General features: G+C 39.3%; 3 protein-coding genes and 1 long non-coding RNA gene across 13 annotated transcripts; 3 read left to right on the forward strand and 1 right to left on the reverse strand.

Moving 5' to 3' along the window:
* Positions 1-12,788: 12,788 nt before the first annotated feature.
* Positions 12,789-16,693, reverse strand: LOC309718166 (uncharacterized protein). Of its 2 annotated transcripts, none has more exons than XM_082553195.1 (5): positions 16,580-16,693; positions 15,903-16,006; positions 15,562-15,714; positions 13,771-13,863; positions 12,789-13,623 (listed from the first exon to the last, which is right to left on the reverse strand). In XM_082553195.1, exons 2-5 carry the CDS (start codon positions 15,957-15,959, stop codon positions 13,528-13,530), a joined length of 399 nt encoding a protein of 132 aa, XP_082409321.1. In that variant the 5' UTR covers positions 15,960-16,006; positions 16,580-16,693; the 3' UTR covers positions 12,789-13,527. The 2 variants fall into 2 exon arrangements, with proteins under 2 accessions (XP_082409321.1, XP_082409322.1); XM_082553196.1 differs by having other exon boundaries at positions 12,789-13,627; positions 16,580-16,692.
* Positions 16,694-22,820: 6,127 nt separating this feature from the next.
* On the forward strand, positions 22,821-59,918 carry LOC309717459. Of its 7 annotated transcripts, none has more exons than XR_014279689.1 (5): positions 22,821-22,901; positions 23,103-23,190; positions 23,898-23,968; positions 59,009-59,784; positions 59,899-59,918. It is a non-coding gene; the product is annotated as an uncharacterized lncRNA (long non-coding RNA). The 7 variants fall into 7 exon arrangements; XR_014279691.1 differs by lacking the exons at positions 59,009-59,784; positions 59,899-59,918 and adding exons at positions 41,130-41,204; positions 48,513-48,710; XR_014279693.1 differs by lacking the exons at positions 59,009-59,784; positions 59,899-59,918 and adding exons at positions 41,130-41,204; positions 46,754-47,240.
* On the forward strand, positions 32,266-35,084 carry LOC309716566 (uncharacterized protein). Its single transcript, XM_082550434.1, has 2 exons — positions 32,266-33,443; positions 33,900-35,084. The coding sequence occupies exons 1-2, from the start codon at positions 32,279-32,281 to the stop codon at positions 34,412-34,414; spliced, it is 1,680 nt and encodes a 559-aa protein (XP_082406560.1). The 5' UTR covers positions 32,266-32,278; the 3' UTR covers positions 34,415-35,084.
* Positions 59,919-63,927: 4,009 nt separating the features above from the next.
* On the forward strand, positions 63,928-67,637 carry LOC309717743 (uncharacterized protein). 3 transcript variants are annotated; one of them, XM_082552536.1, is made up of 4 exons: positions 63,928-64,226; positions 65,103-65,174; positions 65,754-65,855; positions 66,029-67,637. In XM_082552536.1, exons 2-4 carry the CDS (start codon positions 65,142-65,144, stop codon positions 66,332-66,334), a joined length of 441 nt encoding a protein of 146 aa, XP_082408662.1. In that variant the 5' UTR covers positions 63,928-64,226; positions 65,103-65,141; the 3' UTR covers positions 66,335-67,637. The 3 variants fall into 3 exon arrangements, with proteins under 3 accessions (XP_082408662.1, XP_082408664.1, XP_082408663.1); XM_082552538.1 differs by lacking the exon at positions 63,928-64,226 and adding an exon at positions 64,233-64,890; XM_082552537.1 differs by lacking the exon at positions 63,928-64,226 and having other exon boundaries at positions 64,233-65,174.
* Positions 67,638-144,179: the final 76,542 nt, after the last annotated feature.

Consider the following 144,179-nt stretch of genomic DNA (forward strand, 5'->3'; position numbering starts at 1 on the left):
AGGCATTAAAAACACTATAATAGTGGAAAGGTCACATGCATAAATTCACAACAAATTTAATTTGCTATAATAAAGAGCTTGATGTTCAAAAGCAGCTTAAAACAAGTCCAGCTGGTAAACATAAAAAACCTTATTTTTTAAAATGAAATATATGGTAATATATAGTTAAGGCTCAGGCGGTAGAGAGTCACGGCTGGAAGCCAGAACGTAGAGTGAACCCAAAAACAGATTCAAGCTGAGAATCAGAACTTTGATGTGAACAAGGGTTTTATTTACAATGACGTGAAGGTACAAGAGGATAAGAACATGAACTGTGAAATACAAGGGTCGCAAACTAAGAACAAACTGTGACTCGGAGATATGAATGAAGTTGAGACTATGAATAGAAGCTATGAGCAAACTGTCACATGCTATGATCTAAGAACTAAGAAGGTGACATGAAGCACTAAGGGGCTTTAAACTAGATTGTCCCAGAACATGAATGGTGGTTGACAGGACTCAGCGAGAAAAACAGTGGTACGCGAGTGGGTGGTGGGGAGGCACTGAAACAGAGGGAAAACAGAGTCAGGGTGGTCCTTGGGGAAATGACTGAATTAATCCAAACTGTTAGCCTGAACAGTCTTACTTGGTTGCAGGCGGAGTCATGCGAGAGGGGGAAAGCAGGATAACGAGGCCTCGGTGAGTCCAGTGGATTAGTGATCCATGGTCCAAAAACACTGAAGGCAGGGAGGCAGACAGGTGAGGATGCAGAAAACTGAGAGTTTTACCAGCTGTTTGGAGTATAACGGAGTCCAACGTCCTGGAGAGCGAGACTATTGCAAGGTTGTAATGTGAGTCATGAAACAAGTGGGTTAGCAGACAATCTGGCGAAGGCAGGTTGTGGACGCTGGTCTTATATGCAGCTGGTTTAATCAGTCTCAGGTAGCACTCTGGCGAGGAGCAGCACAGGCTCCCCCCGAAGGAGGAGAGTAGGCACTGTGGAAATTTACTGTGACTCAGCCAGACCATGACATAGGGCATACCGGTGATTTGATCTTGGCTCCTCCAATGAGTGCATAGGTATGTTCAATTGTTAGAAAATGATCACTCTATCACTGAATGTATGTATGGGTTAATGTGGTTGCCAGCACAAAGTCATGACTGGTCAATAACACAAGGAACCTACTCAAAAAAAAGCAGCTCATTTAGGATCCATCCTCTTTGGTTTAATGGTTTTGTCAACTTTGTCTTGGTTGTTAATGGTTGATATGAAACAGACCAGTTATGTTCTTTGTTAATGCTCGGTTAATTTAATCAACACAATTCAATATTCAGTAAGCACAGTGTTTTAGAATTTTTCTTATTAAGCAGAAGCAGTGAATAGAACTCACAGTCAACGAATAATTGTCTCTTTAAAAGATTTCTGGAATTTGCACAATCTTTAGATTTTTTTGATGGGATGCTTTTTAGTAGTCTGTCTGTCTGTCTGTCTGTCTGTCTGTCTGTCTGTCTGTCTATCTATCTATCTATCTATCTATCTATCTATCTATCTAGTGAACACATCTCCAGTAATAAGCTTCTATCTGATACCTTTAAATCATTTTCCACAGCTTTATAAATTGCTTTTGTTAATGCAGCATGCTCTGAATATGAATATGCTGTCACCTGCAATGAATCAGGTGCAAAAAATTCAGTACAGTGTCTTCAGAATATCATGAAGCAGATGCGTGGCTGAAAAGGATTCAGGATTAGTTCAAACTCCTGTCCTTACATCTCAAGTTCATTTTGACTGTAAACTCAGTAACCCCGTCAGCTTTGAATTCAAGCACTGAAACAAGTTAAACTTCTTTATATTAAGATTCTAATAAGTAATCACAATAAGTGGAAAGACTGCTGAGAAAGAAAAAAGTGAAAATTTCCATTAGAGGGAAAAACACCCTTTGGTGATGCAAATAGTTTCTTATGACTCAGCTTGTTTGATTAATTTCCGACATTAAGTGCTGAAAACGGTAAATCACTTTTGCCGAACAGTTGCTGAGGAGTTACATAACGAGTGATCAACATTAGCTGACTTCCGCCCGCATATTAAGTTGTGCTGGCTTTCAGCAAAATCTCAGTCAGGAGTGTTGAGAGTTTAACCTCATGTCAAAAAGTGACAGGTTTTAGCTTCCAGATGTGGAAATGATAACAGAAAATCTTATACAAACCTTTACACCCCAACAAGCCCTCCTCAAACATCGCTGGCCTGAAAGTGAATGTGAGCAGAATAGATGAGACCGAGACTCCTCCAGGAGAGAAAAGGACTCATATTTAATTCAGCAGTGCAGAAAGTCATCCATGTGTGCATGCTTTACAAGAGTTTCATCTTTGTTTTTTTGTGTTAAACAAGAGGATGTTATGAATCCATATTATATCGGACTAGCTCTGCAGCAGGGGCACATCAAGATCACTGCAAACTGCTGCATAACCTACTTTTGAAAAGGGTAAGTCATGCAAATGTCAAAGAGGAGGAGGTAATGCCAAATTCTGAAATCCTTGGTTGTCATAGTAGCGCTATAATTTTCTGAAAACGTTTTTTTTAATGTCACGTCTTTTTTTTTTGAATTTTCATGAAGATGAAAAAGTCAAACAGGATATATCAAAGCCCCGATGATGGTAAGTGTGAATTCTTACAAAGTTCTACCTTTCTTCCTTTACCTTATATTTCTGGCGAGCAGTGTGATTCACCACAATATTCCTGTGTTACACTGATTGCAAGTATTTCAGCTGCAATCAGCAGCGGCCAGCATGAGAAACTCCAAATGCCATACTTGTGTTTTCACACAAGCAGATGAATGATATGGCAGCAGTCTCACATATTAAAAAACTCTTTGTTTAAAATCCTGTTCACATCTTCACTACCTCACCTTGGGTAGTTGCTTTTTTTGTTTTACTTGACATATTATCATGCTGTGCAGTGATTAATGTGTTGACATATATCAATTTTGATGATAACAATAACATTTAAAAATGAAATATTCGTATCAAGAAAAAGGCAGAATCAGAAATGTGTTTTTATTGCACTACAGTGTTTACTGTGGCAACACCAATGGGTTATCTGTGAATTAATATCTTGACTTGACACATAAAGTAATTGTGTATTTGCATGCTTTTACACATTTATGATTACAGGCTCTCTCTCTCCGTGCCCATTTTTATATTTTCAGTGAGATCATTTGATAAACACATCATTCAGAGATAAATTTGATTGATTGTGTTATTGTTTGTTTGCTTTTTGAAAGGATTACACTGCTACGACCACCTCTGCTAGGCGTCAGGGGAGGAGTAAAATACACAAGCACCCCCCCACACAACACCGAGTAAAGTAAAAGGTTTTAATTTCAAACTTTAAACAGAAAACCGACGGGGCTGTTCAACAGACCAATGGGTAAACAATCACAAAACTCTAATGAAACTAAGTTCAGCTGTAGATCGGGTTTAACAAACAAAGAGCAACACCGCAAAAGGGTTTAATAACCAAAGTTCAACTGCGCCGCAGACGAGGCAGCCACTGCATGTTCACTTCTGAGCAGCAGCCCCCATAGTGTGAAGGCTCTTCAGCCTTTTTATACTCCCAGGTGCAGAGAATCAGCCAGTCAATTGGTCTTGGAGTGTCATGGGAGCTCCAGGCAGCCAATCATCTGCATGGCCTGGCACACTTGGATCTGCATAAAAGAAGGTTGGCACAGGACTCCCAGCAGCCAGTCATCCACGAGTCCTAGCACACTTAGATTTGCATAAACACAAAAGGGTAGACTCACTCTCTCCAAGGCCCAGGGCCGTAACACTTGACTTGACACATAAAGTAATTGTGTATTTCCGTTCTTTTACACATTTATGATTACATGCTCTCTCTCTCCGTGCCCATTTTTATATTTTGAGTGAGATCATTTGATAAACACATCATTCAGAGATAAATTAGATAGATTGTGTTATTGTTTGTTTGCTTTTTGAAAGGATTACACTGCATTTAATCAAGGAGACCTCTCGACGCTTTGAAGGTTTGAAAGTTTTTCTTCTGCAGACACTCTGCTAGTGAAAGTACTTCTTACTTTCACCATGAAAAAGAAACATAGACTATACGAGCAGGTGATTCAACCTAATTATGGAGATAAGTCATAAAATCTGTCTGACTCAAACCTTTTTGAACTTCTTCATTTTTTTTTTGTTTTTGCAATAAAGTTTAATAGGCAAGATAGAGTGAGATTGAAAATGTTGTCCACTTATACAACACAGAGCAAAAGCAAATGAAGCACTCTATAAAATCAATGCCTGACCACATATCTATACAAACCCATCACAGCTGTTTCCTGCAGCTTGAAGTTTTTCAGACTGGTCAGGATGAGTAACACTATGTTGAAATACACAAATACAACACAATTCAAATGTCTAACATACCAGAAGGGGAAGAACCAATCTCTCAAAAATGCTTAGCATCCATTGTTTGGAAATTCTTTAGATGTAGCCTAAGTGATGTTGCCCAAGAACAAACCATATACAAAGAGGGCTGTGCATTTGTGTCAGCACTGCAAAGCAACACAACTTATTCGGCTGCCTGAAAACACAGAAATTGCAGTATAATGGATACATGAAGGCAAAAAAACAAAACAAAAACTAAGCAATGACTGCTAAGGTGAATTGTCCAACACAGACTAAGACATCCATAGAAGTGAGCCCATGAGCACGTCTGCATATCCATCTAGCTTAGAGAGGTGCAATAGCAAGAGATATGCGTCCAGTAAACACAGTGAGTAATGGAGGTTTTATAAAAATGATCAACTTACTGGACAAAACATATGCCATTCCCTCAAATGGCAGTACCTGGGCTCTATGCAAAACATTTTGTGGGAATTTTAAAGGTATCTCACAGATGTGGACTCCTATCAGTTTTATTTGCAGCCATCCTGCAGGTTCAAGGAATGTAATGAAAAATGTTATATTTTGCTTGAATTAAATGACCTTGAAATATGTTTTAATTATCAGGAATGTAGAACAATATAAAAGCATTGTCGGGTTGATTTAATTTTGAAGTTTTCCTCTATGTTATATTTACATTTTTCTAGCACAGGTTTTGATCTCAGCATAGTTCAAAGTAATTGATTATTATTTTGGCCATAATTGTTTTATTTCTGTAATATGTCCAAGAGTAATAATAGTTACAATAGCTAAATGAACAGTTGGAAAGAATTTCTAAAAAAACACAAAACAAAATAAAATAAAGTATTAATAATAATAATGATAACAAAAATCCTTCATACATATATATCTGGTGAGGGGAAAACTAGATCTGCCAGGCTACCACATTTGTAAAGCATTTGGAAATATATTATATATTATTGTAAATCTGATGCAGTGTCAGCCATACTCAGAATGAATCACAGATTTGTTTCACAAAAGTATATCTTTCTTATGGCTGTGGAATGGTGTATGATATGCATGTTTCATAAATATATATTACTACTGGGCAATATGCTTTCTTGAATACAAAAGAAAGTGACACTGATTGTCTCCATCTATGACATGTATAAGTATAAAAGTCAGGACACCTTGGATTAATTCACCTACTAAAGGTACTTGCCATGTATATTGGTGTAAGATAATTCAATATTAATTTTAATATTCAACAGAAGGTTGTAAAACTACTCGTGTCAACAGTTTAAGGCACCCGCAGGCCACTCATACATAGACAGAAAGAGAATGTTCACTCAGGTCATTAAAAACACACACCCACCCACGCGCACGCGCACACGCACACGCACACACACACACTCAAGCAAAGGAATAACCAAGAGGCACTGGAACGTGATTGGCTGTTAAAAATTGGCAAAGTGTCCTACCGCTGCAGGTTATCAAAGATGCTGAGGATCCACTTTTCCACTTGGACCTTCTTGACTGCCTGAAATAAATGGCTGCCATTGTTCTCTACATGTCAAGTGTGTAGCCTGCATTATGAGCACATTGTATCCGCCTTTGTATATCAGTGGTACAACTGCAAAGACTACGATTTATACAGGCTAAGCCTCTTACAACATTGCCATCATGATGCTTCTGTGGGAGCCAAGATTTCATGGTGCTGTTCATTTAATCATCAGGAAAACACTCATGAGCCAGTGACAAGGTATGCTATGTATGAATGCATGCTTGAGCTTGATTTAGCTTAACATTATTTTAGATTTCTTCATTGCCATGACAAGTGCATAACCCTCATCTGCTGATGAAAGACCATGGAGGAAAGATCTAGAACAGGCAGGTGAGTGAGTGATCCTTTAGTTTTAAGTGTTTTCAATCTCTGTCTTTTGTAATTGGCTTATGATTTTATATTGTTTACTTAGGTTTAAACACTTAAACATAGCTGGGTTTAATAAAAGAGTAGTGTATTTACTTGTTATTTTAGTGGTCCATGTATGATGAGTTATGAGTGGGACCCTTCTTGGTATTACCATGACCTAGTGTGCCATTTCAGTTCAATTCAATTCAATTCAATTCAATTCAGGTTTATTAATATAGCTTCAAATCACAACAACAGTTGTCTCAAGGCAATTTATATTGTAATTTAAAGACCCTCCAGTAATACAGAGAAAACCCCAACAATGTTACACAATGTTATGCCAATGAAAAATGTCTGAGTCGCTCTCAGACAGCAGTAACTAACAAAATGACTGAAGACCCATGAAGAAGAATGAGCTCTCTCAACAGCGGCATCACCACTTTCATAACATGTCAAGTTTTGAAATTAATAATTTAAAGTTGACTTCATCTTTTAATGAACTCTGGGCAACTTTGTCATGATGTTTTTACATGTTAGAGATTTAGAGAATTTGCTGAAGGAGCATAAGCTGTTGTAATGCCACAACTTGGTTCAAAGTTTCATATTGTTTTACTGGCAGTCTACCACAGAATCCTGGTGTTGCTCCATTTGGACAAAAAAAAGAGTAAAATTATGTATCTGTCATGTTATTGAATTATGATGTTTTTGCTCTAGAATAAGTGTTTGCCTTTGGTAACAAAAAACATTAACCACTACGACTCAAGGTCACATCTAGACCATTTGCTTGATGAATACTTTCGTAGTGACATTATTGTATAAATTTCGCTGTCTCTATTATAAAAAAGACTGATCCATTTGTAACAATTGCCATTGATTTACTGGAACTCTAAAGTACTGAAATACATTAAAGGTCTTGTGTGTTTATGTTGTATGGATGTGGAAGCCTTTCCCACCCACACAGAGGCTGCATTCTCACAAATAATGTCCTCACACTGCAATGCTGTTTATGCCGCTAACCTGCTGGTTCAGCCAGACTGAGGGCTCTCTCTTTGTGGGAAGAAAACAATATGTGGCCTTCCTTGTTCAGAAGCATCAAGCTTTTATATATTTATATAACATGCTTTGATGATCCATCTGGCATGATGAGGATATACAATTGGAGAGACTCGTGACAGAGAAAGAAAGGAGGAACGCTCAGGAGACAAATACACATGCTAAGTGTGTCAGGGTGGGTAATGGGTGTGGGGGGCATACATTGAATTTCATGAGCTGGAAGAGATGCACAGAGATGATGTCAGAGGTCTGAGAGTACAGACAGAGAGCTAAAGAGAACAATCACACAGTAGTGGAGACACCAATAACTGGCACAAAGAATTGTTTCCTTACTATAAAACAACAGCTATTTTTCTTGTTTAATAATCTTTGTAATTTTCAGAACAGTTGGTATTGCTTTGCAAACTGAAATCAAGACTCCATTAAAGCTATATAACTTAATGTCTCAAATGACTATAATAGCTTAGACCCTTTGGTAATCAATGCTACGTCTCCAATGTGGAAAGGATACAGTCATAGTCATGGGAGGACTCTACCTCACTGTCTGTGTATTTAAGATGTAATCTTCTGGGCTCAATTTCCTTATTTAACTTTATAACTTGCTGTAGAGAGATTAAAAAGCTAAAATAATTTGAGAAATTGTTATAAATCTTAACGTTTTAGTATATAATCAAATTGTAAAAGTACAAAGATACAGCAATAGAAAGAGGATTAAAAGTAACCATTGACAGTCTTATGAAAAATGACATGGAAAATAACGTTTGAATAGGCAAATTGTGTCAGCCAGGTCAAAACTTTCTTAAAATGTTACTTCCAAGTAGTATATTATTAATGGTAAATGTGATTTAGACTTAATTTTTACATCTATCATTGCACATATGTATGATGCATATATATTTTTCTCATTGTGTTTCTTTCTGTAAGCCTCACTAGCAAAACAACTCCTGCAAATAAAATTACTTGAAGGAAATAATTAAAACAACAAACATAACTTGTCTAAATTAGAAGCTTGTCTATCTGCAGTTAGGGGCTGGTTATCTGATAATTTCCTGCTTCTTAATGCTGATAAGACAGATTTGATGGTCATTGGACCACAAAACTTTCAGTACTCATCTCAAAATTTCACCTTGAAATTTTTGTCATAAGTTGCAGGGACAAGGTAAAGAACGTGCGGTTTGACACGGTGCTTTCCTTCGCGTCTCATGTAAAAGACACAACGAGGACGGCCTTTTATCACCTAAGGAAGATAGATAAAATCAGATGAGTTTCATCACTTTACACTGCAGGGGTTCTTGTTGCTTTAAATGGTTTGGTACCTTCATATCTCTCTGACCTTTTGCACCTTTATGTTCCATCCAGTGCTCTCCAATCTCAGGATTCTGACCTTCTGAAAGTTCCTAAAACCAGAAAAGAGACTACTGGGGAGCGTGCTTTTTCGTTTCATGCCCCCGTCTTTGTGGAACAACCTCCCTCATGATATTAGGCAGGCATACTCTGTGGAGGTTTTCAAAGCTAAGTTAAAATCCCATTTTTTCACCCTATCCTGTGTGTCTTAATTCTATGCTTAAAGATCTTAGTGGTTCTTATTGTTGTTCCCTTTTGTTTTATCCGTTTTTAAACTGAATTGTTTTTTCCTGTATTGTTTATTTATTTATCCTTTTTTAAATCTTCATAAAGCTATTCAGCACTTTGTTTGAAAGCTTTATAAATAAATAAATCTTTCAAACAATAAATTTATTATTATTATTATTATTGTTATAAAACTTTTCTTCATCACTGACATTGTGTTAAACCGACCTAACCTTCAGTGTTGAAGAGCATCACTGAGAGCCCGCAGTGTCAGACTGTCAGTCTCAAATGTAGCATTTGCCGTAGATGACCCAACTGTGGCACGTCACCCACGCCCACTGGCACAACTTTTCTGGCTACACCAACACGATCTGCACTCATCACACATCCAACTCAAAAGATTTGGCTTTGCACAACTTCATCCTCTTCCCCAAAGGAAATTAAAGTTACAGTGGCGTGTGGTCACTTTTACAGAAAGGCAGCCTGTTTCTCTTCCTCATCGCTTTCACTTTTCTGCTCTCCTTGCTGACTGTAAAACTGAAAAATGACATTACTAAACTTATCATCTAAGTGTTTACCATTAGTTGCAAATGCTGGGTGCTGGGAGTGGGTTTTTTTGGGTTTTTTTTTTCCAAAAATACAAATAAAACACTATGAACTGCATGGAAGAAAATGGATTGATGCAAACTAATTAGTAAAATAGTTTCAGCCTTTTATGTGCCACCCATCCCAAATTCCAGCTTTTTAAGTGCAGGGAACAGCTATAGGCCTGTTTGTGTTATTCTCTTTTTCCACTTATTCAGATTTAGGCTATAACTTAATTACCAAGCTCCTCTCATGTGAGGAAACTGCACAACATTATAAAGAACATCTTGAGTGCTGTTTAATGAACTATACATATAGAAAAGGCCATCTTTTTTTTCTCTGTGCTGCTGTATGCTAATTACCTCCATGTCCCACATAATATGCACTTAAAGTCAGCTTCAGTGTTTGTGATGTGGATTACTTTTTGGAGAAATTCTAGGTGCATGCGCGTTACTGATAGTAATAATGAGACATGCCATTATCGATGAGCAAAGAAACTGTTAGCTTAGAAATTTTGAATTTTTAGCACAATTCTTAATTTTTAGCAATTCTTCGCACAAAGCAGGTCCACCAGCAGCGTGGTTGACCGTGTGATTGAATTCAATTGTTGTGAAGGACATTGTGTTCTACTGCCGAGTGATTCTTGCACACAACCTGCTGCTCTACCCGTAAAAACATCTCAGACTGCTAGAACAATGTAATTAACAGCACTGACAGGCCTGTGCTTCCACACCTTCGCTACACCACTTCTTCCTGTTATATTGCTGCCATAAAGTTTTGCTGCAATGTCCTAGTTGGAAAACACATAGCCCCACATATAAAGTCTTTCATCTGCTGCCACTGGTAACTGATGGGATTTTTTGTTTCAACGGAGAAAGTTAAAGCCAGAAATCTCAGCAGCCTGGGCCAGTGATTGTCATGTTAATTAAAAATCCATCAAGCCAGTCCAGATATGTGATCATTCTGCATCACGATGGCAGTAAAAATCATACGCAATGCTCATTTTAAAAAGCAAAGCAAAAGGGAGAAAGATACAAGCAAACCAGAAGGCAAACAATCAGTAATACAACAATGGCACAGAAGTAAATGCCAAAAATAAGACGTGTGGGTGGGAAAATGCAAAGCAACATGTGAGTGCAAGGCCAGTGTGCAAAGGTAGCCTAAGGTTTTTGTAATGATTTAAACGAACCGAGAGACTCCGGGGAAAGAACAAAGCCAAAGGCCAGAATAGAATATTTTGACATTTCAACACAGATCGCCAGCATGAATGCAAAGTGGTTATATTCAGTGGAATATTTTAATAAATCTTGTGGGCTTAAAGCCAGAGATTACTGTAGTGGTGGTGTAATTCAGCAAACCACGACCTTGAACTAAGCCAGTCTGATCCGGTGTCAGAGACATGAGGACAATTAGCATACAGTGGCATTGAGAAAAAAGATGGCCTTTACTTTATGTATAGTTCATTAAACAGCACTTAAGATGGGCTTATTAATGTTGTGCAGTTTGCACACATGAGAGGAGCTTGATAATTGAGTTATAGCCTAATAAGAGGACGATGCACACAGAACTATAGCTGTTCCCTGCACGTAAAAAGCTGGAATTTGAGAGGGTTGAAACGCAAAAGGTATTTCCAAATTTTTAAATATAACTGAAGCTATTTTAGTAACTAGTTTTTATCTATACATTTCCTTTTACTTATCCAATCCAGGGTCATGGGAAAAATAACACATAAGGTTATACAAATATGTCTTAAGTTTAGCAACTTTAAAATTGAATTTAAAAAAAGCAACCAGTGAAGCAGGAAACAAGACTCGCTCTGCAGAGGAACTGAAACAAGCTCCTATAAGCGTACTCAGTGTAAACAATACATCTGTTTTAGGCTCATGATATAATTAGTTTTGCTCCTGTAAGTGCTTGGGTTGTGAGAAGCACTGTTTATGTACTTATAATGTACCTGAGATAGAAAATAAAAAGCAGGCAGGATATCAGGGTGAAAGCATGTAACAGCAAACATGGACACAATCCCTTGTAGTTAAACAACAAAATTTGGGAGTGCATTCCCAAGTGAAGAAAATGTGGAAACAAAGTGATTCAGAGCCTTAGGGCATCACACCAAGGGGGAAACCGAACCAGAATTCCATTTAAAGGGACAAATATGACACATATCTATTCAGCCAATCACATGGCAACGCTGGACAGATTATATCTCTCGGCTGGCCTGGGAACGCCTTGGTGTTCCCCCCTGATAAGCTAGAGAGGTGGCTGGGAAGAGGGAAGTCTGGGCTTCTCTGCTTAGGCTGCTGCCCCCGTGACCCGGCCCCGGATAAAGCGGAAGAAGATGGATGGATGGACATGGCAACATTTAGGTCTGTACTTAAGGTCAGGGATGACCCACTGAAGTTCAAAATGAGCACCTGAAAGGAAAAGGAAAGCGATTTATGTCTGAGTAATATCATAGTACCTATCAAAGTTTTGCCTCGATATCATTATATAACATTTATCAGAAGAAAATAAGTTTTATGCTTGTGGTGAGAAAGTGTTCACAGGCATGTGAGGTAAGTTGATGCCTTATTGTGAAGGGCAAATTACAATCCATCCATTAGGTCATGTTGGATAATATTTGTGGTACTAAAGAAACAAAATGTTGATGTACACATAGCACAATGAAGTAAGATTAAACCCTGAAGGTAGAAGTAGCATAATGTTCCAGGTGCCTGGCTGTGCAGCAAACACTCGAGCTTAGGTGTAGGTGGTGGTGCTTCTTTTCCTTTCCTGAACTTTTGTCTGACAGTGCACTCTAAGAAATAAAATGTTGTATTTACTCCACCCAGTTATGTCAACCGGTTCCACACAACTGGGTTAGTGAAATATAAAATGTATGATATATTTAATTTGAACAAGAAATTTTAAGTACATCTGATAACATTTGGATAATTAAATGCAAATCAAAAGAATCATGTTGTATTAGCTGAATATCATAATGTTGATCTAACTAACCTTGTTGATTTAAATTGAGAAGACTAAATAAAACCTACTCAACCAAAACAAGCTCTACTTACTTTAAGAAATAACATGTTGTATTTACTCCACCCAGTTATGTCAACCGGTTCCACACAACTGGGTTAGTGAAATATAAAATGTATGATATATTTAATTTGAACAAGAAATTTTAAGTACATCTGATAAATCTACTCACCCAAAACACGCTCTACTGAAACTATAGGATTAAATCACTTTAACAGAATTGCAACTTATTCTATTTAAGTTTGTAAATTAAAAAAATTGAACACCAGTTTATTCAGTTAACCTAACTTTAATAACACTTTGTGTAAAACTTGTTGAAGCACACTTTGAGCAATTCAAATGCTTCTAGATCTTTTTTCTTAAACAATCTTTACATATATTCAAGTGCATTTTAAGTGCAGGAAGACAAGATAAAGAATGTCATGTTAAACTGAAATGATTAAAACTGTAAAGTGTTGTGATTCCAACATTTTTAACATTAACATGACTTAATGTAAACTTGATTGGGCTACAATGAAAAGCCCACAATACAGCCCTGCAAACAGCTGGTAGAAATTACTTTAGTGTCATTTTTGTCCATATTTACAAAAATAACCTTTGCTTCAAAACTTAAACTGAAGTCCAAAGTTAGGAGCAGTCTTTTTCAGTGTAGTTGGATGTTGGTAAAGGTTCAAGAACAAAGAACGCAGAAAAGTGAAAGGCCTTGCAGAAGTTCTTGTGGCAATTCAAACTGAACAGTTTATGAAGTGCAAGGAGAAGGGTTCGAGAACCTTAAAGTTCAGTGTCCTCTATAGTTCAGTGCAGGCTGTTTCACTCAAGCAGTTTGTTTTTCAGAACCTGCACCTTCATGGATAGGTTGTTCCCATCCAACTCCATCAGCACCTTCTGAAGAAATTCAAATGTGTATTTCAGGTGCTTTGGGTAGCTCAGATTTAGACTGTAGATTAATCCAAGCAGGAGGGCACAACCCTTTGCCACATCACTAAGAGCTTGCAGCACAGTGCATCCTTCTACGATGACACCAATGTCCTCAGGTGTATCTGCAGAGTTTGCTCCTTCATGTCTGAACAACATAGACTCCCAAAGTCAGCTTCTCTGTTTCTCTGCTTGCTCCAAGATCCACATAAATAAAAATAAAAGAAAAAGATAAGTTAATTGCGTACATATACATATGGACAAGTAAGTCCACCTTCCATTTCCAATCCCAAATTAAAAAAAGGAAAATAGCTGATCATTTTCCTTTTTTAACTTACCAAGAATTCCTTGAACAGGTCATCTGGCTTTTCATTTAAGTAGAGACAGACAGCTTTCAGAATGCATTCCCGTCGAACATCAATGCTGGGATTCTGGTGGAGATAAGAACTCAATATGAGAGAAGTTTCCTATTTTGGTTCCTTTCAACCTCTTTACAAAACAAAGTCAAAAATATTAACACATAATCCAGATAAGTGATTAAGCAATGTTTCATAACTCACATCAGTGACGTGCAGTGAGGTTCATGATTGGTAAGGCACTGACTCCTCTGAGTCAGATAAACAAATATATGAACTCAAAAATCGAAGCTTTTCAATTTTGACATTACGTGAAAGCTTTCATTTTTGCTTTAATAAATTCTAGATTGTTCAACAATATATTTAATAATTGTGCCCCTAAAAATATTCAAATTAAATAGAAGATTAGAACTGGGCAATATGGACTTAAAATCCTATCATGACATTTTGTGGTATTTTTTGCGATAACAATAAGTCTGTGAAGGTTCTCAGTCATCCAGGTCATCGTAGTCTAAGGCGCTTGGAAAGAAAAGTGAAGCTTCTTCAGTGAAGAAGCTTCTCGGATGAGAGATGAAACGTCTTCAAGCAACTTAAAGAAGTCCAGACGCTTTTCTTTCCAAGCTTCTTAACAATAAGAGTTACAATAAAAGATCATAATAGTATTTTTGCCTATAAATCTATCAATGCAGCCTCACAAATACAAATACTGCAAATTAAACTTAGCAAATGTGCTATTTAGACAAACCAGCAGTTATTTATCTTGTTGAATTGATAATAAGTTTGACATTAATGGAAGTAATAGTCTCAACTAAATTATCATATTTTTTTTAGAGGTTTGAAAGCAGTCTATCATTTTAATCACATAGGACGTGTTTTATCACAATATTGATAAGCGATGCAATAAGTGCCCAGCCCTACAGAAGATGCATTAAAATTTATTTAGGTTTGGTGTGTCTCATTTTTTGTGTGTAGTAAATAAATTGGTCAAATGACCTGGAAACAATTATAGAAAAATCATTCATTTTACATCAATTTATTAATTTATAAATAGGAGATGCATTAAAATAAAATTGGTGCGTCTCATTGCTTAGGACTGATTTGGTGTCAATTTGTCCTTTGTGAAATTTACTGATGCTCCCTAAGAGTACTGCTTTATCCACTGTGTCAATGGCGCTCTCAGTGTAATGTGATTACACTGTGAATCCATATACGTGTACCTCTTATACATGTTGCCTTTAGGGTTCAGCACTGCCCTCCATCAGCCTCACTCCATGCATTTTTGCAGCACATTTATGACCAATAACATTAAACATGTAACACAGATTCGTCAAATACATTAGGTAGTCTGCAAGTCATCATCTGTATTACATGTGTAATCAAACATGTACGTTGGCAATTTAGAGAAACAGCAGTGGGATTGCGCATGTGTGTGTCTGTGGTGAGACACAGCATCATCATTGCCTCCTCTCAGCGTTTTACCTTGTATTTGAACAGAAAATCCGTAATGACAGCAATTTTGACCATAAAAAGATTGAAATCACACAGAAAGCAAATTTAAAATCTAGTGTACAAATTGAATTTCTCTTTTGTTAGTATTTTACTTCTCATTAAGGTGCCTCACTTGACTGCATGTCACTGATTCACATGTATCTACAAAATATTCAAATTTACACATATTCAGTTGAAAAAAAATTCTGATTAATGACAGACACAGAAGTTGAAGAAGCATTCAAATAATTTCAGAGCTCAATCAAGGTCAACTAAAATACATACCCTATCCATGGCTGCCATGATTAAGTTGATATTGCGTTTAGCTGTTCCCCCCTTCTTTTTGAACACTCTAAGGTGGTCAGCGTAGTGGTCCAGCTTGGCCATGAAAGTCGACAACAAAGGGACCATGGTGATGCGGGCGAACTCCGCAACAACCTGAAACATATTAAAAATTACAACTAGAGAGTATTCTCTATTAATTTGATTAGAGGCCACATGCAAGAATGTTACAACTTTCAGTCAAACATTTTGTATCTTTTAAAATTAACAATTTACAGTACTTTGTTCTTCAAATACAAGTTCTTATGAAAATGACTTCCAATAACAAAGTTAGTAAGAATTACCTCAGTCTCTGAAAACAGGGCAGGCCATCTGTTTTTGACCTCTGCAATGAATGGCATGTCTTTGATGATTTCCTGTCTTCGGTAGCGATGATAGCCAATGGAAACTGATACAAGGAGTTAAATGGATTATATATAACAGTATTACACATTATTCTGCACTTCAATGACAACAGATGAACGCATGTCTTATACTTTACAAATCAAAATGTTAATCGCTTAAATCCCTGCGTTTGACACTAAACCAGAAATCAACATGGAGTCGAATTCTTTCAAACAATGTAGCAAGTTAATTGAGGCACATTTCTAAAATACACTATACATTCATTTCATTCTTCAAACTACAGGATCGCTGGCGCTCCCGGTGGTCATTACTGATGTCAGGGAGCAGGTGCGGTAGATGTTGGGAGTAATTTTAAAACTGTCGGTCTTAGTAGGCAAGTCTCACCTTAACAGGAATCGCAAAAGATTTTGGAAAATTACACCGAAGCAGGTTCAACAATATTTGTTAAATGTCTTCATACTTCTAACACGTGAGAGAGGTATACAAACTAGAGTGTTAAAAAATTTACCAGGCATCATTTGTTTAAAAAAAATGCAAAAGTATTCCCGAAAGTGTCAGATGTTTATCAGTTAGTATACATTAATCAAATTTGTCATCCTTAAATTGTTGTACTTACCAAATAATCCTCAGATGGCGATGGATTCTATCCAGGATACTAAGCATATGCAAGTCTCAGTTGAAAATGGCGGATGATCAAACTTCCACACTGCACATGTGCAAACTTAGAAGTATGGAGAGCCTATTAGGACAATCCTCTTTAAATTAAAGTGCTCTTCATTTTAAATGAACTTTTTACGTTGGATTTAATTTACTGCATTTTGTTGTATTGAAATCTTATGTTGTTAATTAAATTCAAAACAACATACTTGTGTTTAAAGTTAAAAATCAATTGGTGGCATTAGTTTTAACATAAAACATTTACATAATGCTACCAACATCAGTGTGTCATTTCTTAGAGTGTGTATGGCTGCACATAACATGCTAATCTTCTAGGCGGAAAGTCTAAAAATACTCAATCATTAGGAATACATCTTTATGTATGTAACACACTGCAGGAGTGTGGAGTGCTGCTAAGAAACTCCCATAGTATCTAGTTAATAGTGTTACCCCTCACTGCACTAAAGCAATGACTATCCTCCCCTGAAGCCTCTGAGCAGTTTGGTGCCGTGCGCACCACAGGCAAGAATTTTAAACAGGTGCTTCTTGATTGAAACAGTTTTTTTTTTTCATCAGATTTATACAGTTGTACTTCAGGGCTGGATTTTTACAGATAAATTATTTTAATCAGCCAACTTACATGCAGTAGGAATATTAAGATGTAGGTACAAGTATGACGAATGTGTCCTGGCTGTTGCTCTGTCCCTTCTGCAGGGCACTGAGATTGGGGAGTGATGATAATAAATTTTTCCTTCACTCAAAGGAAACTTCTCTCAGAGCCTGCAGGTGGATGATGGGTGGAGTTTGAGCTGAAGCAGCGATAATAAAGTTAGCCTTATATGACTGTTTAACCCAGCAAATGGGTTGCTGGGTACGTAAAATGCTAATTTGAAATCACCACCACACAACCAGAATTGCATTTTGCCTTCAACAGTATTAACAAATGAAATGAAATTAGGCAGTTAGTGTCCATCAAAGTTTAAGGCAACAACAAAGAGCTAGAGTGTAGAGCTAGTTTGTTGTTTAATACAAAAAAGGGTGTTCTCTACTTGGTGCTTATTCCAAAAGAGAGAAAAAAAGCAGTTAAAAACTAGATTATAAAAACTATAATTCTATGTATGCTTTTATTTTCCTAGGATTAGGAAATCATCATTGGCTTCTTTAAGATCACTTGAACTAGACTATACTTTACATGATTTAATGGTGACATTTTCACTTTCTTCTTCCTTTTGGCTGTCTGTGCTTAAAAAAATGAATAAATAAAATAAAATTCCAAGTTTGCATCTAAAATGCTGAAACCTCAACTGACTCCTCAAAACACAAAGCAATTTATGCTCAATTTATTCAGTTTGTTGCCTCTGATTTATCCTGGCTCCCAGCAACAGCTGTTGCCAACCTTTAAATGTAATGTTTGAAACTATCCGACTCAAACTTTGTAACATTTTAATTTTGAGATTACCTGAGGTGACTGCATCAGACTCATAAATGAGGTTTAAAAGCCCCTGTTCCTTTAATTTTTTAGCTTATAGAGCATCTCCACATTAAAAGAGTTTGAGGTTTGTCATAGAAATGTAGATTGTTAAAGTCAGTGAAAAAAGCAGAAGACGTCACAAAACAAGTGTGTGGAATCCACATTTAGGCATTTATTCAAAATGCCTAAAAATCTGCAATAAGTGCCCAAAAGTCCACTCATTTGAAATATTTGCACACTACACAAACTGAGTAATGCTCCGTAAATATAAACAAGGGCACTGCTGCTCTCCCTTTTGTTTTCTTAACGTGAAGCATGGATTGCTTTTAGAATTACAATTATGAAATTGTTTTTCCACATTCAGAGTTTTAACTCAACAAATAAGAGTCACGTTAAGGTTGATCTATGCGCAGTACTTATTTTGGTCAGGTTGTGTCTATCTGCAGCCACTTGGGCTCTGGGTTTCTCACAAAAGTGAGAATAAAACAGAAATATCAGTCACTCAAGAATGTTTAGTTCCTGCATTTCAGGAAAAATAACTGTGACTTGGGTGCACATCCTTTCATTTATGTATGAACAAAACAAAAATCATAGATTTTTGAAGAAACCTCCGTAGTTCCCATGTGTCATGCTAAGGTTAAGCAATAAAGTCAACCAAGGTGGTGAGTCCTGTCTCCTCTGAGAGTGGTACAATTTACAGCTAGGCTCATAAGGGTTTTTCTTTTTTCATTATTTTTGTCTGTATACCACCACAGTGGATTGGATCAAACAATCAAGGTTTGATTGAACTGCAGACTTTCAGTTTTTATTCATAGATTGTAACAAAAGTATCCCCCCAGAGCTCAAATTGGGACAATTGTCAAACAGGCTGTTTCATGACCAGGTGAAGCCTGGCCCCTTGTTATTTCAAGCCAAATTAAGCAAATAAAAGAATTTGAGCTCAGTGCAAGTATTGAACTTATATTTTGCAACTTTTGACTGGAACGCTCAATATGAGGTTCATAAATATGGTGATGTGAATAAAGACTGGCATTATTAGACTGAACAAATAACATAAACTTATCAAAAGTGCAAAAGCTTTAGGACAGTCCAAATGAACAATCTACTGTATTCTCTGAAAGAAGAATTGGCCAGCTCAGCAAGTTGCAAAAGACTGCAGAATACAATTACAGTGGTCGATTGCAGAAATATTGCAGAGTTATTATTTGTGGTCAACCTACAGTGGGCTTACTCACAAAAACACAGTGGTGCACGTGTAGGCTGGCCCATATGGGTCCCATAGCAGTTATCCCTTTTGGGCTCCAAGAGGGTTTTCTATTAAAAACCCATGGTGGGCCCATGATGGGTGCATAGGTCTACAGTTGGCCCACATGGACATCTATGGGGCATGATTGGTGGGTGCATCATTGGGCTGATGATGCTGAAAAGATGAAAATATGAAGAACGAAAGGTCATGATCTGAAACCTGAAGATGCAACTGTTGATAGAAGTGGCAGGAATCTTGAAGCGCAGAGGGCTATACTCTCTGCTCAGATTCAGTCAAATGTTACAAAATGGACAGTGCTTCACAGTGTCAGTGGATAATGATCCCAAGCATACTGTAAAAAAATGCAACCCAAGAGTTTTTCAAGCAAGGAAATGGGATATACTTATAGCCAACTCACCTAATCTAAGCCCTACAGAGTATGCTTGATAGTGATCAAAGACAAAAGACAAAAACAAGCAGCAACTGAAGGTGGGTGTAGTAAAGGCACTGAACACAGCATTTGTGCCATGTCCATGGGCTCCAGACTTCAGGCAGTTATTGACTGGAAAGGTTTTTAATTTTATTAACTATTAAAAATAATCTTTATATTTAACATTATGTTATATTTGAGCACTATAGTATATTAAGGCAACATTACACAAAAATGACTCATTGTCCAAATATTTATGGACTCGACTGTATAGCTCCAACACGTCATTAAATATTAACATCTTCCGAGGGAACAAACAAATGAGCTTAGAGTTTGGCTAATAAAGAATAATCCCAGCCTTATTTTCAAAAACAGAGAAAAAAAGGTAAATTATTAAATGGTGTACAGTCTACCTAGCTAACAGTTCGTCTTGATGACAGCAAACAGACTGTGAAGTCATTTTTCTCAGTTTCACTACTTTGACACAGTCACTGCCCTTTGGCTCTCTGCAGCAGTACAGTTAGACTGATCAGTTCGGCTAAAACTTTCTGTGCCTCGTTGCACTCAAGGAGCTTATACCCCCGCTGTGAGGCAGCCACAGAATCTGCTCTCTAATAACAGCAGCGGTGACGCAGCACAGAAGCTTGATTCCTGACCGGCAAATCAGCGTGACAGCTACTTTAAGCCGCACATCGCTGCTTCAGGCCCCCTCTGTCATTGCCGATGCCGCTGTCCCATGTCACTGAGAGGGACTGTGTGGTGAATTAAGAGTCTTTAAAGTACTGTATTACACAGCATGACTGAACCACCCAGTTAGAGTGAGAGCTGGGGAGATGGTGGCTAAACTGTTGGCATGGACTCATGAATGTGCAATAGTAGCTAGAAAACATTGTCTGATTAAATCAAATGCTAATATTGTAGGTTTTGAAATGAAATGAAGCAAACTGGAAATAATGCGATTATAGATTGCATTAAAAAAAACAAACAGCAGATCACGTTATGACCAAATACTGGATATTATCCATATCATCCATCCATTTTTTCTGGTTATCCAATTCAAGAAGGTGGGAAGCCTGGAGCCTATCCCTGCTGTCCTGGAGCAAGAAGTGGCGTATGCCCTGGATAGGCTGCCAGTCTGTCACAGGGCTGACACAGAGAGACAGACATAAATTCACAATCGCAGTGATACCTATGACTAATTCACAATTACCAGTTTACCTGACATGCATGTTATCTGACTGTGCAAGGTAGGACTCAAGCCACCTTGTGAAGACCACACCACCTTGTCGCCCAGTATTAACCGGAGATGGGCATTACTGTAATCTGATTATTTTTTTCACGTAATGAGCAATGTAAGGGATTACTATTGCAAAAAAGTAATTAGATTACTGTTACTTTCCAGTAGGAACACTGCGTTACTACGTTACTAAACCGTCATGATTTTGTTTGTGAGAGTGTCTCATGACAATGACGTTGCGATGTCCGTGGCAGCAACAGATGTGTTGTGATCGGATAACATGGATTATAGAATTGATAATAGAATTGGGCTGAAAGGTCTACTGCTTTATTACGTATTCAGATTGTGTATTATGTTTTTAAAAAGTAACTAAGTTACCAAGTAATGAATTACTTTTGAAAATAAGTAATCAGTAAAGTAACAGAATTACTTTTTTGGAGAAGTAATCAGTAATTAGTTACTAATTACTTTTTTCAAGTAACTTGACCAACACTGGTATTAAGTCAGTATTTGTGCTATATCTGTATCAGCGTTCAGGTTAAATAAGATTTCTCTTTATCCCAAAATTAATTTCTATAAACAACCTTAGTGCATTGTATGTTCGTACTATACATGTTTGTACACATAAAAATAAAAAGTTCATTAAAAAATACATTAAAAAACCCTGTTTGCTAACAGTTATCATAGACACATTATTTTTCTCTTTTTTTTCAACCTTTAATTCTACTTTTTTTATCGCCTTAAATGTAATGATGTATTTAACTGTAGATCTGTCAAAATGCGAGATAAACAGATGGCAGCAACAACTGCTGTTATTTTGCTACAGCTTGATGAAGTCAGATTACCTTTCACAATCTGCCTTTTCAATGAGAGACAGATTACAACATGTTAGATAAGGATGCATCTCTCTGCCTTTCGAGAGGTCAGTGGTCTGTTAGCAACTGGATGACTGCTGTTGATATAAAGAAAATCATGATTCTGCAACTAAATGATCAGCTTCTCACTTCAAGCTTTTCAGAAAGACTTGCGGGACATTTTGGGGAAAGTGTGACAATTACCCTCAGAAGTGTTTTTTCCACTTTAAAAATCAAAGGTTTCAGCTACTCTGGCTTTTGCATAAAATGATACATCACACCAGCTATTGTACTGTGGAATGGATTTTTAATCATCTGTGAACATTTTCTCCATTTATCTTGTAATATTGAAATAAAATATTCCTTGCATATTACAAAAACGCTATAAATATTCAGCACTTTTGGGTCCCTGTTTCTCTGTAATCGTAAGTCATTTATCTGAGGTTATGGGGGTTCAAGTGGAGCATGTTAGTGCAATGAAATGTTATCCTTACCTTGATCTCACACACACAAGATCGGTCCGCATGATCGGAACAAAGTAGGCTAACAATTAATACTAATCCCATCGCTTCTGCTTGCAGCTCTGATGCTGATTGTTATCAATGGGAGGCAGCACGTTGGAAATGACACATCTTTAATCATGAGTGGGAGGCAGGCTCCAACCTTATGAGGATTTTTGGTACAGGAGAAAGGTAATTAAACTACAAGCTGACAGTGTAAAACAGGGGCGGAGCGTGGGGGTGGCTTACTGGGCTTAAGCCCGGGTTGTTTTGTCAGAAGCCCGGGGTCTTTTGGAGTGTAATTTTTTCATAGTTAGATGCCTGGCTGACAACTGTATAAAACAAAAAGTACACACAATATTCGAAGCACATAGTGCACACTGTGGGAATTTACGACTGTGCGTGAATCCCCCCTGATATTGGTATGATCCAAGCTCAGTCACTAAGCGACTGAGAGAGGGGGTGGGGCAGCTGCTGCCAGCAGTGAGTGCGCTGTTGGAGAAACGGAGCCAGCCATACTAAGGAGAGCTTAAGTTTGACCAGGTACCAAAGCAAATCATTCCTACTGTACAAATAATGTAAATATGACGGTGCATCATGAAAGATTGATATCAAACTGATCACTTGACCAATATTACGTTACTCGCTCTTCAAGTGAATCAACAAATGGCGAAATGAAAAGCCGAACAAATGCTATTTTTTTAAGAGAGTCTTAGCTTACGTGTGTTTATTTCATATTTTCAGTTCTTACCCTCCCCGACTAAATCGGTTTCAGTTATGTACTGAAACATAAGAATGGACATTAGAGGCTTCTTTCAAAGAAAAAACTCAGGTAAATGTTATTTTATATATTATGCTTTGTATGTTGTTCAGTATATTTCTATGCAAAACAAGAGGGATTTCAGTACACAGCAGGATATTCACATTTGTAACCAGATATTTACACTTTAGGGAGAAAACATAAAATATTTTTACTGTACAACATCAATTTAGAGTAAACTTTTGTTTTAGATAAATATTGAAATATATTTTGAATTAGTTAAATGTCAGAATAAAGAGAGAGAGAGATCTATTTTTATCACTTTCATTAAATTTAGGAGTACATATACACTAAGTTTATTGTTAATTAATAAGAAAACTCCAGACGATTCCATTCTGAGCTGAAGAAGCTTCTGATAGGTTAGTAGAGTCCATGTGAGTAAAGTGGTGGCACAGCTGTGGATGCATATAAGGCAAAACACAGAGCCTGTTTCTTTGAAATGGGAAAACCAAGCGATATCAACCAAAACACCAGAAAAAGAACTGTGGAGCTCCATAAGTGTGGCTCAATTTTGAATACAATTTGGTGCCATTTACAATTAAGAAATACAGATAGTTTCTCTCTTTACTCTTAAAGTTAACAAATATGTTTTTTATATTTATCAATCAAAAAAAATAAACATTTAGTCTGATTTGATGTTGCAATTAAAAAAGTGTTTGTGTTTTGATCTGAAGAGTTTGTAAATATCTGGTTTCACCTGTATATTTGATGATTGTCAGCACACAGAGGGAGAGAGAGGAACAGAGAGGGAGATGGAGAATGAGGACAGAACAGAGATGAACAAGAGCAGGTGAGACACACATGTTAGTCAAATGGTCGTTTGCCAAAAGTATCACCGTATCATAGGTACTGTAGAATAAGGAGGGGATGTTTTTCTCATTATCATTTAATATTTTAATATGCCATTATTAGTTCCTTAGAAGTATATAACCAGCTTTGCATTAAGCATAAATTGAAGTTTTTGATCTTACATTATTCTTTGCATTACAGTGATAGTGATAACTTTAGTTTGATCTTTTCTTACAGGTACCAGAATAATAACATGATTTTCCATTGCAGATGTAATCATGATCATTCCATACACATTGCAGTTTGTTGCTCATTTTAGAGTTGTGCTCAAGGTAATTAAAGGTTAAAAGCTACAGCCAGTGCGAGTCTGGCTGATCTATGGAGGGCAAAGGCTTTGAGCTTGGAAGGCCGCACGCGCTTACACAGCACTTATAAGATGTCATTCTTGGTGATTTTGTGCTTAGTCATGTTTTAATATGTTTTAAGTAGAAGTAGCTGATCCAGCAATATTCATTTAATATTATATACTTGATTTGGAGCAATACACACTGATGGTCTTAATAAATGAAAGAGTCCTTGTAGTTGCCATGTTGTGTCTCAGCAGGGTACAGACGGTTCCAGGAGAAGGGGGGCAGTTAGCGTCTGCCCTCGGGAAGGAGACAATGTTATTCTTTGTGTTAAATAAAATTGTCAACATTGTTTGTATTACACCTGTCACTACGCATGAGGGGGCGTTCTAATACCCTGATTTCATAAAACTATGGAGATGTGTTTTTTGAGATGAGATCTGAGACTGTCTGCATACAGTGTCCATCTCCCACGTGTGTGATCATTAAATCATCGTTTGACTCAACCCGACCGGACCAGTGTTGTTATTGTGGGTTTTTCCTCTGGTGTCCATCCCCAATATTTTTGAACCATAACATTTTGGGGGCTCGTCCTGTGGTATTGGGGTGGAAGTGTGAGGTGTGGACGGTCTGAGGTTGTCGAGCGGACAGGCACGGACCAGGGATCTGATGTGAGTGAGCTTCCCGGGTGCATCTAAAAGGTAAGGCACTGCCTGTTGAGTTGATTCCCAAATTGTGCCAAATTGGGCTGCATTAAATTAAAAGTTTGCTCACTGACGTTGCTGGTGGGTGTCTGTTTTGATTTTGATGAGAATCACCGTGTGTTATGCAGTTAAAGTTGTTTAAGAGTATTTAATGAAGTTGAAGAAATATGTAACTGTTCCCAGAAGTAACAGAGAATGTTGGGTTTGAGTCCCTGGATATTGAGCTGAAGGCTCAGGTAGTTTGGTAGGGAAATTAGGACAGAAACTGTTCCCAGAAGTAACAGAGACTGGTTAATAGTTTTACAAATTAGGACAGAAACTGTTCCCAGAAGTAACAGAGACTGTTTAATTGGTCGTAAAAAAGTTATCTTTCTTCGGTGAGACCCGTTATGGTAAAATTTTTCAAAATCGGTTAGGTTAAAATTATTATAGGACGGCAGCCCAGAAGTCTGCTAAGAAGCACATAGCCCGGGGGTTACGCCCCCTCCTGGCCGTGGACGCGCGGTCTTGACCTGTCGGCGAACAGGGGTAGTTCAGTTTTGGTTTAACTGTGGGGTACAGGGCATCCCGAAATAAGCTAGGAGTTACCGAGACTCCTCATCGTTTGAAACGGTGTCATGTGCTTGTTTGGACAAAGTTAAATTGAGTTAGGGATTTAGAAGTTAGGTTAGAAACTGTTCCCAGAAGTAACAGATACTGTTTGATTGATTACAAAAAAGTGAAACTTTCTTCGGTTGGACCCGTTAATTTAAATTTGTCGAAATTTGTTAGGTGCTGAATCTGTCAGGCCTGTCAGTGGTTGTAAATATAAGACGTCTTTTGTGAATAGAATTCTGAGCTTTGTGTGACCCTGTGTGTGATGAGAGCGCAGCTGCAGCGCTGAGAGCTATTTTTAGACGGTGTGAACATGCAAATGAGCGTGTGGCTGGGAGGAGAACGGAGCTTTTCACTTCCTGCCCAGAGTGTGTGTGAGCCTTATAAGCAGAAGGCTTTTTATTGCTGAAAGTTTGTAAATATGCTGCTGGTTTTGATGTTATAACAATGTCAATAGTGTTTGATTTAAAAAGAGTGGTTTAAATAATTTTCAGACACACCTTGCAAATGTGCTTATAATGAGTTGGCACTCGGCCTTTGAAGGTCAGAAGCTTCATTCGGCGTGACTGTCCGGATTGATAAAGTGTAATAAATGCTTTGAGTGCAGAGGGTTAAATGCAAACAAGCTTACAAACACATAGGTTATGATCAGAATAGGTCCCTAGAAGGCTTTTGAATGTTTTAAACCAAGTGGGAACCACTAGAACGTTATTTGTTAATCACAGTTGATTTATGTAATGTAAAAATCATTTAAGACTGAGTAACTTCAGTTTTTGAGGAGCATAAGAGAGTGTTCCTAGATCAGAGTAAGCTGCTGTAAGTCAATTGAAAACAATTTAATTAAATCTTAAATATTTTATACTGATAATACAACTGATTTTAAGTCATATCTTTAAATAAGTAAAGTTCATGAAGTTTTCTGAGCTGCCATGACACAGAGAAAGTGGAGTGTTTCACCCTGAAAGGATGAAATGATGCTCTGCCTTTGTTGTCAAGTTCAAACATAGGCCTTAAATAAATATGAGCCACTGATAAGCGTGACATAATTAATAATTTTAAACAATAAAGCACATTGGGTGAGTGACCCAGATAACAATAATTTATGAGCACGCAATAAAGTGGACCTGTTAGAACCCCTTTGACATTTGTCCCTTCAACAATAAATGATTATATTGTGTCCCATGCACTAAACAGTCCCATTTAATACTGTTAAATCGTTGTTTAAATAGAATAAGCAAACATGCCTGTGCTTTATTTTGCAACCTGTAAATGTCACATAGTGACTGAGGAAGGTGTTTCACCTTATGAGATGACAGTGTGGTCCGTGATTGAGCTGCATGAGCTAAATGCCTATATACAACGTTGCCTATTTTTATTTCAAGGCTTAAAGGAGATGACTGAGCATGAAAATGATCCAAATTGGGAGCCCACAGAGGCCGCCCACTTTGCTCAGGCTATGATAGAGTCGGTACTAGACGGTTTTGATTTTGATATGTTTGCTTGGGAAATAATATAATTATCTGTGGAGATGTCTCCAAGCGATTAGTAGATTTAAAGGAGACAAATGTGTGCTTGAGAGTGCGTGGTTGAAATTGTGTGTGTGGGTGTGTGTTTGAAAGGCTTTGAAACATAGATTTGATTTGAATAAAGCTAATCACAGTACTATGGTTTGGCATTGAAGTAGAGCGAGCTATACAGCTAATTATTGAAGAGTTTGGAATTAATTGGTCCATTGCTCCCTCGCTCGGTAAACAACACAGTGAATTTGTTAGTTTGTGAGCAAACATGATATTGCTTTGGAGCAATTTTCTGTGAAAAATTTAAGGCTGTGTGAATGCATTTGAGCTGTGTTATTGTTTTGTGCCCCAAAGTTAACATGCAGTGTGTATGAGTTTATAACATTTATGTTACAGAGTGAAAAGTAGTTATTAAAAGTGAATAATAAAAGAGGCTTGGTTAAGTCTTGACACACTGCGTTGGCTGTGTGTCTTACCAAGCAGATCACAAGGAGACAGTGACCCTGGGAGGAGCGAAAGTATTTCTGAAAGCTAACAGGCAGACATTGCGGAGTGATCCAGAAGGAGGAGCCGTATAACGTCACAAAAAAGGGAGGTAAGCTTGTGTTCTAGGATAATGGCTGACGGCCCGAACACGACACCTACTGGGCACAGAGGCTATAAGCCTCTAAAGGAGCAGCAGCAACAGTTAAAAAAAGCTATTCGCTTAGCTTCCCCTGGATCAACAAAGTTAGCTGAGAAGGAAGCCAAAGCAATGGAAGCTGAGCTAAACAAGTTTATTGCTTCCCAACAGAGAGGGCTGGATGACAAAATAGCCCTAAGTCTTGTGCTCAAAATAGAAGGAGAGAGATGTGAGCAGCAATTGGAACAACTGCAAGCCGAGGCAGAGAAACGTTCAATTAACTGGAAGATTAAACAACAAATCAAGAAACTACAGCAAACTCATGCAAAGTGTTGCAAGTGGATGTTCTTGTGGAATGGAGCATCTTCCTGGATGGAGGAGGAGGACACACCTGAAACAGAAGATATGGAAAGCATAATGGAGGCTTTGAAACAACTGAAAGACCAAAATAAGAAGCTGGAAAACCAAATGAAGAACTGGATTCCAAAACCAGGAGATGCTAACAAGTATCACAAAGCAGAGATTCTTCCTTGGGCCACATTAACATCTAATGCCGTAGGACGACAATATGTCATGCCTGTAATGACCCTCAGAGGAGGACAAGTTCAAGGCCCCGATGGACAGACGGCAGTGGTTGTGGGAGGAGTAGCTGATGTTGAATACACCAGAGCACCAAGGGTGTTTCATAATGAAGGGCCTATGACAGTTAAATGTCAGTCCCTGAATGGGGAAGGGAAAGAGATAACATCAGCCGTAGAGGAAGGCTTGCCTTTGCCTTCTAGTTCACATGAGAGAGGAGACAGGCCAAAAGCCGAAGCATCAAGAGAAAGCCTGCCAGACCAGACTGGAGAAGCGGATTGGACCCCAACAAACGAGGAAATGATTTCACCGGTGGAAAGGATGGCACAACCGGCTTTCATCGGACTGCCAACACCAGCAAGAGAAGAGCAGGCCCAAACCAAGTCAAAACACTCCAAAGCAATGGCCAAGTCAGACACATGGGCAGGAGAAGTATTCGGACGAATGCTTGAAGCCCCGCAAGGGCTATTGGAAGTATTAAATACACTGAAGATCGTAAAGGACAAAATGACCAAAAGCATGGCAGAAGAGGAGAGTGACAATGATTCATCTACCACAGAGGAGGAAGAAGATGACGAAGATAACGACAGAGGAGGAGTCGCGTCAGAACCAAGTATAGCCAGGAATCTTAGGTCAAGACAGGTGAAAAAAGAGCAGGGACAGAGGAGGCCTATTTTTAAGAGTTCAAAAGGCAAGGGAAAATTGGGACAGTGTAAAACTGTGACCAAAGCAGAAAAAGCTGCGGGTACTCATTATAATTTGCCTTTAGTGGCTGGTGCAAAAAATGAACCAGTGTACCGCGCATACAAAGTAAGAGATTTGGAGGCATTGGTTAAACAGCTTCCACCTATAACTGGGGGAGGAGCAAGGTGGTTGCGTGAATTAGGCAGACTAACAGAAGGAGAGGAGCTTGCGATTGGCGATTTTCGCGCCATTTCTGCGCGGTGTATGCTCGGGGGTGGGTTAGCAGATGTAGAGGCTATAGCTCGCACAACTCGCCATGCAAATGATTTGCCTTATCATGAAGTGCAATGTGCTTTGTCTGACGCAGTCCGTGAAAAGTACCCAACCCCTAACACAGGAGCCATACCTAAAATAATTTGGGACCCCCAAAACACACCTAGAGAGTTTTTAGAAAAAGCCAGAGATCAGTGGTTGTTAGAAACAGGTACCCATCCGGGTAGAGAAGGTGAACATCGGGCGTGGTTTCGCTCAGCGGTGCTGGCAGGGCTGCCAAACCAGGTCACAGAAGATCTACAGAAAAACCCAGATTTTGCCGTAGCAGATTCGGTGCAGTGGGAAAGACACGTCTCACATCGTTTGCAGCTGGAGCAGGACAGGGCGAACAAGCAGAAAAAAGAGTTGGAGGAGGCACAAGCGTCTCTACTCAAACTACAGTTGGTGGAGGCCAGAAACAAAGCCAGCGAAAATAAAAAAGAGGAAAAAGAAAAAACAGAAAAAATTATGATAGTTGCGACCCAGCCTGGTCCTGGGCCTGAATGGCCAGATAGTGGCCCGGGTCCATGCACTAATGACGGATGGCCCGCCAATGCACCAAGGCAGAACCAACCCACAGGGAATTGGGGAACCGGTGGATCGTACAGAGGGCGTGGTGGCTCAGCGGGGGGAGTACAAAGAGCTCGTGACACGGGGAATCTCAGCAGTGTGCCTTGGAATGTCTGTTGGAGGTGTGGAGCAGAGGGTCATTGGAACAGAAATTGCCCAGAACGTCGTCAGAACTATCAAAGAAGAGGCTACCAATCCCAGGCACGTGGAGCTCCGAGAGCAAGAGATGGCTCTAGGGGAGCATATCAGGCCCCAAACCCGAGTGCAGCACCAGCCGCGCAGTATCCAGTGGCTGACTGGAGGGAGGACCAGTACTGAAGGGACCCGGAAGGACCAAACAGTATGGTGGTGGCAGATCCCATGCTGTTGATGTCTGTAGAAGGGACAGAATTGCCCTTCTTAGTAGACACTGGAGCAACATATTCAACCTTGAGAGCAGCACCAGACAGTGCAACGTTGTCCTGCCACACAGTGAACGTGGTGGGTTTTTCCGGGATCCCGACAACTCTGCCAGTGACTGACCCAGCTTTGACAAAGCTGGGCAAGCAGACTTTGAAACACAAGTATGTGGTGTCATCGCAAGCGCCAGTAAATCTTATGGGCAGGGACCTGCTCGTGAAGTTGGGCGCCACAATCACATGTTCAGCAGATGGATTATCTGTGACTCTGCCAGGGGGCCAGCATTTTCCGTGCCTGGGAACAAGTTCAAAGACTCAATACCTGCTTCAAGACTGTGAAAGAGCAAAAGTCAATATCTACTGGGGGAGACTAGTGAAAGAGGATGTTCTGAGGCAATTTCAGCTGTGGAGACCCTGGATAATGAGCTTGGCAGTTTACTCCCCTCCGCGCGACCCTTACCACGTTACCCTGTTTTATGATAAAGAGAATGACGACACCTATCGTGAATTATTTCAATCTGATCTTGAAGGTCAGACGTGGAATGTGCAAACACATGACATCTACATCGGACCAGAAGGTGTAGCCGCGGCTGTGAAATTAACTGATGAACAACTGCCTTGGTACAATGTGGAAGAAATTTCAACCCCTCACATTACATTGGCGGTCCACCAAGGTCATGGTGCAGGTGATCTAGGTCCAATGGTCAGGCGAGCACTGGACGACACAGGGTGGCAAAGAACCCAAATTCCTAACTTATCTTATGCTCCAAATTGTAAAACCTATCGCATAACTTGTGCCTGTGAGGATATAGTGATCTTGGAACATAAAGAAATTTCAAAAACACATGGTGAGGAGTGTGTAGATCATCCTCACGCAGTTGCTGGACTGTCGAATCTGCCTGACAGTCTATGGTCAAAAGGGCCCACGGATGTTGGCTTAGCTAAGTGTCCTCCTGTCTTGTTCCAGCTCAAGTCACACACACCAATCAATAGACCACAGTATAAACACAAGCCTGAAGCAGAGGCAGGAATTACAGAAACAATAGAAGGCCTGCTAAGGGCCGGGGTGTTAGAGCCCTCTCACTCACTGTGGAACACACCAATTCTACCAGTGGAGAAACATGGAACAGGAAAATACCGTATGGCACATGATTTGAGAGCCATTAATGAAATATTGCTCTCTACTACTGCACCGGTACCAAATCCGTACACAGCTTTATCAGCTATCACATGTGACCAAAAGTGGTTCACGTGCATTGACCTGGCAAATGCATTCTTTTGTCTTCCTCTGCATGAGTCACTCAGAGACATTTTTTCATTCACATACAGAGGCCAACAACTCAGATACACACGTTTGCCACAAGGCTTTGCACTTTCTCCAGGCATTTTCAATCAGGTGCTTAAAGAAGCCCTGTCGTCATGTAATTTGCCTAATGATTGTACATTAATACAATATGTTGATGATCTTCTCATTGCAGCCCCGTCAGCAGCGGATTGTACAGCGGTATCGTTCGTTGTGTTGAATAGGTTGGCGGAATGTGGCTTTAAAGTAAGTAAAGACAAGCTGCAGTTAGTTCGCCCTGAAGTGACCTTTTGGGGCCGGGTAATCGCACACAAATCAGTGGGTTTGATGAACACACACAGAGACCAAATTTTGACACACCCAAAACCGCGAACTGTGAGAGAAATGCTTTCTTTTCTTGGTTTAACAGGTTACAGCAGGCAGTTCATTCCGGACTATGCAGGAAAAACTGCCCCTTTAAGGGGCCTAATGAAGCAAGTGGGTGTTCGAAACTTTAAGGCTGAGTTGCCTTGGACGCCTGAAGCTGAAGCCGCATTTATTAGGGTAAAACAGGATTTGTCAAGGGCCTCAGATTTAGCCACACCCAATTATGACGAGCCATTCTATTTAGATGTTTCTGAGACAAACTCAATTGTAAATGGAGTGTTGTTTCAGAAAAAAGGGGGGGGTAGAGAAGTGCTCATGTATGTTAGTGTAAAACTACATCCAACAGAAGCAAAGCATCCTACATGCACACAACATGCAGCAGGGGTTGCTAGAATTATCCAAAAAACAGCACATGTAGTGAGAGAACACCCACTAAAAATACTCACTACACATAGCATAGTGGCATACGTAAATTCACAAGCATTTTGTATGTCACCACGGGCACAACAGAGACTGAGCAAAGTCTTAGAGGCCCCAAACTTGACATTCACACATGAAGGAATTAACATGGCAGATTTAATGGGTGTAGGGGAACCACATGACTGCGCCAAAAGAGCACAGATCGAGGAAAAGATTAGAGAGGACCTGAAGGCCGAACCCATACCGGGAGCTGAGGATTGGTTCACCGATGGATGTTGCCACCGAGACGAAGGAGGACTGAAAGCAGGGTATGCGGTGGTCTGCAGAGTAGAAGGAGATTATCAGGTCAGAGAGTCAGGAAGGATTGAGGGAAAGCAGTCGGCCCAGAGAGCTGAAGTGATAGCCTTAGCTCGAGCTTTGAGACTAGCCAAGAACAGGAGAGTGAACATCTACACCGATTCGGCATATGCGTTTGGAGCAGCGCATGTGGAGCTGCCTCAGTGGAAAAGAGCAGGATTCAGAACAGCAACCAATGCACCTATCTCCCACATACATGAAATGGAGGAACTGGAAAAGGCCTTGGCTGACCCAGAGGAGGTGAGCATTATAAAATGCAAAGCTCACTCCCAAGGAACCAGCATGGTGGAAAAAGGAAACCAGAGAGCAGACGAAGCCGCAAAGGAGGCCGCAGGCTACAAAGGACAGAGACAAATGATACAGGTAACATCAGAAGAAGAGATACCTGTTGACCTGATTGAGGAAGTTAAACGGGCCCAGGAGGAGGCATCCCCAGAGGAAAAGGGGGTGTGGAAAAACAAAGGAGCCTGGCAGGATGGACATTTGTGGAGGGGGCCAGACGGGCGCCCCGTGCTGACAGCCAAAATGGCAGAACAGAAGGTGGATGAAGCCCACGGACTTGCCCACGTGGGGAGAGCCCAGATGGAAAGAAATTTGTGTCATTGGTGGCATCCTGAGCTGCGAGGAATGATAAGGGAGAAGGCCAGGATGTGCTTAATCTGTGGGGCACACAATCCTAAGCCAGCAGTAAAACCGGAAGTGGGTAAGTTTCGGCCTCCTGAGAGGCCGGGAGAGGAGATTGTTATTGATTTCACTGATATGATTGATTCCGGGCCGGGCGGTGTAAGATATTTGTTAGTGTGTGTTGACGCTTTGACCGGCTGGCCAGAGGCCTGGGCTACAAAAAAGGAGGATGCTAAGACTGTCATTAAGTGTTTAATCAATTATTATATTCCCCGTCATGGGTTCCCGAAAAGAATTAGATCAGATAATGGAACCCATTTTAAAAATCAAGATTTGGAAAAAGTAGAAAAAATGTTGGGCGTCCAGCATAAATTTGGAACGGTCTATCATCCTCAGTCTCAGGGGAAAGTAGAAAGAATGAACCTAAATTTGAAAAACAAATTGGCAAAAATCTGCGCGCAAACAGGGCTAAATTGGGTCGCAGCCCTGCCGGTTGCGTTGATGACCATAAGATGTTCTGTTAATCAATCCACAGGTTTTACACCATACGAGCTGCAAACCGGGAGACAGTTTCCGGCACCTTGGACGGTGGGCTCGGGTGAACGGGACAAAAAGGGGAACCGGTCCCACGCAGACTACTGGAACGAGCTAAAGGCGCTAGTGTCCAGTTTCACGAAACAGGCGGCTTGTAAGGGGCCCACAGGAGAAGGAGAGGTCCCGGACGCGAAAACAGTGTGGCTGAGAGTCATCAAACGAAAGTGGAAGGAGCCCCGCTGGACTGGTCCATATGAGGTATCGGCTCGGACGGCGACAGCGGTCCAACTGAAGGGGAAAGGCGACACCTGGTATCACTGGACGCAGTGCGCAGCTGCGCACGAGGGCTTGGTGAGGAAGGATCAATCTCAACTCGACGCAGGTGAAATTGAGCGGCACAATAATCCCTCACACCTGTGCAACGGACCGACCGGTAGTCTACCCGGAAGGTCAAAGAAAGAGGAGCAGACAAGGAGGAGATCGCCGCGCCAACGAAAAGGAGCGGTACCACACTGAACACCTAAAACAAGAGAGAGGCTCTGATAAAGGGCTTTGAACTTTTTACTACACCATAACATTCACATACCACCATGCCATCACAACAATTAGACACTGGTGATGAAAAAAGAGTCTCAAAAGCCATCACAATGTTTAAAATTATTATGAGTTTGATGTTAACTATGTTGCTAATCATGGCTATTTGTTTTTTGATTTGTTTGTTGCAGACCGACCCGGGAAACCAGTCTGAGCACGGAGGCCATGCCAGTCCGGCGTTGTTTCATACACCAAGGACATCACGCGTGGTCCATAGTGATTTAAGGTTGCGGGCAAGAGTGAAGCGCGAGGTCTCTGGTAAAAAGGATGAGTGTCTCAGCACATATGGTGGTTTAGAATTAGATTATGTTATTGGCTCCACAACTTCCTTTACGTTTGATCTGTGTGATGTTGTTAATTGCAGGGACGTCGGCAGTGCTTGGAGGGGATACAATGTGTGGGTCTGTTGGGATTATTCAGTGAGTACGCACTGTGAGAGGGGAAATCGTCCTTATGACAGCTGGTGCCGTAATTGGGACCAGGTAAGGGGTTACACTGGGCAAAATTGGGAACCGTTAGAATCAGGATCAGAAAACGGGCTTAAACTACAGAGGGATTTTAGCCCCTCTGGAAACGCGTTAACTTTATCATTGGGGAATTGGGATCGCAAACAATCTATGTATTATTTAATTTTGGGGGTGGAAATAGCGGGGGTTGATCCAAAAGGGTTAATTAAAGTTAATTTCCTAGAAAAAACTAATCGTTCTGCTTTCTTTCCAGTGACTCCAAACAAGAATGTAGATAGGATTAATTATGTTCATTACAATGTACTGAGGCTCTCTAACCTGACCAGAGACGGATTGGAGGGGCTAGCGGAGCAGGTGGGTCCGACCTTGTTAATGGCAGTGCAGAATAGAATGGCCCTTGACATGTTGTTAGCGGAAAAGGGGGGCGTGTGTGCTATGTAAAGAGCCTTTCTGAAACTATGCATGATCACTCCGGTGTTGGTAATCCGTTAGAAGGCTGGCTGACCTCAACGTGTTCGGACGGTGGAAGGGGGTCATCGCTTCGGTCATGTTTTCTTTGTCTATTGTGGTGGGTATTATGGTTATTTGTTGTTGTCTCATCCCTTGTGCCAGAAGAATGTTCAAAAGTATGTCTGTGAGGACAGTGGACCCTGGAGTCATTACTCCAATGTCCATGATGCCAATGATGCATGTGGAGCTGAATGTGTAGGCCAAGGAGGGACACAACTGTTTGTGACCTCTGGATTCTCCAGAGGTCAACAGAGGGAATTGTAGAATAAGGAGGGGATGTTTTTCTCATTATCATTTAATATTTTAATATGCCATTATTAGTTCCTTAGAAGTATATAACCAGCTTTGCATTAAGCATAAATTGAAGTTTTTGATCTTACATTATTCTTTGCATTACAGTGATAGTGATAACTTTAGTTTGATCTTTTCTTACAGGTACCAGAATAATAACATGATTTTCCATTGCAGATGTAATCATGATCATTCCATACACATTGCAGTTTGTTGCTCATTTTAGAGTTGTGCTCAAGGTAATTAAAGGTTAAAAGCTACAGCCAGTGCGAGTCTGGCTGATCTATGGAGGGCAAAGGCTTTGAGCTTGGAAGGCCGCACGCGCTTACACAGCACTTATAAGATGTCATTCTTGGTGATTTTGTGCTTAGTCATGTTTTAATATGTTTTAAGTAGAAGTAGCTGATCCAGCAATATTCATTTAATATTATATACTTGATTTGGAGCAATACACACTGATGGTCTTAATAAATGAAAGAGTCCTTGTAGTTGCCATGTTGTGTCTCAGCAGGGTACAGACGGTTCCAGGAGAAGGGGGGCAGTTAGCGTCTGCCCTCGGGAAGGAGACAATGTTATTCTTTGTGTTAAATAAAATTGTCAACATTGTTTGTATTACACCTGTCACTACGCATGAGGGGGCGTTCTAATACCCTGATTTCATAAAACTATGGAGATGTGTTTTTTGAGATGAGATCTGAGACTGTCTGCATACAGTGTCCATCTCCCACGTGTGTGATCATTAAATCATCGTTTGACTCAACCCGACCGGACCAGTGTTGTTATTGTGGGTTTTTCCTCTGGTGTCCATCCCCAATATTTTTGAACCATAACAGTACTCATGTATCTCGTACCTAGTGTTTCTTTTTAGGTTTGTTATTTTTCAAATTCTATATTTATTAAGTTTTGCAGGCTTGTTTGCACAACAAGGCTAAATAATTATATAAACTTTTCTCAATCTAAATAGAATTAAACAAGTGTAGTGCAGGTCTATGATGATTTTTAGTGCTACTATCATCTAGTTCTGATTGTGGTTCTGTCTTGGTTAAATCCCAAGTACTCCTGATTTTGAACTCTTGTAGTCCTGTTTTAATTCTGGATCAGTTCTGGGTCTGGTTGAATTGGGGTTTAGTCCTCATGTCTTGATCTGACCTTGTTCTGCCTTGCTGCTTAATTAAAAAACTAGTTTAAGGTGTCCTGCACATGTGATATATATTTTTCCCTATAAGAAGACATTCTTTTTTGAACAAAACTCAAAACAGAGCCTATTAATCTTTCACTCATTTCTAACCCCCCCCCCCAAAAAAAAAAAAAAAAAAAAATCCCACATGCATACTACCCTTTTGGGCTAAGCCCCGGGTGTTTCAAATGTCTGGCTCCGCCTCTGGTGTAAAAACACTTCAGTTTGACCTCACGCTGCCTTGCCGACTGAAAGCAACGACCCTCAAATCCCACAGGAGATTCTCCAGTTAAAAAAAGGTGCCAGAGCCAGACTAAATAAATAAAACAGCAGCTCTCGGGTTACGCAGTGTCTTTAGCCACCGGCCTGTATCACATAACATACACATAGTGTAAATGTACCGATACATACACACATAAAAGACACACATAGTGCTTTTCTGTGTATATATCTCAACAGGTAGGCCTGTGTGAAGGCAGAGCCACACATGTGCTTTCACTTTGCCATATTAATGAGGCTCCTCACTCATTAAGCTGATGGAAACTTGCAGTCTTAAACTAAAACTTCGACTTATTATAACATAAAGACAAAGAGTTGTATTTCCAGGTAAAACTGACAATAAGATCACCTGAAATGCCCCCCCTCCAAACCTTTTTATTACAGAGGAAAATTGAGTCTCCTTATCTGTTCGGTGTGCAAACGAGTAGCTTGTTTGTGTTTTTGGTGTTGTTTCTCTTGCTGTCAGTAATTTCTCCGGCTTCATTCATAGAATGGAGTTTCATAGAAATGAATACACAGTGCACAGCATGGTCATTCTTTAAAGGTAGCATCAGGCTTTAATGTAATCTTAAAATGAAATCTTAATGCCTCAACAGTTCATAGGAGCAAGCACCAGCCAAAATGTAATCACTTTCCCAAAGTATTTCCAAAGTCAAGGTGAGAAAACTCAAATTGCTCTTTACATGAGTACACACACACGCGCACACACACTCGCAACCACACACCCTTTAACATGCGGCTCCCTTTTGTTTATATTAATAAAACTGTCTGTAATTTGTAGGTATGGGTTGCATTTCAGCACATCCTCTGTAAGCCCCACAGAGAAAGTTAATCTCCCTAACTCAACCCAAACTCTCTCAGCTTCAGCCAACCTCGAAGTTTCTCTCACTCTCTCTCATTCTCACCCAAACACACACACACACAAAATTTCACACACATTCAGACAGTCCCATTAGGGGTTACTGAACAGCCCAAGGCTCCCCATGTCAGTGGTTCGATATAATGAAGAACATGCGGTTCAGTCAGAGGTTGGTATCTTTTTGCGTGTGTGAACCTACCGGAGGTTGTTGCTTAGTAGTTGATCGCAAGAAAGTCTGAGAGTTATTTGGAGACCATAGGGATGAATATTTAAACAAGTTAACAGCATGAGAGCGACACTGGTGAGAAGTTTCCCACGATGGCCTTGAATGTACTGAATTGTTGCAGGTCTGTAAGAGATGTTGACCTTATAAAGGCCTGAGATATAATTACTTAAATATAATCTGATGGTGGCAAATATTTAAAGTTGGAGAAGATTTATGAACATCTTTGTTTAGAAATGATCCAGTATATTAAAGTGTCACTTGTTCAAGTGTTTTAGAAATTCCCTGCAAAGCTTTGTTGTTTTCTAGATCAGTTTCCTCAACATTACACAATACAATCAGGACTATTGTTATTTCCTTCAAGGTCATAAAAGTAAAAGACTGTGCAGCAATTTCGATTTGGCTGTTTTGCTCTGTTCAAGGACCTCCCCACCCTTTGACATGCTTACATGGAAAGCACAAGGTGGGGAAAGCATTAGCAGAACACAAGCAACAGAGAAAAACTTACAATAGATTAAGCTTGACTGAGTCAGGACAACATCGTGCAAATGTGAACTGTAGGCAGGCTAAAAAGAGTTAGGGACTGTTTAAATATAAGATTTGTCCATTGGATGGGTAGTATAGTTACAGCTAAACCATCAGCTGATATGTGCTGGCATTGAGATTAGCTGATCTCCCAGTATTGCAGCTCTGTTTGACTTTGTGCCTTGCCTGAATAAAAGAAATAATAATCATAAAAAAACATTGACATAATGACATATTTAAAATGATTTCTATTGTCAGTTTACAGCAACTTGTTACCAGTTTTTGGACAATTTCCTCAAGGATGTATGTTGGCTGCCACAGCTTAGAAAATATAGTCCCCATTCTTAATGTTACACCTTAATGACTGGTTAGTTCCTGTATCTAACCACGGACAACAGTCAACACCTATTTGAATCAGCTAAAACTTACATTTGAAATAAAATATGGGACCGAATGAATGCAAAGAATAATGGTCACACTGCTGGAGTAACCATTTTATAGTGCACAACAGATTGTATACCTAAACTGTGCTTAAGAAAAGTCAGGATCTTGAAGCAATTATCATACCACAGCACTATAGCCTTCGTCATCATAATTTCTTGCTACAGAACAATCACGCATTAAAGACAGAAGAGAAAACAGAGCTCTGGATTCATTAGATGCTGACAGTAAACAAACATGTAGATTCCATCCCTAAGAGAAGGCCCCAAAACGTTGCCAGATACGAAATGTGACTGTCACGCACATGTGGGCTGTAATTTGAACTCGTGGGCTTATGTATTGTTCAGCACCAGCTGAATCACGCCTGTGCAGCTCTGAGCACTGAGAGAACATGACAACAAGATGCACATCAAAATAATATTTGAAGGGCTTTTATTAGGTCTCCTGGGACTGGTGTGACACCAGTGACGGTAAAGTCACACACGCTGTGGGGAGTTCAGTCGGTAGAAAAGCAGCTCTTTGACCTTTCTCTCTTTGTGTAATCAATTAATATCAATTTAAGAATGGTGCTGGATTAGTAAATTAACCTATCTTAATAAATATATAAATAAACAAAAGAAAACACTGTTGCATGACAAGGATCAGAATGTTTTTGCCTTTTTTTCCTGAACATCCAAACTGAATTGTAAGCTATATATATATATATATATATATATATATATATATATATATATATATATATATATATATATATATATATATACACACACACATACATACAGAAAACACTGTTGTAAAATATTTGTGAGGCATTATCATTCTGTGTTGTTACACCAAGGTGAATTGGAGCACACAGTATTGTCTCTTCATGTTCTGACAACTTAATAAAACTCCTCATAGACCTATAGTCTTTCACTGGCCTTTTTTATTGCCCCTATCACACCTAAGGCTTTTTTCCCAATGCATACACGATAAGCCAGTTTTGTTTGTCAAAGATAAAGCTCAGAGTTCACTCAGTTTTTTGGATTTGTTTTGGGCTTTTTTGTATTTTTGCTTCTGAGGAGAAACAGTGACAGAACAGATTAAAGGTTAGGGGGTATATAAGAGTGAGAAGTTGGTATAAGTCTGTACATGTGTGTGCTCTTGTTTTGCAACCCGCTTGTTTGTATATATGTTTGTAACTAGGTAACCTATTACTAGGTCTGCAACTCGTCAAAAAAAGGTGTAAAACCGAATATCTACAATATTTTATGTCTCTAACAAATAATTGCAGCAAGGTTGTCAGCAGACTAGGACACTCCAATTTAAGATTTGGAGGCACTGCTTCGACCAAAAATGGTCTAGTCTTGGGTGGATTTTGCAGGTAGAGATGTTCTTGAAGAGTCATGCTCTCTGCTTCATTTATGACATAACAACAGGATACAATCAAAAATCTCTGAAAAAATTACAAAAATAAAATTTAAGTGTTTATAATATTCAGGTCTTCCCCTGTCCTAGTGAACCTCTGGAATGCGGAGCTTCAGATTGCTTAATGAAGATAGTGTTCTGAAAACATCAAAAATTAGCTTTAAATTAAATTTCACAATGAATTGTGATGGGGCTTTCTCTTTACCAAGATACAGAGATTGCATTTCTCCTCCCAAAGACAAACTGTTGGTGTGAATTCTATTCAAATCTGAGGAAGAACAGTTGGCAAAAATGTTGTCACGTGTGCCGGGAGCCACCTGGCTGACTGCACATTAAAAAGGCAGAAGTTAATTGGCCATGTAAACAGAAACATCACTGGTCAGACCCACTTACCAGATGTGACTTTGTCTTCCCGTTACAAGTGAAAATTAAGTTTAAGAATTGCTGTCTTTATGCAGCGGACAGCGCTGGAAGTGTTTCTGAGGTGAACAAGGAAGCAACCTTGAAGGGAAGATCAGCTAAATTTAAATAAGGTATGTGTTGATTGTTACGGGTGACGTGAAGGTCCTTTTCCCCTCCCCTTTTGTTACACTGACATTAGGACAATAAACTATAAAGTATTATGTTGAAAAGCAGTATGTTAATCCTGGCTTTCAATACATCCATGGCAAGAGAAAACAGGGAAGTCAGCTTTGGCAGACAAGAGGACCTCGATACAAAGATCATAATTTCTGTGTAAATGAACCCCAAAGAACTAGTTTCAATAGGGATTAACAAAGTGCTTTGGAAAACAACATCGGTTTTATGAAACTGAAAAACATTTTTGTTCAAATAAATAGTAAATAAGGGTTTTAAAATAAGGGGTTAAATAGGTTATTAACCTCTGCCACTTCACATTGCAGCATAAAATAACAATACGGTACACCCGCAGGAGGTTGATAGGGTTATTATACTGTAATTTGTGATGACTAAATGTGCTTAATCCAATCAGTGTCGAGAGTTTTGACTTTAAAAGCTTTTCACGGAAAAAAAACAACATTTAGTTAAAGAAGGAAGGAAGAATGTTTCAGGGCTATTGTCCGTCCAGAGATGCTCTTCTGCATGCCTCAGTTGTAATCAGTGGTTATTTGAGTCATTATTGCTTCCCTACAATCTGACTTCAACAAGATATTATTTTGTAAAACTTTGCCTCAGGGTATATATATTTTTTTCAAACCATTCTCTGTAAATCGTGGAATTGTTTAGCTGGAAAATCCCAGAGGACAGGAACAGTTTCTTAAATACTGAGACCCAGTCTGATACCAACAACCAACCAACAGCCTTCTCCACTCAAAGATGTGACCTAGTATTTTATTAAGTAGTCTAAATATTTTTGCAATTGCTTTTAGGGGTCAAGATGCTAAATTGTGATTGCAAAATATGGGCATTGTTTTTGCACATGTACATACAACACATTTCTGACTATTACATTTGTAGTAACCTCTTGTGTCTATATTGCATGCACTGCGGTAAGTTCTTTTTTGTTTTCTGTCCTGTCAGTTAGTTAATTGCGTTCACCTGACACCTCAGGTGTTAATTGGTTTCCTGATTAAGTGGCTAAAATTACAAAAGCAGCAGGGCTCTGAATGCTAAAGACCATTCAGAGGACCTACTGCTCTGACAGCTGCTCTGAAGGAAAATGTACAAAATAGACCAGTATAACAGTCTAATTTAACATTAGGAGGACAGTACACCACACAGGTACCTAGTATGTCAAAAGTAAAAGGATTAATAAACTGAAAGTACAGAAATTCACAGAGAATCTTCAAGGCACTGTCACATTTGACTAGTTTAGACAGGTAATAAAGACAAGAACTAATCCATTGTCAACTAGAGAGCATGGCTGCATGTGTGTTTGTGCATGTATATACAATGCATGTTTGTATTTCCTTGCAAAATGAATGAATGAAAGAGAGAAGATTTATGTCAGACTGATACAGACTCTAGGCTGGTCTGTGTTTGTCAAGTGTCCTGACAGCAGACAGACTGATGAGCTTTCAGATTCTGAGGCTAAATAAAAACTGACTCAAAGAAATGACAGGCTTGTAATGGAAAATCATGACAAGCTCTAACTAATCAGGAAAAGTGAATGTGGAACCGCTTTTGAAGCAAAAGCCTCTGTCTAGAAAGTTTCAGTACTTAGAACTTGTAGCTTTTCTAATCTTGTTTTCACAGAGTTGCCAGAATTTGATATACTTGGTGAATTGTGGAAGATTCTCTAGTTAAAACCTTAAACTGGAGTCCTGTCATTCCTTTTAGTGGAGCCGGTCCATTAATGTACTCCACGTATGTCTACTATCTACAACACAAATTCAATACAAAACATGATAAACATACAAACCACTTTGACTAACACTTAATGCCACACATCATTAATGCTGAACTGCTACTGTTCCTAATTATCTCTGTCCCAAAAACAGTGGCACAGTATTTGCACCACATTTCAGGCCATGGACACCAACTGTGTGTTTTTCTTTAAAAGTAAATCTTCTGTATAAAATGTAAATAAAACATACAACACATATTCATGACATACTTTTGGACGAAATGGAACGACCCACAAAAGCAACTGTGACTGTGTTATTATATAATATTCTTCAACATATTAAATACGAATTAATGTCATCCCTTTCAACCACTCCCTAATGCCCCAAATTCATTAAAACAAAAACTGTATTTTTAAACCAGCAGCAGCTTTGTGATTGTTAGAACCTGCATGCAAATATTTCATGAGCAAGCTTCTTAACATTGTATCTCTAACACAATTACAGCTTACAATGCGCAGCTAAAGTCTCACAAATGTGGTTGTGTTATGCTTAAATAACTGTTGTTAAGTCATGGTTGTGAGGCAGAGACGATGAGCCAATTAAAGGCCGGGGTATCTAATGAGTAGGTGCTCTCACTGGGGAAGAAAACCACATTAAAATGGAATTATAGAGCAAATTTTTGATGCGTCAGGGTTTTGATGTGTCATGTGACAATATCATAGGGCACTATATAGTGTTTGAAGTTTACCTTTTAAATCCCGTTACAGTAAATAAGTTTGAACACAACCCAAGTCATCTTTGGGTGTCGCATGGGCGCTATTGCCTTCTCAGGTGTGAATAAAGACTTATCCTGGGCAACTTCAGTGGCACACCATTGTTCGCCACTGCTGTCTGTGCAACGACAAAGCGTGTAATAGATATGCCAGTCCACTGTGTCCATTTCACACATTGCCTGCATGGAGCAAGGCAACTTCTGCATGCATGCACATTTCATATTTTGAACAGGCTAAGCATGAAATGGACATGGTGGACCAGCGTATCTATTATATGTTTTGCCATGATACTGGGTTGGTCTGTGTTAAAAGTCCCCTGGTTATGCACAAGGCCTATTTATTCATCACAATGGCAAATTAAAAGCAAGAAACTAAACAAAGTAACTACAAGTGAGGAAAATAAGTGCAGTATGTGCAGTACAACTCTCTTAACCCATGTGTCTGTTACACATCTTAAATATTAATCTGAAACACCACACTTATAAAGGTTTCTGTGAACTATAACCCTCTCATTATATTTACACTAACCTCAATAAACTCACACAAACAAGGATGTGTTGGATTGCACAGCTAGATTTCCCTCAAATGCCACTGACATACATCATCATTAAAGACACCTTTTATCCTAGGTCTCTTTATCCTTTGCCATTCATTTCCATTTGCTAATGCAAAGATAGAGCACTGTAATCATTTGCCTGTCACTCAGTTTTACAATCATCCTAAATGCATGTCTCTGTGATCACTGGAAGAAGCTTTTAGCGAGCCACTTTTCATGTCCTTAAGTGTATATTTTTTTTAACACAATCAAGATTTTTAATGTCTCATGAGGTGAAAAAGCCATTCAATTCAGATACAAATGTTTCCTTTTTTTTTAGTTTTAAAATTTTGGTTTAGATGAGCATAAAACTCTGTGTTCCGACTCTGTCCTTGTAAAACATTGCCAGAAAAGCCTTCTTGATTCTTTCAATTAAAGGCTTCTCGCCTGTGATGCATCAGCCACACATGAGTAAAATCAGTCCATTCGTTCACTTCATTAGTTTGGTTTGCAATTATTTCAGTAATATTATTCAGTAATGTCTTTACTTAAACCAAACAGTGATATTAAGAAGAGCGTACATAGTAGCATTGTGTGGTTTTTAAAAATGTTTTCTGTTATATTAATTATGTTTCTCTTTCTTGGAGTTACTGGGTTTGGGGAGGGGTCTGTTTCTTGTCTGGGCAAAATGTGTGGCCAAGGGCTGGGGACTTGAAAACGCAACAGCTGTTGAGCAGGAACAACCAAGTGCTTGTCAGAAATGGGGGTATTTTAGGTTTAGTTAGTATTGGCGTTTGTTTTGTTTCCCCCTATTGTGTGTAAATGGTTTGGCCAAACCACTATAAAGGTTACCCTCCTGTGTCTTTGTGCTCAGGTCAGTTTGTGAGTTAACTTGTGTCTATTTTGTTTGGTTAAGTTTTTGGAAGTTACTTTATGAGTAGAGTTATATGTAGTTGACCTTTTGTGGGTCTGCTAATCATGTTTTGAGCTTTGTCTTTTTTACCTTTTTCGAGGGGTTAAAATAAAAAAACAAAAACATTTTGAAGACATTTTTTCCTCTGTCCTCTATGCTTTTGCTGCTTGATCCCTCAAACTCTGGCAGATTAGGGCTTCAGATTGTACCAGACTTACAGCAGCCTCCATGATCTTTTGACTGAATTAAAAACAAGAAGGGCTGATGGGAGTTTTGAGGCTGACCCTAAAAATTTTTAGCATCTCAGAATGCCTTTGGTTTGAAAGTCAAAATGTAGAAAAAGTGATTTTAACGGTAGTTTCAGTCTGTCTAAAATAAATCCATCCATCAATTCGTCCTCTAGCTACCTCCCCTAGCATCCCCTAGCTAACTGTAGCTCATAATCAGTTAACTTATGGACTCATTTTCTGCAGAAGGACAATCTCAGAGGAGTAATAACAATCTATAAACATCTTCACCATTTTATCGATTTTAGATTTGTGTCGCATATATTTTAGCTATTCAGATTTGTTGTTTTGAATACTGGTACTAAATGGAAAAACTTAAAACAATAAATATTTATAAACTCCTTGATGTTTCTCACTTAGAGCCATAAATTGTTGAACTTTGTCAACATACACATGAACTTGTGTTTTCTTTTATGTCTTGCAATATATTGTGAACATTGCATTTCAGCTGTTTGCAACATTTTTCACCAAAGAAGCAGTTGTACTTCTACAGTTTCATCATTTCAAGTGTTGCTTCCATTTGATGGAAAAGAAACGTAACAACTCTATGGTGTCACGAAGAAATGGCAACTTGATCTTCCCAATAAACTTTACTGAGCCAAGGCTTTTTCTGAGAAATGTTTCCTTCCAGTGAGCCTGAGTGATCCAGACTCTCTGAAAATATAGCGTGGCAACTTCAATCAGACAAACTGTTTCACCAGTGTGGGTGTGTCTGTCTGTGTTTGTGTGTGCATACAGAGACAGAGGAAAACAGCTTTAGTATCAATTTTTATATTATTATTATTATTATTATTTTTTTTTTTAACTTAACTTAATTTTTAGTTAATTAATTTTTTAACTTAAAACCGAAGACATCTGGTCACGTTATCAGTTTTTGCTTTTAAGAGAACATTTAGCAGGCAGATTTGAATTTTGCAGTGCTATTCCCTCCTTATTACACAGGGAGTATCAGAGATATTGCCAGGTAATAACCACACATCTTTAAGTTACTTTTAATAGGTTATTCATATGTTATTAAATACAAACTGGCAGTTTTGTATTTTGCAGCTCTGTTTCCTGCTTATTACACAGAAATACCAGATTTAATTGAGCGGTAACAACTTAGGAATGACCACATTATTACCCTCTTGTTGCCCCCTTATTACCCAACTATTACCCCTTTATTACTGAGCTGTAATAGAAAATGCTACCGAACATTTTATTTAAAACTGAAAGAAGAGCTTTCTTGAAGCTGTACTAATTACACCCTGGTGTGTGTGTCTGTATAGGACAAAAGGGAGAGGATGAGTGAAGCCACATACCTGCACAGCGAGGAGGTCAGGGTGGATGGATGTGAAAACAAAACATCATCATTAGTTAAGTTAGTAATTAAAAAAAATAAGTGGACATTGTCAGTGCTGCTACCATGCCCTTCATTTGAGTAAAATCCTTTTTTATTTGTTAATGACTGAGAAAAATTGGGTGCCACTGTATTAGAAGCATTAAATCAAAAAACATTCACAGCTATGGGCAATTTCCAATTTCCAATTAACCTAACCCCACCAATTAAATGCTTTTGCATGTCTACACAAATACGGGGAGAACATACTAACTCCACACAGAAAGGACCTGGACAGATGGTGGACTTGAACTGAGTATGCCGGCTACACATACGTGAGAGACACGAGAGTTCTTCTTCGCTGATGTTTACTGTGCTTCTCTTAACGTACCACCATACCACTTTGGCCTGCAAGTAGACAAACCGCTGTAATTGGAACTTAGGACTTGTTATTTCTTCTTTAGCTTGACTTTTACATGGCTAGACCGTCACCATGAGCAACTTCTCTGACCTTTTTTCCAAAACAGTAAGTGACCTCTGCCCTTACCTTAAACTTACAAAATTAACCGGTTATTTTCCATGTATCAAATTAACAGTAGACCAATGTTAACATGCTCCACATAAAAATAAAGCATATAAAATAAAATACCTTAATTACATTATCATTAGAAGAGCTCTGCCTGGTGGTCAAATACTAACATTCTAACAACTGTTACTCTGAGGATATTTTTGCTGTAAGGCAACAGTGCTAACCAGTGCACCAGCATGCTGCCCCCTCTACAATGTGTTTATGGTATTACTGGTACTCATATATTATGTAGGGGAACACCAGCGGTTACACTTTAAATATGAATATATATTCCATTGTCTTGTACACACAGGCCAAACGTCTCTTTTATTGCTCTAAAACAATTAGCAGCTGTCAGTAAGTGATGTCAAATGAAATGAAATTGATTTAACTTTGGGAAGTCAAATGAACAGGACTCTTATGCATGCACGCTTGTGCTTTCTATGCACCTATTACTAAGTATTCTCGTCCCCTTAGCTGCTGTTTTCCTTCATGGAGATGGATTTCTTTTATTTCTTTTTGTTTATTATTTTGCTCCTTTTTCAACCTAAACATTTTAAATCCTAAATTTCACAATACAACTTTATGTGGATTTCACAGCATACGAACAATGAAACAGTTCAAAGACAGACTTTTATCCTCCAGCTTTCTGCTGAATTTGACAAACTGGGAAAAGACAAAGGAGACTCTTCTTTGGAAATCACTTAAGGCACAATGTAGCAATTTGACAAGAAGTGGCACTGAAGATGGTAGCACACCTTTTTTCACAAAATAGGGTGACATTTGTAAGCCCTTTAAGGCAGGAAAAGTACCTTCAGCTTCAGTGACAACCTCTTGAAGTCAGATCTGGTAACAAGAGCGATGCTGCTTAAACACTGAGACCCCCTCCAAAAAAAAGAGAGACAATGAACTGCATCAGTTACGATGCAAACTGCATGCAAACTGTCTAAGCTATGGTGTGTATTAGGCTTTTCTAAAGAATATTATTCTTTTCATTGTTGAGATTTAACCATTGAAAAGTCAATGAAATTCTAAACCTGAATACAAAAGTGAAAAACCAAAGTTGCAGGTTTGCTTAAACAATACAATATCCTGTCTGACAGTAGAAAAAAATTAGGATCTGATGGACTCTGTGCTTCAGGGAATAAAACCTCCCTGCTCCCGTCCCTCATCACATCCACTTGGATGACAGGAGCCATTACAAACCCGGAGAGGGCGACTCAGGGAAAGCAGGAGAGAGTGTGAGAAAGAGATTAAAGGGACACAAGAGTGAAGAAGACATGGAGAAGAGAAGAGGACAAGGAGGAACAGAAACTGACAGGAGGAGAAAGGAAAAGAGGTGGTAAGGATTACAAAGTGATGAACTGATGACAGAGAACAAGGCAAAAGGCCTGTGAAAAAGAGGCTCAATGCTAGTTGTCCCCACACATGTATGATTGTGGTAAGAGACAAAACTGGCATCCTTTGTAACATAAATTTAGCATAAAAATATTTTCTTGAAAGAGAGCCGACAAGTGCCTTCAGACATTATCTTTACAAATCTGTGCCTTCTGACTTTTGCTCATGCTGTTAGCTTGTCTTCGCAGCAGACAAAGATAATCAATAACAACTCAACAAACAGCCATAAAAAACTGCTGCAACTGATGCTGATAAACAGTCTCACGGGCTATTTGGAAGCAGACAGCTGTGTGTTCAGATGTGCTTTTTTAGTGACTGATGGGATTGTTCTTTTTGCACTGTTATATAATTGATGCAGAAAAATGTATTTTCCAGTTGTTTGTGGGAATTACAAACACTGTGTTTGTGGGACACTGTACTCAGTATTGAGCCCGAGCAGCTGTAGCCGCTAGTGTCCTTCAATAGGTGTAACTCAATTATTTGAACACCTAATACAATTTTTCTGCTCTTTCATTTGATTAGCAGGACTGAGCGTGTAATCTCTCTTCATCCCATGCAGCGGCTGATCATTCCCTTCTGTTTCTGTGTGTGTGGAATGTTCCTGAAAGGTCACCGTGCCATTGTGAAGGATAGGGCAGAGCTGCAGAGGCTGCTCTAATGTTTGCACAGATTCTTATCTCATGCATCTATCTGATTGCAGTGTGTGTGTGTGAGTGTCTGAGCGAGAGACAGAGAAAGTGTGTTTAATTGGTAGTGTTTGCACCTGTGGATGTGCTGCATCAGTGTTCAGTAATCTCATCTTCCAGGGTCACAACCACTGCATGCATGCCACTTGCATTTTATTTTTTCTGTGCATGTAGATAAAATAGCTCAATATGTGTGGTATCTGAGCCCATCAATGGGTGGACAAACCTTCACATGCATCACCTGCCTTTTTCTTCCCCTAATCACAGCTTATTGATGGCACATCTGGTGGATCAATATTTGTTGTGCATGGCATTTTCCATTCTCTGTCAACATCTTAAGCCACTGGAGATGGTTCCACCAAGGACACATTCACCAGGAAAAGGATTATTTGTCCACACAGCAGGCGACATCGGTAAATTTGCATTAGGATTCGTGCTCTTCCTCTGCCGCTCACACAATATGTCTGCCTTCAGGCTGACTTCTTAAAATCTGCAGCAACAGTAAAATGTGGTTATAAAAACATGAGCAATAATTTTATGACATTATTCAACATTAATGTGGAGCTGTATTAACATTCTGATGGCGGCGTATGTGCTCTGTCACAGCTGAGGCCACAGTCTGCGACTCAAACAGCCATTTGGGAGGCAGAGAGAGGAATAAAGTAAGAGACTTCATTTGGCAAAAGCAGCGAACACAGATGAACAGGGAGGGAAAAGTGTGAGTGAGGATTGTTGAAATACTGTCCTGGGGGAAAGTCATTTAAGTTTGTTCCTTGCCACAGTTTCATTCCAGTGTGGTTATCCATGGACATACAAGGGAAAATAATTAGTTCATAAACCTTTACATACTGCAGCTTTTTGGCTGTAATTCAGAATTATTCATTTCCAATTACTGAATCAAAATGATTGCATGGTGTGACTAAAGTACTAATTACTTATATAGTGTGAATGACACAGAGGCCTCCATTTGCAAGCATAAATTACGTTTTATTCAGAAACACAGATCGTGAGTTGGTGTACTAAAACTGCATTCAGTCTTTTCAGCCTATTACATACTGATTTCTTAATTTAAAAGCCCAAATATTGACATCAGGGCTTAAAGTGGAATACTGAGTTGTCTATATCTATGTATTTTGGAGTGTTTAGAGTGTCTCGATTGAATTCAATTCACTTCTAGTCTTTTTAGATAGCACTAAATCGCAACAGTTGCCTCAAGGTGCTTTATATTGTAAGGTAGAGACCAAAACAATACAGAGAAAACCCCAACAATCAGATGATCCCCGAAGAGCAAGCACTTGGGGACAGTGGGAAGGAAAAACTCCCTTCTAACAGGAAGAAGCCCCTGGCAGAACCAGGCTTAGGGAGGGGAGGTGTTTGGTAACTGTGAAATCAGTCACATCAAGGCTTTGATAGACTCTGTCTTGCTTGATGTTCCATTGTGAAGAAACCAAGGGTGTCCTTTAATGAAAGCTCTTGGTGGGTTTTATAATTGCAAAAAAAAAAAAACAAAAACCTTGAGGTAAGTTATAAAACAGTTTCAGATTACACTGATTGTAATTCTAAAGATTTACCTCTTTTACAATTCACAGAGCATCAAACATATTTACCTGAACAGCCTCATATCTTCAGATTATGAAATTAGCTCTGTTAGTTTTTAGAGAAGTTTACTTTCTACGTGTTTATTTGTTGTCTAGCTTTTGTACTTTTAAATTGTGATTCAATATTTTTAATTTATAACAGTCACAAAATCGATGCATTTGTCAGGAGTGATAAAAGCTGCCAGCTGTGCATTGGAAGAACCACCTGATGTCCTCAAACAGTAACTGGCTTTTATTTTTCTCAAGTGCAGAAGGGGACAAGCATTTATATGAAGGAGAAGCACATCCGTTTTTGATTTCCTATGATTAATAAATATAACTGATTGCTTTTGTTGCCGTTTTGTTTGAATTTTATTTTGATGTGCTCCTGTTACTGCAGTTACTGCGCTGTACTTAGTTGAACAGTTTACATGCCTCTCTAGCATTTTAGTGGAAACAACCCGCTTTTAACAATATTTTGTTGTGAAGCATGTTCAGGCACACTAAACTAGACATGAAGGGTGACACCGGCACACCGATGTGCCATTTTGGCTTCTTTTATTGGAATTATTATCTTAAAACAAATTGCAAAACATCACATAACAATAAATTAAAAACTGGAAATTAGACAAACTGTTTAACAGTAGTTAACTTGATATAATGTATAATGACTTCATCCGCCTTTATTTTATCCTTGGCTCGCATTCATTTGTGCCAATCTATGGCTATTATCAGACCAGTCTGAGAATGAGTAACAGTTTGTGTTTTAAGAAATACAAAAATCCGTAAATTCAAGATAATGGAAGTAGAGCAAAGAAAATACAATTCCTGTTCCTATCGTCTGAGTGAGTTAAAACCGTATAGTTGAATTTAGAATATGTTGCCTCCTTTAAGCTCTGGGAAATGGTTTGTCCCAAATTGCTCACCTATTATTTCTACAACCCAGCTCCGAGCAAAGCTGCATCTCAAACCTAGTGGTTACTCCTCACACACTGTAGACAGGAAACACAAACCCCTGTAGCAGCAGAATGATACTGTTTTTGAATGTTTTTGTATTATCTGGGTCTTACTGATGGTTCAAAGGGTTTTGCTCTCATTTTTAATCTAATGAAAACAATGATCCCTCCCCCCAAATCATACTTTATTTTGCTGTCTCTACTATCAGTAATACTTGTGTTGTGAAAGCCCAAACACTGGGTTATTAACCTGCCAGAAAACAACTAAATATACAATAACCTTCTATTTTATAACTATTTGTTGTTTTATTTAAAGAAAAAAGACAACCAATAACAATTGAAAAGTATGTCCACACTAATCTTCCTCCTGGGTAAGCCTTCATAAGAGTCATGACAACAACAACTAAATCCTTAATGATGAGTAATTGCATCAAAAACTCATATCAGTTACCTCCCAGGTGAGTCAACAATGCAAATCTCCCAAATAACAAATGGCGACATGCCAGTAATTGTTAAGCTATTATAAGCGGATGGGCTAATTACTGTACATCTGCACTGAGCAGGGGAGGTTGCCATTATTGCAGCAGATTTCCCACTGCTGTCAGTCTAGCTAATGGGAACCTGCACTACAGGTTTCCAACTTTAGTGCTCATTTAATCTCCTAATTACATGCTGGTTGACCTGCACTTGGAAAAGTATGCTAGGAAACATAACTTTTTGTCTTTTTGTGTTGTTGTGCTCCTCAGTTTGATCCCTGTCATCAGGAACTAACTCACAAGTGTCACGCAGTGCAATAAGTGAAAAAGCCATCAGTAATCAGAGAGCCTTCAGATGATATCAATTTTCATGCAAACATTCATCTAATGATTTTACTAGTTTATACAAAATAATTGAGCCGCTCAACAACAGACACCCTGCCGTGCATCACATAACACTTCAGTTCCAAATATGACGCACAACACATGTTCACAATATTTGAAAAGAGCCATTTGGACAAGAAATAGATGTTTACAACTTTGTGGAGCTGTTTTTGAGTTTTACTGCTTTTCTCTAAAATTTACATTTTTAAGCCAAAACTAGGTCTTAATAATAGTATAGAGGTTTAATTAATCTTCAGATTCAGGGGTCTTGATTCCTATTAAAACAGAGGCATAAGCTCAAGCACCTAGCCATGCAATCTGCCTACAAACACTTGTGAAAGCATGGAGTGTTATAAAGAGCTCACTCAATTTAAGCATGTTCCTGTAATAGGATGCTGTTGCAACAAGTCAGTTTATAAAATATCTCCCTCCTAGATATTCCTCAATCATCTCTAAGTTTTATTGTTAAAAAGTAGAAGTAGGGATGGGAATCGAAAACTGGTTCTTGTTGAGAACCAGTTCCCACTGTTTTGATTAATTGGGATTGTTTGCCATTTTTGCAAACGATTCCCATATCGACTCCAGTCGCCTCGAGTGATGTCACCACGTTGCACAGCACAGATTATACTTTACGAGAACGGATGCCAACAGGGCAACTTGCAATACTTGCAAAGTAGATATTTCATCAATGGGAGGAAACACTACGAATATGCAAAAGCATTTGCTCACAAAACACACGATAACCTTTAATGAATGTCGTGCTTTTAATTCCGACTCGCGAATTTCAACCCAGCAGCAGCGGTAACGTTCGCACGTCCTCTCCCGTTAATATGGCAAATAAATAATCAACTAACATTGTATATTATGTTAGTGCGATCTACCTTATTAAAAAAACTGCTATTACTGTGCGTGGAATTTAGATGACCATGATGAGAGAGACAGAGTCTGGCTGGCTCAGATGCTGGCACTTCTCGCTGCAGTCTACTGGTAGCATCTGCTTTCAGGCCAGGATAGATGAATGTCACCGAGCAGTGACACGAGCAGCCACACGTTGCAAAAACAACAACAACAAAAAAATACATCGGCAGGAAACCTGTTCACTGGGAACTTCATGGCATGGGTTTCCAACTCTGAGCTGCTCCTGTAGGTTTAATGTTTAAATGTCCAGGTATTTTTCTCTATATAGTGAATAAACTAATATAATTTTGCCCGAGAGGGCTTTACAATATTTAAATCATGGAACATTCTCTATACTCAAAACTCTTCACTACTGGAAATACAACTTTGAAACAGCTATATTTAATTTTAGGTTTTATTCCTGGAAGAGCATAGCTGTAATAGACGTATTTAGACAGAAAAAAAATAAGCTTTCTAGCATGTCTCTAGTATTGTCACAGGGTCAGTTTAATTGTTTTCCAAAAATTGCTAACTATTGCTAACTAAACCTTGTGCAAGTGAAAACAAAACTTAATGCCCTGGCTACATTTAATGTGTTATCCTGTATGTAGACTGCTCATGGAGCATACAGTATGCATAGCAGAACTTAAGCCTAGAGCTACAGTGCTCATATGTTCATATACATTGCAGCACAGGCTGACACATCTTTTTTAAAGGTCTATAATGAAGTATTGTTCTGTCCTCACATTACTTGACCTCAATGCAGCCTTTGATAGTGTTAAACATAATATTTTACTTTACAGGCTTATAGTTTTGGCTGGTGCTGCTGGCTCCGCAGAACACTGTTTTTCCTACTTTTTACCTGGAAGGGCTCTGTTGGAGTGAGCAAGTTCTTCTTTAACACTAACCTCCTCAATGCTAGGTACATTATTATATTACTTCTACATCCTTTGTTAAGCCAAAAATAATTTGATCTTAAATAAATGATATTTTTCCTATAATTTTTACGCTGATGACATTCAGTTACATATGTAATTTAAGCCTCACCAAATGGATAGGCTGTCCACCCCAGTCCTTTGTTTATCACAGATCAGTAACTGGCTCTCCAACAGTTACCTTGTTTAGACCATTATCATAGCTCTTCCTGAAATACATTCAGGAATCAGTCAAACTCTTGCTTCCTTTTGCTCATTGGTATTGATAACCTAGATGTAATATCTGATTCTTCCATGGGTTTTGATTCACATATCTCATTTTCCTTTTCCTTTATTTAAGAGATATTTCTAAGCTGCATGCTATAATCTCCTGGTATGCCCTCTTTTCTGGATTAAATAAATCATCTCCTTCAAACCTCCAAGAGACACAAAATGTGACAGCCAGATTAATTAATTCTCAGTAAGCTACATTACTACTGTTTTCTACTCCTTATAATAGACCCCAGTTGATTTTCAAGTTAATTCTCATACTTACCTACAGTGACCCTAATTGACAAAGGCCAGACTCCAGTCTTATTAGCTGTTTTTTGTTTGAGATTAAAGACTAGGATGGCCTAAGATGCTAGAACAGACAACTTCAGCTACATTTTGCTGACTTGGTGTCAGCTTGGCGTTCTTCAAAAAGCAGTTTGAATCTTTCCTGTTTCCCATTCCTGCTTCACTATGATCATTCCTAGAATTTTAGTTTGTTGAACGGTGCTTTGTGGCTTCATGTCTTTGAAAAGCACTTTATACATAAACTTTACACTGGTCACTTTAAACCACTACAAACTGTAAATTGTAACTTCTCCTAAGACTTCCCCTAAGACTTAAGCATATATTTATTTTCTTACTCTTTTTATATCTATTTATTAGCTTTTTTGCACTGATGGAACTGGAGCCTCGTCATCTCGTCTCTCTGTATGCTGCAATCGATATATCGGAGTTGACAATAAAATTTACTCTGAGTTTCACTTGAATTTCTTACTTACTGACACTACAAACATGGATATGAAACAGTCAAACCAAAGGGGACACTTCATAATTTTGATCTTTTTTTTTTTTTAACTTTATAGAAACTTCACATTTTTTGCAAGTCACATATATAATCAGTTTAATTAAAACTAATATGAATGCTTCATGACTCAACCTGCTGAAAAGAATAAATAAAATAAAACAGTGTGCTGAGTGTTGGGACTGGCTGTGCGGCTGACAGAGCTGGATCCAAGTACAAGACGGAAGCACGAGGAATAAACTAAAACAAAGTACAAAATAATACCAGTCAAAAACAAGGTAAGCCTATCCTTCAAACCAACAAGGAACTCATACTTTGAGGGAGGATGCAACAAGGAGCAGAAGGAAACAGACAATTCAAATACATGAGAGGAGATGAGGGCAGAGTGGACACACCTGGGGAACACAGCTGACAGAATCTAACTAATGAGACAAAACTGGACATAATGCACACAGGATGAGAGACTATCACAATAAAACAGGAAATCACTATGACTGAGACCAGGGCTAAGACCAACCTTAGACAAAGACAGAAGAGAAACAGAAACATGACTGGAAGGACAGAATAGGAATACAAAAAGGAATTAATAAACCTATGAACTAAGCAATCAGAAAATATAACATTACACGAAACAGGAATTATCATTATTATGAGAATTATGATGAGAATAATCAAGCCCAGGGACACAATATAGCACACAATATAACCAGAAGACTAAAAAACACAGAACGTAGAACCAAAATGCAACACAAAAAAATACAAACTCAAAACCCTTAGTCCAAGACCTAGGAATCTGTTAAACTATGTAATGCAGCACAGACAAAGGAGCACAAACATTTAAAGCCTTGCTGATTATTTTGTTTGTCACTGCAGCTCAAAGGGTTCAGGTTGTTGTAGATTTATAACATGGTTCATCAAAGTGAAACCATCTGATAAGAAAGACTGAGATTACTGTGGGAGTAAAATGTCTTATCTTTATGCTCATAGCATGTTGGATGTGAAAATGATCCTGCAGCTAAGAGAGTAGTTACAGTCTATCACCTAAAATCACATTTTTAACAAACTCATTTCTTTTTACCAGATTGGAATTATGTCTTTCTTCAAGGCATTCAAGACTTTTTCAGTAGTAAAAAAAGTGACTATTATCTTTCTTTAACCTCAACCTAGAGCTCTGATCATCTATGTATAATCATAAAAGAGCTTTGTCTGATCATTTTACTCTCACAATGAATATTCCAATTATACATTAATCAACATGTGCTTATTATGCTGATTTGAAAAACAAATTATACTCTGCGCTGCATGTAACTGTATACAGTTGCAATTTCAGGAGAAGTGTATGCTAAGCAAAATATGTAAATATCTAAGTATACCTGCTGCAGGGGCTCTGCATAACATTAATGTCTGCTTGCTCCTTTTTTCTATCATTAACTTTATGCATTTAGACTATTTCTGGCAGGCACCCATGAGTAATGTAAGCTTAAACATTTTTCAAAGTAACATACCATACGAAATGCAATATTTATCCACCAAGATAGAAGATCTCTTCTTCCTTCTTTTCTGCAGCAAATTAATCTGGATTTCACCTACAACAGGTGCTAACTGTCATGGTCCTGAGTCTGCCGACTCAGTGTTTTGTGTTTCTTTATGCTTTTGTTTATCCTGAGTATGTATTCTGTTATGATTTGCCATTTGTTAGGTTTCTGTTCTGTGCTTACCCTGGTCCCACTTCTGTGATCTGTCTGTTTAGTTAGTTTAGGGTCTTGTCTGGTTCTTTGTGTCTGAGTTTCCTGTTTTATTCTGAAGGTCCCTGTCTTGTGTGAGTGTGTTCAGTTTACGTTTCCCCTGTCCCGTCAGCTCTGACACTAACAGAACCAAGACATCACGTAAAGACAAGGTAATGTATTGGGAATGGCTGAGAAACTTTTTAAAAATAATAACAACTTTCAACAATCCCAGGAAGGAGAAGCTAGTACAAAATAAGAAAATATGATTTGCGAAGGCCATATTTCATGATAAGCATGTTGCCATAGGGTGTTTTGGTCCCACTGCTGCGTTGTTACTGTGCTCTTTACAGGATTAGTAAAAAATAAAGTTTAACCTTCAGCATGTAAATGTTGAAATGCAAATACTGCCCACTCACAGACTACCAAGGAAAAACCATGATCTAAAACTCTTCACAAGGTCAGGAACTGGTTTCTTATCATAGTCTGAGACAAATGGAGAACCTAATTTTGTAATGTAGTCATTTTAAATTTAAAAATCAAAGTTTCATTAACCTTTATTGTATTCAGCCTCATCCATGAAACCACAGAAGTCTCATACATCCCTCTTAACGTTATTAGTAGCATGCAGGACTCCATAACTCTTTGTTACAGTACATGTCACTCCTCATCCATCCAAATCCTCTCAGCCAGAATAAAACGATATGTTTATCTTGTCTTTTGTGTTTTTTGATGGCTTATTAAGAATTATGCACTGCCGAGTTCAAAGTGATGATTGGCACCATGCCCGTGTTCTTACAGGAAAATGTACAGCAATTTAATTGATTTATTGCAAAAAGGCTCTCAAAAAGAGGTGTGTATATGCTCCAAAAAGAGTTTCTTATGATGTTCATACTGCTTGGATTTCTCATGGTTCTGATGGACAAAGTTTGACTTGTCATCGGTCAGGATAGATTTCATTCACTACAGATTTCAAACTTACATTTAGGCGCAATAGTTCCACAACTGAAGCTTTCTATGATGCATTTCATGTACTGCAGTGTGTTTTGAAAGTTTGAGCCCACGCCAACCATTTGGCCTTTTTTGCCCTCGTGGGATGAGGTTTAGAGACCAGAATTCACGCTCTGAGACCTTTCGTCTCCTTTCCACTGGACGTTTGCTGATTGGAGTCTTGTGTTCTTGATTTAGAAAGTTTTGCTTCTGTGCTTTTTTTTTTTTTTTTCCCTGGAAAAAAAATCAAATCTGTCATGGTCCCTGTGCCTCACCAGCTGATTCTGTATTAGGCAACATGTTTTCTCTCTCTCTCTCTCTCTCTCTCTCTCTCTCTCTCTCTCTCTCTCCTGCCGGGGCGATGCTCATTATGGGCTCCCGCCCCTGGCCCACGCACCTGCTGCCGATCGGGATAATCACAAGGCCGATTTAAGACAGCAGCACTGTGTCACTCGTCGCTGGATCGTTGAGTTATCAGCGTCAGTCGCTCAGTAGATTGTAAATAAGGATCTGTGAGTTCGTTCCGTCTGTTCGCCTCTAACTATAATCTCTGTGTACAGATCTATCCCGGACCTTTCCCTGCCTGCCTGTCATCCCGTGGACGAGTGAGTGGATGGTGTTTCCCCAGTGTGGGGAGTGAAGAGAGAGAGCCTTTGGAGGACGTCAGATCCCCGTCTTTTCCCTCACATACCCCGGAACCCTGGACCCCCCTCCCCTCCCTCCAGCACTTTGTAAATAGCATCACCTGGTGTCGTTGTGTAAATAAAATCTGTAAATCCTGTAAGGAGTCCCGGTCTGCGCCTGAGTCCGTTAACTGAAACCACCTCATGGGAGATGGATGGGAAGAACACTCAGGTGTTCCAAGGCCAGCCAAAAGACATAATCTTTCCAGCATGTCCTGGGTCTACCCTCCTCCTCCTCCTGATAGGACGTGCCCAGAACACCTCAACAAGGCAGCACCCAGAGGGCATCCTAATCAGATGCCCGAACCCTCTCAGTTGACCCCTTTCAAGGAGAAGCATCTCTACTCTGAGCTCCTCTACGTTCCACAACATACCAGTGCAGCATCTGCATCACTGCAGATGTAGCACCAACCCATCTGTCAGTCTCTGAACCTTTCCCCTCCATGGTGGTCAACATTCTCCTCCCTGAGCTAGAGTGGGCACTCCACCCTTTTTAGTTTTACCATGGCCTCAGATTTGGAGGTGCTGATTCTCATTCCTGCCACTTCATAGTCAGCCGTGAACCACTCTAGTGTGAGCCCGAGGCCACCACCTAATGCCAACAGAACCACGTCATCTGCAAAAAACAAAAACAAGATCCTGAGGCAACCAAAGTGGAAACCTTCATATTTCCCATTTATCAATATGCTAGTTAACATAAATATTTATTTGTCAGTACTTTTGAAAACTTCTGTATCCTCAAACCTTCTTAATATTTCTGTTTGCAGTGACTCTTTCCTGCTGCTGAACTGAGAGACCTTCAGAATGGCTGCCAGAGGGTGCATTGCATAACCACGCTCCCTCTGAAATACATCATATTATTTTCATACAGTTTAAACAAATGGATCATTCATTCCTCTAAATGTCATGAGTTATTATCATGTGAATATTCTTATTATGGAAAAGAGTTAAGAAGTTGGACAGAAAGTTACATAACACAAAAGCATTATGGTGCACTTTTCGGAGAGACAACCGCACTGAAATCTATTGTTAAGTTTAGTATGCATCCAAATGCAGAATAAAAATGGCAATAAAACAAATAGAGATTTATAGCTGGCAGTTAGTGTTCAGGGAAAAAAGTGAACAAATTCAAAATGATACAGACTGCAAAAAATAACACAGGAAAACAGGAGGGAGATGTGACACAGAAGAAAATAGTCAAGACAGCCGGAAAGACTTGAAGTACAGCCCAACACAAGACACCAGAGAAAACTAATTATCAACATCAAACAGGAAGCAAGTAAAACAGAAATGCAGAATCCAGAATATTAACAGTTAACCAGACGTCAGACTGAGAAACAGAATTTAAAGAACAAAAGGAACAGACAAGAAAAGACTTAATCTACCATTTAAAAAAATCTAAATGTGAACCAAAATGCAAGATATCGATTTTGAATCTAGAATAATGGAATCAGAGACTCAACAATAATATTATCTGCTCAACTGAAAAAGAAATCAGAATAACTATATAAAGTAAAAAAAAAATTAAAACTGAATTCAAATGCAAAAATAAAACAAAAACATATAACTATGTCTACACAGTTTGTCTACAAAACGAAACAACAGCGTAAAAAGAGTAGAGCAGGACAGTTCATAAGGTTCATTTGCACAATTAAACAACAGTTGAGAAAAAGTAGAACATAAAGTGACACCATGCTGTTGCTGACTTATGGGACTGTGTGAGTCACTCGTTAAAAGTACAATGCACTGAGCCATAAACCCTCTTCTACTGTCAGGCAAATGTCCAGGCGTTCAGCTAAAACTTTAATTTAAGTCTAATGTAGATTACAGCAATTTAATTGGTCTATCCAAGAAACTGTCGGATCCGCAATTTCCTGTGACCGTTTCATTTTAAGAGGTGCCACTGTGACACATGTTGAACATCGTAACGTCACAAAAGAAAGGGCTAGGCTTTTTAAACATCCCCCATTTAAGCTTCCTTTAAGTTACAACCAGCCTAGGGATTATACAATTCTGCTGCTTTGTGCAAAAAAGGATGCACGTCTATTCTTTTAGTAAGGCACATGGGCACTTTCGGTAGATAAAGTCACAGCAAAGTCTCAAAAGAGCTGACGCAGATGTGATTTGACGGACTGATCAGTGAGCCCTGCTCACGCTCCTTCAATCACTGTCTGACTCTTCAGCCTCATTGTCTACGCATCACTAAGCATGACTACACATCTGTATGCATGACCAAAGACACACATCTTTGTCTCCCTGAACTTGTGCTGAGTTTCCATGAATTTCCAAGCCCCTAAATCCTGAGACAAAAAGTAAAGTCAGATAACATGCCTGCCTCTTCTGGAGGAAGGATGCCCCTTGTGTCTCTGTCATCTTTCTCCAGTTAAAGGGAATAATTTCCCCATCTTAACCGAGGCAAGACAAGGAAGGCATGTGCTGTACATGGTGCAAAGCTAGTTTTTATTCTGTCAAAGCTTTCAGTTTGCTGAGTCAGTCAGCAGTCTCTGATGGGCTGAACATTAAAACATTTGTTGGTTAATTCAGTGTATTGCATTTCTATAACTTAAGGTTCATCTGTGTGTTATAAAAAAGCTTGTAAAGCTTAGAGGAGAAAGACTTTTTGCAGTGCTAAATGCTAATTAAGATAGGGAGCTAACCGCTAATATGCTCGTAAGTCAGCAACAAGCCAGGAGTAGTAGAAGTGCTGTCAGTGCCACAATTTATTTAATTTTAACTGTGCTGTTTATCCCATTTTGAAATGTGACATGTATAATTTAATTCAGAAAGGTTTGATAAAGGCGGCGAAAAGCTCTTAGCTGTAGTAAGGTATATATATTTGCTTTGGTAAAGCCCAAAAGAAAATAGAAGTTGTCTAAAAATTTATATTTTACATGCTAACTTGCCTCCAGCACTAGAAACCCGCTAGCTCTAGTTAACAGTTTTAAATAGGCCAAAACACTGATCTTGAATTAAATCTTTCACATGAACACGTTGCCAACAGGAAGGAGTTCAAGATCACATTTAATCAATAATTTTATTTAGAATCAAACATACATTCATAAATGTAGGCAAACTGCAAAAGCCACAACGGGGTTTTAGAAATAATACAAAAAGAAGAAAAAGGAGCCATATGCTTTCTTCATCTATAGGTCTATTTGCATATGGCACGTCTGTGTGTGATTTTTTGCTTATATGACTGTGTTTGTGTTTGTATGAGTGTACGTGGCTCATCTGCTGCCTGTCTGTGATGCCAGTGACACGGCCATAACCCTGAGCCCTAGACCACTACCAGCAGCTGAGACAGTGCCAGAGGGAGGGAGTCGCCAGCTGGAGGGAGAGGATGAGAGATATACCCTTCAAAGTTGGAGCAATGATACAGCCTCTCAACACACTTTGTCTTTGCACTTCTCATTATGTCTCAACTATCAGCAGTGCAGATGGGAGGATATGCAATAAGCATCACTCACTCCGAAAGCAAACCAGTGTGAATTTCAATGCTCCCTATCAGATGGTTGATCTCTTAGTGTTCTTTGAAAGTCTTCTGTAATCACATTTCATTGAGCTATGGAAAGTTGTGAGGGCGGTGCCTGAAAAGACACACAGATCTCCCCCTGCTTCTGGCTTACTTTTATCACAAAGGTCCAGGTTGTGTTGGTCTATAGCAATGGGACAAGTAAAGAAACAAGATGGAGGACCCCTTTGTGCGAAAAGTTTTCTTTGGAGACACAAGACTCCAAAGAAAAATTGATGTGTCACTGCTTGTAGAGTATATTTACAATTGCGACCAGAAATTATGGTGTTAAATGAACGAAAGCCAAAAAAGCTTTGCAGATCACCTCAGCACCTGCGCTACATTTACTTTACAAATAATGTTTGTTCTCACAGGTGGTCAATAATGAAGAGAGTTGATTTGGGACTATAAGGAACATTATCGTGCAAAAACTGCTGATCAGAACTTTCTGTTGATAGCTGGCTAACTACAGTTTTTACTCACCAAAGAAAAGTGCTGAGCGCTTGGAAATGAATGACATTGTTAAATATAAACTGAACTCCACAACTACAAACCCCTGCATCAAGTGTTACTTTATTGCCATGGAGGAAAATGTGTGTCTGATTGACAACAGGACTGCCTTTAATGTCAAGACGTCTTCTTGGGCTTCTTAAAGTCCTTTTGTGGGATGTGGTGCTGCAAAGCACCCGCGTGTAGGGATGCAATTTTTCTGTTGAGGGATCACAAAGCCTCAATTGGCACTGACAGGGAAATCTGTAGGGGTATGATTGTGAGGAATACACTGCCTGATCTGGACTCAACTGGGTTTCTATTTTTGGACCTCGGTGCTGATTACAGTCTATTCATAACGGACATCATGTTCCAGCATGAGGTTATTTATTGGTGCAGTTTTTTACCAGCACACCGTGTGCAGTGGCGGTATGTTTTGGCCCCTTAGGTGACGAGAGAAGCTGAACTGCCAGCTGATCATGACCAGGCAGTAGGGAAGGACGCCTGGTGTACAAATCTGTACAGTGTGGCCCCAGTCCAAGAAATCTTAAATTCCAACCTTCAGCAGACAACAGTTCAAAGCAGCAGTGGTGACGCCGAATCATAATGAGCCTTATTCTGCACCTCTTAGACTTTGCAAAACAATTAAAAACATTGCATAGCTGTGCAAGAATGTATGCAATGTATGCATTATTATAACACTTATGTTGCATCTCTCTCACACAGTGTCTATTACATTATCCATACACTGTAAAAACTGTGATTGGGGTTCATTAGAATCTAATAGGAGAGTAATAGTAATTATTACTCAGTAAAAACGTGTATGAGTAGTTTTAATCAAATCTAAGCAAAATTCAACAATTTTGAGATGTTCAGTTATTTAAATTTACACAGTTTTGTTTGGGGTAAATTCAGCAATGGTTTGTTGAGTAGATTTAAAAAAAATGTTTGAGTACTAAAAAAATTTAAGAAATCTAATAGATTTAACTGATGAAAGCATTTTCATTTTAATCATTGTACACTTCCGCCCATAATCCTTTGTGCCACGTGCAGGACACACGCGCTTCATGAGTGGACGTCTCCATTTTGTCAGAGGTAAGACTTCTTAATTTGTTCAAATATAAGACACGGTTTAAACAATAACGTATATCGGTTTTGAGTAAAGGTTTTAAACAGTATGATACGTCGAAATTTTATTAATAATCATCACTGTAATGATAGTATCGTATTTTTACACAAATGGCAGTTAGTGGACTGCTAGCACAAGGTCACTTTCCAAGCCTTCACGACTGTGTTACTGAACAGCTTTAACTAACCACATGTTTTACCGTATTAAAAAATATCAACGGTATATTCCGATGAGTTTTAACGTCTTTCATCCACGTTTAAAAGTTCATGAAAAGGTTTTGCGGTCAGTTGTGAGTGATTTTGTCAGCCACAGTCAGTTTTTCGAACTCCAGTTTCCAATAATGGCGGCCGCTACTAAGTTTTAAAATTACTCTTAGTAATCTTTCTGGGTCACAAAATAAACTTTTAACATATTTTCAGGCGCGAAAGTAGCTGTGTAAACATCAAATATCTGCTCGGTTTATCAAGATATCGCATGTTTGCAAAAGTGCTTCGACGTTTTCGGAGCATCTGCTACCCACCAGCTCGATAGCAAGCCGGGAGCTCGAGGGTCACTGAAGCCGCTGAGAACGGCACAACTCCCGGCACATCATTTTCAGATCACCGCGGGGTTTCGCTACTCAGTTTAAACGTAATGTATAAGTCACTTAGACAACCTAAAAATGTTATTGTTTGGTTTTTTTCAGTGTTTTATTTGTTCGTGAGTAAATCGGTTTGGCTGAGATTAAAGTTATTAGATTAGATTAGATAAAATAAAACTTTATTAATCCCCCGGGTGGGTTCCTCCTTGGTTTTTACACAGCTGACTAAACGTCAAAAATGATAATGTTGCTTTCCTTTCAGGTAATGGAAGATCCCTCAACTTAAATTCACCTGATCAGCATGGGATTGAAGTTGCAGGCTATCATAGCCAAGGTATTTTCCACAGACATTTCAGCTTGGAATTTTATTTAAAGAATTTTTTTGTCAAATTTCATTTGCATGGTGCACAGCTCCACTAATTTGTTTGCATGTTTTTGTCAGTGCAAGAGGACGCCAGGACGTCACTGATATAATTAACAACACAATTATGGGTTTCATGTTTTAATTGTATTTTAAATACATGTCTATTCTTAGTAAAAAAAACAAACAAAAAACAAACAAAAAAACACAAGTACAGGTATTGCTGGGTTTTTGTTTTGTCCCAAGAAGGAAAAACCCTTTCTGACGAACATAAACTAAATTAGATAAAAAAACTAAATGACTAAATTAATGTAATTTACTAAAACGACACATTTAAAGATTGAACCTGTCAAGCATGTTGACAATACCTTTGTGTTGACTGTCAGCACCCAGGCATGTGCATTAACATCAGCTAATTATCGCACATAATGCTCCATGTGATGATAATTTGATATTTAACAGTTTTTTTTAATACTGCCAATTCTCACAGTTTTGTCTTAATAAATGGTCACTTATCTGATGGTAATTTTTGGAATTCTTGCTCATTTTCAGTCACCAAGCAATCCTAGCAATAACATAACCAGAAATCTGGTTATTCAGTGCTTGATGGTGTACCTTGGGGAGTCCATTGATCAACTGATCAAAGAGTACAGTGTAAGTGTTGAAGTAGAAACATTATTCTGTTTTTGTTATTCATATGTGTTTGTCAAGTTTCAAATAATTTGAGGCATTATCATGTTTTATTTGTCATTCAGCTACAGGATGTGTCCAGGAAATATTTCATGTGTGCAACTACAGTCAGAAAACCCATGTGTTTGTTGTTTCAGGATGCTGATGAGGATGGTGTGTCACAAGATCTTTCTGAACAGAGGATGAAAATCTACAAAATCAAGGCTGTTGGATCTGAGGAGGATGACATTGGCATTGTGCTGGAGGGTGTGAGAGTTATGCCTGCTCTGGGCAATTTTCCAAGAGCATGCGCAATGCTGGTTGGATTGACATATGCAGTCGATCTTGCCTATCCCAAAGAGCTAAAATACACCTTGGAAGTATTCCAGAAACTTTTCCTTGAACTGGATTGTGCTAAGCTCTCACCAAAAGTGAACAGCCTCAAGAACAAGTTATTGGCTTAAACGAGGACTCTGAAAGAATGAAAGGGAAGTAAGCTCACTGAAAACCTTTGGTTTGTCTTTGTTAGATGCAGCTATCTTTTCAGTTTTTAAGTTAATTTCATCTTATTCATATCTTACCCAAATGACCTGCAATGTGTCAGGCTGTATTTGTGCTCTTCATTTTAATTTTGTTTTTTATTACCTACAAGTTTCTTAGGAATATTCTGTTTGAAAGGCAGCAAATTGGAGGAATCACTAGTGAAGCTTTTCTTTGTTTATAGTGTATGTTACTATAAAACATTGGTTTAAAACAACTTTAAAATTTAACAGAAGTGCAGTCCTGTAGCTGTAGAAATGTTACTTCCTCTTACATGTGTCTTAGATTTTCTCAGGTTAAACATCCAAATTGGGATAAAAGGTTGATTTACATTATTGATATTCCATGTACATGAGTGAAAAACCTTTGTTCTACAGTTATATTGAGTGATTCAATTTAACAAAAGATTGACAAACTAAAGTTTTTGTTTGTCAATCATAAATAAGTAACAGAGATAAAGGAAACGGTAAAGGATATTCAAATTTCAGGTTCATGTTGATATTACAGTCTAAAGATTAATTTCTTTTTTACAAAACTGGTTTACATTCATGCAGTTTATGTTGCTGTTGCTCTGTACACAAAGCTGTGTGATAAACTGTTTATGACACTAAAACAAATTTACAGCAGAGGAATGAATGTATTTAGGAGATCAGGAGATTGTTGATGAGAATTCAGTGTATACGAGCAGAAAAATGTTATATTATAAATTACTGTGTTTTATTTTCCACAATAAAACAAATTACTGTTTTGATGTTTTCTTTGTGAAATTGATTCATTTTACTCAGAAAATAAGTAAAATTCATTTCATTTTCTCTTATTATTCAGTCATTATTTTTAAGGTTTATTTGGAAAATTATTGAATCCAATTTGAGTTTTACTGAAAAAACAAGAAGATTTCATTTCTTTGTAATGGATATTTTAGGAAGTTTTTACTAAACCTTTGCCAGATAGTTAGTAAATTCAAAGTAATTTTTCTCAGAGACTTATTTCATATCAATTATTTTTTTTGGTAAAGTTGGGCAATTTCAACCTTCAGTTTGAGATTTTGACCCTAAATCCAACACATATTTACAGTTTAATTCTATTAATATCTACTTTTGTTTTCTATTTGAATTTAATTAACATTTTCTCTACATTTTACATAAATCTTTTGAAATTAAAATCTACTTAATTATTTCAAGTGTCACTTTGTTGCCATAACTTTTTTAAGTAACCTCTAGTCACAGTTTTTACAGTGTATATAAATATGGAGAGGCAGGGTTTATGTGTTACATCACTTGAAAATCAAAATCAAAACACCTCTGCCAAGAAAATGGTTATGTTTCCCTGCTCATCTTCTCCAGATACATATAAGGCTTTAGACTATTCCTCTATTATTAACATAATGAAAAACACCTTTCAACTTCAACCAAATTCAATACAGTATATTTCTTTTGCCCCCTGCTAGCCATTAGAAAAAAAACTTAAGTTACTTCTACATTCACTTGACTTTTCAGACTCAAGGTGTACATTCATGTTTTTTATTAAATAATACACTCAAAGCTTCTGCAGTGTCCTAAGTTAGGAAATCTTCCAAAAACTAGCCACTTGCAATGACTCTTGCAACTCCTGCATGTTGAATGGGCCCACTCAGAACCGTATATCATAAATCATAAATGGTGAGAGACGTGTAGAAAGGTAAGTTTGTCTAATTTTATTTGACCAGCTCTGCAAATCGATGAGCAGGAATTCTATCGGGCAATGTTGTAGCATTTTTGGATCATCTAGGGAGGAGGTTAAAGGTGGTCTTGTCAAATATTGATTTGACAAAACCCATCATAACAGCACTTTTTCTTTTGTTGAACTTGAAGATTTGCAGGTTAAATCTGCCAGTCAGAGCTAATACTGAAATCAGAAATACATTCCTAACAAAAGAAGTGTTTCCAAGTCTTGACTGAAAAAAAAGACTTTGCAGACAAAAGGTGGAAGATAAATTCCAAGTTGAACTAGGAGAAACAGCCACAGAGACTGACAGTACATCTGTCCAGTTACAGCTGTTGACTCAGTCTCACAGTACCAATCGATTAGCTGATGCAGATACACAGTGCCGTACCTGGCAAAGGCTGGTGTACATTTTCTCTCCCTTCCCCCGAGTTGAATATATGCATTTTGGGAAGACAAGGGTTTCCTCTGTGTGTGAGGTGTGTGTAATGAATTAAATCAGACTGTGAGCTTCACTGCCTAAGTAACTGCCCTTCTGCACAGGCGAGAACGTTATAGAATGACATCGTACACTTTTCCTTGCATTCACTCTCCACTCGACTGTAAAAGGGCTTTAATGTCATTCCATTAAAGTGAACTAAAGCAACAGACTGTTACATAGACTTGCATTATCTGTATGATAATTTAAAACTGGTGGAGCAATGCAACATGTCAGCTTGAAATCGTGGAGGCTTCTCTGGAATACAGAGAGAAGGATTAATTTCCAACAACGATTTCTTTATTTTATTTATTTTTTAAGCAAACCATTTCTTCCTTTCCATACTCCCTCCCAAGAGAGTCGGTAAAACGAAGTGATGGAAAAAAAGTCCTCTGAAATCCTTCTCACTCATCAAGAAGTCTTATCAAAACCATGGAATGTGATTACGCCTGAGATAAGAAGATCTAAGTAATTATACAGAAGGATATGCTGTCTCTTTTAGGCTGTTGACCAAATCCATTATGTATGACTTAGTGGTTGCTTAGTGAACATAATCCATGATTACTGCACACCTGGGAGGTGGTGTTTGATATATTTCTGTGGATTAAAAATGGAAAATCAAGGTGATTTGTGATACACTACTGAAGAACATTTCTTGAGCTGACAGGCTGTTGTGAGAAGAGAATTAAAATGAGAAGAGACAGTCTGAAGGTTAGGACGCTCAGAGATTCTTTTATGCCTACTGAGAAGGTTTTAGTGGAGGAATAAAAGAAGCGGTGTCTTTGTCTAAAGGACATTCATTTTGTGGCCATCATTTCTGTCTTTACTCGTAATATTTTATCTCAAGACTGATTGCTGAGATCTGTTCAACAAGAAGTCAAACAGGATGAGAAAGATGAGCTGTCAGACAAACATCCAGAGGTAAACAAACAGACAATTTATTGGTTGAACCGCATATTTGAAGGGGAAATCAAAAGCAAACACACGCAAAGTGTCTATTATAAAATCTCAATTATACAGCAAAAAAATAAAAAACACAAACTGTGAGCCACCATTGTTTTAAAACAACTGCCAAAATGGAATTGTACCATTGTGCATAATAAAAGTGAGCGAGAGGAAAAAATAATAACTATTTTATAACTATATTTATGTCCTTTATTCATAAAGCTTTCTCTTTCACAATTTTCTTATTCACCAAAAACATGCAAATTAAACATGATTTAAGAAAATGATTAGAAATGGAAATGGAATAGGCATATCCGGTATTGTCAACTTACGTTTGGTGACACACTTGCAGCCAAATGCTAACACGTTGTCAGCGTAAAGCTCATTACTGTGAGGGTAGACACAAAGTTCACCAAACTAAACTATGAGGGAACCCTCATGAAAACACTGGCAAAAGAATAAAGACACTTAAATCACCATTATCCAGTTGAACATGGACCCTTTAAATGAGCTCACAAAGGCAAAATGGCTAAAGCTAAAGTTCGCTGCTCCATGCCAGCCACAAGCAAAATGCCTTGGTATGAGCCTTGGTATGAGCAGAGGATCAAAGTAGTTATGAGGAAAGTTAAAGAGAAAAGCAGCTGCCTATCTGCTTTTTTGTGGTAAGGTGCTGGTGTACAAAAACTCATCTTCAGTTCATTATTTCTACGTCTTCACAGAGATTGCTGAGAGTTGTTGTCTAAGTCAGAGAAGCTCCTGTAACTTCAGTTTAGGATAAACTGTAAAGGCTAATCATTTCTTTTATTGCAAAAAAAATATTTTGCATTGAAGAAAATTCGATTTTTGCTTGTACATACTGCGAGTTAGTGGAAAGAGAATTAGAATCAGCAGGTTATGCTTTGGAATTGGTCAAGAGAATTGCAATCCATTCATCTCTAATTGCGTTGTGTGAGAAAAATGCAAAAGGGCCCACAGTCTCTCACAGCATGAGACAAAAAAGTCTTATGAGACATACTGTACATATAATAAGTACACAAGAGATTACTTTCGCATAGGGAATGGTGGGATATCCTCTGTTTACTTTAGTTCTGGACATTCTGACTATGTGTTTTCACTAATACTGGTTATACTGAACAAAACACTACCCACCACTCTCTTGGGGTAACTACAAACTGTACTCCTCCCAAAACTGCATGCCTCCCAGGGCTTTTTTTCTGTTTCTATGCATACTGCTAGTCAGAATGCTAACTTGATATTTGGAGGGAACACAACTACAAATGTAAAAATTGGAAGATGATTTGATCAGAGATGTGTATGTTCTGTTGGGTTTTATAACAACAAAAGAGAATTTACAAGCTTTACGGTCCTGGCTATAGAGTGTGACTGAAAGCACATGCTTTATGCACACAGACACACACTTACACATGTGGTGTTCAGATCCAGTGTACCCATGGATTATAAAAGTCTGGAGGAGATGTGTCCTTTCATTCTGTCCTTAACCTGCATAGCCTGTTGTCAGCTTGTGTGTGTTTGTGGGATGAGGTAGGGAATGGGGGCTGTATTTGTATCTATATCTATATGTGTGTGTGTTTGTGTGAGAGAGAGAGGAAGATGTGAGAAAGATGAGGGGGGAGAAATGGGGCTGTATTTGTTTCTATGCCTGTTTCTGTGCCTCTGTGTGTTTTGTCTTTCTGTTCCTGCGTTTCCTGTGCAAGGTTCCTACATTGTTACATTTTAAACACCTACACCTTTCTGCTCTCCCTTTCCCGCACGCTTTGGTCTCAGTTTTTCAGGATCTATTCTATATTTCCTCATGTTCTGTCCCAGCTGTAATTCGGGGGTGTGACACAACAGAGAAATATCTTTCATGTGTTGCTCATTGTTGATCAAGGTGGCAAAAATGTTCGTTATTCAGAGAAGCTCAGGGATTTTAGAAGAGAAAGATGAAGAAGACTTCAGAATATGGGGCCTTTATTGGACAGGACAAAGCAGACAGTATGCTGGAGGTTGTGGACAGAGTGAGAGGGAACGATACTCGCAGGAAATGGTCTGGGTCACGTCCCTGCAGTGAGTACTCTAGCCTTCAGTACACGGGTCACCTGCTCCACCAGGTGAGCTATAGAACCACTGTCTAATCAGTCTGACAGTCAGTTTGCAGACGATGTTGAGACTGATCATCAGTCAGCTCCAAAAGAAGCCAATCGCAGCCAGCAAGGGGAGAAATATCGATGTCAAAAAATGCTGAGCGTGAATGGCCTTCTGTGATATAGACTGACATGACTGACATGACGTCTTTTCTGGCATCGTTGTATTTTTACTCAGTTGTATATAGCATTCGTATTCTATTTTTATCTTATTGTATATTTTTATTCTATTTTATTCTACTGTATATAGTATATTATTTTATTCTATTCTGTACAGCTGTGTACTGTATTTATTCTTATTGTATTCTAATTTTTGCGTCATAACTTTTGCACTGTCCACTTCCTGCTGTGACAAAACAAATTTCCCACGTGTGGGACTAATAAAGGTTATCTTATCTTATCTTATGAATCTGCTTCTACTTCATTAAAAAACAACAAAAAACCCCAAACATTAATAGTGATGAGAGACCTTGCTATATATATATATATTTGCTCATGCTAAACATGTCTTTCGACTTATTTCTTGGTTATGATGGACTTTTGTTTTTTATTACATTTTGTCAGAAACATGAATAGTAATTTTATTTATAAATGTGCTTAAAAGAGGTAAATTCTAAGTATTTACTCTATATGTGTTCTCTATTGCATGGCAATGATATAACGTACATTTCTAGTATCTGTAAATAAATTGTTATGGGTGTTGAATAAGCAAGGAGCCACCACCTTTAGCCCGAGTTTTCCTGTGGACTGCATCTCCTACTGCTGTGTGTGCACCCACATTACTTGCATATCCTAATCTTTTATTTTATTCCACTTTGATTTCAGATTCTACATTATGTACATTTGTGTAAATGTCTGTGCTTGGGGAGATTTCTTTATTAGTTTTGACAGTCCAGATTACTGTTGTATTTTTTTATTATGGGTATTCTTGATGGTTATGGAAAATGCTATAACAATCAATGTGTGCTTAAAATATAAAGCAATACATGTATACATCACTGAGAGGTTCACACTTTGCTTTAAAGTACTTACACTCACAAAGACCCACAAAATGAGGTCAAAATACTTCTTGCAAACAACAACAATAATTTATTACCTTACCTTAATTTAGGGATGTTATAGATCAAGAGATCATGATTATCTTTTTCAGCGGCAGAAAACAAAAAATCTGGTTGTGTATTATGTACATTCTGTTTTTAGACATTTTAGTCATTAAGATAAAGTTTTTCTTTTTTCACAGTGACACTGAATATAAGAAAAAAAATAAAAGACTTACATTGTAAAGGATCAACAATATGCTAGAGGCCCCATGCTTATTTTTTCAAGTGCACACAGACTAATGGTGGCAACAAGCGATAGCCATCTGGAGATTTCTGTGTCCTCAGCACCTATAGTATTCATCTTGTATGTCTCGTCCTGCTTTCTTCTTCCCCTTTATTATTTCATAGTTGCTCCAGATAACAAAAAGAGAAAGCAGACAGAGCTACAGAGAAGAGGGACAATGAGCCAAAAAGGAATGGAGAAAAAAAAAAGAAATATGAGGACAGCAGAGTGCTCTGACTGCTGACAGAGACTCCACAAGGAAAGGAGCCATTTTTTGATGCCTGACTGTGAACTCTAATTCATGGTGAAAAGTTGAGTGTGTCTGCAGCATGGTGAGAGACGAGAAGCAGTGAAAAAAATAAGGAACAGGCTGCTGAAGGTGTAGTTGCTCATTTTTTTTCTATCAACATGGGATTAATGAAGGACACTTAAAATCTTAACAAACCACACAAACGCAGACTTGATGCGTGGGCTATTTGTTTCTTTTAAGTATAAAGCTTTGACCATTGAGGTAATTTAATATTTGTTTAAGATGGAAAATTCATAAAACATGTTAACTAACAAAATAGCTGGTAGTAGTATCTGATCTCATTTCAACAAAAACAACACAAAACCCCATCAAAATTCCAATGAAAAAAACCTTGTCTTTCAGCACTTCACAGTGGATAGTGCACTTTTCTGCACTCTGTACTTCAGAATGCAATTTGGATAATTGTACACAAGATATAAAGAATATAATTAAATAAAAATGATGTCAGGGTTACGGTGACATGATCACATTTTGAGGCCTAGCTGTGGTTAGTTGGAATATTATAAACTCTGGAAATCACTTCAAGCTGGACTATAAGCTCACTGATGACTAAGCACTTGACTGCAGTCTGTCATGCATATAAATGAAATCATAGTAAAAGGGTTAGAGACCAAGCAAACGCCCAAGGCAGAAGCACTTAAAATTACAATGTAAAACTGTAAGTTTTGAACATCAATTGAATCTCTTTTACTTAATATCGTTGTGTGGTAATTGTTCATAAAATCTCATTTTGACAATGAGTTAACAATAGAAACTCATAATGTAATAATGTAATAATTTACTTCAAGCAGTTCCAAAGACCTGGTACGAGGCAGGTGAATAACTATGTTAATGTGAATGAAATGAGTCTTATAATTATTCTTTCCACATGCCTATGCAATGGAAGCATCTGTTTTAATGCAATCATAATCACAAACTGTGCAAGCAAAGGGGTTCATTTTAAGTAACATGCTTTTTCAGCAGCATTTGCTGGTCAGAGTTTGTTGTGTGAGTTTGTGTCTTTAACTAATGAGTAAAACTTAAAACAAAGGCTCCCAGAAAGTTTGTTTGTGCCTTTAGTCTGTCAATGGGTTGGCTGCCGGAGTTTAATTATAACACAAATCTGAGCTCCTGAAAGAAACAAGAGCAGTTTTGATTTTTGTCAACTCAGTGAATGAACTTACGGATATGACTTGTTGCCACTCCAATTCTTAATGCTAGTAGGCCACACCCACCAACTACTAGCTGGTATGGTGGGGTGTTACCACCTCGAATGATGGTGGCTGTAGCTAAATGAAAATAACAGAATAACCCTTTATGTCAGGGGTGTCAAACTCAGATACACAGTGGGCCTAGAACAAGGTTGCGGGCTAACATTAATATTTATAGAAAAAAAAAAAATCTTCCCCCAGATTTAAGAATGAATCTCTTCTCATGGACTCAAACAAGTTTTGCTGAAAAACTGAATATGGAACAAGCAAAGCTTAATAGTAAACAATATATATATATTAGCTGTATAAAACCAGTAGGCCAGCTCTAATAATAATTTGGTATGGCTTCGCGGGCCAAATGTAATTAGGCTGCGGGCCAAATTTGGCCCGCGGGCCAGAGTTTGACACCTATGCTTTATGTCATTGAACATGTAGATGGATAATCTATCTGATTTTCAACCATGACAAATGAAGCTGATGCCTCTTTTTCCAGCTAAACTGATGTTTTGACTTGGATTTTACCAACATCTTGGCTAGCTACAGGTCTTTCAAAGGTGTCTAGCCTGGGTCTCCAATTCAGTGATCTCCAGAGGTGCAAATAGGCTACATGTATTACCATCCATCCATCCATCCATCCATCCTCATCCGCTTTGTCCGGGGCCGGGTCACGGGGGCAGCAGCCTAAGCAAAGAGGCCCAGACCTCCCTCTCCCCAGCCACCTCCTCCAGCTTATCCGGGGGAATACCAAGGCGTTCCCAGGCCAGCCGAGAGATATAATCTCTCCAGCGTGTCCTGGGTCTGCCCCGGGGCCTCCTCCCGGTGGGACATGCCTGGAACACCTCACCCAGGAGGCGCCCAGGGGGCATCCTTGTCAGATGCCCGAACCACCTCAGCTGGCTCCTTTCGATGTGGAGCAGCAGCTGCTCTACTCTGAGCCCCTCCCGGATGGCCGAACTTCTCACCCTATCTCTAAGGGAGAGGCCAGCCACCCTTCAGAGGAAGCTCATTTCTGCCGCTTGTATCCGCGATCTCGTTCTTTCGGTCACTACCCACAGCTCGTGGCCATAGGTGAGGGTAGGGACGTAGATCGACCGGTAAATTGAGAGCTTCGCTTTTACACTCAGCTCCCTCTTCACCACGACGGACCGGTGCAGCGTCCGCATTAGTCGATCTCCGGCTCCCTTCTCCCATCACTCGCGAACAAGACCCCGAGATACTTGAACTCCTCCACTTGGGGCAGGAACTCCATGGACGCTCGCCCGAGGGCGAGCGTCTGGTGGCCGGGCCTTAGTCCATGGGGCCCGGCCGGGAGGCCCTGGCGGACTGACCCCCGGCTGCCAAGACTGGCAATAGGGACATGGAATACATGTATTACAAGTATCGTTATTACTAATGGAAACAGAGGAGTAACTAAACATCTGACACAATGAATAAAAAGTGGTGGAGGGACCTGAAGAGGCTATGCTGCTAGCGAGTAGGCTACAAGCTAAGCTAAGCTAGCAAATCCCTAAAGACACAGTGAGTGAATACTGTTAGTGAAACACCACTGTGCATTGTAATAAGATCAGGAAGTGATGCTCTACCGAAAGAGAAAGAGCCAACAACAAGTGAGATTGCCACCCAAAGGAGCATGGACTGGTACCCTAAAACAGCGGTCCCCAACCCCCGGGCCTCGGACCGGTACCAGTCCGTGAGTCTTTTGGTACCGGGCCGCGAGAGTAGAGGCTCAGGTGTGAAATGTATGGTTTTCAGGGTTTTTATCGGTTTTCAGCGTTATTTTGTTATTGTTTTTATCGTCAACTCGGTTTTCCTGGGTCTTTTCACGTGTGTTATGAATAAATCTTCTTTTTTTTGGTACCGGTACTAGTTTTATTTTGTTGTACTTATCCGTGACACCTTAAAGGCCGGTCCGTGAAAATATTGTCGGGCATAAACCGGTCCGTGGCGCAAAAAAGGTTGGGGACCGCTGCCCTAAAAAATGAGCCGAGTCAGAGCTTAGTAGGCACTAGTGGAAAAGGGGCATTTGTGGAGTGGTCCAGAAGAAATGTTCCTCTTTTGAATTTCAGCAAGACAAAAGGGATTGCGGTTGACTTCCACAGGAAAGATTATGTTGACTAAGCCCAACAACATCAAGGATCCATCAGCATTTGTCTATCTATCAGTCTATATTATCTTTTCATGTCGTATAGAAAACTGTTGGTATAGCATGATCAGCCAAATATAGCAGGTAAAGAAGAACACACTTCCCTACCCCTCACAGTTATTTTTCTTCCTGCAATTGCAGGCTAGTGGAGTTCCAGTTCACATGGCTTTCCTTTAGTTTTTAAAAGAGAAACTGCTGTACCATTTTCTCAGTATTTACTTGCAATAATTTCAGCCACAACAAGCTGACAGATGGATTTATAATGTCAACTGTGGTTTATGTTAGTAAATCATTCCAAAAAAATGATTTTATCTTCATTGTTTTAGGGTTATTTCAGTAGAGGCAAAAGAACATTAGTTATTATAAATAATAAAGAACACTATTTTCCTCCCCACATTGTTTGAAACTATATTAATTTTGTTGGTTGGATTGAAAGGTCGTCAAGGGGGTAATAAATCAGCACCACCAAACAAGAACATTAAAGGTGGGTGTTCCAATTAACTTGCGGACTATGCCCACTTTCAACATGCATTGCCTTTAAAAAAAAATATTATTAATAATTGCTTTCTAATTTTATATTGTTGTAATTAGAGATGGCACGATACCACTTTTTTATGTCCGATACCGATACCGATATCATAAATTTGGATATCTGCCGATACCGATATGAATCCGATATAATGTTTTTTAATCAACAAAACTGTTTTTTTTTTAAATATCTTGCTGCATTTTGTATAAGTTCATACTCAAGTTTAAAACAACAACTACACTAAAGCTATTCTGTTATACCTATATGCAAAAAAAAATATTTCATAGTTCAGCAATACTGATCAATCTAATAAACTTAAACCTACACCATCCTCCCTATTCTGGTATTTTAAAGAGTACTTAGCGTAAATATTAAGCAACCTAACTAATAGGGTTCCAACTCCCAGCAACAACAAAAATAAATAAATAAAAAATAGGGAACCACCCCTCACACTCCACCTCATGATGCTTAATCAACGTAATCAACCTTAATTTGATGCAGTGTGAAAAAAAATGCACAGAAATCAATTATTTTTCAAGAAATATTAAATAGATTCAACATCTTTCTTCAACAAAATTGCAGACTGCACAGATGGTACCTTCCCAAAGGAAAAAGTACTATAGCTTACTAGGGTATATATATTAGACTTAATAGTCACTATATACAGTAATGGACTTCTATACATTTTACATCAAATTAAAACTTTGGGTGTAAGATTCGGATAATTATTTATTAAAAGCTAGACATTTTAAATGAGAATAAGAAAGAAAAGTATGTCTTTGTGCCCCCTTTTCCCTGTTCATGCCCTATCGGCCCCCCTGGCTAAACTTTGCTAGATCCGCCCCTGCACAGTTACCAGCCGTCAGCTACGTAGAAAAAGATCCTCGAGTAGAAAGTAATAATAAATAAATTCTAACAACAGCTTATCAAGCTTAAACGTGCTGCTGTTGTTCAGCCGCTGGTTTCCTCTTTCTGGTGCAAAGTGGGCCAAAAACAAACCAGAGAGACGGACTCGCGACAGAAAAGCCGATCAGCTGATCGTTAAGCAGTTTCATGATTGAAGTAGCAGCCAGAAGAGGCAGTCGCTCCATATATCGTTTGGTAAGATTAACGCAGGAATGCTTTACAAACATTCAGAGATGGACTTACACACTTGCTTTACTTCTCTCGGGGATAACTTTGTCGGAGATGAAATGCTGGGTTGCTAGCGAAGCTCCACATGCTATCCAGACCACTGACAGGTCCCGCATGCCACAGCCGCTCTATCACGTGATGCATACTGCTCCGACGTGCTAACGTTCTGAGGTGAGTTACGGCGTGTTGCAAGTTTTGTGAGGTGCTTTCGTGATATTTAATGGATCGGATTACATTTTTTATTTTTCTCCGATATCCGATCCAGTAATTTAGGTCAGTATCGGACCGATACCGATACGTAATATCGGATCGGTCCATCTCTAGTTGTAATGAAAAGAGCTGGATGTGTGACCTGACAGTTCTCTTTTTCATACTACAAAAATTTTGCTTTGGCATTTGATGTAAATCGTGCAGAATTGTCTAAGCCATATGATTTTCCCAGGAAGCAAGCAATGTGTTTAATGTTCATTTATTTGCTTTAAAGTTTATCGTAAGGTTGAATTTCTTGTTCACAAATTCTGTCTCAGATTCATTCTTGTCAGAGACTGAAGCACAAACAAACCAGATGATTCAGAGAAATAAGTAAACCACATGGACCACCATGGTCTTTCATAACAAACCAGCTTTTCATGGGTAATATAAGCTGAGGATCAAGCTTCCCTGTTATGTTGATGAGTGCAAATAATTATTCAGTAATTGAAAATTGCAGTCACAGTGGTAGTACTGCTAATGAGTTCGCTGTACTCTATATTATCCTGATGGTAACCATAGAGAGGCACAGAGGGGGAGGGCAGGCTGTCAAAGAGGCATGCAGTGCAGTGCTTCAACTCTGCCCCATACAGCCATGATGAAGTGGCTCAATCTATCTTGTTGGCTCCCAGTAAAGAACAGGCTCATTTGGCCGCTGTGCTGATGACAGATGGGAGACGCCACAAGCTTTTCCCTCCAAAAGGCCGGGACCCCTGGCTTTCAGATCTGTGGACTGAACTCTGAGTGTCGGGGGGGGTAGTCACACCAAGTCTTGGGAGGGTAGATGATGTCACCGTTTATGATCCACTGCTGCTTGATAGCGTTTAATGTTTGGATACTGATAAACATATCTGTATATCTATACTACTACTAATATTTTTAATTCATAAATATATTTAAGTTGTGTTGACTTTAAGCAGTCAATGTGTACTGCGTTTTACATTCTTTGCATAATAACGCATTTAAGTATTAAGATGTGGATAACCAGAGAATATATCTTATGTAAGTATAAAGGCTAAAAACTGTTTTGCAAAAAAGATAATTAAATTTTCTTTGGAATACTTTGGATACTCATAAACTATCTTACAGTGCTGAAGCTATAAATGAACACTTTTAATGTGTTACTGACACAACAGCACTACGCAGCTTATCCCAGCACAAGCAGTGCATTATTTGATTGTTTTTTTTCACTCTATGATTTAACAATTAAAGCATTAAATGTCCATGTAAGATGCACCGAGTCACCCTCATGTTAGTTTGTGGGAGTGTCATATATCTGTGTACTGGCCAGAGGGGCCGATGGCGCGATATGGCAGCCTCGCTTCTGTCAGTCTGCCCCAGGGCAGCTGTGGCTACAACCGTAGCTTGCCTCCACCAGTGTGTGAAAGTGAATGAATAGTGGCATTGTAATGCGCTTTGGGTGCCTTGAAAAGCGCTATATAAATCCAATCCATTATTATTATTATTATTGCAAAGGAACATAGTGCTATACAGATAGACATGTAAAAAATTTATACTTTATGTGCTAAAACAACCTTAAAATTATTTCATTATAGAGAGTTTACTTGTTATAATGTCTGTGGTCTCGAAGGCAGGGCCTAAACTAAAGAACCAGCAGCAGCACAATCACAAACAAGACCAGCCTACAGATTTCTGCATATTTTCAGAATGTTCTTTGGTGACAGTACAAAGCTGCAATATGTATAGAACGGTCCTCTTGAAATGTGTAAAGATATAATTTGATTTAATTAATGGTGTCTGTTATTCAGAATAACACTGCATCCCAGGTTTTAATGGTTTAACGTATGTAAAGTATGCCCGTGTCCTCCACTTGCTCCCCTCTCTGCAACATTACCCCTAATGTCACAGCAAACATGAGCAAAATACTAATTAAAAAAAACAGGGTTGGGTAATGGCATTGTCTCATACAAGATATTCATAGTCGTCACAAACTTCATCTGCGTAATTACACCTCCCAGTTCAATAATGCTGAGAGCAAGGCACTAATTGCCTTCTGTGTAATTGTGTTACCTTTCTCCTGGTGTCTTACCTTCACTGGAAGAAATTAAAAAAGCTTATAGGGCTGACCATCTGCACCACGCAAACTAGCGTGAATCAGACTCTACACTCTACACTGACACTCATGCAAATATTGTTGCCATTTAACATCGCTAAGCAGGTAGAAAAATGACTATTGATGACAAGTTGTTAGTGAATAATAGGGTTAAAATGCAGTGTGCCATAGGTGCATTATACTGTGCATCATTTTTTATTTTTGAAATCACATTATAGCTTCACAGTCGATATGAAAGACTTGATAAATGCTGTCACTGGCACAGAAATTGCCTCAGTGCTTGAAGCTACTAACACACACAAGCATTCACGCCAACAATGTGGCATAATTCATCTCCTGAAAAATAGTGATAATTTACATGCATTTGTGGTTTAGATAATCTAAAAATTATGTAAATGTATTGAACAAGATCCAGGGGGTTAGAAACTGCAGTGAACTCAGAAAAGAAATTGGAACTTTGGTTTCAAACGAGCACTATAGTTAACATTTACATCAACACTTAAACTTTATGAGTTCTGGGACTCAGGCAACAAAAATTAAAAAATATTAGCGGATATAGATTTGGTCATACTCTTGCCTATGTCAAGATCTCTTTCATTGTGGCAGCTATTGTGTTTTTAGACTGATCTGTGGAAATCCTGTTATGATCACTTTTGGATCATCAAAGTCAAATTTCACAGTAGACCTCAGATTTTGGCCACACCATCCTGTCACACAAAATTTAAGTCTTTATTCAAACATGCATCTTACATCAAAATACAACATATGACATGTACACCTAATATCTTTAATACATCTCTGCCACGGTGCTCTGTTTCCACCTGTCTAAAACTGTTGTAATACGGCAATAACAGACTTCCATGACTACAGATCAGTGGCATTAACACCTTATGAAATCCTTATAGAGACTTGTGCTGAAATATATCAAGGCTGCTCTCCCACCTGAAATAGACCGCTACCAATATGCTTAAACAACAACAGATGAACAGATTATGTCAGCTCCACCACCTTCCAAATCCTATTGGTCCACCTGGAACAACCAGAGACATATAAAAGGTTATTCGTGGACTAGAGCTCTGCCTTTAATACAATCCTTCCAGGCAAACTGTCCAAAGGTAGATAGTGTGGTGGAAGCCTAGGTTAGAAATCTTCTGGAACAAAGGACTTTTCAACCAACCAATCACACTCCATCAAGGTGGGCCAACACTGCTCCTCCTCCCTGTCTCTCAATACAGTAATCCCGCAGGGCTGAGTGCTGAGTCCTTTTCTGTAGTCCCTGTAAACATGCGACTATAAGCCTACCCACAATACCAATGCCATCATTAAATTTGCAGATGATGTAACTTTGGAGGGTCTGATCAACAGAGCAGATGAGACAGGATACAGGGAGGAGGTGCAGAAGTTGACAGACTGGGTGCAATTAACAACCAGACTTCAAACAACAAGAAACAAAGGAGCTCCTCATTGATTCCAGAAGAAAAAGGGTGGATCACCAGCCGCTGGTGATAAATGGGAAATGTGTAGAGAGGGTGTTAACATGTAAGTTACTGGGCACATATATAGCGGAGGACCTCACGTGGACACACAACACAGACTGTTTGATCGGAAAGGCACAGCAGCAAGTACACTTCCCGAGGACTCTCAGGAAGATCAACCTGCCACGTCTGCTGGTGTCTTTCTATCACCGCTCCATTGAGAGTGCCCTGACCTATGGCATCTTAGTGTGGTACAGCAGCCGCTCTGTGGAGGACAAAAAGGCCCTGCTGAGAGTTATCAGAACTACAGAGAAAATAACAAACACACACCTACCTGCCCTGAACAATATCTTCACATCCTGCTGCCTTCAGAAAGCAACAACCATCATAAAGGACTCATCACACTGTGCCCACCATCTCTTTGAACTTCTGCCCTCAGGCAGACAGGACATCACAAACACACATGACTCCAGTTTTGAACACTTTTTACACAAATGTCACCGCTCCCCTAAATGCTACTATGAAGACACCCAAACAATGATTTGGGAATGACATTTATGTTTGTAGCATATATTGGCACATTGAAATGACTCTGCCTGAGTGAATTTTATTTACTTATTCTCTTCTGCTATTATTACTTTTACTATTTTTATACTTTATAAAGAGATACATTTTTAAGCAGTGCTGCAGAGTAATTCTATTTTATATTGTACAATGACAAATAAAGGGACCTTGAACCTACACCCACTGAACAAGATATTTCAGTCCAAAAGAACAGCCAAGTAATTGATGTCATGTCCCAATTTATGTATATAAAGGTGTAGTTAAAACATATCAAATTAAAGACGAAAGTAGTTCAATTAGTTAAAACTCTTTAAAAATGTCTACAACTATACACACTGATTCAGATTGTCATATTGTCTTGAAGCGACTGTTGTTGTAATTTGGTGCTATGTAAATAAAACTGAATTAAAGTGAATATTTTCAGTTTAATTGAGTTTCTCATTCCAGTTTCTCATTCCAAAAGGGACCAGAGGTTAGTCAGAAAAGTTCAAAGAATGACAAAAGGATAATTTAACCTATACCTCTAAAATATGCACTTAACTAGGGAGAAAAAAACAAATTGATAGAACACAATGTTCTATCAATTAACAAGCAATCGTAGTTAAAGAGCAGCCGTACCTGTCATGTTTCCTGCACTTCACAGTTCACGCCCTCTGTCTAGCTTGAAAAAGATATTTTTATCCTATGATTATGAATAATGCAAACACTAATCCGGTCTGATAGTCCACTCAGGACTATAATGTGCAGGTTGAAACCGGTGGCAGTTGAATGGAAACCTGTCTAACACAATAGGCTGTAACATGAAAAAAAATCTTGTTTCAAATTAAACAGACTTTCAATCAGCTCCATTTGGACTTACATTTTATCTGTTGGAGGTATATGCTCCCTATTCCCAGCATGACTCAGTGATGTGTCCAAGTTATTTTTAACATAGTGTGCATTTCAACTTTTCCTTCTCTCCCTCATAGGATTTGAGCCCTGATTTTGTTTTTGCCTGTGTCTCAGTCCCCTTCACTGCACTAGTAAGAAAAAAGTGGCACTTGTGTATATTGAAAAATAAAGTAAAGATGAAAAGTGGTGGAAAACTGAAATCCTTCACAAACCACAGAGCTTCTTGTCGCATAATGGATTTGATCTTGTTGCATTTCAATACCACCAAAACAGTCAATTAAAGCACTCAATTTAAATAAAAAAATTATATAGTGCCAATTCACAATAACACTCACCTCAATGCACTTTATATTGTAATGTAAAGACCCTACAATATTCAAAAGAAGCCCCAATAATCAAACAAGCCCATATGAGAAAAAAATCCAGAAGAACCAGGCTCGGGAAGGGACAGCCATCAGCTGTGACTAATTAGCTCATTTAGATACAGTGGGCCCAGTGAAATGTGTTAGTTTGTGACCAGCTTAGAAGCCGGGAGTTGCTCCATTCATTCATCTACTTATCGTTCATTCATTTTTGTTCCCTTCTCCCATGTTGGGTTGCAGTAGCAGCAGTTCATGAGGGTATTGCAGAGGTCATTTTCTAGATCCACCTGGGAGATCTCATCTAGATGTAGATCTCCCAGGTGAGACGAAATATATAGTCTCTATGGGGAATTGTAAGTCGACCCTATGCTCTCCTCTCATTAGGCATGCCCAGAAGATGTAAAAAGGGAGTTGTTAGATTTAGCATATATTCCTGATTTGACAGTAATAATACCATACACAGTACAGATACAGATAACTGTGATTTCTGTTCCTTTAAAGACAGAAATAGAGTTCTCTCACTTGAGGCGATACACAACAGTCTGGTCTGTACCACAAGGAGAGAGAGAGCCATTATCTTTCGCTTCAGGGAGCGTGACTCCAGTAAGTGGGTCATTATGGAGTTTCACACTGAGCTTCAACTGTTATTTCCATTATTGAGTGATCAAGATGGCGCCGAGTATGGCAGCCTCGTCGCGAGCTCCCCCAAGCAACGGCTTTCTTCTGTGTTTAATTCTACTTTTCCTTTATTTTTTCACGAGCAGCACTTGTCTCCTTGTGTACGACCGACAAACCTTACTGGACATAAAAGACGGTCTTTCTTATAACTTTCCGGAGTTCAAGTTTTGCAACACGGACGCTCCGTTTGCAGACCCCCCATTCATCTCACCTGAGACGCCTTTGTTCTCTGGCCCTGGAGGCCGCAAACGCCGACGCAGAGGGAGAAGATCTGGCGTTCTGGTTCGACTGAGACGGCGCACTTACAGACCACCGTTACCCAGTTTATTACTGGCTAATATGCAGTCTCTGGAGAACAAGCTGTGCGAGCTTCGGGCACGGATCTCATTCCAGCGAGAGATGCGGGACTGCTGCGTGATCTGCCTCACAGAAACCTGGCTATCGGACAAAGTACCGGACTCCGCAATACAACTGCCGGGGTTCTCTGTGCACCGCGCGGACAGGTCACAGGATCTTACTGGGAAAAGCAGAGGCGGTGGTGTGTGTTTCATGATCAACAACAGCTGGTGTGATTATGCGAACGTGCACCCGGTCAAATCCTTCTGCTCACCGGACCTGGAGTACCTGATGATTAAGTGCCGGCCATTCTGGCTACCGAGGGAATTTACAGCAGTGATTATTACGGCTGTTTACATTCCCCCACAAGCCGACACTGACCGTGCACTCAGGGAACTGTACAGCGCGATCAGCAGCGAGGAAACCGCACACCCAGAGGCAGCGTTTATCACAGCCGGAGACTTTAATAAGGGAAACCTGAAGAAAGTCTCACCAAAACTCCATCAACACATCCTTTTCAACACACGTGGAAACCGGCAACTCGACCACTGTTACACCTCTTTCCGGGATGCGTACAAAGCCCTCCCCCGCGCCCCATTCGGCCAATCAGATCACTGCTCCATCCTGCTCCTGCCCGCCTACAGGCAGAAGCTGAAACAGGAAGCTCCAACCCAGAGGGCGGTGCACTGTTGGACGGACCAATCGGAGTCTGCGCTGCGGGACTGTTTTGATCACGCGGACTGGGAAATGTTTCACGTGGCCGCCAGAGACATTGATGAATACACAGACTCAGTCTGCGGATTTATCAGGAAATGCGTGGAAGATGTCGTCCCATCCAGAACAGTCAAATCCTTCCCAAATCAAAAACCCTGGATTAACGGAGATGTTCGCGCGGCACTGGCGGCACGGAACACCGCCTTTGCCTCCGCGAACACATCGGACTACAAACACGCACATTACCAACTCCGGAAGACGATCAAAGCAGCCAAACGTGAGTACAGGGACAGGGTGGAACAACAGTTTGACAACCCTCGGAGTATGTGGCAGGGACTAAACACGATCACAGACTTTAGAGGGAAAACCAGCACACCGCAGACCACGGCCTCTCTGTGTGAGGATCTAAACGTATTCTACGCTAGATTCGACACAGCGAACACCATGAGACCGGACAGTGTGCGCACCGCGGATGACGTCAGTGCGCACACTGTGTCTGAGGAGGATGTGCGGAAGTGCTTCAGGAAGGTGAACGCACGCAAAGCTACTGGTCCGGACGGGATTCCCGGCCGCGTCCTCAGGTCATGCGCGGCTCAGCTGGCTGGAGTGTTCACGCACATCTTCAACCTTTCCCTCTCTCTGTCTGTAGTCCCAGCCTGCTTCAAAATGGCCACCATCGTCCCTGTACCCAAATCCTCCACCATCTCCTCATTGAACGACTGGCGACCTGTAGCCCTGACCCCCATCGTAAGCAAATGCTTCGAGAAGCTGGTCAGGGACTTCATCTGCTCTGCACTACCCGACTCACTGGACCCTCTACAGTTTGCATACCGCCACAACAGGTCCACTGATGATGCCATAGCCCTGACACTACACACTGCCCTGTCACACCTGGAGAAGAGAGACACGTATGTGAGGATGCTGTTTGTAGATTACAGCTCAGCATTCAATACCATCGTTCCCTCGAAGCTGGACAGGAAACTGCAGGATCTAGGACTGAGCAGCTCCCTCTGCAGCTGGATCCTTAGCTTCCTGTCTGACAGACGCCAGGTGGTCAGACTGGGCAGCATCACCTCATCCCCCATCACACTGAACACTGGTGCTCCACAGGGGTGTGTACTGAGCCCTCTCCTGTACTCACTCTACACCTACGACTGCACAGCCACTAACAGCTCCAACATCATTGTGAAGTTTGCGGACGACACTACAGTGGTGGGTCTTATCACCAACGGTGATGAGACGGCTTACAGGGAGGAGGTCAGCGCCCTGACCCACTGGTGTCAAGACAACCATCTCACCCTCAACGTCGCAAAGACAAAGGAGTTGATAGTGGACTTCCGGAGGTGCAGAGAAGTACACACCCCCATCACCATCAACGGCGCTGCTGTGGAGAGAGTGAGCAGCTTCCGGTTCCTTGGCGTACACCTGGCTGAGGATCTTACGTGGTCAGTACACACAAACAAAACAGTGAAGAAGGCGCAGCAGCGCCTCTTCTTTCTCAGGAGACTGAAAAGATTCGGCATGAGCCCCCGCATCCTCAGGACCTTCTATCGCTGTGCCATTGAGAGCATCCTCACTGGATGCATCACCACCTGGTATGGCAACAGCACCGCCTACAACTGCAAAGCTCTCCAGCGAGTAGTGCGGTGCTCTGAACGGATAATTGGAGGTGAGCTTCCCTCCCTCCAAGACATCTACAGGAAGCGGTGCCTGAGGAAAGCGGGGAGGATCATCAAGGACTCCAGTCACCCCAGCCATAAACTGTTCAGACTGCTTCCATCAGGAAGGAGGTTCTGCAGCATCCGGTCCCGTACCAGCAGACTGAGAGACAGCTTTTTCCATCAGGCCATCAGACTGCTGAACACTTCATAGACACCTCAGCTTCACTACTGGAACTTTAACATTATGCACTCCATACTGTATATAAATGCCACTTGTTTTGCACATATTCAACTCTGTATATTTTATATATTTTATTATTATTATTATTATTATTATTATTATTATTTTATTTTATTTTTTTACTATTTAATTTGTAAAAATGTGTATACACACACACACACACACACACACACGTAGGAAAATATTTAGTATACACATCCAGAAATGCATACACTATTATATATTGTACATATATTTATTAGTTTCAGGTTGGCCATTCTTGTATTTTGGTCGTTTGTGTTGTTGTGTTTGCACATCTCTGTTGCTTGTGGGGCTCGCACACAAGAATTTCACTCGCATGTGCTGTGCCAGTGTGCCTGCACATGTGATGTGACAATAAAAAAGTGATTTGATTTGATTTGATTTGATATTCATTAATATTTTAATTTATTTTTTAATCTATTAACCTATCAAGTAAAATAACTATTTAAAAATGTGCGAGACAAAGGTGCATCACAGCAGCCAAGCAATGGCCAAAAAAGTCAGATAAAGGAATGAGACTTCAAAATTCAGCATATCTTCACATTCCAGTGCCTGGAAGAAAAGAGAGGCAGTGTATTTTTCAAAAATAGCGTACTATCATGCATTTCAATAATAAAACATAAGACTGACAAAATGAAGGAGAAAAAAAAGACTTATAATTGTCTAATCTGCGTTTAGAGATGTGCAAACCAAATTTCAAAGCCCTTCGGAAGTGTTTGTCGGTAAACTAAGTTACTAAAGGCTCAGAATGGCAATTCATTATCTAAGTGGTAATGTAGCTATAGGGCTTTTGGTTGTTGATTAAATTCTATCATATTTAATTCAGACTTGTCACTTTTTCATGAATTAAGTAGCCTACTTGGTTCTTGACTCTGTTTCCCAGGTTCTTTTCTGTCATTTCTCACACAGTCGAACAGTAAGACGCATCTCCTGACAATTTTGTGACACGGATCAGCAGTCAAAATCAATAAGTGGTTTATGTCCCACTTGGTCAGCTGTCTTTCTTTCTTGTTTTTCTTCCTTCTGTCTCTCTGTTTCTCTTTCTGTCAGTAAAACAAAACCTTTGTTTACTACTGCACGCAAATAAAAATCAATAAGTAATTAAAAAAATAGTTCAGTATCAAATTTTCAAGACGATTTTGAGGGACCTTAAATTACATATAACGGTTGGGAAGACTGCTGAACTATTGCTCAAAGTCATGTGAAAACACTTGTGACTGTCAGATATTGTTTTGTCATTAAATTAATGGTTCAGTAGTCAAACAGGTGATGAAAATGTTTCTTTTTCAACAAAATAAAACACAAAACTGAGCAGATCTTAAATGATAGTTCAGAAACTGATAAGCTGAAATCCAGGATAATGCATATGACATTCTTACATTCAGAGTAATAAAAGTGAGTTGTATCACTGAAAGCACCTGAATACTTACAAAATGGACCTTGAGCTGAGATTGCATGGAAAACCCTGTCAACTGTTGTGCAAAGCACAGAAAGAATAAATGAAGCTAAATGGGGAGGCCTTGCAGTTATTCTGCTTCACTGCAGAGCAAGACTTTTACTGGTCATTGAATGGATTTGTCTCAGTTTCTTCATGTTTTCATCCTCTTTAAGATTAAGAGTTTGGGAGTTAATGAGAGTTTCCCACTTCAAAGTTATTTGTGGTTGAAAAACGTTAGGCTTTTTCACATGAGCAAAGCAAAGAAGTGTCAGTGTCTCGAATCCTGACACCATATCCACTATATAAAAAAATAAGCTGACAGATCATTAAAAGGAAGAAGGATTTGAACTTTTGGCCACATTCGGTCTTTGGATTAAAACTAATAAATAATGTTAGCGGAAGAGCTTCTTCTTCATCTGTAAGCATGCATCTTCCCTCTCTTTTTTCCCACTTTGTATCAGCTTGCGTGCATAACTAATAATCCGGTTATTTAGCATTACTCTCATGTTTTGGCATGCACTGCTGTTTCAACAAAAGTTCATGCTGAGCCCAAGTGCATCATGGTCCTATAATGTAGCTGTGACTTTGTATCTCATGCAGCTCATGGATGTAAACTCTTGCACCTGTCACAACAGCAGATGTCAGCTCTGTCAGAGTGTTTTACTGTCCCTACATAGACATTCAGTATTGCAGCTATAGATCAGATGATGTCTCATGATCATGAAGCATAATTACCAGAATAGCCTGATTTGTCTGTCTTTGTCTGGGCCCCACTCTTTATAGCTGTATAGAGTGCACTTCATATATTTAGAGTGTGATATTTTTTTTAGTATGCCAGTTCATATGTTCATCACAATTCAGTATTCAAAGACTAAGTTTCTGATTTGTTGATCTGATGCACAATATGGGGAAAAAAACACTAACACTGGATCTGAAATCACACTGTCTTTTTACAAGAAATAAAACAGAAGCAGCAAAGCTGGACAGACAAGTAATTCTTGAGACTGTATATAGAAGATGCACACAGTGAACGCGATGACAAACGTTTATTTCATGACGTCACATTTTGGAGGCTCAACTTCAGCATTTTGGCTGTCACCATGGTGATGTCTGTGAAGCCAGACGTGTTCATATTTGGATCAAAGGGTTGGAGTGCAGTGTTATCAGCTAAAACTAGCAGGATTTGTTAGCAACCTGCATTCATCCAAGCTGTAGGAATGCATAATATGGATAGGCAATCTAAAAAACAATATGGGAACTGAATTCACTGAGCAAGCAAGCAAAGTTTTATTGATAGAGCTCATTTGTTTCCAGGTGGAAGCACATTGTTCTGCACAAAGCACAAGCTCCAAGAATGAATTCTTGGGCGTTCAGTTCAGTGACTCAAATTAACAAGGGGTCATGCTCACGACCTTTAGCCTTACTGGTATACTACTGTACTTACTGTTATTAATAAGTAATTAAAAAAAATCTCTCTCTGTAAAGTTATTGTGAGGGGAAGCAATTCATAGAAACCATGCGCACTTACAAAGGAACCTACTGACCAAACTAAACACAAACAACACATTGGGAAGACATGTCAGAGAGGTAGGCTGATAGGGAAAAAAAACCAACAAAAATACATAACATGAGGTGAGAGGAGTAGAAAAAAACTTCACTCAGACTGAGCTCATAGTGGGAGAACAGTTTGATAACAGAAAAAAAAACAGAAAAAAATGTCCTCAGTAAAATATTCTTGTTTTTTCACACTTCTTAGGCAAATCTAACTGCAAGTTTTTTCATATAAAGAGTTAAATGAGTGCATATCCTTCAATCAAGTTCGAGGTCACTGCAAAAATATTCATGGAATATTCTTGTGACAGATATTAGCTCTGGACTTGAAAACATGGCACTTTTCCAACACTAAATGCCACCATTAAGTTCAAAACTTCACACTGAGACTCACTGAAGTCACACTTTAGAGGTTAGCGCCCATTTATGACAATGCCTCTTGCACCTCGTTGCTGGATTAATGTACCTCAGCGTTCTATCGCACACACCACTAAGCTCCCAATGGCCAGCAAGAGCCGGATTTTTCGTGAAGGTCGCACAATGTGAATGTAAATAGTTACTCAGCCGAGACATAACTGCCGACAACATTTTTAAAGTCCACCTACTGCCAACATTTGTCTCATTAGTGACCACACAGGTGTGTTAACATGTTGCTCGCAGCATTGTAAAAGAGGAAATGATGTCTTGTATTCATCCCTTCACGAGCCACTAGACCTCAGTTGGACCAAAGCGTCCTGATTTACAGCTTTATAATAAAAACTGTGGAGGTAGGTAAGAGTATATGATGTATTTCATAAAAGTAATTTGTGCAAGCTCGAAAGAAGCAGTAGTGTTGAACGTACTACTTATGCATGAGGAAGAAAGCATTTTTGTGAATAAAAAGGAAGCAGCTGGGAGTGATGAATACAAACAGTTTATCAGAAAAAGTGCACATTCTACAAGTTTCTATAAGTGGAAAATAATGTAAGTGAGTTTGGAATTTTAGGCAAAATCACATCTAGCAATATGCATTATTTTGATCTGAGCAGATTTAGCACACAGTGAACAAGAGCAGGCCACCTACTGGATCAATCTTGACTAATAACCCAGTCTCACCATGGAAACTATTCTAAATCCAAAAATCATAACCGCAGTGTGTCTGGCAATTGTGCCCTCAGGCTTTGTCACTGTGCCAAGCTGAAAAAAGAATTCATAACAAACGTGAGCATGATAAGATCAATTTTGTGGATGTATTCCTTTTGTCGAGGTTGTTTAGAGAGTGTTGCCGCATGTTTTTTTTAATTTTTTTTATTTTTATTTTTTATAAATTTTATTTTCAGTCACAGCAGCATGTTAACAACAAAACATTGAACATACAGTAGTTTGCTGTTCAGTATTTACAATACCCCAAAAGATAACAGAAATAGAGAAGGAAAAAACAAACAAACAAACCAAAGAAACCCCTACAAAACAACAAAAAACAAACAAACAACAACAAACAAATAGAAAAATAAAATGTATAGGGGACATTCAGCGTACAGTTAGCTATGATAGCGATATAGAGATATGGTATCTGGTCATGATAAGGTGGTCATTTTAAATGTTTCCATGTGCATCAGGAATGGCTGCCATGCCTTAAGAAATTTGGTGGTTGAACCTGCCAGTGTATATCTCATCTTTTCTAAATGTAAAAACCTCATGAGCTCCGCAAGCCACTGTTCATGTGTGGGAGGAGCTTCCTGCTTCCATCTTAAAAGTATAAGGCGCCTTGCGATAAGTGAAGCAAAGGCAATAGAATTCGAATAGCATTTTGGCAAAGTGATGTCTTGAGGTATCACCCCAAAGATAGTCGTTAGAGCAGAAGGATCATATTTAACGTTATACATCTCTCACAGAGTGTTAAATATAGACACCCAATAGGTATGAAGATTGGGGCATGTCCAAAAGGTATGAAGGAGCGAACCTGTTTCTGCTTTACATCTGTTACACAGAGGGTCAGCTCCTGGATAGAACTTGGCTAACTTTTCCTTGGAGATATGTAATCGGTGTAGGACCTTAAATTGAAGGAGCCCATGCCTGGCACATATCGAAGAAGAGTGTACCCTCTGGAGAAAAGATTGCAAAAGTGTTGCCGCATGTTTAGTGTCGTATAAGCCCTGAGAAGGTATCAATACAACGTCTCGCTGAGGATCAGCCATTTTAATTACGTCCACCTCTTTGCTATCACCATCTGGTTTGAGCCTGGATGGGCCTCCTCCAGCAAGATGCTATTCAAATCAATTGCAGCAATCTGCACAATGCTAGCATGATAAGCCATGCTGACATATTTTGTGGCCTTTCTAAAGCAGTTTTATTTTGAATAGATAACGTTTATTACATCCTAAAGTAATCTTTCTTGGTTTGAAAACATTCCCTCTAACTTGTTCAGTGGGGGGTTTTGCTAAAGGACCTATTGAAATCAAAACAAAAGGTTTAAATAGAATTATATGCTGTCAGATTGTTAATAATCGCCTTGTAGATTTAATGAGGTAATGCTAACCGCGACCCGGTTCCGGATAAAGCGGATGAAGATGGATGGATGGATGGATGGAATGCTAAATACCAGCTTAAGTAATTATGCCTTTATTTTCTCCAGGGCTGTTGTTGCTAGTGTTAATGAAATTTTATATAAGAAGACTTTCTTTTTGACAACTTCCTGGCCATGCTTGTTATATTTTGCATCTATTTTTAAATGGGAGTGAACATGATTAGAAATGAGTATATAAGTGAGACAGCTCAGATTCAGTGGTTTGAAGACAAAGTTATAGAGGCAAAGTTGAGATGGTTTGGACCTGTGCAGAGGAGGGATATGCTGGACAAAGGATGATGAATATGGAGCTGCCAGGCAGGTGGAAAGGAGGAAGACCACAGAGAACATTCATGGATGTAGCGAAGGAGGACATACAGGCTGCTGATGTGACAGAAGAGGATACAAGGGATAGGGTGAAATGGAGGCAGATGATCCACTGTGACGACCCCTAAAGGGAGCAGCTGAAAGTAGAAAAATATTTATGCCATTGATTTTACAAGTAGTACATACACAACGCGATCAATAGTTTCTTGCTTAACACAGCGAATATTGTCTAGCAATGAATTGTATGAGTTATATAGGTTCACAAACATGCCTGTTAATGAAATGATCCTCAGTATAAGATGTTGATGTTGATTCAGATGCTCTGAATGTCACAGACAGTCAATGGCTGTGTGGAGAGAGTGAATTTGTTTGATTTGCAGTGTGCCTCCTTGACATTAACGAGCAGAGGATATATAATATATCTAATACTACAGTTCTTCTCCTGGCAAGGTTCAGCGGAATCTCCTGTAGCTCTACTATGAAATAAATCAATAGTCCTGAAACTCAGTAATTGCTATGAGACTACTGAAATCCATCATCCAAAATGTTTACTTAATTAGGTTTATTTAACTCTAATGGGTATGTAGGTGAGTCATTTTAAAAGTATGTGAGCATAATAGTCTCTGCCGTGCCAAGACAAATGACCTTTGAACCACAAAAAGATCAGGACTGGAGGACAGAAAGAAGCCCGGTCAGTGTATGAGGAAAATAAGGATGGAGGGCTCATTATTGGCTTTTCACTGTCAGTCTCAGTGGCTTCAATGACATACAGGACTCTGTAATTCCCTTTCAGTTTCTCTGTCAGCCTTCCTCACTAAGTCCAAGGCAGACAAAAATAGGGAGGGAGGATTATGGAGAGTTCGACCGACAATAACAGTAACAGTTGAACGGAACTGAGATAAGGTGGTCCAACAGATAAAAATAACGACAAAAGAGTGTGCAACACTATGCTGCTTTGGGAAGATGTACTAAGAAGACAGGCCATGGGAGCAAAGAAAAAATGGAGACGATGAGGTGTGGGAAGAACAAGTTTGTCAGAATTGGAGGAGTGTTAATGAGTATTTCAGAGTGGTGAGCCCCGTGGTGAGAAAAAAAGAGATTAAAATCTGGACTGTCAATGGCGAAGGGTGCATTAGTCCAAAGATTGGCTCATTTAAACTGTAGACAGGATCAATTGGACCTCCTAATGCAGTACAACGAGATGGCCTCCTCCGGCAAGAAAGGGTCAAGCACTCAGCTCCTGCATGCAGAATACAGCTTAATTTGACTTAATAATGCAGTTCTGACTTTAGAGAAAATCCATGCATATGCTACTGCGCATACACCATCAATGAATAAAAGCCAATTTGTCTATAAATGCTATAAATGCCTGATGGCTATTTATATCTTTCTCTTCTCTCCTTTTATTCCATGAATAAGTGGAACGACTTTGTTGTTATGGAGATGGATTCCAAGCAACAGCAGATGCATAATACAGGCAGTGAAATGGACATAGTTGCTTTGTTCTTAAGAATTACACGAAGAGAGGATGCAGTAGTGCAGTATGTTTTAATCAGTAAGCACTTTCTGTAAAGTTGTATTTACAAATATTGGTAAAATTAACTATTAACCCTCTCCAGGCAGACGTTGCAGATTTGCAATAGTTAAGAACTAACAACCTGATTACCCCACATACATATTTTATGAGTTTTTTTTACTCAGAAGTACCACTGCAGGACTTGGTTGTGCATTAGCAACAAAAAACTTAATTTGGGCCTGAGAGGGTTAATCAAGTGAGTAATATATAAGGATAAGTACTATTCCCCATAAAAAAGGACCCAGTTTGGGATTTTGGGCTTAATCTCAGTGCCCTCCATAACCTTTCTAACCATCTGCAGGCTGTTATCAGCAAAAAAAAGTTTGGCTAATTCCACATTGGCCATCCATCCATCTTCTTAAGTGCTTATCCAATTCAGGGTCACAAGCAGGAGGGGCAGTGTGTACCCTATTCCAGCTGACACTGAGTCAAAGGAGGGGAACATCCTGGACAAGTGTCCGTTCCATCACAGAGCTTACACATATCACAGAATCAGACAACTGTTAGGCTGCTATTTAGACAGGGGTGGTGGATGAAGGCAAATAACAATACTAGAAATTCGTAGATAACCCATGACAATGATAACGATCTATCTTTTATCAAAGTGTAGCTGCTCACTAACATGTTACCAGACTCATGTTGATAATATTTCTGTTTGTTATAAAGCAGGTAACCGGCTCTTTAGAAACATGACTGGGATATTTGATGTTACAGACTTCCCCTAAAAACTTCAGCTGAGTTCTATAAACAACCAGCTTCAAACCACTGAAACACTTTAAAGAGCAAATCATATTAAGTTTTATAAAACTTGTGGATGCAAGCTATATTAAGTGTAGCTTGCATCCACCAGTGTGTGAATGTGAGAGTGAACGAATAGTGGAATTGTAAAGCGCTTTGAGTGCCTGTATAAATGCAATCCATTATTATTATCATTCATTATTGAAAATATATTTTATCTTCAGTGCCTTTTACATTTTGATTAAAATATCTCTACACAGTGATCCACCATTATTCAAAAACTCTATCAGACCAACAAAATGAACAAATAAATAAATAAAAATAACAATAGAAAATAAAAAGTGCTTCCAGATCACTTGGAATAGACAAAAACTGAGTACTGGCCTTGAGACTAGGACTAAATATAATATGTTTGCGGATGCTCAGTGCCACGTTTGGCGTGCAATGTTTTTTTTCCCACAACGATCTCGTATTTAACATTGCTTCAATTTTTTTCCCCTTTTTTCGTTTTGCAATAACAGCAGATGGTCTCTCATTGTTTCTTCTTTCCCGGTACAGCACTTGTCTGCAGAAGAGTTGTCATTAATAAAAACAAAATACTGAAACAGCCAAATAAAGACTCCTGCATTTTGTAAGTGATGATTTTTTTCCAGTAATTTTAGATATGTACACATCAAGTCAAGTCAAGTTTATTTATAAAGCACATTTAAAAAAATGGATACACATGCTACGGTATCGGGTTTGGACAAGTATATGCAGTTCCCAGTCCAACATCCATATTGTAGAATCATGGTCTGAGACTGAACTACATCTGTCAAATAGCTCTTTTGGTGTCCAGAGGAATTCAGATCTGGGCTGCTTATAGACTTCAAACAGATTTACGATTATTGTTTTGATTTCCTCATAGTTATATGTTTTCCTTATTGTTACCATATGGCTAAAGAGATTAGGATAATGATGCAAGTTGTGGTTTTGTACACGATGGCATAGCAAGGTGCAAAGCTTCATTAACCATAGAAATGCTGGCTCGTTAGTTCTACAATATTGAAAACTGACTCACTGACCAAATAATGTTGAATAACAACTTTGTTGGGTTATTAATTATGTCATATGCATTTACTGTAATGACCCAGCCCACATGGATTTCTAGGACACCAAATATATCAGTGCAATAATTAAATATTTGTACTTTTTGAAGTTTATATTCTACCCAGAGCTTTACACAGCAGGTTTTTGCCTAAACTATAATATAAGTTTTTGGAAGATTCATTCAAAAGTCCTCATTAGAAATAAAAGACTCTTGGGTCTCATCTAAATCACAGAACATATTTCTTTTCTTTCTTTACAGAAAAAGCCTCCCACTGCTTCGCAATCCACCAACATTTACGTCTAAAACAGCAGCAGTGCGTGTTAAACACTGCAGGAAAACAACTTTGTAACAGCCACGCTAATATCTGCTACATGTAAGAACAGGGAAGCTTTGGAGTGATGCTAAAAAGGTAATGTTTGATATCAAGTTAAAAGCTACAAAAGTACTGAGAGCTGGATAAAGTGACACTTATAAAAGCAAAGCTTTATCTTTGGCCACTTTCCCAGGCTGGCCTCTACTACTTGGCGTGATCACAATAAAACTGGTTTTCACAGTTAGCCCCTGCTGTGAGGCTGCAGGAGAGACACTTGTCTTGGCGAAACATGCATGATTAAAGTGAACTATCCCAGTATGGAAAGTGCGAAACTACTATTTCTAAGACTAAAAGCTTAAATAATTACACAGCTTTCACCTGAGAGCTCGGCTGCAGGTCAGGGAAATTTAGCACCTGTAAGCATTTGGTCATTCTTTTGGGTGGAGTGCACTTTCTAAAGTTCATTTAATCAACATACGTTCTCTTATAATAGCTGTGATTGTTAGTAATAAATGGCAACTTCACTCACTATTAATTAATAAATGACTCCCTTTGTGACATTAAAATCTAGAAAGAAAATAAGCCATTGTGTAATCAATCAAAGTGTTTAATGATGACAAAATAAATGCCACTGAAATGCCAGGATATTTAATTGTTGCTGCTAATGTGGATAAATCAGAAATAATTCACACATTAACAGAAGCTTTTCATTTATGTGAAAGATGTTTCGCTCCAGTACTAGATTTATGTAATTTCATCTGTCTTTTCAAGCTTCCGAATGGTGCCTTTAAAAGGAGCACTGCAGAAATTACAACATTTGGCTGTGAGCCTAACGTCTTCAAAACATGCTAAAAGTGGCGTCGCCATTATGAACAAATCATCACTAGACCCAGAATCCATTGCTGTTGGTGAAAGCTTTGAAGTATGAGAGGCAATTTTCACAGTATAATTTTGATGCAGTTTGACATATGAAGACGTTTTTGTTTCCAGCAGAATTAATACAGTCGTGGCAGGAGTGCACATCGACAATGGTAGTAACGCCTAAATTTATTCCAAAATTTTCAAACACCCTGCAAACAAATAATGGCTTGTAACATATTATATTGGATTTGAATGTAGCTGTAAACAGCCTTACAATGAGCATATTATATGGCTGTTTACCATCTAGAGTTTTTAAACCATTTTTATCACATAGTGTGTGGCTGTAGGCTTCAGGAGGCATTTGCTAAGCTGACAGTTATTTCCAAGGTGAAGAACAAATGTTAAACCTTAATATGCTGATAAACATGGTTCAATACAGTTTGCCACTTTATTTCTGTATAAAGCATAATTGCTGTGCTTATCCTCCACTGTGTTTATTAAATAATATACAATATATTATAAGAAAATATGAGAAAATGTTAGACTGTTCGTATCTGGGGTACACAAGCATTCTACCAAGTAACTTACATGAACCGTAGTTGAACATGTCTAACAAGGTCAAACCTGACAGAAGCTGTTATCCCTTATTGATTTTTCTTATCAGATCAATGCCAGTTGTGAGTGAGGTGATATAGATAATACAGAAGGCCCATGGTAGCATGTAGTTGATGGTCCCTGTGCCTCCCCGGCCAGCCTGTCCCCTACCTGTCTGCCTGATTGGGCTCCCGCCCTTGGCCCACGCACCTGCAGCTGATCTCGAGTGAATTGCAGTTGATCTCTGGCTCTTCTTAAGGCTGGGGCTCTGAGCTATTCGTCTCTGGAATATTGAGTGACCCTCGTCAGTATTGCCTGGCTTCATTGTGAATTAGTTGTTCCCGTGCTTGCCGCCGACTTACCCTCGTCTATGTTTATAGGTTTATCTGGACCCGCCCGTTTTGATTCCTGGACCCCGCGAGTGTGAGTGGGTTGCTCGTGTGAGGAGTGTTTGGACGAGGAGCGGAGCAAGTGTGAAGACGTGTGTTTACCCCCTATTGACCCCCGGGACCCTGGTGTTCCCGCCCCCTTCACGTGTACATAGCGCACCGGAGTGATTAATAAAGTGTTGTTGAACCGTGCTACCTCAGTCTGCGCCTGAGTCAGTTCCGCCACCGTGACACTAACGGCTACTTGACATTAGATTATCTGAACTCACTCCATTGAGTTCAGATAAAGCTATTTGTTTTTCCTAACAAAAATAGAGAGCTGCACTATCAAATCCATTATTTTGAACACTTTTGCAGTCTAACTATTGCGTTTTTTTAGACACCAGTAACTAAAAACCACTTTTTCCTTTCCGTTTCTACAATATTAGCACAACGTGTAGTAATTGGCTTACTTTGAACCATCATAGGCAAATAGCAAAATTGAAAATGAAAAACATTAATAATTCTTTTAAAAGATCATCGTGGTCATTTCTAAATGACACATTAAAAAGCTTGGAATTACTTATTAGGGTTCCAATTTGAGGAGACTCTAACAGTGAGTACATGCAGGGGTTAAACTTAAATTATTCCTATTAAATAAACTAAACTTTTCTTTTCTCAACTTTTGCTTCACAAAAACAATTGCACTACATATACAGTTGCAAGAATCCCTCTAAACATTATGCATAATGTCTCACACACCTTAATGCTTCTAAAAACAAATGAGACACGTAAAAAAACATAAACACTCACATTCCCTCAACAAGCTTAACTGCCCTGCAGCCAAGCACATTAAAAAACAATTAGGGCTCTCTGCTTTCTCTGTGTTTAGTGGGGGTTTTTCACCACCTTGCATCGGCAGCAACCCACAGAGTCCAGCTGGTTCCCCAGGACTCAGTATACTTCAAAGAAAGACAGAAAGAAGACACAATGACAGGGGTGCAACTTCACTGTAACTCAAGTGTGTTGGACAGAATGAATTGGGATAGTGTCTTGAGTGTATAATGGCAGTGGAGTAAGCATTCATGTGTGGTAAGTCCCACTGGGCAGATACTGTTGTTGTAAGCGCTCTAATTATGTTGCTAGGCAGGCTGATGGACAGGCGTGGAGGATGTAAAGCCTCTGGAGAGGCAATCTTTGAAAGGACACACACATAAATACAGAAAGAAGAGGTTTTGCTTTACAGTACTTGGATTTCTATTAGGTAGATAGACCTTTACTTAAAGGTTGAGGGTAGTTAATTTGGAACAGTTGCAATTAAAAATGAGATTTAAAAAAAATTGTGATAAAATGAATGATTATTTTTGAAAGGTTTTTCATTTTGTTCTTTTATTACCCATCTCTGCAGGGAACCGCTCATTTCTGCTGATGTTCTACTTTGTAATTGTTTTAAATCACATGTCTAATCCTGAGGTATCTGCTGCTCCAGTACAAGAAAAGAGCATGTTTTTTTTTATCATTTTTTTTAAAAACTATTTCAAAAGTTTGCATAGATAGATAGATAGATAGATAGATAGATAGATAGATAGATAGATAGATAGATAGAAATAATTTTATTTCAAACATGCAAATATAACTGAAATAACAAGAGAAAAAAGAAAAACAAAACTTAAAAAACATCAAGTTTTCATGTATATGTCTATGTCTACAGAATGTGTGTGCTTGAAAGGAGTAGGATGAAGTTTACACTTTTCCTGTTCCTACCCCCTTATTTCAGATTTCATTACTTGCAAATCCATATTCAGAATTTGACATTATATGTATGGAACGCCAGGACTGCCATAATGAATTAATTAAATACACCATTAAATAATTAATTAAATGTGGCAATAATTAATTAAAATTGGAATTAATTAATTAAATAAATAGTTATGATATATGTAATTAATTAATTATTGACACATTTAATTAATTATTTATGTATTTCACGTTTTAATTAATTATTGACACATTTAATTAATTAATTATTGACACATTTAATTAATTATTGACACATTTAATTAATTATTTAATGATATATTTATTTATTTCATTTTGGCAGTCCTGACGCCTGGCTCTCATCATGAAATAATTTTATCTGTCAGCCTCACCCATCAAACTCAGGGGGCGGGGTTAACGCTGATCGAGTCAAAACCATTGCTTTGGCCTGGTGGCCATTGTTTCTAGCACACAACAACCGGCATGTGGAAGCTAACAGAACTGAGCTTTGAAAAACCCTGTTTGTGTGTTACCAAATACCGTTTTAATATTTTTTTAGCCGAGAATGTAGTGGTTTAATCTTCATGTGTCTGGTCGGTTTGTCAAGATACAGCCTCTTTGCAAAAGTGTTTCGATGATTTCGGAGATGTCGTCCCAGTCTCACGGCAAAGCGTGGGATAGACCCGCTCGCCTCGCAAGCAATCCCACCGACAAAGCGCAGGCCCCGGTACACAGCTGTAGTAACCCCCGCTGACTTCTTTTACCGAGGTTATATTTATCGGTGTTTTATTTCCTGATGTTCTTATGTGTCCTACGTGTTTCAGTCGCCAATTCTGAATTATAACTAACATTAAAAACATGTTTAAGGAGGAGAGAGAGCAAATAAATCTGTTTAACATCTGATCTTTGGGTTTTTGTTCAGTAATCAGCGTGACCTGTGTATAAACACATAAAAGAGATAACGTTGGTGTTTCCGTCATGTAGTAACTGCTGGCTTTAACTGTACAAAGGTTGTTCGACACTATGAAACACATACGGACTTCATGATGTTCGGCTAATATTTTTATTGTGAATATTAATCATGCTGACCTCGCTCTGTACACCACGCAGCGAGGTCAGCATATCCACGATATCCTCAGCTCCATGAGTTAACACAAAGTTTCCCAGCTGACTATCTAACTGCCAACTATTCCAGAGACGTGAAAATATACAGCATAAAGAAAAGTGTAAGAGACTCAGCAGCAGATTAGAATAACAGTTTGTGGCGTGAATAAGACACGGCGGGACCACGGAGCAACGTTCAGAGTCATCTTTATTTACACTCACCACACCACAACACCCCCAAACCCCTCAGTCCCCGTGTTTTTAACTAGGCGGGCGTGATTAAGGATGCCGTGCAGGTGCGTCCGCCCTCCCTGCACGGCACCGCAGACCACGCCCCACCACATACCCCCATCGCCCGATTGAGGCCGGGGAGCCATCCGGCCGAACCTACTCCCCCACCGCCAGTGGGAGAGGGAATCAGCCCGGACAGCTGGCACCCCCAGGCCCCGGCCAAGCGACGGGGAGGTGCGAGTTCAGGCGGCCGCCCGCGAATCCAGCGGCGCAGGCAAAGCTGGTTCGGAAGTCGGACACGTGACAGGTGCACCCGGCGTGGCCGGCACAAGCGTGAGCCCCAGCTCACAGGTGGCTGGGCAGAGGTGTGGCGTGTACAGGCCTCTGGTGGTGGTGAGGCCGGTCTGGCGAGCACGGCGATCTCAAGCGTGGCGCCCGCCTCGCTCGCCAGTTCCACTCGAGCAAGCTCCCCTGGCACTGGGACCTCCAGCTCCTTGCGCGGCCCCTCCGTCACCGCTGTCGCTCCCTGCTGGAGCAGCCCATAGCGCGACTCCTCCGTCACTACTGCTCCCTCCGCCGCCACTCCCGGCTCGAGCAGCCCCTCGTGCAGCTCCTCTTTCTCCAACCGGCGCAGACCCTCGCGCACCTCGTCTGCCGCCTCCGGTTGGAGCGGCTCATCCACCACTCCCGGCAGGAGCAGCCCTTCACCTGGCTGTTCCCCCTCCTCCGGCAGGCGCAGATCCCCGCGCGCCTCGTCTGCCACCTCCGGCTGCTGAGGTGCCTCACGCGGCTCCTCCACCGCTTCACTGTCCTCGGGACACACCTGTGGGGGTGGCGCCCAGGCCCAGAGCAGCGCCGCCAGCTCCCCAATCCTTTCCAGGTGCCGCTCGGACTGGTCCTGCAGCTCTTCCTGCTGGCGACGCACCTCCGCCGCCTGCTCCCGCTGGGCGGCCGCCATTTCGGCCACCCTCTGGGCCAGCTCCTCCATTCCCTGGCTCCGATATGGACCCGCCGTGCTGCCTCCTGGGTTTCGGCACCAATGTGGCGTGAATAAGACACGGCGGGACCACGGAGCAACGTTCAGAGTCATCTTTATTTACATCTCACCACACCACAACACCCCCAAACCCCTCAGTCCCCGTGTTTTTAACTAGGCGGGCGTGATTAAGGATGCCGTGCAGGTGCGTCCGCCTTCCCTGCACGGCACCGCAGACCACGCCCCACCACACAGTTATACATTTAATAAATCACCAAATGAATCCAAGAAACGAGCAAACCTGTTCCGACAATTTGAATTTGTATTCCCTCAGCTGCAGACTCGCTGCTGTTTAAATGTTTGAAAAGGAAGATTAGATATAAACAAACGTCAAACATAGACTCAGTCTGCCTTCACATTTGATATGAGGCCAGCACGTATAGTGGCCTCAGCAGGCTATTACTGAAATACACGTGCTATATCATAAACTATGATATAAACAGGGAGGTCCTATTAACATGTTTAGTTTTAAAGGACACCTTCCTGCCTTTAGTCTCATTCATGAGCAGTATTCGTTTTCTTCTAACATCCAGAAGTCTGCACAATGTGTTTCATAGTTTGTAACAAGCCTTTGACAGGTAAACATAACCTGACCGAAAAAGCAAAAAAAAAAAAAAAAAAAAAAAAAAAGAGAGAGAGAGAGAGAGAGAGTGTTGACATAAGAAGAGAAAATGCTCTCAATTATGGAGACAGGCAAATGGTTCATTTATGTTTGATGTGTGTTTATTCCTCCCTAAATATCGTCGGTGAAGTTCGCCATGCACGTCAGATTTTCCTGCGCATTTTTATACCTCTGCCAACAGAGAGAGAAAAAAAATCACATTCTAACAGACAGCTGGTGCTTAGAATACAGTTGAATAACTATTAAAAAACAGATGATATTTAGATGATAGTTCAGTCTAACACATGTGCCAGTGGTTCATTAAACGTCTGTGAAACTATGCAGTTATGAAACGTAACTTTAACCTCAGCCAAACCGATTTGCTCAGTTGTAAATAAAACAGCGAAGTAAACGTGACCCGACAGACAGAACCTGAGTGAATGAAGTCCAGCGTTTAACCACTGAGAGCTAAAACTCAGCTGAGGTTTGAAAGCTGTGTGCTGGTGATTGGACATCAGCCGCTGATGAAGCTGTTCGCCTATAAAGTGCTCTGTAAGGAAACAAGCTCCAGCAGCTCTGCGCTCGGGGAAAATACTATATTTACTTATCTTGTGCAGTTAAACTGTGACTATCACCAGGTAACTAGGCGTGTTTCTTGAATTAGCAGCAGGTGTTAAACAGCTGACAGATGAGGAGGAGGATGCATGCAGGTAAACTGAGGGTCTGTTGAGCTGATCGCTGGTTTCGTGAGAAAAATGTCAGCTCGTTCTTTATGTTACAGAAGCACAGAGACACAAGACCAGGCGGAAAGAGATGATCGTTCGGTGAAAATGAGAATCTGCGAATGCAACATGTGGAACACGGAGAGTGGAATATGTAAACAAACCGGTTAATGTACCTCTGCATGCTAACTGTTAGCAGAGCTAGTGAAATCTCTGAAAACATCTGAGCACTTTTGCAAACATGTTCTATGTTGACAACCTGACCAGACATACGGCGCGACATTCGCGGCTAAAACACTGTTAAAAGTGTAGCTGGTGACAGAAAAACGGCCTGTGATTTGATCTGCATTCTGGGATAACTGGCTGCCCCAAGCAAGCAATCGATTATCTAGGATCGACCTGTTTTGACTTACTTTGCACGGCAACCAATCAAATGTTAGAGAAGCTGCATGGGCAGCGTTAACCCCGCCCCCTGAGTTTGATGGGTGAGGCTGACAGATAAAATTATTTCATGACGAGAGCCAGGCGTCAGGACTGCCAAAATGAAATAAATAAATATATCATTAAATAATTAATTAAATGTGTCAATAATTAATTAAATGTGTCAATAATTAATTAAAATGTGAAATACATAAATAATTAATTAAATGTGTCAATAATTAATTAATTAAATGTGTCAATAATTAATTAAAATGTGAAATACATAAATAATTAATTAAATGTGTCAATAATTAATTAATTACATGTGTCATAACTATTTATTTAATTAATTAATTCCAATTTTAATTAATTATTGACACATTTAATTAATTATTTAATGGTGTATTTAATTAATTCATTATGGCAGTCCTGGCGTTCCATATATATGATCCATACATGTTTAACTATATACGAGTCTACACTCATATGCAACACATGGACATACACAAATAAAACAATTTTAGCACGTAAACCAAAATGACAGCAAACTACATTTTAACATAAACGCACTCTGTGGTTAACACCTGCTTAATCTCTGAGCTTATTTTATATCTACGTGACAAACACCTTAAAGAACACTTTAAGCTTGGGGTACTCTGGCCTTGAGCTGAAAATAAGGACAAGGCTTCAATAGAGCACAACGAGACAACTCAGTCACTGAGAGGAAGATTTCCTATATTCATGCAATTTATTATTTTTAAACAATTGTGTGAATTTTTGTAAGTTAAATTACTTTTCTTAATTTTCATCTGTACAGGTGTTCCACATACTAACTCCTGTGACTGTAATGCTGTGATATTTTACATTTGTCCTTACTACTGACTTGCTGAACATTGTTTTGCAGTTCTGAGGTCAACCAAATCCTTACATTTGAGAATATTTAATTGATGGCATCACCTACAGTAAAACCTGGGACAAACACATAATAAAAATCTAAAATAAGTGGTAGCAACGCATAATGACCACATTCAAATAATAATAAAAAAGCTGTGGAAAGAACAAGGTTTATTAAAACCATTTATTATCTGTATCTTACCAAAAGCTAAATAACATTTGTTGCGCTGTCTACACCCCATTTTCATAACACATGGAAAAATACACTTAATTCGAATATCCTAGTTTTAAAACATATCTAGCTTCAACAACATGCAAGTGCCTATGTCTAAGTGTGATGCATGCCTTACTCACACAATATAACAAATTATATGCTGACTTGGCTCAGCTTACGGCAAGCACATCACAGGAGCAAAGTGAGTGTGCCCTGATGCCATATACTGTGTCATGCTTTTAACCAAGGTGACAGATTCTCACCTGGAAGAAATAGGTGCCTCTTGTTTGTATAATTTATCATCATATTGCATGGTAACATTTTGACATTTAAGTCATGCATCATTTTTACAACTAAATGTATCCCTCCAGCCAAGCTTTCAAATATATTTTGTGCGACATTTCATTTTTTATTCATGTTATAATATGTATATATATAGAATAAGCATAAAACTAGCTGGCTAGAAATGCACTTATGGTCATTTTTCTTGAATTTTGTAAGACACTGTTTAAATTCTGGTTTGTGGCACTCAGTCTCCATCAGTGCTCACACAATTACTCAACTACTTTTGCAGCTATTTCAGGTCAGAATCGAACATATACTTTGTACGGGACTAAAGATTATTTCTTTTTCTAGCACTGGGGAGAAAAGAAAACCTTTCATAAAATGTAAGGAGACTGAATGAGGTATTTTAGTAGGCAATATACAGCAAAAAGTGCATTTTATATTTTATATTTGGCCTACTATCAAGCTTTTTCAAAAGGGTTTAAATGGGTATGTCTGTGAAAAGCATCATATTTATGTAAGAATAAAATATATATATATTTTACATTCAGCAACAGTCATCATCGCAGGATTCGCCATCACACTGGTTACAGATTGCTTCACCTTGTCAGACTTAGCTCCATCAGCAGGCGACTTGGAGGGGGATAATCCCCGCCAATCAATTATCCTTCACAGCCAAAGTCATCAGGCAGCATTGACTGAGCTTATTTCAGCAGTCGACAAATCAAAGGGGGAAAATGAAGGGAAGCATTTAAGTGAAGTGCGCACATTGCACAAACCTGTATAACCTTCTAATGGGGTCGTGTATATCAGCATTTCCCTTCCGTTGACACTAAAATGAGGGATACAAGTTACTTGCTTGTGACTTGCTTCTTTTAGTGCTGTGGCTTTGTCACATTTTATATGGGAATCAAACGATTTGTAATGGGGGAAAGCAGGGTTGATGTATTGAGATTCAGTAAATGGTTCCTTTGCACAAAGCAGACGGGAACTTGGGTCACTCTTCACTGGCATCCACACCAAGCACCAAGCCATTATTTTTTCTCACGTTGGAGAGACCTCTCTCAAATCATCCAGCACTGATTGACTTGGCTCAGCTTAAGGCAAACACATCATAGGAACAAAGTGAGTGTGCTGTTTGATGGGTGGTGTTGATGGTGCGCTCCCTCTGGCACCCCATGTCTGCATTTCATAATCAGGAACTTACAACATGCTGAAGAGACAGAGGAGATATGCACTAGAGTCTGGCTGATGGCATTCATTTCAATTGCGACCAATTTATTCTCCCAAATAATACAAGCACTAATCTAATAATGACAAGGAGGGGAAATTGCTTCTCACCAGCACTCTGCCATGCAGGAATACTCAAAATGTGTACGTGTGTGTCCTGGGGTGCAAAAATGTGTTGCATTTCCTTCAATTGTGAGAATGTGAGCATGGATTTTTTTCATTCACAATTTTCGTTACAGTTTGCATTTAGCAAGATAAATGACAGTATATATGCATGTGTGTGCATGTGTTCACGCATGTGCATGATTACATGTGTGTGAATGGCAGGCTGAAACTAATTCTTCTTACTATTATCATTATGAGACAGGGTGAGCAGAGCTGAGAGCGGATTACTGCCTTAGTCATCCTCTACATCACTTACTTTAATAAAACTTCAAGCCTGTGATTACATTTCATATGCAGATACAATATGCTCTGTGAATAGACAATGAGCACCGAGGTTAACTCCTGTGTCGCTCTAATTCAGTGCTGCTTTAATGTGCACACGTCTACTAACACATGACTTGTAACTGCACAGCCTATTAAAATAACCTAGAAATGTAATTACAGTAAGTAAGACTGGGATTACCATAGTAGATCAATACTCTAATAACTCCATAATGGCATTTAAGTGTTTGATCTGGCAATAAGTGATATTTTGGCCAAGTTATCTCATTTATTTATTTTATGTTAATGGTAAACAGTTGAATATTTAGACAATGAGAAACGTATCAATATTCGTAACTCATTTTAACTTGTAGTTTTGTCCATTAGATGAACATTCTGTGCGAAAGTCATATAATCCTAAATTCTTTTAGTCAGTTATTTATAGAGCACATTTCAAAATAATATACAATGACCAAAATGCTGCTCAACATAGTAAAAAGTTTTAAGTTCTTGAAATGAAGGCAGCTTGTCTCCTTTTTGGTGTGTGGAGACCACACACCAAAAAGGTGTGGTCTCCACACATCTCTTATCTGTAAGAATTCCTAAGAAGTCCAAGGTAGACCTAGTTAAAATCTAGAGGGAGTGTCACCTTCAGCCTTCACTCGCACCTTGACCCATGTTGCCTTAATAACTCACGTGATGGCAGAGCCCGTCTTTGTGACAATAGTGACCGAAACCTTGACTAATGTGACCCTTAATCACGTACATGATTACATGGTATGTCAGTGACGTTCAGGACCATCAGCAATTGGTCAAGTTCTCTAGGGATTAAATGCATGGGACTTTCCATCAAGTTTTAGATGATAGGTACGTCTTCATAAAACAAAAAGTTGTGGTCCCTTTATTTCAACCTCTTAAGACTACCATGACAAAATATGCATGTCTGTCCCTCTGGAGACATTAATTTGAAGCATCCCATTGGAGATAATTTTCCTTTCCTTTAATGAGTCACTTTAACAACAGTGACTCATTGGTTTATGAGAGATTGCAGTGCTGAGTTAGTAACAAAAGCAGGGAATTTTGTTTGACAAGGTGCATTAATACATCACAGGGGTGTGACACACATGCAGGGACCAGGTAACTGGTTCTAATTAACAGACTAATAAGATACTATAATTTCACTCACAGCACTAAAGCAAAAACCTCTTGGATGGGTTGTACCTGGGCTATAGCCATCTGTGTCTATCAATCAAAGTGGCAAGCCTCTAACTCCAGTATCCAGGTGCTGCTAGAGTAACTTCAGTTTTTAGCACTTATGCATTGGCTTCATTTTTTAGCCCTAAAAGTTGCTACTAACGTAAAAGTAGTCCTTTGCAAGAATCTAAAAATAACCAGTGTTGGGGCAGATCCTATACAAAGCAGTAATTATTTCCAAAGGTCAGCTGCAACATCAATTTAGCAATCTACCCTCGTTTGTAATAGTTGTGTTAGATTTAGACTTCAGATGGATGGTGCGCTGAAACCTATATAAAATTACATTATTTTGTCTAATCTAGACGAAAAAATACCATAACTGACTATAACTGCAGATCTTTCACAGAAAGCTGTTTTTTGATTTGTGAAAACACTCTTGGTTAGCAAAAACTGATTAAAGAGCTAACTCACTGTCCAAGTTATTTACTGTAGGATGGTAAGGGGCAAGCATGGAGGTGAGAAACACCCAAAATATCTGGATGGCCAAATAATATAACACTGGTTTTTCTTGTATTAAGATTGATGATACAGTGATGGCTGGAAACTTGTTTAGTTAAACTTCAGTAGCTGTGATTAAAACAGTGTTCATTCATATGGCAGTGGAAAGGAATGCTGGGAAGGGAGCTGAAAGCACTAATGCAGCATTCATTCAGGGTCAAAAGAATGGGAACAACAAAAGCTCTGGTGGACAAAAAGAACACAAAGACTCGTCTCACATTTGAAAAAAAAAAAACAAAAAAACATCTTGATGATCTCCAAGACTGAGAAAATATTCTGTGGACTGACAAGACAAGACAAGAAGAAGAACGTTTTGGAAGGTTTAAGTCATGTTACATGTGATGTAAATGTGCGTACCAAACACGATGATAATGATTAGATTTCAGGTCCTTCTTCTGTGGAAATAGCTCCGAGTTTGAATTCAGGAGACAGACACCCTCCCTATTTGTAAGATTAGTAATAAAACTTAAAAAAATAATTAACTTATTGTTAGGACTGGATCAGTCAGATGACCCTGACATTTTCCTTAATTGTGGTGCAGGGGGTTTAGGCTTTGTCTAATATAAAAAGTTGTGTTACAAATATGCAAAAGATGAAGAAATCTGCAATGGGGCAAACACTTCTCCACCGGACTGTACATCACAAAAGTAAATGTGCTGCTTCCAACCTCTGTCCAAATACAATCATATGTTGGTAGGATATTATTTTTAAAATAGTCCTCCATGTCATTACTCACCACTTGTCTTTGACGCTAAGCAATAAAAAAAAAGAAAAAAAGAAGAAGAATCACGTCAAGCTGACCTGCCTAAATTGATCTTTTGCATGATCTGTATATGTGTGTGTATGTGAATGGCCTTCATGCATGTCAGGCATGGATCAGGTTTGGTACAGCGCATGTGTCATTCCGCTGACACACCTCACAGGGGGAACCGAAGGACTACAGCAGGGTTGACAATGCGTGACTAAATGCCCCCCGTGAACCTGCCTGAATGAAGCTGACTGCTCCAATGAGGCACGGCAGACGAGACAAAGCACATGTGGGCAAGGGGAAGAGAAAGCGATGGAAGAGGCTGGGCTGGATATGTCAGTTTTCCCTGGCAGGGGAAAAGGAGACTTTGTGTTGGAGCTAAAGGATGGGAAACTCGGCACTGACCCGACCATGGCGGGACGCTGAAAAACCGGAAGTATTGTTCCTTGATTTGGTTTTTAGGGCGTTTTGTTTCTTTTGAGAAATGAGGAAAACCTTGACAATAAGCTTGATGGATGTCTGCGCCTCTGCCCTCTAACATCCCTGACGATTATTCTTTGTGCTATGACAGTTTGGAGGTTTGCAGGAAATCGGTGAAAAGGAGAGGTTTGATTTTCCACCTGATGAGCTTATTGTTCACAATAAATGCACTGAGTTTGTCTCTCAAGCTGAGACCTACGGTTAGGTCCATAAGTATTCGGACAATGAAACAACTTTCACCACCTCAGTTGATTATAAAATAAACCGATATAAATGTGATGAAATTAAAGACTTTAATCTTTAATTAATTTAAATTTTGTCACAATCCAGGGTCTGCAACCCAGCGTTCAACATTTCAGTTTTGTTTATGGTTGTTTTCTTTTGTTAGTTTGTTATTTGTTCATTAGAGTTTCATATTCTATCTTTAGTTCCTGTTTTGTTTGCCATGATCTTTTGTTCAGCTTAAGTTTTGTTTTCTTTTGTGTTTGGTAATTAAAGTTATTATTTATAGTTAATCCCATGAGTTTGTGTCCTGTCCTCTGTTTTACTTGTCAAGTCTCCAGGTTGGTGTTTGATGTCCCATGTTTACTTATTTCCCATTTTGTTTTGGTAGTTCTGTCACAGTGGGGATCGCTGGTGTGTTTATGGAGTGGACCCAAAAACAGACGCAGGAGAACAGGAAACGAAACGTAACGAAAAGTGAGCAGTTTATTTGGCTGAATACTAAAAAACAAAACACAAAGGAAGGCAACTAAGCTAAACCTAAACTGGGAATAAACTAAACAAACTATGAAAACTATGACAGGGGACATGAAAATGAAGCTGAACAGGCACATGTAAAACGTAGACGAGAAATAATCCAAACATGAGCATGAACATGAACCTGAACCTGAACTGTTGTAAGAAAATTCTGTGACCTGACATGATTTGACATGGAGAAACAGACAACCCGACAAAGAACGGAAGGAGACAGAGGACTTAAATACACAGGAGTGTAATGAGGAAAATAGAAACACTTGGGCAAACACAGCTGACACAAACGATCATAACGCAAGAGGGGAAGTGAAACTAAACACACCAAACATGGACACGCTAGACCAGGGGTGGGCAATCTCAGTCCACGAGGGCCGGTGTCCCTGCAGGTTTTAGATCTCACCTTGGGTCAACACACCTGAATTACATGATTAGTTCATTACCAGTCTTCTGGAGAACTTCAGGACATGTTGAGGAGCTAATTTAGCCATTTAAATCAGCTGTGTTGGTTCGAGGACACATCTAAAACCTGCAGGGACACTGGCCCTCATGGACTGAGATTGCCCACCCCTGCACTAGACCTTTAAAAAATAACACATGAAACATGGAGAGACGTAGACATGACAACACGAGCTTGACAATGGAACATGTAGACATAAAACACATGACAGACTGGGGAGGCATGGAACACAAGGAGAGGTAACTGGGAACAGAAGAGGCACGAGCATAACTTACACGTTTAACATAAAGGACAAGGTAGACTACTAAGAAGACAGGAAAAGACTCATAAACATGGAGACCTAAAATGTAAACCAGACTAAGATTGAACTAGGACACACCAATACTAATATTAGAACTTAACATTATCTCGTAGTACTCAAAAATACAAAATAACTCAACTATAACCTTAAGAGCAACACACAAACTAAATATTGTAGGTCAAGTTCTTAGGCTCTTGTGTGATTTCGCTCATATTTTGAATATATAACATTTGATTTTGGCTGACTTTTGGACTTCTCTTTATCATAATAAAGGTTTGACTTTTGTTAAGTAACTCAGTCCCAAGAGTTTGCATTTGGGCCCACATTTCTAAATCCTGGCACAATAGTAAGTCGACAATTCACTGGCAAACAGCGTCATGGCTAATTGAGGCAAACTTAGAAGCTAAAAGATCTGGAAGTGATTCCAAGAGTTGGACTTAGATTTAGTAACTGTTCACTAAAACTTTCAAAGGAAAGATGTCAGTGAAGGCCAGGAAGGCCAGGAGTAGAAAAACTAAATAAACCCAAGAGGCAGCAAAAGCCGCAGGCCAAATCAACAGTCTGGTACATTCTTAAAAAGAACAAATGCACTGGCCACTTCAGCAACACCAAAAGGCCTGAAAGACCACACAAGACAACTAAACTCTATGATAGAATTATTTTTGATGTTTAAGAAGAGCAACTTCACGACATCTAACCAGGTCAAGAGGTCTCTCAAACAGGCAGGTAAATCATTGTCAAAGTTGACAGTTAAAATATGGCTTCCCAAATACAAATGCCAGGTTTAAAGGAAGATTGAATTCTGAAGTATACAGGGCTATACTCTATTCTCAACTTCAGTCAATTAATAAAAACTGATCAGTCTGCACCACAGTGCAAATGGATAATGAGCCAAAGCATATTCTAAAAGCAACCCAAAAGTTTCTCAGCCCAATACAGCATGCTCTTCAGTTATTGAAGAAATTGAAACTGAAGGCACAGAGACCCACAAACGAGTAGTAACTGAAGGCAGCTGCAGTCAAGGCCCAGCAGAGCATCTCACTGAAAGGAATTCAGCATGTGGTGATGACCATGTGTTCTCGATTTCAGGCAGTCATTTAATGCAAAGGATTTCCATCCAATAATGTTGCTTTGTAAATTACTCTTGAGCTTCTGAAAATAGATGACTATGTGTAAAAAAAATATCTTTAAACAGTTGATGCAATACTTTTGAACCTGAAAGTTTGCACTGTGGTGATGTACAGAGGAAAAACGGTATCTCTACTGTTTTATTTTCTTCTCTATTCTATGGTCGAAAACTAAGAAAAACAACCAAAAAGGTCAAATAAGGGTACGCATTTACAACATCCACCTTTTTTGGGTAATGCAAAGTCAAGTAGTGGTGCTCAAAACCAGAGTCTGGGCCAGCCCATATTGAACTAATCAATCACCCAATTCAGTATCTTGTTGAAATTGGCTAATTATCCTGGAGCACAGAGGAAAAATCTATCTTGCTGATGACTCTGATTGGGTCAGCCACACTCAAGCTGATTATAAAGGGGGCTTGATTGTGTAGGAAAAGGTGTCGACCGCCTGCTGCCATTGGAGCAAAAACAAAGAATACTGGCCTGTTATTTGTTCTCCAAAACATTAGATGGCACTTTAATCTGAACATTAAAAATGTTTTTAGACTTAAGTGAAGCGAACTGACATATTTAGCTGCTGAACATTAAAAAAGGCAGGGGTAGATTTATTAACTCATTCACTGCCATTGACGTCTATAGACGTCAATTACGTTTTTCAATGGGAGGGGCTAGAATACAACCTCGGGCAGCTTGTCAGTGAACATCAGACTGCTTGAAATGTATTTTTCACAAAAAGCTCGTTTTCTCCCTTTTTGTGGTCAAAACAGGCATTTTTGGTGGAACCCACCTCTCTTCTACAGCTGATTACTAAAGAATGGAAAATGGTAGAAACAAGCTTTTTTTTTGGATGGAAGAAGAGAGTCTGTTCTTCATTTTGGTAGGTTCAGCGTTTATATGATCATAACACACAGTTTTCTGTGGCTCTTCAAAAATGAGTAAAAATGCTCAAAAACCCTGGCAGTGAATGAGTTAAGTTAGGATATCGAGAACAAAAACCACATAACATGACTGTATTAGCAGATGTTCATACACAAAACTGAATTTAATATTGTCAGCACTCCCTGACATTTTCATCACTAAAAGCAAAAGCACAGATAGCTGTCATTTCTGATAGATAATCATGTGTTGCTATAAGCTCTGGTTTGTATCAAGGTTAAGTTTGTTTCAGTGTGTGGGTTCAAATGTTATCGTATTTCCTTGGCTGACACCAAATAATACAATTTGATTTTCTTCTGATTTCTGTCATTTGAATCATGTTTCAAACTGACATTCTGCAATCTCAATTTCATTAGCAAAGAAGCAGAGGCACTCATATTATACCGCATGCTTGGTTGGCAATGGACACTGCTTTGCCTTTAAACTTTGTTATGTTTTGAGCATAAATTTTGGTTTATTCATCATTTTGAAGCAAACAACCAATTATGCAAATAGCACAGAAAAAACAGCCCATTCAGCAGATTTCAAATGGTCTTTTTCTTGTCTTCTCTCAGCGTCTGTTGTGTTCTTTGTGTATTTTTGATAAATCAAGTAAAGCTACAGGCTATGCATCACTCTGTGTCATCTGTCAGAAGGAAATGAATGGTTACTTGGAGCTTTACACAGGGCTTTTGTATCCTGTTCCCTTTGAGGACAGCTACCATGGGAGAGCAGATGAGAAGAAGTGAGCAACAAAGAAAAATCTGATTTAGAGTCTCCTCTGAGAAATTTATCTGCGATATTAACATCTGATATCTGAAACATGACTGCTCGTGTGTGCATCAGGACAAAGTAACCTTTAAATTTTCCCAGGACGTGCCACTGAGTCTGGATGATGAGTAAGTAAAGCAAGGGGAGAAAAATCAATACCAAACACAGGGGTCCATCACAAATGAGGGAATGGAGATTCATACAACAGTCCACTAAAAATAGATAAAAAACAACAACTGAGAAGTGGTAATCAGGCAGCTCAGGGGAAGAATCTCTGAGTGTGGCAGTCTTTTTAGGCCTTCGAATCCCTGACTGTGCAGAGTAGGCCAAAGCCAGCTGCCTGCAGTTTGCCACTCCCGTCCCCACTCCACCTTATCGTTTATTTCCACTCCTGTCCTTGGAAAGTAATGCTGTCTTCCCATCCAAGTCCTTTCCCATCCCTCTGCCCCATCTCTAATCCAAGTGTCAACATTCGCCTTGGAGCACTTGTCAAACACTTAGATGGAGCATACACATATGGTGAACGTCATATACACATAGATGGATACAACACACACACATACACAAACACGCACACACAGATGGATCCTCTGACAGGGCTTTCAACATAAAGTGACCAAAACATATGCCTGTCAGCACATACTGACAATTAAGGGCCGGATTGTGATGAGACACAGTTGGATCCCTCCGTCTCTCTTTGTTTATAGAGTTTTGAAACATGCATGCACATTTACTTTATTTAGTTATTCTTATAGCAACCTCATTATGGGATTCACAGTTCCTTTTATTTGTTCACCTTTGGCATCAAAGATGTTCCAAGTAGGCATTGTTATCTCCAATTTTAGTTCTAGTACATGTTCCATTAAAAGTTCACTTGATAGGCAATTTTTGTCCAAGACCACAAAACTGTCTTGGAGCTAAACTTTGTCCTCTACTCAATTGTAAGGAACTTCCTATAAGAATAATTATCTGTCACAATTTGCAAAGGAGAATCGTGTTGAGAGAGTGAGGAGTGGACCCAAACGCAGGCAAATAGAGACAAAGGTGGAGGATAACAGAAAGCGAGCCTTTATTGATGGCTGAACAAAACAACCAACAGGTGGAATGGAGAAAATGAGCCAAACCCTAAGCATAAAATAACACGAACCTGAAACAAGAAATTATAATAGAGGGGACAGAGAGCAGAGGTTACACAGGGGATGACTGGCACACAGACCAACAAAGAGCAAAGGACAACACACACCATAAATACACACCAGTTAACAAAGGGGAATGGACAACAGTAGGGAGACAGGGCTGGGATAAATCTGACATAACGAGACACAGGAAGTAATTCAAATTCAAATTCAAATTCAAATTCCAATTTTTATTTGTCACGTACACAGTCATACACAGTACGATATGTAGTGAAATGCTTGGACAACTGCTCGTGACCTAAAGAAAACAAAAAAGGAAAAGGCTATGAATGAGATAGGAAATAAATATGAAAAATTAAAAAGGGTAAATTTAACTAGGTAGGAATAAAATATAAATTAAGGTTAAAAATGAAATAACTGTACAACACAAATTAGAATGAAGGGTAAATTTAACTGGGAAGAATAAGATAAAGATAAATATATAAATTAAAGTTGAAAATAAAATAACTGTACAACAAAATACACAATACACAATATAGAACTATATAAGAATGTATGAAGAAATCTAAATATAAATAAATATATACACAATAACAGCAGCTGTACAAGTATTAACCGGAAATGAAGAATATAGTGACCAGTGTTGTGCAAAACCAAAGTCCAGAAAGTCCAGTGTGTGTGTAAGAACTGTATGTGTGGGTCAGTACTGTGTGGTGGTGTGATTGAGAGACCGTATCGCCTGCGGGAAGAAGCTCCTCCTCAGTCTCTCTGTGTTGGTCTTCAGGGAGCGGAATCGCTTTCCTGACCTCAGCAGAGAGAACAGTCTGTTGTTGGGATGGCTGAGGTCCTTCACGATCTTCCTGGCCTTGGTCCAGCACCGCCTGCTGTAGATTGAGTGCAGGTCAGGGAGCTCGGAGCGGATGGTGCGCTCAGCTGACCGCACAACCCTCTGTAGAGCTCGTCTGTCCTGCATGGTGCTGTTCCCGAACCAGGTTAAGATGTTTCCCGCCAGGATGCTCTCTATGGTGCAGGAGTAAAAGTTCCTGAGCACCTTGGAGGGCAGTTGGAAGTCTCTCAAGCGTCTGAGGTGGTAGAGACGCTGTCGGGCCTTTTTCACCACGGTGTTGATGTGACAGGACCATGACAGGTCCTGCGTGATGTGAACTCCGAGGTATTTGAAGCTGTCCACTCTCTCCACTGGGCACTCGTTGATGACGGGGGTCTGGTAGTTCCTCTCCTGCTTAGTGCTGAAGTCCACTATCAGCTCCTTTGTCTTACTGACGTTTAGAAGGAGGTTGTTCCTCTGGCACCAGTTCTCCAGATTCCTAATCTCCTTCAGGTAGGCCGTCTCGTTGTTATCAGAGATCAGGCCCACCACGACGGTGTCGTCAGCAAACTTGATGATGGTGGTGGAGCTGGTAGTGGCCACACAGTCATATGTGTACAGCAGTAAAGCAGACTATACTGACAAAGGACCAGGACTATCAAGGTAAAACAGGAAACACACAGGCTGAACTCAAGGCACGTAAGCAGCAAGAAACGTAACACAGTGACCCTTCCCAAGAACAGGAGGCACAGAAAAAGAACAGAAACCTAAAAACCCAGGAACTATAAACATAATACAAACAGAAAACCATAACTCACAGAATAAAACTTAAAGCAAACACACAAAACACTGGGTCGCTGACCCAACCCTCAGCATAGCCCACCGACAGATATAGAACACTGACACAGGATCTCACACTGGCATTTTTTACCTTCCTCACCAAAATGCAGACAAAGCAACCTCACAAACTACAAAGTAAAAAAATATAATTACTGTTAAAATCTATTCAAAGTAATTGACCTGGATCAAAGTATAGGAACAAAATAACAACATAAATGACCCCTTGGGAAAAGTTATAATTTGATGCCAGGGGATATTTGTCCTTTTTCCTATAAAAAAACGTGTTTGGTTTTGATCAATTCTAATATTGCGCACATTTGCTGATACTTTGCATTGACATTTGGGGATTTATAGCAGCAGCCCATTAATTGTCAAACAGATTGTGAAACATCAGATCATGGCATAGCTTATTTGCGATATTAAAATCTCAAAACTGTGCGTTTAGATTATTTCTTATTGGTAGAGATGCAAGTTTGTCTGGATCGTTATTCACGGTAATGTTTTTGTGTCCATTTGTGTAGGTGTTTGGCAGTGCAGAGTGAAGGATTTTGGGTGGGTATGCAACAAATGTAGACATGTTTGTGCCAGCAATGCTTGTGGCGGCAGTGGCAACAGTCACAGCCTGAAGGTGATGATGCCAAGCATAGGCAAAACGGTGATTGGTTTAAAATTTTGCTTGAATAGGGACGAGAACAACAGCAGAAAGAGAAATATTTTCAGTAATGGGAGTTGAGCATATCATGACAGAAACATGCTCAAAACAACACCTATGATTTAAAAGTATTAACAGACTGCGCATCATTGAATTAACAATAATTTTGTCAAATAGTCTGCATGTACAAAGTGCTAAATACACGGTGTTTATGAACATTTTTATTTGGATGATTGATTATATACAATTTTGTTGAGGTTTTCTCAGTATTTTTGTAGGGAACTGGAAGTATATACAGTACAGTGCAGGAAATAATTATTTGATCCCCTGCTATAAGTTTGTTAAGTTTCACTTTAATGGAGAGACACTGAATATAAATGAAAAAGTCAGAAACAACACATTACATAAAAGTTAGAAATGATTTGCATATCACTGAGTGAAAGTATTTGAGCCACAAGCAAAGCATGATTTAGTAGTTGGCAGAGAAACCCATGTTGCAAAGCTCAGCAGTGAGACTTTCCTCGTAGTTGAGCACCAGGTTTGCAGACATCTCAGGAGGGATTTTAAGACACTCCTCTTTACAAAAACTCTAAATCTTATAGGTTTCTTGGCTGCTGCTTGGCAACTCAAAGTTTCAGCTCCCTCCACAGATTTTCTATAAGAGCAAGCTCTGGAGACTAGGCCACTATATGACCTTGATGTGCTTCTTTTACTTTTTTGTTGCCTTGGTGGTATATTGTGGTGCTGGAAGACCCATCTATAACCCAGCTTCAGTGTTCTGGCTCTGAAAGGAAGTTGGCCCACTTGCCCTTCAGTGTGGAGAAGTCGTCTTGCACCCTTGAAAGAAAGGCAGCCCCAAAGTGCTTGACTATAGAGATTGTGTTCTTTGGGTCATACTCAGCATTTCTCTTCCTCCAGTCACAGCGGGTCAAGCTGAGGCCAGAGAGCCTTTATTTAGTTCTCAAGGCTTCTGAATTGTTCAAATGTTTACTATTAAACTTTAGGCAGGCCTGTACATGTGTTTTCTTGATTAGGGGGACCTTGTGGGTGCTAGATTTCAATATATTAAACAATAGCGTGTTACTAATAGTGCTTTGGGGGACTGTAGCCTGAACTGGCTTCAGATTATTAATAATTATTACTCGCCCATATAGTTTTGGGTGGATCTGGGACACTTTCTAATGATCATCCAACCCAATGAGCCAAGATCTTCCATTGCTGAACATTTGCATGAGTGCTGACCAGGTTTCTTGCAGCTGGTCTTGTACCCAATTCCAGCCTTGTGCAGATTTACAATCTTGTCCCTGGTCTTGATCTGGTTGGTTTTGCCCATGGTGCTGGAGAGGTTGGAATTAAAGAAACTGACTCTGTGGATAGGTGTGGACATAATGGGATCAGGAATAGCAGTAATTGACTGATTAATTGTAATCTATGTTCCACACGGGCACATCGATTTTTTTTTAATTGACATTCAGTCATAGTGACTGTACCTTTCTTTGTAAGTGAGCAAACTTACAAAATCAGGTGGGGAGAGTATAAATAGTTTAACCTCGCCCCCTGTCCTACTGTATATATTCTACACTTTCAGATTTCAAATTGAAATGGAGCAGTTTATGATAAATAATGAGTGATCACCACTAGTATACTCGTGCAGCATGCACATACACAAAAAAATAAACACGCAGGTGACTGTAAAGTATAAACATTACTCCAGTATACTGGACTTGTGTGGAAACCAGGGCAAGCACAGCTATCACCTCAGCATCTGCTTTTATTTCACTGTGGTTAACACTGCTTCAAGGTCTCGAGAACAGGGTTTCATGCATACATAAAATATGAGCACTAATGACCAGTTTCACCATTACTGCAACGTGCAATTACCATCATAATGATTTAGCATTCATTTGCTTTCACAGCAATGCGAAGAATTGAGTTTAATTAATAATTTGCTAGTTAGGAATTAATTGGAGAATGCAGGATGTCACAGCTGTGTGAGTGTCCCCTGCCTTGAACTGAGGGTACAATTAAGTGATGATTGCCAGGCCTGCCATGTTGAAACATGACCCAGTCTGAAGATCAAATCGAAGCATGATGATGGCGGTCTGGGAGGTAAAGTGACACTGACAAGAAAAAAAGATGGAGGGTGTTGGATTTTGGTGTTGTCACTATGTCATCATCCACGGAAGCAGTCTTCTGCTCACAGGGGGGAAGTATTAATTTTGTTGAACACTGACTCACGCAGACACATGCATTTACATTATCTTTACCATTGTTTGTATTAGAGAGAGCTTCCCATGCAATTTATGCCTCTTTATTTACAGAAAAGCATTAACACTAGAGAGTGAATGTTTCTGCAATATCCAGGACATTTTAGCATTTGGTTTTTCTGTCACTTCAAAAATTTAGACAAGAAAACTTTGAGCTTCTTGTCAAAAATACCTAAACTTGCATTTAAATTTCAATATAGGAAGAAAACTGATGATAAAAACAAACAAATAAACAAAAAGGAAAAAAGGAAAAAGAAATGATGAAAAGCAATCAATGGCTGAACAAGTTTGATTTGCAAATGATTAGCATTGTCTTCACCATCAGTTTCATCACAGATGGCAACTAATTTTAAACTAATTATTCAGACAGGAATACAGAACGTTCCTGCCCACATCTTAAATAGTGGATGTTCATAAGTAATGTTTAAGCTATGATGATTCTGTCATCTTCTTAAACCGACAAAATGGGTGCAAAACAAAACATTTTTTCAAAAACTCTTCTCTGTTTAGTGAGCTGAGCATAAAGGTGGTCTATCTTTGTTCCTACCCTCACTTCTTGGTCATGAGCCTTGGGAAATGACTAAAAGAATGAGATCATAGGTACAAACAGCAGAAATGAGCTTCCTCTGAGGGATGACTGGGCTCAGCCTTAGAGACAGGGTGAGGTCCTTGATCATTTCAGATGCCTGAACCACCTCGGGAGGACGCCCTGATGCAGACCCAGGACATGCTGAAGAGATATACGTCTCTTGACTTGTTTGGGAACGTCTTGAAGCCCCCCTCAAATTGCTGGATAAGATGGCTGAGGAGAGGGAGGACCGGATGTCTGTACCCTGCAATCCAGACGTGAATAAGCAACAAAAAAATGCACGAATGTTCTGTGTTACACATTCTTTTTGTAGTTTGGGGGTGTTTAGTTACACTAAATTACATTAAATTACGCATGAAAAATATGCACATATTTAACTAATTTTTTTCTGAGTTATAATTACAGTGCCATCTGGATGCTCCAGTATTTGGTTATATTTGGACAGGACAGTCTAATATTAATTTGTTGTTGGTGGTACAACTTGGGTAAATTCAGCATGAAAGTTTTTGTAACATAAATGTAACGTTAAAAAGTATTGAAAATGATTTATTTTACAGTAGTATATCAATCAAAAAATTTTAATTAGTGTGTGCTCAAATATTGGATTTTGCCTGAGTGTTGAACTTTTTTAATGTATTTTAACTAGCTAATACTTTTTACAGTTTCTTACAATTTTACAAATCGGGCATGGTCTAGCAGAAGGTTTGGTTGATTTGAGACAGAATGACACATATGAGAGTGGGTTTGTAGTACAAAAATAGAAAAAAGTTAAAACCGTGGTAAAATCTAGGTCTATGTCCCTTAGGACCAGAGATGGGCTGTAACGTGTTACTTGTAATCTGATTACTTTTTTCAGGTAACGAGTAAAGTAAGGGATTACTATTGCAAAAACGGTAACTAGATTACCGTTACTTTCCCGTAGGAATGCTGCGTTACTAAAACCGTGATTTTTTTGTGAGAACGTCTCATGACAGTGACGTAAGCAAGTGCGACGTTCGTGGCAACAGCTGTGTGCAGATCAACAATGGATAATATATCGAGTGCGGGAGAGAGTATGAGCGTGCAGCGTTTAAAGCGTGGAAGCACTGACCTTACTTTGAGTTTGATTCCATAAAAAGTGACAAAAACATTAGTGTCTGTTGTGCGTGGGAAGAAAACTTCTTTTTACAGTGAAAAAAACCCCCCTAAACTTCCGAGCAAGCTCCGAGTGCGCTGCCACATGATGGGAAACTCACAGAGAAACTCGCGGATTCTTCAACTGACCGCTGTGGCACACCTGCACCAGGGTAAACCTCCGCCTACCCAACTCCTGTTTTACAGGTGAAAATAGAGCAACAGGACCGCTGAGTCTTTAATGTTATTTATTTTCTGCTGTGTTTTACTTGCATCTATTTGAAAGAGTGAGTGTAAACACAATATATATATATATATATATATATATATATATATATATATACATATATATATATAATGTGCTGGAATGTGCAGAAAATAGGTTTAAATGTTGAACAGATTTCTTCCAGTCAGAGAATGTTGCATATTATTAAATTTTTGCTTGATGCATAAAGTTAAAAGGTTAAAACTAATGAAAACAAGTTTTAAAAAGAGACTTTTCCATTTGATTACATTTTGTATGATGGATTATGCAGAAAAAGTAGAATTGGGATGAAAGATCGATCACTTTATCACCTATTCAGATTGTAAATCATGTTTTTAAAAAGTAACTAAGTAATTAATTACTTTTGAAAATAAGTAATCAGTAAAGTAACGGGATTACTTTTTTGGGAAAAGTAATCGGTAATTAGTTACTGATTACTTTTTTCAAGTAACTTGACCAACACTGCTTAGGACTATGAACATGCTTAGCTGTTTCCATCTAATGCAACAGTATGCATTTGCTTTAGTAGTTGTTATGGGGAATGCCTTATGAAGACATGTTTTTGACCACTGCAGGAACTGTATCGTTCTGGAATGCTTAGATATCACGGAGGTAAAATAAATGACAAATGATGTACATATGATATAGATTTGGTAAGTAATGGTTTCAAAGAGTTTTAAAGTCTTTATTTTATATAAACAATCACAGCAAGAAAGAACAAAAGAAAGCTTAAAATTGATTTGTGAAACTATATAGTTGTGAGACAATTCAATGTGGCCTCTTCACTATGATCTTTTTTCTATCAAATAAGTTATTCATGCCATTGTTCCCACCACTTTTAAATGAATATCTAACTCCCATCCACTTTTAATCCACTTGTTTGGTTCAGGTAAGGAATGTGGATGTTTTCTCCAAAACTGGGAGCACTGGTGGGTTTAAACATCAATATTCCATAAGCCTAACATAACCCACGCTGACCTTTCAGCAGATCACCTGACTGCATACAGTAAAGACAGCGCAATAACATATAACCATGTATTGTGTGACACAATCAGGTTAAAAATAAATAGAAATCCAATCAGAGTTTTATTAAAAGCAAACAAAACCAGTTGGATTGTATCCACCTGCTGCTGAATGGCGGTCACTGACCTTAGCACAGCGAAGCACAAAGGTAATAACCAAGCATGTTCCCTGGAGGGCTCCTTTCTGTCCTCTAATCCATGTGAGACAAGCTGTGTTGCTCCACTGGAGATGAATAACTACAAAACTGAGTTTCAGTGCTGTCACGAGGGTCGTGTGTTCGGATCACACACCAAGAGCCTTTCTGCTTATTACGTGATCAACCCTGGACAAAGCAAGAACAAAGAGAAATAGGAAAGTTCGCGAGTTGACATGGCCCTCTTGGCAGACTAGGTGGTATTTGTCATAGTGGTCACGATGAGGGACTGGATATATCGGCAATGTTGCTTGGATAGACTGTTTGTTTTTGCCACTGGTCCCAGGCAGATAGAAACTTGAAAGGATTATGCACCTATCCACACTCGTCTGTAATCCTAAAAGAGGACAACAAACACCTGAGGCACTACGCCTCCACAAAGTCCACAAACATTACTATATACAATGCTGACAGGATGTTTGTGACTTAAAAAGCTGCTTTCCTCATTTACATCTCTCTTTTCATTCAAGGTCGGATAACCTCCCATGGGTAAACTACTGGTGGCAACGTAGATGAAAAGAAGTCCAGGCTATCTTCCCTGAAAAAGTTGTCAGATGTAAGGACCAATATTGCAGGAACAACATGTCATGTTTTTAGAAGAGATTCTTATGAAGGTATTGTTTGCTTTTCTGCTTTTAGAACTGTTGTGCATTACCACAAACAGAGATTTGATTGGCAAATAATCCTTCTTCATCTATGTGCATCCTGCATTTCTCACATGCAGTGATTGTAGGACACCTACCTATAAAAATATCTTTGGATTTAAAACCTCTACTAGTGTGAATCGACAAGCAACTAAAAGAGCTAAAAAAAATTAAGGGATACAGAAGTGCCAAAAACTGCATTTGTTACATTGGCTGCTTTGAACTGGCTTCAAAAACCAGGTCAGTCTTCACAAAGTGGCAGGCTAAAATGAAAAAACATATTTACAGCCTAGTCCAAAATATCAAGTTGGAGCTTTATGGAAAGTTTCCCTGTTCATAATAAATCTGAGAAGATTGAATTCTCACACCCATCTTGGAAATTAAAGTAAAGGGCACTTTGACAGACTTTCCTAAGCAGGCAGCTGAAGGTGATCAGTATCTGAACAGAGTCACCGAACTGCATCTCTGCATGTTTGTGGTGTTAGTGCCTTTTTTATGAGATGATGTTTTACATATTCTGGTTTTCCATGTGGTACAAACCATACACAAAGTTTGCGCTTCAGTTTTGGAGAGTTTGTATTATATCGCTGTGTTGCAAACAAAATTAGCTCTCATTAGCTGATAATTTAGCGCACTAACCATTCGTGCAAATATAGTAACTTCTGGCTTTGAAAAAATAACATGGTGAAAGCAGAGTCCAAAACCAGCGAGTGACATCATGGTGGCTATGTCCATCATTTATACTGTCTATGATGTGAATACACTGGCTGCCCTTGTAATTTTTTAGATGTTTCCTTTTAAGAAGCTTATTTTATAAATCAAGGAGAGGCTGTCGACCCAAAGACCTCCAGACACAATCAGATAAATCCACTCACTTTTTTTTCTCCTTTTTTGTTTGGGTCTGCCGATTTGCTGGAGGTTGAAGTGGTAGTCTGTGCACTCCACTCAACATCAAATTAAAGTAAAAGTGGCTGAGGTATTGATTCAATTTTGACAGAAAAAGTTGAGCAGCATACATTAAATTTCAAAACTGTTTTGACCTCTGGATGTCTCTGCTGGACCATAATATTTAAAAGAGCCTTGCATTAGCAACCTGTCTTATCAGTGCATATGACACTCTGTCAGTGTAGGACTAAGCCTGCCAGGATCTAAAGCAAAAATCCCGGACTTGGTAGTGAACATTCTGTGAGGAAAAAAGAAGATTACACTGAATGCCAAACTTTAAAATGCCTTCTTCTGCAGGTGACCACAGTTAAAAAATTAAATTCAGGAAAACGACTCTCCTGACATGGGACATAATTCAGTGTTTGCACAGAGTCAGAACACCATATCTGAACTTACAAATGTCATTTTTAAAACTCGAAATTACAATTTTGTTCTTCAAACTGCCATTAAAATTTTTTCCATTTGCAGCTATCAGAGCCTTGCAGACCACTGGCTTTCTAGCTGATAATTTGTGAAGGTAATCAGCACACATGTCCTGAAATGCTCCTATGACACGAATGGTGTGATGGGCTCTTTTACCATGCGGCTGGTCTCACATGAGCATGTGTGGGTCAATAGACTTTCAACAAAATGCCAGCTGACTGGATCTCTCCACAGTTTGAAGCTGTGATTTGCATTATTGTCCAGTTTGAGATGGTAAGTGACACAAACCAGATGGGATCCACAAGTCATGATACTGTCAAAACAGACTGGTTACCTTTCTTGTTCGAGACCCCTTAATGCTGTACAAATCTCACACTTAGGAACTGCCAAACCATTACTTTCCTCCACCTTGACAGATGGCACCATCAAGCATCTTTTCATTTATTCTAAATGTCAGTTCTGTTCTGTCTTTTTCTGGTTTTTGGTGAGACACTGACATATTTATTTGGATACTGAAAATTGGGCTTCATGCTTATTATATTTGCCTAATCTTTTATGGTTTATAGCAATTAATGATTCAATGGGTAAAATAAGCATTGAACATGCCACTAATTTGTTAAGTAAATACGTTTCTAAAGGTGCTAGTGACAAGAAAAGTGAAAAGGCATGAGAAGTCATGACACCAGCTGAAATCTGAAATTAGAAAGCAGTCCGGCCATTTATTGCAAATTAATATCAAGGCCAATGGCCTATAAAAAGGTTCTCATTACCAAGGTGTCACACAAGAAAAATCTCATGATGGGCAAAACCAATGAGCTCTCTCAAGGCCTTCACAAATTTATTGTTGTGAAACATACTGATGGCATTGGTTACCATAAAGGTTCCAGTGAGGACTGATGAAGACTGGATCAAAATCACACCTGAGAAATATATGCGACTAGTTTCTCCAAACAGATGGCATCTCAAGCTATCACCAACAAAGGCTTTTATACAAAGTCTTTAATAAATTTCAGTCTTAGAAAATTGATGACATGTTCAATACTTATTTTACCCACTGTATATTAGACATGATATATCACATTACATCATAGTCTTCTTTTAAAAACCAGAACATTTTTAAGGGGCTTGAAACTTTTGATCAGTAGTCTACTGTATCTTTTTGCTGCACCATCCTCTGTTCAGATATTACTTTAAAGTATCACTACCACTCTTCATCCTGCATTCATAAATGTCAGAAAGATAAATGATTTTTAAAAAAGAAAAGCATGATTCAAATGCAGTTCAAGTGGAACAAGTCAAGCATGCAAAGCAGGAACAGAAAAGGTAAAATCGAGACCTCTAACCAAATGCCTGGAGAAATGAACTGAGGCATACAGTGTATCTGTGCTGCTCCCTGCTTCCACGGGCCAGTGATGGATGGAAGTCAGCAGATTGTTGCAGCCCTGACCAATTCATCCAGGAGTGTTGTGACATCTATTTCTAATGGCATCTGTGTTCCATGAGAATCAAACCTAACACTGTCTGACAGAAACATATGTCTCCGCTGTGCCTGTATGACTCTGGCTTTCGTGGCTCAACTCTACTATAGGGATGAAAAGAGAAGCTTTCTTTCACAGGTTGTCACTAAGACATTCGGTAGCTGCTCCTCTGATGTGCGGGCTGCCCGATAGCTGACAGAGAAGCACTGACATCAGGAATACTTTCCACTAACTGTTACAACAGCCAGTGGAGGATAGATTCAATAGATTCAATCAAATCCTTTGGAGAAAAAAAAATGACTAGTGACGGTGTAACGTGTACTATATTTAATTCACAAAAAGCCACGGGAACCTTGGTGGGAATAACAAAGTTTAAGTCAGGGACTGGGAGGCTGTTTTTCTGTAAATCTGTTTTCTTCTCAGATGTTTGTTCACTTACTGTCTTTCATTCTATTATACCATCCTCACAAGAGGGCGATGTTTTTGCATGCAGAGCTGCATAATGCAATGGTATCAAGGTGAAAATGAAATGAATTTCTCAAACGCAAAAAGTAATGAGTTTGTATAGTGTTACAATACCTATTCTACTATACTGACTACCCATGTTAACCTATTCAGTACCTTGTAGTCATGACCAACACCTCCCAAGAAAGTAAATTTGTTTTTATTATCATTTTATTTTGCTTACTTTTGTAAATGCTCGCTATCGTCTCACCACTTTTTCACCCCAAAGTCTGTTTTCTATTTGACCTAACTTTTTTTCACTCGTAGTTTTAGTTTCATTTTAGTTAACTAGGATAACATGTTTCATATGAATGACTGTGCATTTATCAGTGAGATAAACGAGATGTGTTGAAAAGGTTTTATGCATTTTTTTGCCATTCAGTGGCCCGATAGGATGGCAGTGTCGGTATGATGGCTGGTAGGCAGAACTGCTTGCTTTGATCAAGAAGAAGAAGAAACTTAAATGCACTAAGATGTCACTTTGCTCACTTGGTTCACTGACTTGATAGTAAAACTGAATGTTTAAGCTAAAGAAAACTTTCTTTTTTCTTCTTTTTTAGAAGTGAGTTAAATGAAAACATACTTTTTTTTATTTCCACGTGGTCTTAAAATTCAAAATGTTAGGCTGTGCTCACATTTGTTTTACTACATACCTAAATTCTTTCTTCAGTAGCAGGAAGTGACATTTGAAGAGCAGCAGAGAGGGGAAGTGTGGGGGGGAATCTACAGATCGAAGTCTGTCTGCTGTGAGTGACTGCAGAGGAAGACTGAATTTCTCTTTGGCTGAGTGGCTTTAGCTGAGTGGAAGTCTATGTTTAAGGAAAGAATTGGAAATTGGTGGGCTGCGTACATCAGGTCACCAGCTGTTTGAAGGTGACACATGAGACAGGATAAAATCTGTTATTTTTGATCAGTAAAACTGATGGAAAAACCATAAACCCATTTAAGGTGAAGCTGTCCAAAAGTGTACCTCATTGTTCCCATGTGTACAGTTTGTCCCTTTCATGATAGTTTTGTTATTGCCGCAGCTTTCAGTGTTTATATTTAGAACAGCTGCAGAAACTCTGTGCTTTGTGTAATGGTCAGGCAACACATTGTAGAAACTATTTAGTTTTTCTCATAATTATTTAGACATGAAGTAAATATTGCTGGCAGCTACATCATGTACTAAAAGAGAACGCCACTAAAATACCGCTGCACGTGTTCACCAATGTTGTATCTACAACTGATACAGTAGAGATAGAGATATTGTTCTTCTGCTTACTTTATCCACAGTGCATTTCATTTGCCAACAGTTTGGCTTACAGTTCCATTTAGAATATTTTTCCACTTACACTATCACAAAACAGATCTGAATGTGCAGTCACACTGAACTTGAATTATGAGGTGAGGCTGGGAAGCTGTGTGTGAGTGTGTGGGTGTGTGTTGAGGGTCCAGAAATAATCAGTTCTAAACTTTTCCTTTTATATTAAATGCTTGAATTATTTCACAGAACTCGGAAGACCAAAATGAATACAACATATTTGGGATTTTGAGTGAAATTCTGCTGATCTTTTCTTTCTTTTTTACTACAGAACATTTTGCAGATGTTTTGTATCATCTCTGTCAAAACTACTAAAGTACAAATTGAAGTATCTTACTCTCTTTCTTTGGTTCAACTAAAGCCTGATGCAAAAAGCATTGAGTTATTCCCCTCAGTGTTGTATTCACAGAGGTAAAGCACTCTGAGAAATCATTAAGTATTGTCACTTTGTTTTTGACACTGTCACTGAAGTTCAACTAAAATACTCAAATATTCTATTCACAGGTGGTCCTCACTACCTGAGTACCCAGTACTGCTGTTAAGAAAATATAATTCTTTTGGGGGTCATTGCCTCAAGTGCTCAGATTACCATGGTGACCACAGTTGCCTTCATCCTCCACATCTTCTCTAGCTCCTTATTCCGACCTTGTTTTTTCTCTGTTTTGCTCTTTCTTCCTGAGATTGGTGTAGCTACATCTATTGCTTCGGCTGTCTTCCTTAACCAGGAAGCACCCTAGTGGGTGTATCCCATTTTGACCTTGGGACTTCCAGGCCGTACTCAGCATAAATGTTCCTGTACACTATGCCAGCCACTTGTTTATGGCGTTCCATGTATCCCCTGCCTGCTAGCATCTTGCACCCTGCTGTTATGTGCTGGATCACCTCAGGGGCATATTTGTGCAGACTGCACCTGGTTTCTTGCCTGGTGTGTAGACCCCAGCCTCTATCAATCATGTGCTCAGAGCTTTTTCCTGTGCTGCCACGATTAGTGCCTCTGTGTGGTCTTTCAGTCCAGGCCTTGTCCAGACATTGAATTTTTCAAAATCAGCCACCTCATCTATCTGCTGGTGGCGCATGCCGTGCAGACTCCTGTCCTTCCATAGTGGTTCGTGTTCTTGCTCTTCTTCTTTCTAAGGTTTCTGCTGCCTGATTTTGATCCAGTATCCAATTCCATCTGGAAACAGCTGACTGGCAAAGGCATTAGCCTGACAGTGACACGACCTCAACATTATTAAAGCAGTTTGGGATTCTCTTGAACAAAAGGAAGCCAAGATCCAAAGAGAATTTTGAATGTCCTTCAGGAAGCCTAGAGGACTGCTTACTGAAGACTATTTAAAATAAGCTTGCCTAAGAGAATTCAGGATGTATAGAAGAATAGAGGTGGTCATACCAAATATTCACAAAATATTCACACATATTCGCTTTCAAGGTCATTATAATTGTACAAATTCTTTTATCGTAAAGAAAAAGAAAGCACCTTAAGTGCCTAGAGTTACCTCTAGGCATTGAATCTGCCTCCAGCTGATCCAAAAACGACATCTGAGATCTCTGTTTTCCAGAATTATATTTTCTTAACAGCAGTACTGGGTACTCAAATTCAAATTCAAATTGTATTTGTCACACACACACAACCATACACAGTATGACATGAGGGTGAAATGCTTGTAGCTGTACAATGCCCGACCATTAAATGACAGAAGAAAGTTTTACAATATTTACAATTTACAGTTTACTACAGAATTTACAAATTAACTTAGGAATTTACAGTAAAGAATGTGCAAATAGCAGAAGAGATTATAAAGATAAGGATTATAAATTATAGGAATTATAGGATTATAGGAAATGTGTGGTGGTGCGTGTGGTGACGTGTGTGAGAGTCCAGTCTTATAGTGACGTGTGTGGGAGAGTCCAGTCCTACACCTGGTTCAGGGCCCGAATAGCCTGGGGGAAGAAGCTCCTCCTCATTCTCTCTGTTTTGGCCTTAAGGGAGCGGAAGCGCTTCCCAGACGTCAACAGTGAGAAGAGTCCATTGTTGGGATGGGAGAGGTCTATCATAATCTTCCTAGCTTTGGACTTGCACCGCTTGGTGTAGATGGACGGCAGGTCAGGGAGCTCTGATTGAATGATGCGTTCGGCTGAGCGCACCACTCTTTGCAGATCTCGTCTGTCCTCCTTGGTGCTGTTCCCAAACCAGGTGCAGATGTTTGCCGTCAGGACGCTCTCGATGGTGCAGGAGTAGAAGTTCTTGAGCACCTTCAGTGGCAGATGGAAGTCTCTAAGTCTTCTGAGGAAGAAGAGACGCTGACGGGCTTTCTTAACCAGGGTGTTGATGTGACAGGACCATGACAGGTCCTGAGTGATGTGGACACCCAGGTATCGGAAACTGTCCACTCTCTCCACTGGCGTGCCACTGATGATGAGGGGTTTGTAATTCCTCGCCTGCTTTGTAGTGAAGTCCACGATCAGCTCCTTAGTCTTGCTGATGTTTAGGAGGAGGTTATTCTCCTGGCACCAGGTCTCCAGGGGGCTGCTTTGATTTGGCACCATATAAATAAATGGAATTCGAATGTAACTATTGTTTAAGCAAAATAGGCAACATTATATAAACTGAATTTTGTTACTTTACCACTTCAGTGTTAATACCTTGTAACTCGATAAGAAAAGTAAACTTACTTTTACTTAAATTTACCACTTTAAACTCAGTTTCAGTCTTCTTGAAGGATTACTCCTCTCCTCTCTTCTATCAGACCAAATGTGCTGTCATACTTTTCCTTCTTAAATTATTATCTACACTTAAAGACATTTATTATGTTTATGTATGGACTGAATAAAACACTTTATTAATGTTTGTCTTTTTCTCCTGTAAATCACCCGGTCTGGGGGCGGCAAAAACATTTTTCAGGTCATATTTTTTTTCCATATAAGATTAAATGAAAGCAAAGCTGCTGTTCAAAACCTTTTAATCTAAATTTTCTCCTCTTCCCTTTACAATTCTCATTATAGTTGTATAATGCATTTGAGATCTGGCTCAACACCTTTCCTTCTGAAAACCTCTTTATTCATTCAGAGAAGTGCCACCCCCTGCTCCCACTTTCCCACTGACTCAGCAAGCCAGCATGAAATAACACTGCTTCAATTTAGACTGCTCCTCCAATAACCAGATAGAGTTCAAAGGGTGCTTAATCTCACCTGTCACTCAAATAGCTGGGAGAGAAGGTGGACATGAATGAAGAACAAAACAGCATGGGAAGCGTGTGAGGGAGGTGAGCCAGAAGTTTTTGATTACTTTTCTCAGGGGACCTATCACATGGATTCAATGCAAATGCACACATTGCACTTTATGGTAAACAGCTTGAGTTATCTGGAGAGTTTTACCTCCGGATTTCACAATAAAAAGGAATTAAACAAACAAAGAATTGACTTCATTTGGTGTGGATTACGCTGAAAACATTTCAGTTATTTAGGCATCAGTAAAAATAAATAAATCACCATGCATGATGCCAAAGTTTGATGGTGATACATAAAATAAATCCAAGTCTAAAAATGATAAAAAATAATAAAAAAAAAAAAACTGTAACAAAACAGATAAAAACTTCTTACATTGTTAAAAACTACTGTGTTATTATTTTGGAACTGGAAATTTTTTTAAAATAAGGTCTCAGTTAGCAATGAAAAGGTAAAATTGTAGAGAGAAATCAGATGCCACTACAGTAGGGTCAATTTATTTTCTCTAACCGTATTTAGGAATGTAAAAGTCATTGGTAAAGATTAGGAAGTTTTTGATCAAGGATAAGCAAAGTCTGGCAAAGTGCTTAAAAAGTTAGAGTGGTTTTGTTTGGCTGGATATTAATTGTCTCACTTTACTTCCCCCATTTGTTTTTACTCGTTTTACTCCCAGTAAAAATCCCTAGCACAACTAGCTACTGTTAATGCATTACAGGCTTCACCAAAGCTCCCTTTGGCAATAGACATCTTACAGAGGTCACATTTGAAAATGTACTCCATTATATCGGGAGTATAGCTTTTTGAATTCTCATGTTCTGCATAATCTGCAAACGTTTGGCCATTCCACTGAGCTCCGAGGCATAAAACCAAAGAAAATTCCCCCCTCGCCTTTTACCCGATATGATGGAGTTTTTACAAACGAAAATATTACAAAAATATAATGATATGAACCTTTGGAAAAAATTACGTGTAAAGAAAGAGAGCAATGCCACTGTTATCATGGGACATTCAGGAAATAAAAAACATAATGTGACTAGATTAAGCTCATTATTAACAAAAAGGAGTGTTGTTTCATCAAATGGAAAATATTTCATGTCCAAAAGTTTTAAAAAGGTTTAAGGGCGAAAAAAAAACACATTAGCTCAAAGACGAAGGCTAACTGAACTGAATAAAAATACTTCAATTTGACTGAAGCTGTCATGGTCCGCGGCCCGGCGTCTGAGGTGCTGATGGGATGCCCACTCCCGTGGGCGTGGCCACTGACTCCACACCTGCATCCCATCCCAGGCGATCACCAGGTGGACCATTTAATCCTGCCCAGCCTGCTGCTCCACGCCAGTCCGTAGTCGTCCTTCAGCGGTAACGTACACCTGCGGGAAAGCCCTTATGTAAACCTATCCGTGTGAACTAACACTAACTCTGCCTTGTATACTCAGATCACAGCTCGGCGTGTTTGAGCCACCAGCCTGTCCACCTGCCTGTCCGGAATTTGGATCACAATCAGCCCCAGCCCCCTCGCCCTTTCTGGAGCTTCTCCCCACGGACCCTCACCCCTCCCTCCGGTTCCCTTGGCCCCGCTATCATCGTAAGACGCGTACACTACCTCCCCTCGTATGCTGCCGGTTTACCCGCACCCCAATAATCCTTTTTTCTTTTTCTGTTTCAGCCTCCCACGGTCCCGCTCTCGGCGTTTCCTGCGCGATTCTTCTCCCGGTCCCTCGGTTTCTCTGGTTCCGTGCGTTCTCTCCCTTCTACTCTCCCGGGACACTCTCAGTTATAATAAAGTTTATTTTTTCTCTCGTACCGCTGTGTGTGTGTTCTGCTCCTGGGTCCAGCTTGTGTGTGTTGAACTTCGGTTCTTGACAGAAGCAGTCATTAAAAAAACAAAAACCTAAAGCGAACTCATATTTAAATAGCTTTTTCTTCTGAAAATAATGATATGATCACCATGAATGGCTCAGTAATGTTGCATCCTAATACACTCTAATTTTCCTCTGTTGGTTTATGATCTTCGGATCACATCTCATCTTATGTATCTTATGAAATAAAAGACAGTCAATGCAAACTTAAAGGATAAAACAGCAGCAAAATGTACTGTTCTGTGCCACTTTCCTGAAAAATAATGAAATTGAATTTAAATAGTTAAATATAGTCATTAATTACAAATCCAAGAACAAAGTGAAAGCTAACACTGAACGCTCATTGCAGCTATTTACAAGGTGACTTGTAAATAATGACTAATTCTGAAAAAGATTAAACTTCCAGCTCACACTCGGATTCTATTTTTAATAGGAGGTGCCTGAATGTGATGCATTGCTTTAATATTAAATCCCTGGGTTCAATGGCTTCCTGGTATCACTTTATCATTCAATTCATAATTCTTAGGGCACATTCTGACTGACAGTACCTCCTTCAAAATGGGCTAATGTTGCAGTGCAACTAGAATGCCAAATCAAAGAGCTCCAGCAAAAAAAAGCATGGTGGTATTGGCCAGTCAGCTATCAGCCAGATCCTGCAATTGTTTATTTTAAAATATTAACAGTATGTGTGCTTGTATTTTTATTCTTAATCTTTTCATCATCACATAAAAATAAATAATAAATGTTATTTTGAGCACTAAAACCAGAAGTAAAATTCAATATCAAGCTTTTAAGTCCACTAAATGTTTGTTTTAAGGTGTTTTTTAAACACTAGACCTTTTCAAACATTTTAACACTGAAAAGTGCTTGGTTACAGTGAGGAAAAGAGTGTTTTTTGGGTTAGTGTTAGCTCTGCACATTTAAAAATCACTCTTATGCAGTGGGTTTAATTGCGATGCCAAGCACTCTCTCAGAAGCCTCTGTATTTGACTAGATGCGAGTAACAAACCTGTCTAACTATTGCTTAACCTCAGTCAGGCCAAGACAGCAAACACCGGCACTCAACTTGGGCCCTTCTCTGTGGAGTTTGCATGGTCTCACATTGCCTGTTTGGCTTTTCTCTTTGTAGTTCAGCTTTCTTCCACAGTACAAAGATATGCATGTTAGGTTAATTGGTGATTCTAAACTTGCCAAAGGAATGAATGTGAGCATGAGAAGTTGTCTTTCTCTCTGCATTAGCCCTACAATGGACTGGCAACCCGCCAAGGATGTACCCCACCTCTTGCCCTTTGAGAGTTGAGAGTCTACTCTTGCAGCCATGACTTGCCTTAAGGGAAGAAGATGGGTGACTGGCTGGATGGGCTGACTGGATTGGCGGCGACACGAGGCAGCATGACAACACACACTCACTATGAATTCAACAGACTTTTAACCTGCAGTGTTCTCACATGGATGAAATCAGACTATACACTAACTTTGTACTAATGAGCTGTCATATAAAGACTGTTGATTTTTGGTGGGGAATGTATAGAAAAATTCAAGCCTGCAGTGTAAGTGTGAAAATGGCTTATGGCAGCCACAAACAATATGCTACAATATCAGTAAGTAAATCTACATACATCAGTTTGAGCTGTGAGAATGTGTTGAGTTTTACTGGCTCAAACCTGTCACACAAATTTTTGAAAGTACAAAAGCTAAGTGAAAAGCGCAATAATGGTATTCTATTTTTCTGAATTATTTATGATCCCACAGCCCTATATATTATCTCCATAGCAATAAACTAAAAACCCAAGATTAAGGTGGGAAAGTTTTTTACACAGCCCACATTTTTCTCTAATGGACAGCCTATTATGTGAAGTGTAGGATCTGCATTAAGGGAGCCATACCTTTGTCTCGGTGCGTGCCTCAACTCCTTAAGACCCATCATTCCTTTCTGTCGCAGCCTGATAAATCAGGGCACCTAATCAGCGTATAAATATTCATGAGTCCAGCTCAGAGTACTTTTGAAGGTGTAACTCTTCACAATAGCTTGGCACGCAGCCTTCAGTGTGCCACAAATCCTGCAGTTGAATGGCAAAGTTGAGAAGGGTGAGGGAATGGAGTGTGCAGTTGAATTCACCCTTTTAGCATTTAGAGTAAGTTTTTCACATGGGATCACACTAAACTCTAAAGAAAAAAACTTATCTGTGATTTTCTCTCATTCGTTTTCAAGATTGAAATATGAGGTGTCAAAACATGAACAATTACGAAAAATCATAAATTTGTGACCAATTTGGGAAGGGGAATGAGGCTGTCAGCTATCAGAGATGTATGCATTTTCAATTTGGCATTTCTTAATGCCCGCCAGCTTCTCTCACCGTACCGTTAAACTGCCATTTCTCCTTGTACTAATTGAACGCTCCCCCCGTTCTCTACCCACACCATCATGTATTGCTCATCTATCATTGTTTGTTGGGAGCCAGTGTGGTTGTCCTTTCCACTGACTTTGAGAGAGCACTTCATCTTATTTGTTTGTTCCCTGACATGGGCATGATGCACTCGACCAGGCTGGCCATTTAAAAGCTGGGAACCATTCAAGAACAGCCTCCTTTACCACATTGTGTTACTCAGTGCATTGGCTTTGTGAAGGGCCTCTAAACTGAGATCGTTTGTCATTGGTAAAACTATTTACCATTGACATCTAATTTACTTAATAGATATGCTGCACAAACAGAGCTCAGAGTGGCACAGAGCTGCAATACATAAAGGACTAGAAATAGCTGCATTTCTCTCCAGTGATTTGTATTTTTGGGACGCTAAGAACATAGACTAATTCATCTACAGGAGATGTCAGTGAAAGCTTTCTTAGTTAAAAGTGAATCAGATGACTGATGGAAGGTGGCATTTAAAGGTTATTTCATCTTGATAGTAATCCAATCAGTTGTTTTGTATGTTCCCCTTAAGTACAATAAGTATATTAATAATGTGAGTCATAGCCACACTACAACTAATAGGAGAAAAAAGTTTAAAATTATATTTAGAGATATTTTTTACGTGCTTTACAGGATAGATAAAAAAGAGGGATGATCACAGAAGTCCAAAGACAAAGATAAGTGCTGAAGGCTATGCTGCAAAATAAAGCATTTAAATCTATCCCACAAATCCTTGTCAGGACCCGAGTAGACACAGGCAATTAGCTTTAGCATAGCAGTTTACTTAACGGCCACAGAAACACTTTGTTTAGGTTATTTCTGAATACTGTGAACTCGGATTTGTTTTTGTCAGCATTTAGCCAAGACCACAGTGTTTCCCAACTTTAAACCAGCAATGTATACATGCTCACAGACAACACTTTTTTCATGCTGAAGGCCCCAATGACCTCATTTTTAGAGAACTTCTCTTAAGTGCTTGTTGTTGCTAGGTTACAAAAAACATCTACATTGATATTAGAGTGTGAATAATTGTCTTGTAATTGACATCTAGGATCACTTTCATGTCAATAGGTCCACCTTCTTCTTGATTTTCAGTTGTCAAGACAAATGACACTAACGAGTGCATTGGTCTAAAACTCTGAGATGAGTGCATTTTTTTAAGGACTCAAATGTGGTGAGAGCTGTACTCCATGGGACTGGTGTAGACAATACAGTTGTAGTCAGAATTATATTATACACTCATCATGGAAATGAATTTCATGGCAATTTGACTTTTAATTACTTATTTAAATTGTTCTTTTTCCAGGGTGGCATGATTATACAGCGTGCATCTTTAATGACTTTGGAAATGAGAATTGGGTGGAAGTTTGAAACTATTTTGGATTTTCTCAAATACGCTGACCTAAGTCCTTTAATAAGTAGAGCATAATGTTCTACAATGCTTTTTAACTTGACAAGGGCAAGGCTCTGGTTTCTCTTTGCTAGCATAAAAAGGATTTCTTTGACAACAATTATTGGATTACTCAGAACAATCACAAAATACAAGGAACTCAGTGAAGCTCTAAGAAAGAGAACTTTAGATTTACACAAGTATGAAAGGTTTCTTTATACCATCTCTAAAGAACTCCAGGTTCCAAACTCATCATTTCAAACAATGTTACTGTTTCAGGTCATCAAGGGGACTCAAAAGCAAGACACTGGAAATGATTTCAGAAGATTTAATGAATAGAATCATGAATCTTTTGCCACAATAATCCAGCTAAGACAGGTAGAAACGGTACAGATGAAACACTCAAAACTGATTTTCGTCTAGAACTTCATCAGTCAGGGAGTGAAGGTAAGTTACTCAATCCATCCTCATATGTAAATGAGTCTTTTCCAAGGTTCTTTGAGGAATTAATTCAATAATAGTGTGTATTTGTTACATGGTCAGGGGTGTGTGCGTTTTTTCAGGTTTCTGCTTCTGCTTGCTCTCATTTTCCTAGGAACTCCTCAAAGTCTCTAAACCTCTACAGAAGTCTAATTTCCATTTATACTTCTGGGTAAGAGAGGGAGGCAGGCAGTTGTGCGGATCTTACAAAAGGCCCAACTGGATTCACTGAGGGGACAGAAAGATAGGTTAGTAGCTCTTGTAATTCTAGGAAACAACCAAACAAATGGAACTAGAGGCTGAATCACAAGTGGCCTCTACCACATAAAGTAGGTAACAATATAGCCACAAGTGGTGATAGCCTGGTTTGAGTATTTGCCACAGATTGCAGGATGTAAGACAGGTAAGGCTACTGAGACCTCGGTGAACCATGCCCACTCCTGAAAGGGCTTAGTTCCACCCATACACACACTGCCACGGATATAGGAGAGAAAGAGAGAGCAGAAGAAGGAGAGACAAAGAGAGGCAGTCCGCACATGAGGATGACATGACATCTACAAAAGTACAGTTATTATAAGTTATTCTGATGACTTAGAAGACCCAAATTGTCATGCTCAGATGCGAGGAAATAGCTTAGGATGTTCAAGCCTGCCATGAACAGGTAGCTGCAGGAACACTATTTTACAGTGAAGTTTATTTGGCGTTGTCATGGACTGAAAGGGTGCCAAAAAAGAAGGAAGCGCCTGATCTAAAATTGAGACCTTCAAATTTACCTAAAACTTGCAGCCACCTAAAAAACAAAATGCTGTCTGGAGAGAAAAAAGACAAAGATTGAGCTATTTTTCACAATGACAAAAGGCATGTTTGGACAGCTAAAGGCTTTCAAACCTAAGAACTGTTAATCATGGCGATGGTAGCATCATGCTCTGGGGCTGTTTTCCTGCCAGTATACTGGTACATTACACTAAGTGGATGGCTTAATAAAGTAGTAGGACTATCTCCAAAACTTCAGTTTCACCTCCATTCAACAGCTAGATGGTTGAAACTTCAACACAATTAGGTATTCCAACATTTCAGTCATATTAAAACTGATGTTGGAATCGATAGAACAGGCTAACGTTAAGCTTCCAGATTGGGCTTCCCAAAGCACCAAACATTGATGTAAAAGATTACGAGCCTGTGTGGACTAGAGAAAATTCAAAATGAATTCAAACTTATGCACCCAATGTAACCCAATTCTTGTTTTTTCGGTAAAGTCATTAAAGCTGTACAATCATTTCACCCTGAAAAAAACACAACAGTTAAATCATTAAAAGCCTACCATGACATTCATGTTCATGGTGAGTGTATTTAAACTTCTGATCACAACTGTAGATACTCACAAAAAATCATTTCCTTTGTCAGAAAGAAAAAAGGTCTTTTACTTCCTTTTTACTGAAAAATCTGATTGCGTGGCTGTTACACACTAAGTGCCTATTTGTTATTTGGTGCTAATAAGACAGTATATAGTGAGCATGCAGACTTTTTATTGTTGTTTTTTGTTTTTTTGCTGAAAGCCACAGCCGAACAAAACTATCAGTTCAGTTAGAATATATCAGAAAGTAGAGTTACAGGACGGACAGCTAAATGATAAACCGTTGTTGTTAAGAAGGCTGCAACAATGTATATATAACTATTCTGTGGTTTCATTGCTCTGACAGATTATTTGTTACTGGACATTGTCATTATAAAAACACTATTTATATTCATTTTAAACAATCACTTTTAGTTGCTTAACCTCCTAGGACCTGGCATCCACATATGTGGACATCACATTTTGTTTCGTTTCAAATATCTTTTATTAGGAGCAAGTATCATGGTTGTTACAAATTGATAGAACTTATGCCCCTTTTTTCTCTAAGCTACATCACATTTTGGGTTGTCTAGACTAAAATACTTAATTTTGCTCTAAAAGGGCCTGATATCCACTTACGAGGACATTATACTGCCTCTGTTTTATCAACATTAAAACCGAATATCCTCATTTTTTTAGGAACAAAAATCAGGTGTAAAAAAAAAAAAAAATTAATCTGGTGATTCTTTGTTTTTACATTCATCGGGTCCCAATATGCCCAAATATCAATGAGAAATTAAAAATGCATGCTATGGAAGAGTTCGAGTCTTAGGAGGTTAAGAATGGTTATGTTGCCATGGGTATAGTGATTATAAACATTTGAGACTGTCATCCACCAAAATGTTACCCTATATATATTTTGCACAAGCTGCTATTTGTGACAAAGTAGCATATATATATATATATACAGTGGGGCAAAAAAGTATTTAGTCAGCCACCGATTGTGCAAGTTCCCCCACCTAAAATGATGACAGAGGTCAGTAATTTGCACCAGAGGTACACTTCAACTGTGAGAGACAGAATGTGAAAAAAAAATCCATGAATTCACATGGTAGGATTTGTAAAGAATTTATTCGTAAATCAGGGTGGAAAATAAGTATTTGGTCAATAACAAAAATACAACTCAATACTTTGTAACATAACCTTTGTTGGCAATAACAGAGGTCAAACGTTTACTATAGGTCTTTACCAGGTTTGCACACACAGTAGCTGGTATTTTGGCCCATTCCTCCATGCAGATCTTCTCGAGAGCAGTGATGTTTTGGGGCTGTCGCCGAGCAACACGGACTTTCAACTCCCGCCACAGATTTTCTATGGGGTTGAGGTCTGGAGACTGGCTAGGCCACTCCAGGACTTTCAAATGCTTCTTACGGAGCCACTCCTTTGTTGCCCGGGCGGTGTGTTTTGGATCATTGTCATGTTGGAAGACCCAGCCTCGTTTCATCTTCAAAGTTCTCACTGATGGAAGGAGGTTTTGGCTCAAAATCTCACGATACATGGCCCCATTCATTCTGTCCTTAACACGGATCAGTCGTCCTGTCCCCTTGGCAGAAAAACAGCCCCATAGCATGATGTTTCCACCCCCATGCTTCACAGTAGGTATGGTGTTCTTGGGATGCAACTCAGTATTCTTCTTCCTCCAAACACGACGAGTTGAGTTTATACCAAAAAGTTCTACTTTGGTTTCATCTGACCACATGACATTCTCCCAATCCTCTGCTGTATCATCCATGTGCTCTCTGGCAAACTTCAGACGGGCCTGGACATGCACTGGCTTCAGCAGCGGAACACGTCTGGCACTGCGGGATTTGATTCCCTGCCGTTGTAGTGTGTTACTGATGGTGACCTTTGTTACTTTGGTCCCAGCTCTCTGCAGGTCATTCACCAGGTCCCCCCGTGTGGTTCTGGGATCTTTGCTCACCGTTCTCATGATCATTTTGACCCCACGGGATGAGATCTTGCGTGGAGCCCCAGATCGAGGGAGATTATCAGTGGTCTTGTATGTCTTCCATTTTCTGATGATTGCTCCCACAGTTGATTTTTTCACACCAAGCTGCTTACCTATTGTAGATTCACTCTTCCCAGTCTGGTGCAGGTCTACAATACTTTTCCTGGTGTCCTTCGAAAGCTCTTTGGTCTTGGCCATGGCGGAGTTTGGAGTCTGACTGTTTGAGGCTGTGGACAGGTGTCTTTTATACAGATGATGAGTTCAAACAGGTGCCATTCATACAGGTAACGAGTGGGGGACAGAAAAGCTTCTTACAGAAGACGTTACAGGTCTGTGAGAGCCAGAGATCTTCCTTGTTTGAGGTGACCAAATACTTATTTTCCACCCTGATTTACGAATAAATTCTTTACAAATCCTACCATGTGAATTCATGGATTTTTTTTTCACATTCGGTCTCTCACAGTTGAAGTGTACCTCTGGTGCAAATTACTGACCTCTGTCATCATTTTAAGTGGGGGAACTTGCACAATCGGTGGCTGACTAAATACTTTTTTGCCCCACTGTATATATATATATATATATATATATATATATATTAGGGGTGCAACGATACACAAAATTCACGGTTCGGTTCGATATTTTTTCGATACAAAAAAATGTTCAAGCATTTTTAATTTGTCATTTATTAAAATTATAAATATATATTTTAACTCAAAAGTACAGTTTTTAAATTCAACCCTAACCCTTGTGCGTGTTTTTTATTTTGACAGCGAATGCACACCTGCGGACCACTTATGTGCAGCCCTGGTTATTTAGCTCATCATATTGCAGCCACAGAAATTATTTTGTCCATGAAACCATAAAGCTGCACTTTCTTTTTGCCTTATAGTCTGATTTGTCATAACTTCTCCGTTTTGTGGTAAGCTTTTCTTTGGCTGTCACTTCTTCACCCTGACCTGTCTTATTTGGCTCAGCATAACTGAAATGCTTTTACACGCACTCACATAAGCTCAGCGATTCTCTGCGCGATCAACCTCTCACATGTTTAAGCTTGCTGCGGGAGATTTCACTTGTCATGTTTGCATAGTAAGCTAACGATTAATAAGACGATGTCAGAGGAATTGGTGCACAAATTATCATCACTCACAGATCAGTGCTGTCGCTCTCTATACACAGTTCGCACAATTGCAAAGTGAAAGCAAAAAAACAAGCGCAAATTCAAACGCGACTTCAATATGTCACATATTGACAGTGGCTCACCGATGCCAATGACATAATTACCCAGCTACATTTCCGAAAGAATGCAAAAGCATTGACATATATTTTTCCTACAATAGCCCGACGGGCAGGGAAGAGATCGATTTTGGTAGCCCGACTGAAAAAAGCTCCAGGACGTCGGGCTAGCGATATTGCAAGCCCTGTATCTGATTGAGGAATCACTCATCTTTGGAAAAGAGAGTTTATTACAGAGAAATGGCTCCTTCCAAAATAAAAGCTATACTATCCGCTTCTTCTGGGCTATATTCTCAGCAGCATAAGGAGAATCATGTGCTAACAGCTGTCTAAATGACTCGGCTAAAGTTAGTAGCATGCTTGCTTTTTTTTGTCTGCTTCCACTTGTCTTTGCACTAGGATGATGTCGGCGTAAATGTGCAGTCATATTCGTTGTGTTCCCACTAGTGCTTTCAGGTTAATCTCGTTGAAATGACCTTAACGCCACAACACGGCAAATCTCCGTTAACGAGCTACCGCCGATCGCTCCGTGCATGGGGCTAGACGGCCAACACGTTAACGAGCTAACTGTGCTAACACACTAGTTCACACCAATGTAATTGAGCATTGCATGGCACATCCAACATACTGTTTTACTTTAGTCCATGACTCGCTTACCTTCAGGGTCATACGTCACATGAAAACCAAAATAATTCCAAACGCCAGATCTGAATGAGAGTGGGGGAGGTCCATGTTAAAAGGAGAGCTTAACTTCTGTCTCGCTAGCTTGCCCTGCGCTCTTCCTTCTGACTATGCTGTCTGTGTTGAGCGCTCAGTGGATCTGCGCTGGACAGTGCAGCC

This window comes from Aulonocara stuartgranti (genome assembly GCF_965226115.1).
Source record: "Aulonocara stuartgranti genome assembly, chromosome: 11".
NCBI lineage: Eukaryota > Metazoa > Chordata > Actinopteri > Cichliformes > Cichlidae > Aulonocara > Aulonocara stuartgranti.

Excerpts from the sequence above, each read along its gene's own strand:
- LOC309718166 (XM_082553195.1), bottom strand. The coding sequence starts at position 15,959 with ATGCCATTCATTGCAGAGGTCAAAAACAGATGGCCTGCCCTGTTTTCA. Across the intron at positions 13,864-15,561 it reads TCATGGCAGCCATGGATAGG|AATCCCAGCATTGATGTTCG; the intron begins GTATGTATTTTA and ends TATCTCCACCAG. Across the intron at positions 13,624-13,770 it reads ACCTGTTCAAGGAATTCTTG|CAGAGAAACAGAGAAGCTGA; the intron begins GTAAGTTAAAAA and ends TCTTGGAGCAAG.
- LOC309716566 (XM_082550434.1), top strand. The coding sequence starts at position 32,279 with ATGTATGTTAGTGTAAAACTACATCCAACAGAAGCAAAGCATCCTACA. Across the intron at positions 33,444-33,899 it reads AGCAGTAAAACCGGAAGTGG|GTTTTACACCATACGAGCTG; the intron begins GTAAGTTTCGGC and ends ATCAATCCACAG.
- LOC309717743 (XM_082552536.1), top strand. The coding sequence starts at position 65,142 with ATGGGATTGAAGTTGCAGGCTATCATAGCCAAG. Across the intron at positions 65,175-65,753 it reads TGCAGGCTATCATAGCCAAG|TCACCAAGCAATCCTAGCAA; the intron begins GTATTTTCCACA and ends GCTCATTTTCAG. Across the intron at positions 65,856-66,028 it reads AACTGATCAAAGAGTACAGT|GATGCTGATGAGGATGGTGT; the intron begins GTAAGTGTTGAA and ends TTGTTGTTTCAG.